The sequence below is a fragment of the Myodes glareolus genome, chromosome 2, assembly GCF_982192425.1.
Source record: "Myodes glareolus chromosome 2, mMyoGla1.1, whole genome shotgun sequence".
Classification (NCBI taxonomy): domain Eukaryota; kingdom Metazoa; phylum Chordata; class Mammalia; order Rodentia; family Cricetidae; genus Myodes; species Myodes glareolus.
This window is the reverse complement of record NC_142027.1, coordinates 84,386,338-84,530,516: the sequence shown is the minus strand read 5'-3', so window position 1 is coordinate 84,530,516 and position 144,179 is coordinate 84,386,338. Positions and strand designations below refer to the sequence as shown.

The 144,179-nt window shown below is 38.3% G+C and overlaps 2 protein-coding genes and 1 pseudogene across 2 annotated transcripts; 1 reads left to right on the top strand and 2 right to left on the bottom strand.

The window, feature by feature from the left end:
* Nucleotides 1-37,069: 37,069 nt before the first annotated feature.
* LOC125399866 (uncharacterized) lies at nt 37,070-117,385 on the bottom strand. Its single transcript, XM_087897894.1, has 7 exons — nt 117,284-117,385; nt 89,577-89,703; nt 89,324-89,384; nt 87,162-88,200; nt 42,248-42,374; nt 41,996-42,056; nt 37,070-40,865 (listed from the first exon to the last, which is right to left on the bottom strand). The coding sequence occupies exons 1-7, from the start codon at nt 117,383-117,385 to the stop codon at nt 39,842-39,844; spliced, it is 2,541 nt and encodes an 846-aa protein (XP_087754020.1). The 3' UTR covers nt 37,070-39,841.
* Nucleotides 117,386-118,040: 655 nt separating this feature from the next.
* Nucleotides 118,041-118,969, top strand: LOC125399868 (prothymosin alpha pseudogene; annotated as a pseudogene).
* A 3,642-nt stretch (nt 118,970-122,611) lies between these two features.
* LOC125399873 (uncharacterized) lies at nt 122,612-140,112 on the bottom strand. The gene is made up of 4 exons (XM_087897420.1): nt 139,997-140,112; nt 125,840-125,966; nt 125,589-125,649; nt 122,612-124,462 (listed from the first exon to the last, which is right to left on the bottom strand). Exons 1-4 carry the CDS (start codon nt 140,021-140,023, stop codon nt 123,229-123,231), a joined length of 1,449 nt encoding a protein of 482 aa, XP_087753546.1. The 5' UTR covers nt 140,024-140,112; the 3' UTR covers nt 122,612-123,228.
* Between the last annotated feature and the right edge of the window lie 4,067 nt (nt 140,113-144,179).

The window sequence follows — 144,179 nt, the reverse complement described above, 5'->3', positions numbered from 1 at the left end:
GAGTGTTTTTCTTGCAGGAGTTCCTCCCTGCTACCTAATCAAGATGATAAAATAGGTTTTTAAAACATTTACAGGACTTGACACAAGGACAAGCAGCTATGTCAAGTTCATTGGCAAAACAAAGGGATCAGAGAGGGAGGAAGAGAGGGAGTGGGGGGAGTGGGAGGGTGGTGGAAGGAGGGGCGGAAATGGAAACTTTTATAATTTAATAAAATTACAAAAAGAAAAAGAAAAGGCTTTATCACATTTTGTACATGCAAAGGGCTTCTCTCCACCATGTGTACTTTTATGTACTTGAAGATGATTGTCATATGCAAAAAATTCACCACATTTATTACATTCATAGGGTTTTTCTCCAGTATGTGTTCTTTGATGTACTCGGAGATGACTGTTCCGTGAAAAGGCTTTATCACATTGATTACATGTGTAGGGTTTCTCTCCAGTATGTGTTCTTTTATGTGCATGAAGATAAAATTGATATGCAAAGACTAAAACACATTGAGTACATTCATAGGGTTTCTTTCCAGTATGTGTTCTTTCATGTAGTTGGAGTATAGAGGGTCATGAAAAAGCTTTACCACACTGATTACATTCAAAGGGCTTTTCTCCAGTATGTGTTCTTTTATGTTTTTGGAGCTTACCGTGACAGGCAAGAACTTTACAGCATTGGTTACATTCATCATTTCTCTCTAGCATGTGTTATTTCCAGTATTTGGAGATAACTGGTACCTGCAAAGGCTTCATCATATTGAATGACATCATATGGCTTCTCTGCAGAATGAATTTTTTCATGCCTTTGAAGATGATTGTAACATGCAAAGGATTTAACACATTGAGTATAGTATGTTCAGAGGGTTTCTCTCCATTATGGCTCCTTTCATGCCTGCAAAGATAATTGGCACATGTAAAAGTTTTACCACATGCTTTACTCTGGTGAATCTTAATATCTGATAAATTAATTTTATAATTTCATCTAATTATAAAAAGGAAGCAGATTTTAAGTTTCACATTTATGGTGCTCTCCTTCATTATGGGGTGTTTTATGTCTTTGAAGAACCTGTGATGGTAAGAGTCTTTATTTCATGGTTGACATTTATAGCATCATTTTATAAGAGATTTTTTCCGTATTTGAAAGTAACTGGATGAACACAGTTTTAAATAAGCTTTACCATACTTATTACATTCTTAGGTTTTCCTATAGTATAATACATACTGAATGAGAAAATGTACTGAGGCAAACAAAAGTAAATACACAGTCCAACACTCATAGGGTTTTTCTTCAATTAGAATTTGTTGAATTTTTCCCAATAAAGTTGGAAAATCAATTAAATATAACCTTCGATCACACTCAACAAGAATACTCAATGTTGAAATACTAAATTTCTTTGCTACCTTCTCATTATTCTGAGAGAGTGCCAATCATTCTTTCCATATCCATATGCTCACTTGTTGTTGTTCAGAGTGACATATACTATACTTATTAAAGGAAGAACAAATAAATGTTTTTCCCATTGAATTCACACAGTTTGACTATCTGTTTCTCACATACATATGGTATAGGGATTAAGATTTCTTTACAAGATCTTGTTTTACTCTCAAATACTAACACTTTCAGTAAAATTAGCAATGTCACAAGTATATGAGTAACTCTTGTTTCAATAAAGACTGTTATTTCTTAGACAGTTCTGGACATATACTTATCATCTATTCCATGTGTATGCCTTGAGCAATGTCAGAGTGGTATGAAACTCAATGAATTGGCAATTCTATAGCATAATTCTCATGGGGCTATGATTTATGGGGTGCTATCAGTTAAGGCATTGTTTGCTTGTCTTCTTTTTTTAGAGAAATGCTTTAGAAACACAAAAGAACTGCCTGACATGGAGGCATATGATTTTGTGAGAAACTGATAATGATCAATATACCTCTAGCTGTTCTTATTTTCACTGTTGCTTTGCTTTAAATTTGACAGGACACATTACAATTTTTTCAAGAAAATTTGTATCAAGTTGCACATGAAAATTACCTTCTGTGTCTTCTAGCACTTTGACAATGTTCTGCAGAATTATCATCTTCCCAACTATAGCCTAAAATATTATAATAAGTAAATGTATCATATATTATTGGAAATTGTGCAAAATTCAATATCTTAAGGGAACCATGCCTTAGTTATTCAGCTTATTCTTATTCTTTCTGAAAAAAATCTACACAAGAAAATCAATAAACAAGACAGTTTTCCCTTTATTTTAAAAATGTGAAGGAAAAATTACAATCTTACCTATAGCTATGAGGTTTGTCTACATCTCCAGCATCACATCTTTGTGGAGACTCTTCTGAGAAGGACGAAGCAAAGCCCACTCATCCTGAGTGAAGTCAATGTGTACATCATCATAGGTCACTGCCTTCTAGAATAACCCAACCAACAGTAAAACAAAGTGTGATCCTGACAATATAAATGGATACTTCTTATACAGTAATATATTTATCTAATTCTGGGACTTCCTACACTTCTTTCATGAAAGAGGCATTATAGTGTAAGAAACTGATGTCGAGGTTCATGTGCCATTCCTTTGCCCATTACATAGCATACATCCTTGAGAAAAAAATGGCAATGAGCAGGAGTACAGACAGAGAAGCAGCAGACCAACACTAATGAGAGCACATCAGAGAAATAGTATGGACAATTATTAACTAGAAAAAAGATGGGAAATTTGGGTATATTGACTCCTGCCTTTAAAATCAGCTCTTGATGAAAAGCAGATGAATTAAATCGAGTGCCAGCCAAAGCCTATGCAGTGAGTTACACTTTAGTCAGAGTTACAAATTAATAGAACTTGGTCTCCTCCCCAAAAAATCATTTAAACAAAATATTTAAAAAGAAATCAGAGGATTTATTAAAGTTCCTACAAAATGTTTTGCTTTCACTCTAGATCTGCATTCAACTTCCAGAACCTGCTGTTGTCCAGTTTCAATTGTAACATAGTAAGATCTTACTAGAAGGAGAGCCTGTTTAAACAGTTACAAAGAAAATATCAGCATTGTAAATGTTGATCATGATAACATGGGGAAGGAGAGATGGCCCTGCACTTAAATGATCTTGCATATAGACTCAATTGCCAATACTTACATGGACGCTTACAATTATCCATTACTTCAACTTTGTGGGTTCTAAGGCCTCTTCTGACCACTATGTGGAACAGGCACACATGTGGTAAATACCCATGCATATAGAAAAAAATTCATATTCTATCAATAGAATTAAAAAAAAACCAGGCAGGTAGAATGTCACACACCTTCAATCCAATGATTCAGAGGACACAGGTATTAATGTCATGGATATTGCTACCCTCCACCACACTTCACATTTAATATGTAGTGAAGTTCAACATAGCAGCAAAAGCTTGGAATGTACAAAAATCTACATTCCACGCATATCTTTCAATAAAAAATACATAATGACAAACATGTTAGCCTATCATGTTTAGATGGCCTCTGTATAGAAGCCAGAATCATTTATATCTCTGAGTTGAGGTCAGCATAGTCTAGGGACAGCCAGAGATACACAGAAAAACATCGTCTTTCAAAAACAAAACAAAAACCAAAAACTTAAAATAAAAATCAGGATAGAAAAAAATGCTTTACAGCGAATAGCAATTGCTTTCAACTGCATGTTTTGCCATTTAGTAATACTATCTATAATGTTAGTAAAGTCATGGCAGCAGGACACAAATAACCAGAAATAGGTTGAGGATATAAACATGTAAATCCACTCCTCAATGTGAAATTTCATCCAAAAGGCTTCTCCTACTAAATATTCCACAAATACAACAAAGAAGGGTACCAAGAAAGAAGAAATGTTTAAATACTCCATCCTATCTGAGAGCTTTTTCTTCATTCAACTACATTATGAGTCAGATACCTAAATGTTCATAGTCATCTCGTGATGAAAATGTATTTAGTCTAACTTCAATGATTGTCATAAACTGGAACACTCCTTGACCTGTTTCAGTGTGAAGTCTCTCATAACACTCATGATAATAACATGACTTGGCCTTACCTAGTCCAAAAAAGTCAAACCTCCTACAACTGTCACTCCATAGGAAACTATGGGGGCCAACTACGTTTAAACTGCCACAGTGGTAAAGCTGTGTCTTGAAATAGACTCCCAATTATCTAAAGAGCTACCACATTGAGTTCCGTAGGTGCTATACAGATTTTCATTCCCAGCAGCAATGGTGAAGTATTCTCTTTGCTCCACAACCTTGCAACAATGCGTCATATTTGTGTTATTGAACCTATCCATTCTGTCAGGTATAGGATGAATTCTGAACCTATTTTGATCTACATTTTATTGATGGCTAAGGATGTTGAATATTTACTTAAGGGTTTCTAAGCCAGTTTAGAGTCATATATTTAGAATTCTTTGATTAAATCTGCACCACATTTTTATTTAATTAATTGATTTGCTGATGTGTAACTTCTTGAGTTTATTTTTCCTTCTGAGCAAGTAAACTCAAACTATGTAGATTAAGATGATATATACTTATTGTAATAGGATATTTCCTTTGAAGAAAGAATAATCAGAAAAATCCATAGACCAAGAGAGGGTAAGGAACAAGGATGGCTGTAGCAGGGGCTGCTTGGATACTCAATAGAAAGAAGAAATAGACTAGATTTGGGGGTGAACTCAGAGCAAAAAAAGAGGAAGGATCAGGGGCGATGTGGAATCAGTGCAGTAGCAACCTTCTGTAAGCTAACAGGTGACTCTAGTGAGGACTCCCAGTAACTCAGATATGAAGCCTGAACTGGCCATCTTCTGCAATCACATACAGCTCCCAGTGGTTGGACTGAGAAACCAAGACAACCATAAAATATATGACACACACTTGCTGTGCTTGGAAGATATAACAGGGAAACGGTGACTCCAATTTGGTGTGGTGGTGAACCAATGACTGGCCTAACTTGAAACCCAAGGTTGCCAGGGTTAATACCTAGATGAGCAGAAATCAGAAGATGGATGGCTTTGGGAACTAGGGTAGAATCAAGTATCAGTAACAAAAAAGAAAAAAGTCAATGTAGTGCTACCTAACTCTAGGTCCAATGGCTCTCTAGGTCTCCAATGCTGTTCAGCTTTGCTTGACCTGGTTCCATTCCCCATTAGCAGCTGACCTTAGCAAGGAACCTATGACCCTGGTATCTCCAACATCTTGCATAATTAAAAAAATTGCATCACTCATATATCTAAGATCCACTTACGATCTTCCAGGCTCCTCCACAGGTCTTGTGTCAGTACACTGACTCTGCCCTCTGCAGTACACACACCTGGTCTTCTAGACTCTGGCTGGCTCAATTCCACTGCCTCTGCTGTTTTTGCTCATCATTTCACAGTGCTGGCCTCTCCAAAACACTGGGGGTTTCTGTTGCAACTGGGCTGAACATTAAACAATCGTCTCTCATAGGGTCACCTCAGGGTGCCACGTCTAAAATTTTGGCATGACCCTTACAGTCCTGAACATTCAACTGCCAGTGAGACTACTCCTACAGTAATGTCCTTTCCTGGCCTCTCACAGCACCAAGCCTTACATCCATCCATACCCTCAAAACCAATACCACCTGGGTGACACATATTACCAAGTCCATCTACCAGCATAAGGTACAATCTTGGCTACAGCTGGAAGATCATTTCTCTATGCTCTTAGGAAATACTTCCCAGACATTTGCACATCAGTGATGCTGGTTCCTTAATTACCACTGATTTCTTAGCTCCAGCCAACCAGAATCAAGTACCCAGCAAAGCAAAATTTCGCTTAAATACTCAGATAAGTTGCTTATCACAGCTGATACTTCAGCCCCAGCTAATCAGAACCAGAGGATCTAAACATATTTCTCCAATCCTTAAATCTTAAGCCAGAACCATATGACCAAAGCTGTTAGGTTCTGCTGCTTACTGGGACTCAAACATAGCCCCTTATGTAACTATATCTTCACCAGCTTTCTTTCTTTCACAGTCTAAGTTTGGCTATCCAGAAAATTGACCTGTAGATTTGGCTGACCTTGATTCCACAGAGATAACTAGGATCGAAGGCAAGTAGGAACAACCCCTCAGGTCACCACACCTTTTATTTCATTTCTTAATCTGTTTATGTTCTTGAACAGGGAATTTAGCAACATTCCACTTTGCGTGGGGGGGGGGGTGGGGGGGGGGTGGGGGGGGGCTTTTCCCCGAGTATTTTTCCTTGTTTAGCTACTCCTTCTATTATATATCTTCATAGAGTTACCACTTATATCTACAGGACAAAGTCTATCTTAGGCTGTTCTGAGATTTCTTCTAATGCAATTAATCAAAAACTCTGCACTTTAGCCTCAGGGAGGTTCTTTAAAACAAGGCAAAATTCTGCCACTTCAGTTACCACAATATTAAAAGAATTATTTCTCAGCAATATACTAAAATCCTACTCTGAAACCTCTTGAGCTGGCTCCCAATATTTCACATCACTATTGAAGTCACTGTCACCCATGCTCCTCCTAGTATCACCCAGTTTGGAGTGCTTAATGAATTCTTTGTTATTGCTAAGCCAAAGCCCCAAAGTCCATTTTAATTCAAAACAAAAGTATGGTCAGGACTAGCACAGCAATACTCCCTAAAACAACTTCTGTTTAAATTAGGTTTTTATTTCCATACAGAGACACCCTGACCATTCAAACTCCTATAATGAAAACATTTCATTGAGGTGGATCATTGAAGATTTCAGGGGTTGAGTCAATTATCACCATGGCTGGGAGCATGTAAATAGGCACCCAGATGTGACACTGAAGCCTTGAGTACTTTGGTGTCAACTCTGAGGCAACAGGAAGTATCTGACATACTTCCTATTAACAAGGTCACTTCCACACCAAAACTGCCACACCTTCCACACCTGCCACTCACTACATGATTATGGGTGTTAACTATATTCAAACTACCACAGTGGTATAGCTGAATTTTGAGGTAGATAGACTCACAGTTATCTGAGGAACTGCCATATTGATTTCCATAGTTGCTATAGCGGTTTGCATTCCCAGCAGCAATGGAGCAGTGTTCCCTTTGCTCCACATCCTTGTCAGCATGAGTTTACATTTGTGTTTTTGGTCCAGCCATTCTGACAGGTATACGATGAATTTTTAAAGTAGTTTTGCTTTTCATTTCCTTGATGATTAAGAAGGACAAACCTTTATTTATGTGTTTCTAAACCATTTTAAATTCAGCTATTTAAAATTCTTTGTTTTGATCTATATCACATTATTATTGGATTATTTGAGTTACTGATGTCTACTTTCCTGTGTTTTTTATTATGAGAAAGTAAATCTGGTACCACATAGACAGACATAATATATACTCACAAGTAAGTTCATATTAGCAGTTGAATAAAGAATTGTCACAGTAAAATTCACAAACCCAGAGAGGGTAAGTAACAAGGATGACTGTAGCAGGGGATGCACTGATTTCCCATGGGAAAAGGAAATAGACTAGATTTTATTGGTGGACTGGGAGTACCAACAGGAAGCATTATGGCAGCAATGGAGAGACAGAGGCAAATAAAATACTGAGAAATGACTGGAATAGGAAAGCTCTTAGGGTTGATGTAGAAACAGAGTGCAGTAGAAACTTTCTGCAAAATATGATGGGGACCCTAGTGTGGACTCACAGTAACTAAGACTGTGGAGCCTGCACCAGTCATCTTCTGTAATGACATATAACTCTCAGTGGTGGGACTAGAACAGAAAGCTAGCTATAGTTTATTTGGCACACACTTGTGCTGTCTGGAAGATATACCAGGGAATTGGAGGCTTAACTTAGTGTGCTGGCAAACCAATGCCTGGACTAATTTGAGGCTCAAGCCAAAAGAGGCAACCCATGACCAAGACTGCCTGGATGGCAAGGAACAAGAAGTTGGATGGCTCAGAGATTTAGGTAGAACAAAATACAAGTAATAAAAAAAGAAAATAATGGCCAATATAATGATTCCTAGCCTAATTTTTATCAGAGGGATTTTCTCTGACAAATGATTGTGGCAGATACATAGAACTTCACTCAAACACTAGTTGAAGCTCTTGGAAGGATGCAGAAATTTGTATGGGGGTTTTATAGAAGCCAGAGGTGTAAAGGATACCAAAAAACACAACCCACAGGATCAACTAAGCAGGGATCATAAGGACTCACAGAGTCTGACAGAGCAGTTATGGATCTTGCAGGATCTGAGTCCTATCCCCCCTTGCACATTATGGTTCTATTGCTTAGTGTTTTTGTGGGACTCCTAACATTAAGAGTGTGATTGTTTCTGACTCTTTTGCCTGCTCTTGGGTCTCTCTTCCTCTTTCTGGGTTGCCTAATCATTCATGGATATGAAGGTTTGTGCCTAGTCTTATTGTATCTTGTCATGATGTTCAGTTGACATCCCTGGGAGAACTGCTCTTTCTGAAGGGGAAGAAAGGAACTGTGGATCCAGGGCAGTGGGAAGTTTGGGGACTAGGAAGAGTAGACAGAGTTGAGCCTGTGGTCAGGATGTACTGTATGAGAGAAGAATAAATACAGAGAATAAACAAAAAAAAGAAAATGTTTTCAGTTTAACTTCATGATCCTCACAATCTTTAACAGCCCCAATAATATTAAAATATCCATTAAAATATCCAGAGTCCCCACTGATACTCAAGACAAAATATTGTCTTGTGACATCTGTTAAAATCAATAAACAAAGTAAACTTTTCAAACATACAAGGACACAGGATTTATTTCCCTTTAGAAAGAGAGGAATGTGACTGGCTGTTTTCTAGCCTCCAACTTGACAGACATCCCATACTCACATACAGATCTCATTGGCCAGAAAAACAGGGCAGCAGTCCATGAAACTTCAGTTCCCACAGACACAATCCCACAATTCTCCAACCATCACCCATGTAGCCATATTTCCACACCCAAACTGAGTGTGAATTCCCTGCTTAGCAAAAGGCCAGACCAGACTGAAGAAGAGGTAGGTGAACTCAGACTAAGACTTCCTGATAAAACAGAGTCCACAAAAGCTATTGTAAACCCAGGCTGACTGCCCACTAATGGATCTCCCCCATTCTGTGGAGATCCTCTCCCAAAAACTAATCCAAATCCCACTTGCCTCCTTTTCACTGTGTTTTAGCCCCCAACATGCGTGCAGATGCTCTGTTTGAACAGAAGGAACACCAGCTGCCTGAAGTCCATCTAGGACACCTGCCCACAGATATCTCCTCTTTGGAAGTCCCCAGTACTACACTCTTCACATCCCCCATTCACATTTTCTCAGCCACCAACTTCCACAAAGATACTCCGAGAAAACAAAGGCCATGCCTGCCACCAGGTTTCTAGTAGCAAACATGGTTATGGGGGACCTCTGTTGATCCATTTACCGCACAGACCAGAAGAACAGAGAGGAGAGCAAATAGAAACCAAAGAACAAAACACCCATTCTAAAGAGACTATAGGAGAAATAGGAACTTATGTGGAGGGCCGGACCACATTCTCCATTGCTTCTAGGAACAAAGGTAGAGATTGACCTCTGTGACCCCAAGGTGTGGCGGTACACGCCTTTAGTCCTGATGCCTGGGCGGCAGAGGCAGATTGACCTCTGTGACCTCAAGGCGTGGTAGTATACGCCTTTGGTCCCAATGCCTGGGAAGCAGAGACAGGCAGATCTCTGTGAGTTCAAGGTGATGTAGCACACGCCTTTAATCCCAGCGCACGTGCTTGGTAACTCTCTACCACTGCTGCGTCCCTGCCTACTCCCGAGGCATCATCTGGGATAATGGGCAGCGGACCAATCCAAGAGTGACACGTCAGAAGCGAGGCCTGTTTCCTTTATAAGGGCTGGGTTCCCCTCATTCTGGGTCTCCGCCATGTAAGCTTATGCTCTCCCTCTCAAGATGCATAAAGCTTTACTGCAGAAGAATCCTAAGTGTCCCGCGTCGTTCTTGCGGGCGAGACGGTAGCACGGGACAAACTTAGACTCATAATCACCCCAAACTCAGATACAAAGATGTTAACTTAAGAAAACAAACAACAGCCAGGGCAATATGTTCCCACAGAGCCCAGCTATTCTACCACAACAAGTCATCAATACTCCAACCCAACAGAAACACAAGTAAAAGGTCTTAAAACAAATTTTATAAATATGACAGTGGTCCTGACACAGGATGTGAATAAATCCCTTAAGAAGGTGTAGTGAGGAACTGCGGGCAGGCCTGCTTTTCATCCCACCTGGCTCCCACCCAGCTCCCACCTGGCTAGCTTAGCCCCGGAAATAACACCACACAAATTGTATTCATTTAAACACTGCCTGGCCCATGATCTCTAGAGAGTTAGTACTGGCTAACTCTCACGTCTTGATTAACTCATTTCTAATAATCTATGTAGCACCACGAGGTGGTGGCTTACCGGAAAAGATTCAGCATGTCTGACCTGATGGCTGGCTCCATGGCGTCTGCCTCATTGCCCTCTTCCCAGCATTCTGTTCTGTTTACTCCGCCTACCTAATTTTCTGCCCTATCAGAGGGCCAGGGCAGTCTCTTTATTAACCAATGAAAATAACACATAGACAGAAGGCCCACCTACATCAAGAAGGCAATAAAAAGATAAATAAAATATTGGAGAAAATGAAAAAATTCCTTGAAGAATGCCAAGGAAAAATAAAACAGTCAAAGGAAATGAACAGAACTGTTCAATACCTGAAAGTGGACATAGAAGCAATGAAAAAGCATAAACTCAATGAATACTGAAAATGAGAAATCTTGGTAAGAAAACAGGGATTACAGAAAGAAACTTCACCAAAATTATAGAAGATATGGAAGAGAGAATCTCTGGTGTTTAGTATATGATAGAAGGAAATTTAAAATCTAAAACACTCCTTAAACACAACATCCAGGAAATCTGGAAAACTATAAATAGATCAAACCTAGCAATAACAGGAATTGAAAGAAAAGAATTCTAGCTTTTACACCCAGAAAATATTTCCAAAAAAAAATTACAGCCAAAAATCTTCTTACTAAAAAGAAGGACACCAGGGAACACAGACCACAGAATCAACTAAGCAGGTCTTATGGGTGTCTATAGCAACTAAGCAATAATTATGTAGCCTGCATGGGTGTAAGGCATGTGCTCTGCATATATGCAATGGTTGAGTAGCTCATTGTTTTTATAGGACTCCTAACACTGTATGTGCGAGGTACCTCTCTGACTTTTATCTGGCCTTGTGACCGTATTCCTCCTATTGGATTACTTCATCACTGGTTGATATGAGGATTTGTGCTTAGTCATATTCTAACTTGATAGGACATGCTTGGTTGATATCCCTGGGACATCTTCTCTTTTAGGAAGGGCAATGTAGAAGGAAGGGATCTGGAGGACAGGGGAGTAGGGGAGGAGCCTGAGAGGAACAAAAGGAGGGGACATTGTAGCTGAGATGTATTGTATGAGAGAACAATTTTAAAAAGAAAAGAAAGAAGAATGTGGACATGGTGGGGGGAAGACTGAAATAAAGTAAGTTTGAAACCCAGCAGGACATAAACCAGTTCTGTTCAGGCATATCTGGGCTTCAGTCTCAAAGAGTAAAGATTGTTTTATCCATAGAAGTTTTTGTTCATGTGTCTCATTTGCTATTATCACTCTTTGTATGCAGCTATCCAAGACAAATACCTCATAGTTTAGGTTTGTCACTACACTATTTTCTCAAAAGAACACAAGCTTCATCTTCAGAGCTTCATGCTACCAACCCTCAAAGGCTCCTCACTAGGTTTCTGTCCCTGCCAAACACAGATATGTTCAACAGTGCTGAACTGAACCCACAGAGGAAGAATCCAAGACCTTTACATTTGGCATCTTTATTGTTTCCAGAACCAGGATAACGTGGGAGATCATGCCAAGTTTGACTTCTATGCTGGGATGGACCCTACCAGAGTTGCATGGACAAGAGTTGCAGTAGGTTTAGTATGAAGTTGATTCCTGAAACTAGGAATCACTCTGCTTACTCCTTCCATCAATTAAATGTTTGGAACAATGGAATCTTATTCTTAGAGCACCTTGCTAGGCTTCCACTCTAGAGCAATGGGCTTTTCTTTAATGGTGACATTCTACTTGAAAGTTTCTGCCTGCTTCTCTACAGGACTGCCATCTGAAACTACTCAGTGCTCTTTTCTCTACAAAACAGACTTTTCATTTCTTTCTGTACCACTTGTTTCATTTTCAGTATAGGCTTGAATGAGTCATCACTAATAATCATCCAACAGAACAAATATTTTATCTAAGACGACAGCCATTTAGTTTTTAATTTTGGCTTACTCAATTTCTCAGGTAATGGAGAAAGTAAGAATTATTCAGGGCAAAAATATAATAAAAATAACCTCCAGCTTAATTTTTCATGGACTTTTTTCCCACTGAACTCCGATGAGTTCAACCTTCACAGTCTGCATTACTCCCAATCCTCCCATCTTCCCAGTTCCATAAGAATAACCACTGTTGCCTTGTGTACAATTTTCTAGGAATTTTGCCAGCTAAAGCCATAATATCTTCAACAATACTTCAAAAGTCATCAATCCCAGGTCATTTGCAATAATAACATCACTCTGGTCTACCATATGTAGTTATAACTTGCTAGTTACCTACTGTTATTAAATTCTTTTTTTATTTTTTTTCTTTTTCTTTTTTGTTTTTTATTTTTTTATATATTTTTAAAGATTTTAAAAATGTCAGAAGAGGGCATCAGATCTCATTTCATATGGTTGTGAGTCACCATGTGGTTGCTGGGAATTGAACTCAGGATCTTTGAAAGAGCAGGCAATGCTCTTAACCACTGAGCCATCTCTCCAGCCCCTGTTATTAAATTCTAACCAAAAACATTTCAGGGTTTATTAGACTGATACTGCCATCACAATCCATCATTGTGGAAGCTTAGGATAAAAACTAAAGTTAGCAGCTGAAGTAAAAATAACCATGGGGAAATGTATTTATTAGCTTTCTCTCTCACTTGGTCACTGTCTCATGCTCAGCTAGCTCTGCTATCCTGTCCAGCCCCAGTTGCTAATGAGTATTGCCACACTCAGTGGAGGAGCCTTCCTACATCAGTAATCAATCAACACAATTTCTCACGGGCATAGTAACTAGTGATTCTGAGTGGGCATGCCCTCAAATGATGTTCCCTCAGATGATTCTAGGCTACATCATGTTGACAGGTGATGCTAATTAAGAAAAAACTACAATAATATATGAAAAAGTTTGAAAAATCCAAAACTAATGTATTAACCCTATCAATCACTTACATAGCCGAAACACAAACATGAAGATAGCAACAACTGGAAAACACAAAATTGCATAGAAATAATGAAAAACAAGCCTCTAAAATGAAGAAAAGAAAACTAAAACTGTCTCTCTACAGAAAGCACTCAAACCATCAAAACCTCAAGGAAGTCATAAAAATATAGTAAATTTTCTGAATACAAAACTTGGTTTATGCTGGAGAGGATGAACAGTAAGGAGAACACTCCTCCATTGCCTCTGGGAGTGTCAGCTTTTACAGCCACTTTGCAAATCTGTATGTCAGTTTCTCAATAAAACTGGGAATCAACCTGCCTCAAGACCTATTGATACCACTCGAGTATATACCAAAGGATGCTCAATCATACCAAAAGGGAATTTGCTCTACTATGTTCATACCAGCATTATCTTTAGGGGCAGAAGGTGGAGTCAATGCTCTTAAACTGAAGAATGGACTAAAAAAAATGTGGTACATTTACACAATGGAGCACTAGTCAGTGGTTAAAAACAAAACAAAACAAAACACAATGTCATCTTGAAATTTGCATGCAAATGGATCGAAGTAGGAAAAAAAACATCCCGAGTAAGGTAACTCAGACCCAAAAAGTAGAACAGGACATGGAGGACACTCATTAATGGGTCTGTTTTCCTTCTCAATTACCAATCAAAGCCCAGGCAGGCAGGAGTTGCAGGAATGTTTACTCAGCACTGGGCAGCAGAGGCAGAGTTAGCTGTGTTTAAAGCAATTCTCAACTACATAGTGTGGGCAATCCTGAACTAGAAAATGCATTGCTCTAAAGAGAAATAAATAAATCAATAGCAATTGGAAGAAAAAGAAATGAAATCCTTGATAAACAGGTAACAGTGGGGAACAGAACCAAATAGAGATTAGAACAGTAATGTATTTAAAGAAATGAAATTTGAAAAAGGATACAAATAATTAACCTTTTAAAAAGATAAAAGTAATTTATTTTAATAACAATAAGATAGACCTCAGGGATATTGACTTAGAAAAATAGTAGGTCATTCCCTTTTAGCTGTAACGCCACTAAGAAGTGACAGATTGATATTGCTCACATGCAACCCTGTTGGCTGCTGAGATCTGTAACCTGACATACAGAGTTACAGTCAATGGCCTGCTTCTAATCCATAGAGCTGAATTAACTGGATCAAGCAGGATTGAACATATCTGCACAGGACAGTTACCTAATTGGAAATTCAATATGCACTGAGTCAAGCTAACCTTCCTAAACTCACTAATCAGGTTTGTCTTCATTCTAATGACATGAATTAATACATCCTGGGATTTAAAAATTAATAGTAAAACTGCCTTAGTTATGATTTTTATTGATGTGAAGAGACAACATGAGCATCATAATCTTTATAATAAAACATTTACTCGGTTCCAGAGGTTAAACCCATTATCATCATGGTTTGGAGCATGATGTGTTTGCAGGATGACGTATTACAACTTGATATGCAGGCCACAGGTATTCTACTGGCATGCTTGGCAGTATCCAGAACAGAGAAAAGCTCCAAGCCCATCACCTTCAATAGTGACACACTTCTTTCAAGATCATACCCATTCCCACAATGTCACACTTTGTACTGGTAGCACTTCCTATGAAATTATACAGGCCAATTACATTCAAACTACCACTCTCCCACAATCAGGTCCTTTTTCACACTAGTGACTCCAGCAGCTGATTTTCTACCATTTCCTCCTGCAATGTACTCAATAAACTATTTTTTTCTACTCTGTTCTGAAGGCACAAACCATGTTACACATGCAAATTCTTCTGCAAATGTTATGGATAATTGAGTATATGACTTAAGTGATAATTTAAAAAGTCTGAGATCACACAGTCATTTAATTTAAGAGTATTAGAAATGTAATTAAGAGGACCGCAAGGTCATTGACCTAGGAAGCCTGGGATTAAGGTCACCTATGTCAACTTTAGAGATCTTGTCTTAGACACATTTGTCTAAAAGGCTAGAAGTGCAGCTGTTCTAGATAAGTCTTTTCAGTGAGAATTCATTCCACACACTTATGAGATTAATAAAGAGAAATATCTGTAATGATAGAGAGAAACCAACTCTGGAAAATTCCCAAAGAGAATTTTGGGAATTCTAAAAGGGCCTAGAACAAATTTCACAATCCACATATGATGACATGTGGATTAGGTCTCTTTTAGGTACAGACTCTAGCTTACACTTTGAAAAATTTAAATAGTGACATGAAACTGTAAGTCTACCCAGTTAGGCAAATGCAAATCTTAGACAGTAAAGATATTACCATCATTATTTTGTAAGTACATCAGGGACATGAAACAGCAGGCCATACTTTACTGAGAGGTCCTGGGGTGGAGCTGCCAGAAGGTGAGAAAGTTAGGAAAAGTAGAAAAGGAAAGGTAAAAGCTGAGGCAGAGGAGTCTTGCATAAGCTATGTCTTCTTCCAAGGAAGCTTCCTAAGAGGAATAGCTTCTTGTGTACTATATCCAGGAGGATATCTAAGGAAATAGGAGGCTTCTATGAAATCAGCAGAAATTATCATACAATGAGAGAAACCCAGGAGAAGGCTAATCAAATAATGCAGTACAAGGGGCACACATCTCAAGAATATTATGGACTACACACACAGGGACCTTGGGAAAGATAACTGTAGTTCCAGGAGATGGGAAGATTTGGGTTCTCAGGATCTGAAGAACCTCTCCACAAATTGACTAGCTCCAGGTCATTACCATCTCTCCCAAGCTTAAACCTGGTTTCAATGAAGGAGCTCTATTCTATTCTCCATAACACTGGGTATTGGGAAAACTCCTAAGACCTAGACACTAGGCTGTTCCTAGCTTTGGCATGAATGTCCCTAGGTTTGAGAAGGACCTGTGTTCCTTCTCCATGAGTGAGGACCTAAATAAAAAGTCTTGCTTGATGATTCCCTTTTCACATAGTTGTCACCTAGTCTCATATTGTGCACCTGGAAGAACTATAATTTTCTATAGAGGAAAACTGGAACTTTATGTCACACCATGTCCTAATGTTCATTGTGACCCTATAGTGTTAGGGGCCTGTTCTTTGATATGGGGATTGGCCTAGTGGCTTTTTGTAAATCAGGGGTGTCTACTTTTTCATGATTTAGAGCCAAATGTTTGGAAGATTCTGATGAACAAATGTGTATCCTAGCATCTGAATCTCTAACAGGCCTAGTTAGCATACTACCTATTTTTGAGGTAGCCCTCCCTCAGTTAAATATCTTCTAAGCACTGGCGAAACTTTATATTAACAATTTTACTCTTCTACTTCACACCTTAGTTGTGAAGTAGGATCTAAGGCGAGAATGCCTTTTCAAACTCCAAAAAAAATAACTTCTAATGTATTTTACACCAAAATGTTAAATGCAAAGCACAGAAATTCAGAAAGATACTAGGGAAAATAGATCTCTCCAAGTTTAATATAATAAGATGAGTTTGTTTTATTCATTGTAGTTTCATGTTTTAGGGATTGACAATACTGTATTTGGACAAACAATTAGGAACTTCACCCCTATATCAGGCTAATTCTCTCATTTGGAGGAGATTTCAAGTCTTTTACATCAGCACCAGGAGGCTGACCATGATTAGGCTGCCTTGAACAGGAAACAATGGAGAACAGAAAACTTGGGTTGGAAAATACCTTAGCAGTTAATAATACTGAAGATTCTTCCAGAGTAGCCATGTTCCATTCCCAGTACATATAGAAGCCCAGTACTGTCTGTAACTCCAGTACTAGGTGTTTTAACACCATCTACTGACCTTCTTGGACAGCAGGCATAAATGGGATACAAAGATGTGCATAAGGAAAAAACACCCATACAAATATGAAAGAATGACTAAAATTAGAGTTGTAAAAATAAACACCATAATTAAATGAAATGAAATGGAATATACCATAAGAGTTATTTCCCCAGCTGTGCATAGTACTGTATTCCTTTAGTACCATCACTCCAGACAGAATGATAGCCAACATCAAACTAAATGGAGAGAAAATCCCACAGATCCCACTGAGATCAGGAACAAGACAAGGTTGTCCACTCTCTCCATATCTATTCAATATGGTACTTGAGGTTCTAGCTTGAGCAATAGCCAACAAAAGAAGATCAAAGGGATATAAATCAGAAATGAAGAAGCTGAATTCTCACTATTTCTTGGTGATATGATAGTTTACAAAAGCCACCCCAAAAATTCTACCAAAGAATTTCTACAACTCATAAACACCTTCAGTGATGGAACAAGATACAAGATTATCTTGAAAAACTCAGTAGCCCTTTTTTACACAATTGATAAATGGTCTGAGAAAGAAATCAGAGAAGCATCACCCTTTACAACAGCCACAAATAACAGAAAATGTCTTGGAAAAACTGTAACAAAACAAGTGGAAGTCATATATAACAAGAACTTTAAATTTTTGAAGAAAGAAATTGAAAAAGACACCAGAAAATGGAAAAAAAAACTCTCATGCACTTATGTAGGTAGAATTAACATAGTAAAAGTGGCAGTCTTACCAAGAGCAATCTACAGATTCAAGGCAATGCTAATCAAAATCCCAGCAATTTTTTTTTACAGACCTCAATAGAACAATTCTCAAATTCATATGGAAAAGCAAGCAAGCAAGCAAACAAGCAAACAAATAAAAAAAACAGTATAACCAAAACAATAAAAGAACAATAAAGGAACTTCTAGAGGCATCACAATCCCTGACTTCAAACTCTACTACAGAGTTACAGTACTGAAAAGAGCATAGCATTGTCATAAAAACACACAGGAGGCCCAATGGAAGCAAATAGAAGACCCATATATCAATCTACACACTGACAAACACCTGATTTTTGATTAAAAAAAACCAAAAATTATAAAATGGTAAAAAGAAAGCATATTCAACAAATGGTTCTGGCATAACTGGATATCAATATGTAGAAGAATAAAAATATATCCATAACTATCATCATGCACAAAACTCAAGTCCAAATGGATAAAAGACCTCAACTTAAAGCCAGTCACACTGAACCTCATAGAAGAGAAAGTACACTTGAACTCATTGGCGCAGGACACCACTTCCTAAATTTAATCCCTGTAGCACAGACACTGAGAGAATGAATTAATAAATGGAACCTCCTCTAACTGAGAAGTTTCTGTAAAGCAAAGAACATGGTCAACATGACAAAACAGCAGCCTACAGAATATTCACCAACCCCACAGAGAGCTGATCTCCAAAATATAAAAAGAACTCAAAAAATTGGTCATCAAAAGAACACATAATCCAATAAAAAAAAAATGAAGTGCAAATCTAAACAGAGAACTCTCAGTAGAATAATCTAAAATGGCTGAAAGACCCTTAAGGAAATGTTCAACATCTTTAGCTATCTTAGATATGTAAATCAAAATAACTCTGAGATACCATCTTACACCTTTAAGAATGGACAAGATCAAAAACACTGATGACAACTTATGCTGGAGAGGATGTGGGGTAAAAGGAACACTCCTCCATTGTTTGTACAAGTGCACACTGGTACAGTCACTTTGGATATCAGTATGGCAATTTCTCAGAAAATTAGAAAACAACCTACCTTAAGACCCAGCAATACCACTTTTTAATATATACCCAAAAGGTGTTCAATCATAACGCAAGAACATGTTCTCAATTGTGTTCATAGAAGCACTGTTTTTTCATAACCAGGACCTGGAAACAGCCTAAATGCCCCTTGAATGAGAAAAGGATAAGTAAAATGTGGTTCATATTCACAATGGAGTACTATACAGCAAAAAATAATAATGACATCTTGAAAGATACAGGCAAATAGATGGATCTAGAAAACATCATATTGTCTGAGGTAAACCAGACCCAAAAAGACAAATATCATATGTACTCTCTCATAAGTGGCTTTTAGACACATATTTTTTTTTTAAAAAAAAACTAGCCTATAATTCACAATCCCAGGGAACTTAAACACAAAGAGGACCCTGGCGAGTAATACATGGATCTAATCTATATAGGAAGTAGAAAAAGGCAAGAACTTTTGAGTAAATTTGTACCATGGGGACCATGTGAGTTGGTAGAAGGGAAGAACAGAGGATAGGAGAAGGGTGTAGGAAAATATATAGCTCAATAAAAGCAAGAAAAATTAATAAAAAAGAACCTTTCCTAAGTGCCAAAAAGTTAGACCTATCAGGTTATTATTATTTGCATTTTCTTTAAAATCCATGTTGTGGAGGAAGCAAAGAGACACATTTTTGAGTGATAATAAGAGTCTGGAATTCTAAAAATAATTTTGGTTAAAGGCAGAAATATCCCGATTCTTATTCAGAAGGTCATATGTGTGTAAATTAAAGAGATGTCTCTATCAGGATCAGGAGAATTATTTTAAGTTTTATATTTTAAAAAATTTTGAAATGGAATATAGAAAACTAAGTTTGGCTCTAAACAGTATACCTAGCTATAGCTTTATAAGGGGCAACAATTATAGATGTTAAATTCCTTGAAATTATTTTTAGAAATGGGGAACTTCAAAAATTTACCCTGTCTTTTTAACAGATAAAGTTGTTTTTTGACTTTCAAGTGAAAGACCCTAGAATTTCTAAGGCCATGAGGGAAGTCCCCAGACTCATTAATCCAGGCCAGCAGATGCAACAGCAAAAGGTTTATTTCGGTAGCGCTATCGGGTGACTCAGGACTCCAAGGGGAGACTGACCACCCCGAGCAAAATTTCAGCAAGCTTATATAGGCAAAATTAATTATGTAATTGGCAGTTTTCAGAGCATAAAGATCACTAGTTATTTTAAACAGATCAGACAGTGACAATGGACAATGCTGTTTGTTCATGCTATTTCCTAGATGTTTCATTTTGGCCCTGAAATTTTCCACTAACATTCTAAGTTTGGCACATGTGCCAACCATAGATATCCTGTTCTCCTAAGCAAACGGGATGTCCTCATGAGAACGGGCCAGCTTCAGGTCCTGGGGATCTCGAGGGTCTTCAAAACAGGATGTTCTCATGAGAGCGGCTGGCTGCAGGTCCTGATAGTCTTTCAAGCAACAGGATGTTCTCATGGGAGCAGGCCAGATGCAGGTTCTGGGGGGGGGGGGGGGGAGGGGTCCTGGAGGTCTTTCACAAGTATACATGATTAAAATAAATTCTATAACAGAAACTAGAAACAAGTCCCAGTGTCATAGTCAATGGCTTTTCAGAAAGACTTCGGGCCAGCCACATTCAGAGAATCCGGCCAAATTCTGAGAATCTGGTTAGATCACGTCCTCGTTCAGTCCCAGTCCAACTGGCCTTGGTAAACTCTCATTAGATCCGTCCCCTTGTATCAGTGGGTGATAGCATCCCTCGCAGTCCTTATTTCCTTTTTCATTTTCTTCGTCCTTCTGCTCCTCATTTGGACCTTGGGGGGCTCAGTCCGGTGCTCCAATGTGGGTCTCCGTCTGTATCGCCATCCTTCGCCAGATGAAGGATCTATGGTGATAAGCAAAATATTCATCAGTATGGTTATGGGCCAAGGCCGGTTCAGGCACCCTCTCCTCTGTCCAGAGAATAATCTGGGGATCTCTCCTTGGACCTGGGATCCCATATATAATCAAGTCTCCTGTAAACCCTAAAATGACTCCCTTAGTTGAAATATATTCTTCCCTGATCCCATATTCATCCTTCCTCCCTTCCCCCCATCCCGGTCCACCGAGTTTTCCCCATTCCTCCCCTACTCCCTTCTCTCTAACCCTCTTCCCTTCCAACAACCCTCCCATCGCCCCCCCCCATGTGGATTTTGGGGATCCAGTCTGTTTGGATACTCACCTTCCTGGACCTGGAGGGAGGGGGGAGGAACTTGAACTTCCCACAGGGCAGGAAACCCTGACTGCCCTAAGGGACGAAGAGGGAGGAGGAGAGGGAGGGGGGAGTGGGAGGGTGTTGGGAGGAGGGGCGTAAATGAAAACTTTTATAATTTAATAAAATTACTTTAAAAAAAAAAACAGAATTTCAGCAAATTGAATTGGTTTAATCGGGAGTTACACAAATGTGAAACACATGTTTTCAAGAAGTAGTTTTTTAAAATCAACCTATCAATATTATTTCTGATATTTACTTTTCTTTAGTTCTACAAAAATAAAATTAAAATCATAGTCTCTCATTTTGATGCCTTAACATTAAGATTATTACATCTTTTTTGAAAAAAAATTAAATTGTTCTTAATATAATACCACTGGGATCATGTGATCCTACCTTTGGAATGAGGAGGTATAAAGATAAACCAAACCTTATATAACTTCTTCCCAATAAATTATTTTAAAATTTAAAAAAAAAGAAACTAGAAAAATGCATAGTCTTGTTTATATGGAATTATTTATAACAATAATATATTTATAAATACAGTTTTCAATATATGAGATAATATTTTCAAAGATTATTTGAATATGTGGGAATAATTTAGATTGGCCAATAACTTGTATTTTTAATTAATAATATTTATAAATTATGTAAACAAATTTCACTTATAAGTTATGTAAAGATTTTTATTAATCAGTTGTAAATTTACAGTCAAATAAATTTATTTTTAAAAGTTTAAATAATAAATATTATGTGTAATGAGTATGGAAACAGATCCCTCTGAATGAGTAAAAAGGGGAATCTATAGTGTAGGTAAAGTAGGAAATCTATAGTATAAAGATGAGTATAATATAGAAAATAGAAAATTAAGTAAGAAAACTGTGTAAAGTAGAAAATTATTAAGAAGAAATATTAAGCGAACATTTTCCCCACTTGGAGGCCCTGCCAGTTGGGAAGCCTGCGTTGAGTAACCTTGCTAACAAAAGTAATATTGCCACACAAGAAGGACCCCACCCTTCTGTGTCCAGTCGATACCGATAGCCTAGGACACCTGGCTATCAGAAGGATCAAGCCTGAGACGGGTTCAAATGGGGAATAAAAGGAGAGGCAGAAGCAAGGCGGTCGTCTCACCAACACGATGGCCTCGCATGCCTGGTGGCGCCACCCGCTGTCAGTGCTGCTGCAGGTGCTCAGCTTGCTGCTAGTCCTGCTGCAGCTGCAGATCCTTGTAGGGAGATCCTCTGAATGCCCTGCCTCTGGAGAGCACAACACCGCCAGACCACACAGACTAAGCTTGCCATCAAGAGATAAGCTTTGTGGTCAAGCACCAGGTGCGGTCAGGCATCCAGCCTGAAGAAACCCAAAAGTCCTTTATAGGGCTGAAGAAACCCAACAGTCCTTTTTAGGACTGAAGAATCCTTACAGAGGATATCTGGTTGTATGATGCTATTTACACACAAGTATGGAACTTCATAAATCTGAGATTAATGCATTAATGATAAGAGAAGAGCGCAAATGTATTAATGCACATGTTTAGTGTGTGAAATGTTAAGAGATAATTTATGGATAATTGATGAGTTGAATGGAGGTTAGAAATTGGTTTAATGTATTAGGATTAGTAGGATTAATAATTGTGATATTCAATTGTTTGTGTATTGCCTATCACGGTCTTCCCATGCTTGTAGAATGTGAACCCTCTTAATGCATTGGATATAGAAGCTATTAATAAAGAATCATTATAAAGACAGTTTTCTTGCTTGGTCTGGTTACTCATCACTCTCTGGGAAGACTGGCACTGAGTCCTCATAGCACTACTTGCAAAAGAACCTTGAGATGAGAAAGGTCACAGTGATTGAAGTGGTTAAACAAAATAGCTCATGACATTGTGGTATTTATATTTTTATATACCATGTACATTTACATATCATATATTGTATATTATAAGACTACATTATATACTTATATCTATAATATAATGTTACAATAGCTAAATAAATTATCCAAACAATGTTTAGATAATTAATCTTTAGACTGTATCTTTTAATTTCTCTTACTTATGTTAATAGATAATGATTTAAGTAAAGTTTCTGTTTATAGTTTATAAGTTACTTGTCTCATGCAGATGGAACTTGTGCTTTACATATGTTAAATTGTGTCTAAAAATCGATAATGAATGTGAGGGCCAGTCATGATAATCTAAGTCTGGGCAGAAAGGAAATTCTTTACTTCCTCCAACCATTCTCACCTGAGATACTGACCATTTAAATTTAAATGGAGTCTATTGTCTCAATAGTTTACTTTGAGACGATGCCTGGCAGGCTGAGATTAGCAGACCCCCAACCAAGAGCAGACCATTCAATGGAAATTCCTGGCATTCCAAGCACTGTGAATAGAAACATTTGCCAGCACTTCAACAGGAAACCCCTATACAAATGTCAGCCAATCAGCGGTCCTGAACCTCAGAGACCCCTCATCCCCACCTTTCCTACTATAAAAACCAATTCTAATTGAGTCGGGCTCTCCGAATATTCTAATACATTGGATTTGTGGAGAGACTGAGTTTGCAAACCTGATTAAAGGCTCTTTGCTTTTGCATATGGGACTCAGTCTCTTTTGTTTGCTTTTGTAGGGACCCACAGATTTGGGCATAACAAAGAATTTATTTAATATAGAAATGAAAATTCTTAATCAGAAATATAATACATATACATATATATATATATGAGATGGTTAATTATGAATCCTTTACAATGTATTATGAGACTAAAATAGCTGCTTTATAGATGTAGAAAAAGGGGGAAAGTGCATTTTAAACTGTTACGGAGATAACAGGAAAAGGAGAGAACATATGAGTGCAGATAGTGTAAAAATCAGCTAAAAAGAGACACATATTTGACGGCTGTATTTGATCTATACCTGTAAGGTAGATGGTACTTAATAAGAAGACAATTACACAGTTGGAGAAATAGGTCGTTAGTGTCAGGATGAAAATTTTTTAGAGTTAAAGGAAGACTATAGAATTTAAATTTAAAGAGCAAGCAGCAGCATGTCTTTTTCTTGACTGGCTGGCTGGGAGGTCAGGGAAGTATAAGAGAGTGGCAGGTTGCTGACATCTGAACAAGTTGGGAAATCAGTGAAAGAGCAGGGGGAGGGGCAGACACACAACTGTGCAGGAGAGTGCAGACAATTAGACAGATGCAGAGAGTTAATAAGCAGTATAAAGGAAGATTTAGTGAGTTATCATGAATGTCTCCAACGGAACTAAAAAAAAAAAATCCTGTAGAGTTTTTACAAATCATCAGAGAGAGCATCCTCTCTTTAGAATTTGGTCTTGGATTGGCTAAAGGCAACATTCTGTGTGTGGCCACTTATATTTTGTAAACATAACTGGAGCAGGATATCCTCACCCAGAAAGAGAGGAAGACAAGTTTTACTGTAGCAACAGGAAGAAAAGTTGTGGGAATAGTTTCTGCAGTGTTGAGAAGACATCACATGGGTTTTTAAAGCAGAGGAAATGTCTCTCCACAGAGCCTAATGCTGTGGGCCCCTTAGTGAAACTTGCCTTGTCATTAAACCACCAGGAGTAGGCATCTGGGCTGCCTACAAGGCAGTTTTAAAGTTTAAAGCACAAGTTTGACCATTTAGATTTTAGTAGGTACAGTAAAGAAATATGTTCAGAGTGCACAGAAATCCAAACTGCTAGACCTTAATCCTAGGTGATAGCATGGCAAAATTTTTTTGACTGAATCATGATTAATAAAACCCAGAGAAAGAAATTGGGGCTTTCTGTTTATTTCAATACGATGGACATGCAGAGAGACTGAGTTTACAAACTTGCATAAAATAAAGGCTCTTTGCTTTTACATATGGGACTCAGTCTCCTTGTTGGTTTTTGGGGAACATTGCACACCTGGGCGTAACATATGTACAGTATGTTTTAACAAAATTAATCTCAAATTTCTATAAATATACAAAATTTGTATATAATATAGAAAAATTCAATCCAATGTAACACATTTAAAACTAATAGCTGATTTTTAAATGTAGGTTCAATAATCAACCTTTTAACTTATATCTATGTCCTCCCTTTCTCTTTTCAGAGGAGATTCAATAATCTACCCTTTTACACTATCATATCTATAATAGTCATAATCTGTTGATTTTGGATAACCAAAAATCAACAACCCCATCTTTTGGGAATGTGGGTGTAATATTCTTAAATTTATTTCCTGCCATCTGAGGGTGGTGGTATTTTTAGGGAATTCTGAAAGAAAAAAATTGGGTTTATTGTCAAGTCATGGGATAGGCAGCTATATCTTTTTTTTTTTTGCAGTCTATGTATAATGAATATGGCTTGTCTCAAGTCCAGGCTAGAGTAGTTTGTGAGGCTGGATCACCTCAGCTAGCCACCTCGAAATTGTTCTTAGCAGTTTTTAGTCCAAAGCCAATCAATCTTTAAGTGGTGCTATCAGCTGAATGACCAAGTGGAATCATTGTTCTAGAGCTCCATATTCTTCCTGGAGACTACAAAGATTACTGTAGGAAAAATTATTGTTCACTGTGGAAAACATAAACATTATTTATATCAAAATGGAAAATTTAAATTTCAATAAACATATATTCCAAGAAAAGTACCAGAAAGATGAAAATACGTATGGGGAGAAGTAAAATTTTTGAAAGCAGAGTTTTGATAACCTTAGTTCCTAGATTTTTCCTTCCTTCTTTCCCATACCAGGTATTTCCTGGTATGAAACACCTGGTATGGGAAAGAAGCAATATTTTTTTTATCAACATGTTTGGACTGAAAGGAGAGCCCCCATCCAACTTCAAAGCCAGCTTTTATTTTTAAGTGAGTTACGACTACCATTATACTGAGAAATAGAAACTATGTATGTTTAGAGGGTGATATTTTTATACTGCAGAGGATATTGATATCATAAGTCAGATTTCACATTGCTTGGTAATTTTTTCTCGATAGGTATCATTTCTCCTTTAGGCATATAAATGTACCAGGTCTTTTGACATTTTGAAGATAGATATTTGCATAGACAAGAACAGAACATTGTTCCAAATATGGTATTCCCCTCTGTATGCTATGAATGTGTTTTACTACCATTTGTTAATAAGGAAGCTTTTTTGATCCTATGGCAGAGCAGAATAGAGCAAGGTGTGAATTTCAAGCAGGCACAGAGAAGAAAAGATGGCAGAATCAGGAAGGCATCATGTAGCTGTTGAAGAAGACAGATGCTCCAGAACCTTACTAGTAAACCAAGAACCTTGGAGAAAAATACAAATAATAGACAAGGGATAAATTAAGATATAAGTGTTAGTTATTTTTTTATTTCCTACATTATTTATTAATAACTTTCCAACTCTTAGGAATGAATGACCATTATTTCTGGTTCTTTAGGAATTCTTTTTTTAAATTTTTTTATTACATTATAAATAATACCTATGAACACCTGATTTTCGACAAAGGAGCTAAAACTATATACAATGGAAGAAAGAAAGCATCTTTAACAAATGGTGCTGACATAACTGAATGTCAACCTGTAGAAGAATGAAAGTAGACCCATATCTATCACCATGCACAAAACTCAAGTCCACATGGATTAAAGACCTCAATATTAATCTGACCACATTGAACCTGATAGAAGAGAAAGTGGGAAGTAGTCTACAAGACAAGGACACAGGAGACCACTTCTTAGGTAGAACCCCAGTAGCACTGACAATAAGAGAATCAATGAATAAATGGGACCTCCTGAAACTGAGAAGCTTCTGTAAAGCAAAGGACACTGTCATTAAGACAAAAAGGCAACCTATTGATTGGGAGAAGATCTTCACCAATCCCTCATCAGACAAAGGTCTGATCTCCAAAATATACAAAGAACTCAAGAAACTAGACACTAAAACTCTAATTAACCCAATTAAAAAATGGGGTACTGAACTGAACAGAGAATACTCAACAGAAGAACTTCGAATGGCCAAAGACACTTAAGGTCATGCTCAACCTCCTTAGCGATCAGGGAAATGCAAATCAAAACAACTTTGAGGCCGGGCGGTGGTGGCGCACGCCTTTAATCCCAGCACTTGGGAGGTAGAGGCAGGTGGATCTCAGTGAGTTCGAGGCCAGCCTGGTCTACAGAAGTTAGTTTCAGGACAGGCTCCAAAGCTACAGAGAAACCCTGTCTCGAAAAACAAAACAAAACAAAAACAAAACAAACAAACAAACAAACAAAAACCCCCACAACTTTGAGATACTATCTTACACCTGTCAGAATAGCTAAAATCAAAAACACCCATGATAGCCTATGCTGGATAGGATATGGAGTAAGGGGAACACTCATCCATTGTCAGTGGAAATGCAAACTTGTGCAGCCACTATGGAAATCAGTGTGGCAGTTTCTCAGGAAACTGGGAGTCAACTTACCTCAGGACCCAGCAATTCTACTCTTGGGGAATATACCCAAGAGATGCCCAATCATACTACAAAAGCATTTGTTCAACTATGTTCATAGCAGCACTATTTGTAATAGCCAGAACATGGAAACAACCTAGGTGCCCCTCAATAGAAGAGATGCCATATCTTACTACAGTTCTTTTTTTTAAAAAGATTTTATTTATTCATTATGTATACAACATTCTGCCTCCATGTATGCCTATAGGCCAAAAGAGGGCATCAGATCTCATTATAGATGGTTTGTGAGCCACCATGTTGTTGCTGAGACTTGAACTCAGGTCCTCTGAAGAACAATCAATGCTCTTAACCACTGAGTGATCTCTCCAGTCCAAAGTTCAGTTCTTTATCATGATTCTGGATTTCCTGCTTGGTGTCCAGTCAAGACACTTATCTAATAAGGAACCTCCTTCAGTCAATGATCATTAAGCGGTTGGACAAGGTTGTGGCATGACTTTTTGGATACCCAGAGAAAGCTGCCTGCCCACATGCCCACCTCTCTCTCTCTCTCTCTCTCTCTCTCTCTCTCTCTCTCTCCAGTGCTGCACACCTTGAGGTTGGTCTTCCCACTCCTGTTCCACGACTTTCCCCCTTGCAATACAGAATAATATTAGCAACTTTTAGAGCTAGTTTTGGATCATTTGACTCTGTGTTTTCCCCTGTTTATACACTCAGTTACATCTGGTGCCCCATAATGGGTTGAAGGGACAGGTCAACTCTATTTTGAGAACCCTTGAGGCACTCCCGCTTTGTAAGCCACATAATGCATTGGGTACTGACTCTCCCTGCCCATGTTACCAGCTGATGGCTCATGCTTCACAACCACTGATGGACTCTGTGTGCCCTGGGAATGCAGTGTTGCTGTCCACTTGTCACTGCCTCTCCAGCCAATAATCCACAGAGTGCACACAGTTCATGATTCACACTGACAGAAGGTTTTGTGTTTTTCCTTTATCCTGGTCATCAAATCTGAATTGCCTTGTTCATTGTAAAAAGCTACCCTTAATTTGTAAAACAAATCATATTTTCCAGTATCTAATTGCATGAAAACCAATTCGGGATTTTCTGCTGCTTGCATCTCTCAGCCACATGGTTAAAATGGTGACACCTGCTGGCTAGTATTGGTTATTGCACATATTCCAACTGACTATAACTGGGTAAAATACAACAATGGGCCAATAATATAACAATCCAGAAATTCAATAAGTTTTTACTTATGCTATGGATAGTATTCAGCAATGCATATGTGATTTTCCTTCTACACCCCTTTATTTCATTATAGGTATTAGCTTTGCTTTCAATCATCTCATTAAAAATGGTTTGATAATAGAGCCAAAAAATGAGGTACTTTTAGAAATAATCAGTCTTTACAAACTACTAATGAACATCAAAAAGGGGAAATCAGCACTTTGGAGAAGAATATGAGCAATTTGATGGGCAAAATTCAGTCAATGGTGAAAGGTGCTGAGACATTGCCTGAGAGAATTCGTGTTGCTAAATTTAATAATTAGAATCTGTTGAACAGTTATGATAGGATCCAGATAGGGTGTCTCTAAAGAAAGGTATTATGCACGCCATCAATGTTATGTCCAAGGATGAGATGTTATCTTTACTGAAAAAATTATATATGTTGGAATTCTCAGTGAGCCATTAGAATAGAACACTGGCCAGGAGATCCAGAGTTTACAGAAGGCAATGGTTAAAAGATATGAAAAAAAATGAAGAATTTATTGAAACTGATGAGCAGGGAAAGAAGGTAAAAAGACAGGATTTATCCTCATCAGTACATGTCATACACTGGGATGACTTTTCCAGAGTTATAACTGCCTATACAGTGCTCTTCTTAGAAAGACCATCTGGAAACAAGTAACCTAAAGTAGTCAAAGAGTAAACATGAGAACCTATATGTTTGAGTGATCTAAAAGACATTACACAAGCAATACTGGCTTATGGACTGCATTCACCTTTTGTATGGAAAATTGTGAAAACATGGGCTTAAGGCAATAAGGCCATCCCACACAGGTGGCTTCAATTAATCTCAGTGGTCCTAGAAAATGGACCTCAGATGCTTCTAAAGGGTTAATAGAGAGAAGAGGTTAAAATCTTAGAACAGGGAAAAGCAAAATGATTTTAACTTTCCAAGATCAAATTCTTGGTGAGGGACATTATTTTGAATCTCAGGACCAGGCTCTCTACAACAAACACACCTTATCCCAATGTAGCACAGTAGCTTTAAATACTTGGGACACAATTCAGGAACTAGAAAAGAGATTTTAATTATATATTAGGGTTAACACTGCCAGAACTCTTTAGTGATTTTTTCTAAAGATCAACTAAAAAGACTCAGAAGCTAGATGTGTACCTATTAAATCTTTGGCTTTTAAAAATGCCAATTTAGATCTGGGCGGTGGTGGCACATGCTTTAAATATCAGCACTTGGGAGACAGAGGCAGGCAGATCTCTGTGAGTTTGAGGCCAGCCTGGTCTACAAGTGCTAGTTCCAGGATAGGCTCTAAAGCTACAGAGAAACCCTGTCTCGAAAAAACCCTAAAAAAGGAAAGAAAAATAAAAAAGAAAATGTAGACTTATAATGTAAAAGGATCCTTGGGCCTTTAAAGGTCAGATCAGCACCAATAGATAAATGGATATCACATACAATTAATGTTGAAACATGTGAATATAGTAATGAAATTCGAGTAGGAGAAGCAATTTCCAATGTTATAAGGTGACACCAAAATGTCAATTTTTAAAGATTGTGATAGAATGAGACATCTGAAACAGGATTGGAGTCAAGGAATTCCTAGGAACAATATCACATTTAGGAATAGCAAGAATAGGTGGACTCAGCCGTCTGGTATATGTAAGAGGTGTGGCAAAAACCAACATTGGACCAATGAATGTAGGTTAACAAAAGACAGACAAGGCGATCTAATAACATCAGAAAACTTAATGGGGGGCCTGTTACAGTCCCCTATAATCCACATAGTTCAACCATTTCAAGTCAGTGTGGAGAACATGTCTCACCAGGAAAATTAAAAAACCCAGTGCCTAAGGAAAAAAAAATATTGTTTTGAGTGATGGAATAGACATTGAGCATGAATCAAAAACTTCGGATTAGGAAATGTATATTCTGGCAGACTTCTATAAATTATCAGAGACCAAAGCTAAGAGTGTGTATAAATGAAGTTGTGATTGAGGGATTGATAGACATAGGTATGGACATGAGTATTAGTACTCCAGAATCTTGGCATCTGAATTGATCTCTTCAAGAGGCACATATTCGATTCCTAGGAATTAGACCCCTATTTCAAGTGAAACATATCATGAGATGTGTTGAATGCATTAGGCCAGAAGGACAGAAAGGAAGTCTGAGGCCATATATATTGTTCTTTTTAAAATATTATGATGATGAGATGCCCGGGGCGGCTCGTGGAGTCCGACAAGGATGGCCGTGAGTCCCTGCAGCGCCATGCGGCCGGGGGAGTCAGGCGGGTGGTTACGGTGAATAAAAGGCTCACAGGACATAGTATTATTTAAAAAAGAGGGAGACATTTATTGTTTAAAGAAGAGAAAAACAGAGAGAAAACAAAGACACACGTACACATAACACGAGACAAACACACACACACACACACAAGAGAGAGGATGGCGGGGGGGGGGGGGGGGGGCGTGGTTAGTTCTTAAAGTGACAGCAGAAGAATAACAATATGTCGCTAATATTACAGTGAATTTATGGAGTCATGACCCATTGCAGCAAAACTCATGTTTCTTGGGAGGATATTATAAGATATTATAAACAAAAGTCACCAGCCATTTGGACTGTACAAGAACACAAAGCATCTAGCAAACTTTCAGAGGTACTAACAGCCCTGCATTAAAAATGGTTAACTAAGAAACCAACATGAATTAAACCATGGCTTTGAACAGAAGACAAACTGCAGGTTTTTGAACAGCTGGTATAGGAGCAACTTATTGTTCACCATATTGAGGAATCTACTAGCTTTTGGAATTCTTCTGTATTTGTTGTGAAAAATAAATCTGGAAAATGGTGAATGGTGACAGATCTTAGAGCTGTCAACAAGGTAATTCAACCAGTGAGTCCTCTAAAGTCTGGAATTCCTCTGCCTTCTCTATTACCAAAGGGTGGCCTCTCATAGTAATTGATTTAAAGAATTACGTCTTCACTATAACTTTACAAGAAAATAGCAGAAAAAAATGCTTTCACAGTACCTACTTATAAAAATTTTCAGCCTACAAGGAGATACCAATGGACCATCCTACCACAGGGAATACTCAATAACCCTTCCCTGTGCCAATACCTTGTAAGTCAGCCATTGGATATAAATACAAGCAATTAAGTCTACAATTTACTATTACATTGATGACATTTTGTTATCTGATTCAAATGCAGATACTTTAAAAAGAATGTTTGAAGAAATAAAGAATGTTTTGCCTAAATGGGGATTACAAATTCCTCCTGAAAGTACAATAAGGAGATTCTGTTAATTACCTAGGTTACATAAAAGGTTTATAGAAAATTAGAACACAAAAGGCACAAATTAGGAGAGACCAATTGTTGACTTTTAATGACTTTCAAAGATTGCTAGAAGACATTTCCAGTCTAAGAGCAGATGTTGGGATAACACCTGATCTAATAATTTATTTAAACAAAACCTTAGATGGTGAAAAAGACTTAAATAGTCCCAGAGAATTAGTAGCTGAAGTGAAAAAAGAATACATGATCATTGAGAAGAAATTTTAGGAGGCACATATGGATAGGGTGAATACACATTTTAACTATATTCTAGTAATATTGCCTTCCAGAATTTCCCCTACAGAAATTTTAATGCAGAGGGAAGATATTATCTTAGAATGGATCTTTTTACCATGTAAACAAAGAAAAAAATTAAAAGATTTATAGAAAATGTTTCTGAATTAATTATAAAAGGAAATTTGAGATTTTGTCAATTGGCAGATATAGACCCAACAGAGATTATAGTGCCTTTTAATACCGATGGAATTAAAAATTTATGGGAATACAATGAATCATAGCAAAGAACTTTTGCTAAATTTTGGGGAGAATTTAATAGCAATTAACACAAAAGTGAAGAAGAAACTTTATCTCTTAGGTGCAAACTTGAAATGTTTAAGTGCGACGTTTTGGCAGATTAGAGAAAGGCAAACCAGACCAGGGAGACAAGGAAAATTAGTCTCCCCCTCAAAAAAATTAGGCAGGTGGAGAAACAGATTCTAAATAAAAATACTTAGCTGAGTGTATTTTTACTTTTGACAAAGTTCCTGGATATAAATTGAACTTTGAAGCTCATAAGGATTGTTTCTAAGCGGCAAAAATGTTAGACCTATCAAGTTATTACTATTTGTGGTCTGTATTAAAATCCATACTGTGGAAGAAGCAAAGAGACAGCTATTTTGCAGCTATATTTTATCTATACCTGTAAGGTAAATAGCACTTAATAAGAAGACAACTATTTGAAGAAATAGGTTTCTAGTGTTAGAATTTAAAAAATGTTTAGAGTTAAATGAAGAGTATGGGTTTTAAATTTAAGAGTGAGCAGCAGCATGTTTTTTTTTTTTTTTTTTTTTTTTTTTTTTTGTGATTGGCTGGGAGGGCCTGAGAGTGTAGGAGAGCAGCAGTTTGCTGATACGTGAGCAGCTGGGATAGACAGTGACAGAGTAGGGGGAGGGGCAGAGACAGCTGTGCAGGAGAATGCAGACAATTAGACAGATGCAGAGAGTTAATACGAAATATAAAGTAAGCTTTCTTTCATTATCTTGTATGTCTCCAATTGAAGTGGAAAAATCCTGTAGAGATTTTACAAGTCATCGGAGAGAGCATCCTCTCAGGAATAGGATCTGGGATGGGCTAGCAGGAACTCTCTATGCATGGCCACTTATTTTTTGTAAACATAACTGGAACAGGATAGCATCACCCAGAGAGAAAGACAGGTTTTAGTGTAGCAAGAGGAAGAAAAGCTGTAAGAATAGTTTATGCAATGTCAAGAAATCATCACATGGGTTTTTAAAGCAGCTTAAATAGTCTCTCCACTTAGTGAAACTTCCTTTGTCATTTAAATGAGAGGCACCAGGGATATGTACCCGGGCTGGCTACAAGACGGTTAGGGTTTAAAGTACAAGTTTGATAATTTAGCTTTTAGTAAGTTACAGTACAGAAATTTGTTCAGAGCAGGCAGGGATCTGAACTTGACTTAAAGTCTATTGACCTGGCAGCAGTACATTCATTCACTGTGCAGTGTTTGTGGCTTCAACATCCTCTCCTTGTTTCAACTGCTAAGAGCAAAAGGTGAAAACACCTGATCTAAACAACCGCTAGAGGTAGTTAATCTTTGGCAAAAGTGCTCTTGGACCAAGGGACAGATGTTTCCCCTGGTTGGTTACATAGTTTGCCTTGCTGTCCTATACCCTATGCCTACTGGGGAGAAAAACAGTCCAGTAAAAAGGCAGACTTGCCTTGCTCCAAATTTTTACTGATTATAAACCCATTAAATTCTCATGTAATTACTTAAGAATATAGTGTAGCACACAAGTCCCCCCTCCTAGATTTCACTGATGATTTAATCTCTCCCTTAATAAACCTCTCCACTCACTATCCACAGACACCTAGAGTCATAAAGTAAGCTGGCGGCTACTGGTTTGTGTGTAAAAATCCTTATCTGTCTTTTATGGCCATGAAAGAAGTCCAGTCCTGGACTCTATTAGGCCTGGAGAATTGTAAGTGTATAACAACTGAAAAGCTTTGTAGTATTAGAGAACAAGAAAGAGAACAATAAGGCACATACATGCTCAGGAAAAATCACCAGTTAGTGGGTGCATTTTTTTTTTTTTTACTTAAAGATTTCCTTCACCGAAGGTAGGATCAGAGGGAACCTTCATCCAACGATGGATGGAGATAGAGACAGAGACCCACATTTGAGCACTGGACTGAGCCCCCAAGATCCAAATGAGGAGCAGAATGAGGGAGAACATGAAAAAGGAAGTCAGGACCGCGAGGGGTGCGTTACCCACTGATAGAAGGGGACTGATCTAATGAGAGCTCACCAAGGCCAGATGGACTGGGACTGAACGAGCATGTGATCAAACCAGATTCTCTGAATGTGACTGACATGGAGGCTGACTGAGAAGCCATTGACAATGGCACTGGGTCTTGTTTCCTCTGTGTGTACTGGCTTTTTGGGATCCTACCTAGTCTGTTTGGATGCTCACCTTCCTAGACCTGGAGAGAGGGGGGAGGAACTTGAACTTCCCACAGGGCAGGAAACCCTGACTGCTCTTAGGACTGGAGAGGGAGGAGGAGAGGGAGTGAGGGGAATGGGAGGGTATTGGGAGGAGGGGAGGAAGTGGAAATTTTTATAAATAAATAAGTAAATTAAAAAAAAAAGATTTCCTTCACCAGTTGTAATGCCTTAGCTAGATCCTAAGGGAATCTGAGGGGTTGGTACCCCAAAGACCCTCTTTACTTACCTTACCAGAATCAGTAGTTTTTTTCATAAGGGTCACTCTGGAAACTGACTGCCTTCCCTGTGGCCCACCACCCCATGGTGTACTCATTAAACTCTTCCTCCTGTTCTGCTCTGAAGGAGAAACCAGGCTCTATATGCAAATCCTTTTCCTGTTACGTCAATGGACAGTTGACTACATGACTCAAATGGGGAATTTTAAATTCAGTGGTGTTGCAGTCATTTAATATAAGAATTGATTTGGATTACTGAAAAGGACAGGAAGGAAAGTCATTATCCAAAAACTAAAGAATTGGGATTAAGGCTACCTGAGTCAACATAAGAGAGCTTGTCTCAGAAATAATTTTCTAAAAGGATGCACATGCACCTGTTCTAAAATTATTATGCATTCCCAGGGATAAAGCATATTAAACACTTTGAAGACAAGCAAACAAAAATCTGGTTAATAGCAGCATGCATTCAGCTCTGGCTAATGCTTGAAGAGGAGGTAGCCTACAACAGACTTCGCATTCCACATATACCGTCATCCTTTGTCTTCTTTTAGCTCATGACCCAAGATATACATTGTACAATATAAATAGTGACAGGAGCCTGCAAGTCTAGCCATTTAGGAAGATGAAAATTTACAGAGCAGATCTATCTTTTAGATCATACATTATGAACTGCATTGAAGAGAAGCACTAAGACATATTAAAGATGTACTTCTGCCAGAATCCTCGCACATATGAAAGTGAAATAACACAAAAATGGGAAAAATCAAGGAAAAGTCACCAATCCCCACTGTGAATGCTGTTATTAAATCAACAGGCTTGCTGAGCTCTTCAAATGTTAGAATAAGGCTGCCTTCTCCTCTGAGAGGGCTAGCTAGATTTTAAAGTCACAGTTGCAGAACCTGTGTTCAGTTTAACAAGATCTGCCCTCTGCCTCAGGGCTTTATCATGTTTTTGGTATGTGGGTGTTTGCCTACCATTTTCTGTGCACAGTACCTAAGAGGCCAGAAGAGGGCATCAGATCCTTTGGGACTGGAGTTAGAGGAGATGGTTGCCTACCATGATTTCTTACAATGATCCTTTTCTTCTTTCACGACAGACAGTGCTCTTAGCTGATAAGCTGCCTCTACAACTGCTTTTATATTTAAAATTTATTTTCATCCATTTTACTTAAAATATATCATATCACTTTCACCCTTCTTTGTTCTCTTCACATGTTCATAAATTATTTCCTTTCAATTTTCTCCTTTTTATACATGTGTGACTAACGGTGTACAAATACATGTATAAAACCTGCTGAGGCTATTTCTGTTGGTTGTGCATATTTAGTTCCAGGATTGACCATGTTCCATTGGATAATCAATTAATTAGCTCATCCCTGCCTGAGTTAAATTCTCCCACTTGAAGAAAAACTCCGGTCGTTAAGGAACAAAATGATCTGACCCCAGAGTAAAAACCGTTGGTGCAAATACCTCATCAGACACTTGCAGGTATAATTAATGACTCTGAATTTCTGAACCTGCAGCAAACACTCTGAACACTCATCTGAGCCAATCACAGTCTTTCTTGAAACTCTGGCCCCCCTCGACAGCCTAATGACATGTTCACTAGGCTGAACAGATGGCTCAGCAGATGACATCACTGGCTGCTTATCCACACAGCTGACTTTGCTTCCTAGAACCCACAAAACAGCTCACAATTCTCTTTAACTCCAGTTAAAGGGGATCAGATACCCTCTTATGGCCTCCACTTTTGTACTTGGTATATACAATGACAAACTCAAGTCATCAGACAGCAGCAGCAAACTTTATGTACTGAGAAATATTATGGTATTCCTTGTGGTTCTGAGAAAATGTTACGAAAAATGTTTAGTCCTAAGGATAACACATTCTACAAAAAAGGGAAAAACAAGAGATAGCAGTTTATTATTTTCAATTGAAAATAGGTTTTATTATTTAAGCTGTTTTACATCTGTCCTTCAATAAAAACATGTTTACAACCTGAAAAAAGGCAACATATTACTGGTAGAATGTTTTAATTAATCAGGGTGCTGACTTAGTGGGAAATGTATGTGGTGTGCAAGTCTGGTAACTTAATTTTGATCACCATATGAAGAGAGCCAAAAGTCCACCCCGAAAAGTTGTCTTATGGTCTTTACATATCTGTCAGGCCTAAAATTCCATAATCATATCACACATACATATAACAGAAACTTTTTTTTCAAAAAAATCTTATTAATGTTACATTACCTGGCATCTCTGGATAATTTCCTTAGAAGGAAGCACTTCATGATGAAGTGACAAATGGATAACTAATGTGGACAAGAAGAGGCATGGAACTTCCAATAATGTATACATATCCAAAGGACATCAAGCTATACTGTGAAATATTCAGTTGATTACTGAATATCCCACATATTAGATCTCTACCAGTTTGATGAAAATGATGCTGTGGACACACATATAAGGTAATATTTCTAATACTTTAACCTATTATCCATTTTAACATTAATTTTAATAAAATATGTAGATAAAACAGCAAATGTTGGGGTCTAACATGTACCCTTGGACTTATATTCAAGAGACTGACCCATGATGATTATGAGTTCAGATGTATTCATAACTAATTAGTGACATACAAGCTAGTCTAGAAAGTAAAATACATCTCAAGGGAATTTGTGACTATAGGAAAAAAGAAATCCAGGAAAAAAATTCACCCCCCTTTCACAGACACCATTACTTAAAAAGTATGAATATACACTGCTTAATATTAAAATAATGTTTCACTTAGATGATAGAAATCTCACTTTATATATTCCAGCAGGAAAATATCTTTTTCTAAGTGATAGCACAGTAAGAGATGTACAAATGTCACAGAAAGAATACAAAGAGCACAAAATAAACTTCATTAAAAGGATTTTCTAAATGTATAGAACACTTTAATGTCTCTCTAATTAGAAACTGCAATGAATAAATGTTCACCATGACACTTGAGTGAAGATAGTGAATGATTAACTATTTTCATGAAGAAAAAGATATGAAACAAGAATTTCTTAACAATAAAGACCACTATGATGTCTAAAGTCTTTGCCATATCATTTACATGAAGAAGATTTTTCTCTTGCAGCAATTCTTCCGTATTATCTGATGTTAAGATGATTAAAAAAAAAAGTCTTCAAAATATTTACAGGGCTGTGGACGTGGATAAGCAGCTAGGACAAGTTCATTGTCAAGATGAAGGTCAGGTTTTTGAGAACTTCCCATAGTACTGCAACAGGGATACCCACGGGTCTAACCTTCCTGGGTACAAGCATGAATATCCATATACCCACACAAGGGCACACTAAAATAACATAATTAAAATTAAATAAAATCTTTGACTAAACAGTTTTTCACACATGAATGTTTTTCTCCTGTAAGCATTCATTCCCGTAACCCAGGTGTTGAGGCATTTAAAGGCTTGCTTCCAGAGTTTTTCTCGGTCGTGATTTTGATCATACAATATAAAGCAGGAATGTAGACTTGATACAGAAATTAATCATTCTCAATTAGAGGCATGATTTGGGAAAATTTAGAAAATATTGCCATCCTGAAAGAAATATGTCATAGGTTTGTTCCTGAGAGTATACATTCACACACCAGTTCAAGTTCCTGGTTCATGCTGCAGCCTGAGGATGTGAGTTCTTAGCTTCCCAAGGTAGGGGTCATGTCTGACACTTCTTGTGACAACACTGTCAAGGTGATCATGTAACCGTCTGGAACCCAGAGTCACCTTAAACTCTTTTCTTAATTGATGTAGACATTATGATTTACCACAGACACAGAAGAGGCACTCATCACATCTACACAATTTTACATCTGGATAAGTGAAGTGATAGGGGAAACTTTGTTAACCAATCATCTTTAAGAAGTGGAACCTAGTTAAGGCTTGGCTTCCTGGAGCCCAGGTAAAAACCTGAGATGAACCAGGTGCTTGCTCTCTGGGTGATTCCCGTGGCACACAGCAGAACTTAGACTTTCCATTCTTGTGGCATGAGTTTCCCCTTATAATAAGTAAAAATATAATTGTTTATCTTTAAGCTAGCCTGATTATGTTCTGAATCAAGCTAACTTCTACACATAAGTGTATTTATATAACTGAAGAAAAGTGAGAAATCAAAAAGGGTTACCTTATCATTGAATTCATGGGACTTCTGTCCAAATAATTTTGCAGGTGCAAATGAAATAGATTTCATAATGCTTGAACAGATTTGACACTTGTAGACTTGTTTTCTTTCCAATCTTATGGAAGTAAATGTGTGTTGGCTGAAGATATTTTCAAAACATTTATAGTCACATTCCCTTCAGCATGAATGATCTGAGGTCCTCAGAGTTCTGTAATATGCAAAGGCCTTGATAGACCTCACATTCACTAAAAGTTATTCTTGTATAAACACTACCAAGAATAATAAAACTTTACCACACTGATTAGAGGGTTGTCAGGCTGGACTGTGGTGGCATGTCCCTTTCATCCAGCACTTGGGAGACAGAGACAGACAAGTCTCTGTGAGTTAAAGGCCAGTCTCAACTATGAGTGAGTTCCAGAATAGTCTCCAATGTTACAGAGAAAACCCTACCTTGAAAAACCAAAAAAAAAAAAAAAAGTTTCTTTGCAGTATGATTTTTTTCTCAAGATGTTAAAGTATGATGACACATACAAAGGCTCTGCCACATTGGCTAAAATTGTAGGTTTCTATTCAGCATGTGTTCTTTGATGGATTTGGACACTTCTACGACATGCAAAGGTTTTACTACATTGATTACATTCATAGGGTTTCTCTCCAGTATGTGTTCCTTTATGTGTTTGGAGACTACAATGACGTGAAAAGGCTTTGCCACATTCATTACATTCATAGGGTTTCTCTCCAGTATGTGTTCTTTTATGTGTTTTTAGACTACTGATTTGTGAAAATGATTTACCACATTGATTACATTCATAGGGTTTCTCTCCAGTATGTGTTCTTTTGTGAAGTTGGAGACTACTGACATATGAAAAGGCTTTACCACATTGATTACATTCATAGGGTTTCTCTCCAGTATGTGTTCTTTTGTGTATTTGGAGTTTACAGTGTTGTGAAAAAGCTTTACCACATTGATCACATTCAAAGGGCTTCTCTCCAGTATGTGTTCTTTTATGTCTGTGAAGCTCACCAAGACTCACAAAAGCTTTATCACACTGATTACATTGATAAGGTTTCTCTCCAGTATGTATCCTTCGATGTACTCGAAGACTAGTGGTCAGTGAAAAAGCTTTACCACATTGATTACATGTGTAGGGTTTCTCTCCAGTATGTGTCCTTAGATGTACTCGAAGACTACTGTTCTGTGAAAAGGCTTTACCACATTGATTACATGTGTAGGGCTTCTCTCCAGTATGTGTTCTTTTATGTATTTGGAGACTACATTGACGTGCAAAGACTTTACCACATTCATTACATTCATAGGGTTTCTCTTTAGTATGTGTTCTTTCATGTATTTGGAGTTGAGCGCACTTTGAAAAAGCTTTATCACATTGAATACATGCATAGGGTTTCTCTCCAGTATGTGTTTCTTTAAGTATTTGTAGACAACTGGTACCTCCAAAGGCTTCAACATGTTGAACACCATCATATGGCTTCTCTGCAGTAGGATTTTTTTCATGCCTTTGGCAACATGCAAAGGCTTTAAGACATTGAGTATATTCTGAGGGTTTCCCTCCATTATGGTTATTTTCATACCTGCAAAAATAATTGGCACACGTAAAAATTTTACCATGTACAATACATTGATAAATCTTAATATCTGTATAAATTAATTTTATAATTTTGTTTAATTGTAAAGAGGAATCAGATTTTAAGTTTTACATTCATGGTATTCTCCTTCAGTACGGAATGTATTGTGTCTTTGAAGAACCTTTGATGGTAAGGGTCTTTTTTTTTAATGACCCACATTTATAGCATCATTTTATGAGTTTTTTTTTTACATATTTGAAAGGAACTAGACAAACTCAGTTTTAAATAACCTTACATTCTTTTTGCATTCATACATTTTCCTGTAGTACAATACACACCACAATAAATTGTACTAGGACAAAATAATTAAGGACATACTCCAACACTCATGTGGCTTATCTTCAGTGTGAGTTTGCTGATGTCTTCCCAAGGAAGCTTGAAAACCAATTAAATATAACCTTATATCACATTAAACAAATCTACTCAGTGCTAAAATACTAAATATCTTTCATATCTTCTCATTATTCTGAAAGAGATACAGTCCCTCTTTCCATTTTGGGAAGCTCACTTGTGACATATGACATTCTTATTAAAGGAAGCAGAATTGTCCATTGAAATCACACAGTTTGACTTTCTGTTCCTCACACACATGTGGTGTAGGAATTAATGTTTTTCCAAAAGAGCCTTTTTGACTCACATATACTAATTCTATCAATAAGTTTGGCAAAGTCACAAGTACATGAATAACACTGGCTTTACTACAGTCTATTGATTTTTGGGCAGCTTTAAACATATACTTATTATTTATTCAATGTTCATTTGTGTGTTTCTTGTGCAATATCTGAGTGGTATGAAACTAAACGGCTTGGTAGTTCTACAACATAGTTCTCATGGGGCAATAATTCAAATGGTGGTATCAGTTAAGGAATCCTTACTTTCTCTTCTGATTTTAGAAGAATACCTTGGAAACACAGACCAGTTACCTCATATTGAGGCATATGATTTTATGAGAAATTAATACTCTTCAATATACTTTAAGCTGTGTTTATTTATACTATTATTTTTCTTTAAATCATCCAGGACAAATTAAAATTTCTTCAAAGACAAATATATACCAAGTTGCAAATAAAAATTACCTTCCATGTTTTCTAGCATTTTGGTAATGCTCTTCAAAATTATGGTCTTCCCAACTGTAGCCTAAAATATCATAACAGAATATAGATAATATATTAATGAATATTGAACAAAATTGAATATCTTAAGTGAACTATGCCTTAGTTATTTGTCTCATTCTTACTCTTTCTTCAACAAAAATATAGAAAAATATTAATAAATAATACAGAGTTGTTCCCTTATTTTAAAATGTGAAGGAAAATTCACAGTCTTACCAATAGCAGTGAGGTTCCTATATGTCTCCAGCATCACATCTTTGTAGAGAATCTTTTGGGAAAGATTCAGCAAAATCCACTCATCCTGAGTGAAGCCAATGTGCACATCTTCATAGGTCACTGAATTCTAGAATAATCCAACCAACAGTAAAACAAAGTATGATCCTGACATTGGATTCTTCTTTTAAAATGATATATTTGTATAATGCTGCTGCTTCCCATACTTCTACCATGACATTACATTGCAATGTAATCACCAGTCACTTAAGAAGGAAACTAAAGAGGAGGTTCATATGTGCCATTCCTTGGCACTTTAAATAAAATACAGCCTTGAGAAAGAAATGCCAATAAACAGACGTACAGAGACAGACAATCAAGCAGAACAATACTACTGAGAAAACATTACAGAAATAGTAAGAACAATGATTATCTAGAAAAGTGATGAGCAAATTTGGATATATTGACTTTTTCCTTCAATCCCAGCAATCAATGAAAACGCAGAAAAATTAAATTGAGTTGGATGTCAGTCAAAGCCTATGAAATGAGCGACAGGTAAACCAGAGTTACAAATTAATAAAAGCCAGTATCCATCCAAAAATCATTCAAATAAAAAATGTAAAAAGAGTCTTAAGGTAGATATATTACCAATTATCTGAGGAACGGCCATATTATTTTCCACAGTGGCTCTACAGGTTTGCATTCCCAGGAGCATTGGAGGAATGTTCTCCTTATTTAACAAACTTGCCAGCATGATTTGTCCCTTGCGTTATTGAACTTAGTTATTCTGAGAGGTATAAGGTGAATTCTAAAAGTTCTTTTGATGCACATTTTAGTGATGGCTAAGTATAGTGAACATTGAGTTAAGTGTTTCTAAGACAGTGTAGATTCATCTATTTAAAACTCATTTAAATCTGTACCACATTTTTATTCAATTAATTTATTTCTTAATGTGTTGCTTCTTGAGTTCTTTGCTTCTGAGTAAATAAACCCCAACTACATAGACAAACCAGATGTGTACTCATTGTAAGTGGATATTAGCTGTTGAGTAAAGACTAATCACAGTACAATCCACAGACCCAGATAGGGCAAGTGACAAAAATGGCTGTAGCAGGGGGTGCATGGATCACAAACAAGAAAATTAAATAGACTAGATTTTGTGGGGTGTACTCAGAGCAAGAACAGGAAGGATCATGGGAGTAAATGGAGGGATGGAGGGAAAAACACAGCAATTACTAGAATAGAAAATCTTTCAATGGTTGATGGTCAAACAGTGCAGTAACAACTTTCTGTAATCTTTGAGGGTGATTATAGTGAGGATTCCCTATAACTCAGAATATGGAGGCTGTACTGGCCATCTTCTGTAATCACATATGTTTCCCAGTGGTGGGAATAGGAAACCAAGCCATCCACAAAATATTTGACACAGACTTGTTGTGTATGGAAGATATATCAGGAAAATGGTGGCTCAAAATTTGTGTAGTGGCTAACCAATGACTGGCCCAAATTGAGGCCCAAGGTGGCTAGGAAGAACACCTAGATGGGCAAGAATCAGAAGTCGGATGGCTCAGAGAACTAGGTTAGAACCTAATACAAGTAACAATAAAAAAATACAGCCAATGTAATGATACCTAATTCCATGACCAAAAGCTCTCCAGGTCTACAATCCTGTTCTGCTGTGTTGAGAGCAGCACACTTCTTTTTCTTGGACTGGTTTCATTCCCCATTAGTAACTCTCCTTGGCAGGTAACCTATGACCCTGGGATCTCTAACATCTTGTGTAATTAAAGAATTCTAACCTTCCAATATTAAAATCCACTCAAGATCTTCTGTATTCTTCCATAGGTTTTGGGTCAATACACTAACTCTGCCCTCTGCAGTGCACACACCTGGTCTTCTAGACTCTGGCTGGCTCAGTTCCACTGTCACTGCTGTTTTGGTGGTCATCTCACAGTGCTGGCCTCTCCAGACACTGGGATCTTCTGTTGCAACTGGGATTCACTTTCACCTGTTGTTTCTCATAGAACCTCCTCAAGGTGCTGCACCTCTTGGCATGACCCTTACAGTCCTGGGCATTCAACTGCCAATGACACTGCACCTTCAGTGAACTCTTTTGCTGGCCTCTCACTGGGCCAAATCTTACATTCATCAATACCTTGAAAATATTACCACCTAGGTGAAACACATTACAAACTCCATCTACCAGCATGAGGTACCATCTTGGCTACCTCTGGAAGACAGCTTCTCTGTGCTCTTAGAAAACACTTCCCAGAAATTTTCACATCAGTGATGCTGGTCTCTGAATCATCACTAAATTTTTAGCTCTAGCCGTCCAGCATTAAGTATCCAGCAGAGCAATATTTCACTTCAATATTTCTGATAATTTGCTCATCACAGATGTTTCTTCAGCTCCAAATAACCAGAAACAGATGATTTATTACTTTTCTTTTACCCTCATCTCAAGCCAGAACCACGAGGCCCAACCTGTCAGGTTCTGCTGTTTACTGGGGTTGGAACATGACACCTTGTTTAATTCAATCTTTACCAGCTTTCTGTCTTTTGCTCTATAAGCTTGGCTGTCCTGGAACTTGATCTGTAAACTAGGCTGAGCTTGAACTAACAGAGATGTGCAGGCCTCTGTGTTCTGAGTCCTAGGATTAAAGTCAATGTGCCACCACCCCCTCAGGCCACCAATCCCTTTATTCTATTTCTTAATCTGTTGATGTCTTTGAGCAGATGATTTAGATATATTCCACTTTTGGGGGCCCTTTTCTCCTCAAGTATGTACCTTTGCTCAGCTGCTCTTTTCCTTATGTATCTTCAGTAGGGTTACCACTAATATCCCTTCAGCAGATTCGATCTTAAGCTCTGTTGAGATTCCTTCTGCTAATGGAATTTATCAAAATCTCCTTATTTTAGCCTCAGGCAGATTCTTTGAACCAAGCACTTTCTTCACCAATATAAGCTCTTGAGCTGGCTCCTGATATTTTATATCATTATCAATGTCACTCTCTCCCATGCTCCTCCTAGTATGATCCTGTATGCAGTGCCAAATGCATTCTGTCATTTTCTTAACCAAAGAATCAAAGACCGTATTATTCTAAACAAAAGCATGGTTAGGATTAGCACAGCAATACCTAAGACTCTGGAACCAACTTCTGTGTTAGTTAGGTTTTTTTTTTTTTTGGTTTTTTGTTTCGTTTTATTTTTTAAGGAGACACCATGTCCAGAGAAACTCTTATAGCAAAAAATCTAAGTTGGCTCACGTACTATTTTATAGGTTGACTTAATTATCATGGCTGGAAACTTGAAAGCAGGCAACCAGATGTGATACTCGAGCTGAGAGTCCTTTGTTCTTGACTCAGAGGAAACAGGACATAGTTTGACACACTGGGAAGTATCCTGAGAATAAGACACCTCAAAAACCCACAGTGACATTCTTCCTCTTACAAGACCATGCCAACTCCAAATTGGCCACACATCCCACTACTTCCACTCCATAAGAGATTAAGGGGGACAAGTATATTCAAACTACCACAGTGGTATAGCTGAGTCTTGATGTAGATAGATTCCCAATTATCTGAGGAATTGCCATATTGACTTCCATACTGGCTATACAAGGTTGCATTCCCAGCAGCAATGGGGGAGTGTTCCCTTTTCTCCATATTTTTGACAGTATGAGATGTCACTTGTGTTATTGATACTAGCCAATCTGACAGGTGTAAGATGAATCATTCAAGTAGTTTTGATTTGTATTTCCTTGATAGCTAAGGCTGTTGAACATTTATTTATGTGTTTTTAAGCCTGTTAAGTTCATCTACGTAGAATTCTTTATTTTGATCTTTACCAGTTCTATTAAATTCTGAGCAAGTAATTGCAGAACCACATAGACAAACATGATATATGGATATTAGCATTTGAGTAAAGAATAATCACAGTATAATCCACAGACTCAGAGCGGGTAAGTTATAAGAATGGTTGTAGCAGGGGATGCACGGAGCCCACATGAAAAGAGGAAATAGACTAGATTTTATGGGTGAACAGGGAATAGAAACAGTAACAATCATGAGATAAACGGAGGTATGGAGGGAGACTATACAGGGAGAGATGACTGGAATAGGAAAACTTTTAAGGTTGATGTGGAAACCTAATATAGTAGAAACTTTTTGCTAGCTAAGAGGGCAACCCTAGTGAGGACTCCCAGTAACTAAGAATATGAAGCTCGAACCTGTCATCTCTCTAATGATATATACCTCCCTGTGATGGGAATAGAAAAGAAAGCCATCCACAAAATATTTGACATAGTTGTGTTGTCTGGAAGATATACCAGGAAATTGGTGGCTTAATTGGTGGAGTGGCAAACCAATGATGGGACTAACTTGAGGCCTAAGTGAAAAGAGGTAACCCCTGACCAACACTGCCTGGATGGCAATCAACGAGAAGCTCAAGGGTTCAGAACTTCGAGTAAAACAAAATACAAGTAACAAAAAATAAACTAATAATCAATATAATGATTCCTAGCTCTACTCTGATAAAAGTATTGATGGTTTCCTAGCCTAATTGTCAACAGAGGGCCTTCCTCTGAAAATTGATTATGGCAGATGCAAAGAACTTCACTCAAACACTAGCTGAAGCACACATTGAGAGAATAGAACTCAGACACTGCAAACTCCATAATTGCTCTGTCAGGCTCTCTAAGCCCTTATGATCCATGTTTAGTTGGTTCTGTAAATTGTGGTTTTTTTGGTGTCCTTGACACCTCTGGTTTCTAAAAAACCCTCACCCAAATTTCTGCTTGCTTCCAAGTGCTTCAGCTAGTGTTGTCTGGCTATGGAGCATTTAAACGGGGTTTTTACTTGTGAGCAACAGGCAATTTCCACTGGTATAGAATTTTGTCTATTGATACAAACTTAAATTAAATTTGAATATGTTCCTTTTTTCATCTACAATATTTATATGCCCAAGCAAAATTATTTTGTCATATTGTATGCACGCATGCTTCTACCTCTGCTTAAGACATTTTGTATATCAATACAATTTTAGGATGTATTTATCACATACATTTCTACCTCTGATTAAGGTACTTTCACATTGTTTACACTTTGAGGTCACTGTCCTCATTTGTTGGACAGTTGTTTAAAGATTGTTTAATATTCCAATATGAAGTCATATACAAGTATATGTCATATATAGGTCATATATGTTATATATAGGTATCATACACGAAGTTACATATGTTATATATGAAGTCACATATAAGTTAAATTATATATAGGTTATATATAAATTATATATAGGTATTAAGAATTAAAGGTCAGGATCTCTGTGAGTTCAAGGTAAGCCTGGTCTATAAGATCTAGTTGCAGGAAGGCTCCAAAGCCACATAGAAATCCTGTCTCGAAAAAAGAAACAAAAAACATAAAAAAGAACGAAAAATAAAACCAAAAAAGAATTAAAGGTCAATAGTCATCCATATTTGTCATACTTATTGTTAGAATAATCAAGTTGTTTACATACATAGAAATTGTATTCTGCATAGACAGGTAGTCTCCACCACTTCAACGAGCATTTAAATAACTTACAGTTTTGTTGACGTGAGACATGATTGCTCAAATCTATGCCTGAGAGAATGTTGAGCATGGAAGACACTCCATTTGCAGCTTCTTATCTTCTTGGCAAAAGTGACCTTTGGGCAAGAAACTACCCATGCATCGACTACTCACAAAATGAATGATGTCCAGACAGGACAAGCAGGATACAAGAAAAAAGACTGTCAAGTCTTGCCAAGACAGGGTAAGATGGTTTTGAAAAATTTTCTGCCTCTGAAAACAGTCTGCCAGATACTCTAGGCCTTAGCCAAAGTTGGTTGCTACAACATTGCAAATAAGACTTTTGGTGATTGCCCAGGTAGCCAGTTGTCTCTGTCATTTGTTGTACCCTTTGGAAGTTGCTTGATTGCACTTCCTGCTTATTCAAGAAATATTATTTCCCTTCTCAGGTCTTCAATGGGGTTGAAGACTAGAAAGGTATATTACTTTCTTCTTCAATTTATTTATAACACAAGATTTAAACTCCTTAGGATAGGATAATTATTGAAACATTTATCACATTTCTTGCTTGATATTGTTTATGCTTGGTGTAATTCTAATTTTTATATCTGATATTTGTTCTTCTTGTATATAATTTTGTATTAGGCTTAGAACTCACTTATTTAAATAAAAGGGGGAAAATACTGTAGGAAATCCTACAGCCAGTAGTCTTTAAGTTACCCACTCAATTGCGCGTGGCCTCTTATACTTTAAATGCTGATGTGAAGCATGCATTCCCTCTCACATCTGGCTGCGGGATTCAGTTGTTGTTCCCTGTTCAAGCTGAGGACTGTGATCTAAATAAATAACCCTTTATTATACTCAATTCTGAGCTAGTGTAGGATTTCATTTTTGCATCCAATTTCAAATTTCCAACTATATACTGTGGGGACAAACCTGATTGAAAAAAAATGCCTTGCTCTAAAGAGAAATAAATAAATCAACAATGCTTGGAAAAATAAAAAAATAAAATCTGTAATAACGAAGTAACAGTGAGGAACAGAACTAAACAGAAAATAGTGCAGGAATGCATTTAAAGAAATGAAATTTGAAAAAGTATACAAATAATGCGCTTTTTAAAAAACTATTTTAAAAACAATAAGATATACCTCAGGTATATTGACTTTGAAAAATATTAGGACATTTCATTGTAGACTAAATGTCACTAATAATAGACTGACTGGAATAACTCAAATGCACATACTGACTGCTGAGATCTGTAACTTGACATACAGAGTTACAGTCAATGGCTGTTTCTCAAACCTAAGAGCTGACTTTACTGAGTCAAGCAGAATTGAACACATCTGCACAGGACAGTTACCTAACTGGAAACTCAGTATTCACTGGATCAAGCTAACCTTCCCAAGTTATAAACTCACAAATCATGTTTGTCTTCATTCACATGACATAAATTAATATATCCTGGCATGTTAAAAAAATCACTAAAAATGTCTGTATTAGTTATGATTTTTATTGATGTGAAGAGACAACATGACCTGTATAAAGAAAATACTTAATGAAGTTTGCTCATTTCCAGTTCAGAGTTCAGTGAATTTTCATCATGGTGAGGGCATGATAATGTGCAGGATGATGTGGTTCTGGTTACAATTTGGTATGCAGGTCATGGGAAGTTTACTGACATGCTTGGCAGTATCCAAGCCCACCCACATTGACACACTGGTTTCAACAAGACCATACCCATTTCAAAAAACCCATAGTTTTTTTTCCTAATAGTACCACTCCCTATGAGAATATAGGGGCCAATTACATTCAAAGTACCACACTCCAGCAGCTGATTTCCTCCCATTTGCCCTGAAGTGCACTCAGTAAACTATTCTGTCTTCTCTGGTCTGAAGACGGAAACCATGTTCCACATGCAAATCCTTCTCCTGTGACTGTAATGGACCGTCAATTACATGACTGAAGTGGGTAATTTTAAAAGTCTGAGGTTGCACAGTCATTTAATTTAAGAATTTTGGAGGTGTAATCAAAAGGATAGCAAGGTCACTGACCAGAAAGCAAGAGACTGGGATAAAAGTCACCTATGACAATATAGGAGAGCTTGTCTGAGAAATATTTTTCTAAAAGGCTAGAAGCACAGCTGTTCTAGAGTCGTCTTTCCAATGAGAAATCATTCCATTTACTTGAGAGATTAATAAAGAAAAATCTTTGTAATGATAGCAGGCATCCATCTCTGGTAAATGCTCAAATAGGAGACAGAGTAGAACAAGTACTGCATTCCACATGTGCTGCCATTCTTAACTTTCTCTTAGGTTCAGACTCTTGCTCACACTCAGAAGAATTTAAAAAGTGAAAGGAAATTTAAGCCTAATCCTTTAGGCCAATGGGAGACTTACAAAGAAAAGACATTACCATAATTTTACATAACTATACCAGAGACCTGAAATAGCAGGTCATACTTTAGTGAAGGTCCTGAGGTGGAGCTGCCAGAAGGTGAGAAAGATTAAAAAAAAAAAAAAAAAAAAGTAAAGCAAAGAAAAGATAGAAGCTGAGGCAGAGGAGTATTGCATATGAAATACCTTATTCAAGCAAGCAAGAAGAATAGCATTTTGTATACTACTTCCAGAGGAAAATAAAAGTCAGCAGAAATTACCATACAATGAGACAAACTCAGGAGACAGTTATTCAAACACCACATCACAAGGGGAATCACAGGATATTTCAAGAATATTTTGGACGAAGCCCTCAGTGGCCTTGGGACTGGTAACTGTAGCTCCGTGTGGTGGAAAGAATAGTGTTCTCAGGATATGAGACCCTGTCCACCAAGACACTGACTCCAGGCCATTACCATCTCTTCCTAGCACATTCTTGCTTCCAATGTAGGAGCTCTATCTCATTCTGTATAGCTCAGGAACTTGGGAAAAACTACTAATGCCTAGTCACTAGGCTGTTCCTGGCTCTGCCAAAAAGTCACTGGGTTTGAGAAGGAGCTACGTTCCATCTCCATGAGTGAGAACTTAAATGAAAAGCGTTGCTTGATCAGCCCAGTCCTCTGCACAAGTGTTTTCCTTTTCAAACTGCTGAAACCTGCTCTCATCTTGTGCATCCGGCAGAACTTTTAAGTTTCCATAGAAGAAAACTGGGTATTTATGGCAGACCATGCCCTCAAGTTCCTTGTGACCCTGTAATGGCTCCTTGAGCTGCTTGTGAGAGGCCTGTTCTTTGATATGGGAATAGGCCAAGTGGCTGTTTGTAAATCAACACTGTCTACTGCATCATGGTTTAGAGCCAAATGTTTGGACAATCGTAGAGAACAAATATGTATCCTAGCATCTTAATCTCTAGCAGGCCTAGTTAGCATGCTACTTATCTTTGGGTAATTTAGAGGCAGCCTTCCCTCAGTTAAATAAGCAATGGTGAAGCCTTTATATCAACAATTCTATTTTTCTTCATAACAGGTTAGTAGAGGAGTGGGAACAAACGCAAGAATGCCATTTACAAACTCCACAAAATTAACTCCAAATGGCTCTTACTCCTAAGTGTTAAACGCAAAATGCCGAACTTCTGGAATAAGCTAGAAAAACTCTCCAAGCTTAGCTGCTTGGCTTCCATATGCATCAAATTCGCGTTGATATTGACTACAAATAAGTTTCTACACACAACTCCCTCCTTGAAATGCTATTCACAGACGCAGCCCACAGAGGAATTTTTCAGAGACCAGAAACTGTGGCTAGGGAGTTGCGAGTACCACATGGGGCCTAAGAGAACCCTGACTGTGGCCTTAAGCTCCCACCCAGGCTCAATGAGGATCTGCAACACAGTCCCACATAGCTCACCATCCTCTCAGCTCCATATTGGGACAGCAGCCCCTTGCTCACCATGTCGTGGCTTCCATGCTCACCCATGCTCTCCTCACAGTTCCCTGCAGTTGCACTCACAAAACAGCACGCAATTCACTGAGGCCTGCTCTGCTTTAAAATCAAGCCTGTAACTTGGCGCCAGGAAGTCCTACCTGACTTTTGACTGACAGGTCAGCTTGGAGGCTGTGATTGGCTAGTGAGACTTGAGTGACAAGAACAAATCTCCCAGAGTTACAGTGTTCTTAAAGGCACAGCACAGTAGTCCTTGGTTCTGGCTTCCATGCTAGAACCAGAATTTATGGATCTGCAGAGATATGAATTTCAATATCATTTACTCTGTGTCCAGTAGATGATCCAGCTATCTTCCTGCAGCCCGTAAGCACATGGCCTTCTTCCTCTTGGACACAATGTGCCTGGCTTGCACAGTCCATTACACAATATGGAGTGGAGTGATTCTCCTGTTCAACAGATGGAAGGGTGTCATGAATATTACAAAATTACACATTTAGAACATAAAAGTTGAAGCTTGTTCTGTGGCTTCAGGCTGCCATCAGAAGAACTAAGAATAATTTTTACCTGGTTGTCACAGATACTTCTGACAACCATGAGAGCAATTCAGGAACCATATCATCAACAACATAATATATTTTTCTCCTGAGAGAAAACTAGTTGATACATCTATTACATTAGGATTTTAATTCCTGAATTTGAGGTCCAAATCTTGAGAAAAAGAATAGTAATAATAATAAGTGTAGTCTTCATGGTAAATTGAATTCCTCAAGAGAATAGGGCTGGAAGAATGTCTTTATGGGCAGTATGGTGAGCCAGTACATCTTCCTCAGTGAGCAGGTGAAAAAAAAAATCCTTGCATTATTCAGGATTCTCTACTTGAACAGGACTGGTAGAATGAAATTCTTTATATATGTAGAAGGTGGATTAATTAGAATGTCTCATGGGTTGTGGTTCAACTATTCAAACAATGGCTGTCTACTAATAGAAAGCTGAATGAATCTCAGCAGATTTGCAGTATATATGAAAATTCAAAAAAAAGTAGGCTCTAAATCTGTTATAGGAATAAACTTCCTAGTCAAATATGGAACAAGCAGGCAAAGAGAGAGAGAGAGAGAGAGAGAGAGAGAGAGAGAGAGAGAGAGAGAGAGAGAGGGCAAGCAGACAAACAGAGACAGTACTTTTTTTCTTCAATATACCTATTTAGTAAACTGCTTCCAGAAAGGGGGGGGTTCAGATTATAAGTGGATATTTTTGTTTGATCAAGTTTCTTGATTTTTTTTTTTTGAGACATTGTTTATCTGTGTTGGCCTGGATCACATTCTCTGAACCAGGCTGTTCAAAAATTCAGAAAATCCAACTGCTTCAGTTTTCCAAGTGCTGGGATTAAAGATCATCACCACCACCAATTGGAAAAGGTGGATCTTTTCACCTCAAAAGATCCAAATTATAGGTGAGTCTTCCCATTTCGAAACCTTAAATAAGAAAAACCCCTAAAGGTATTCCTAAGTTTTGAGTTTTAATTAATTCCAGAGGTAGACAGATTGACTACCTAGAACACACTTCAGCCAAAACTGAATAAATGAGACAGTTTACTTACCTCAGGTGACAAGAAGTATTATTTCCAAAGCAATGCTGTTCCTAAAGAAGAAAAGCATGGAGATTTTGTTTATGGAATCTGGACATGTTCCTGTGGAATTCTGCATAATTCCTAAGCATAGTCGGTCAACAAACCCACTTCTAAACATGGTCAACATGATCGCAATGTAAAAGGAGAGATATTTAGGGGCATGCTTATCTAAAACTCATGTAGGAGTTATTAATCTGTTATCTAATCTGTTATTAGATGAATGGTTCTAGAGATCTACTTTAACCTGAGAACAAGGCTGCTTTAGTCTCTAAGCCTATTGGCTCAGAAGAAGGCCACAGCTGCTTCCATGGAAGACCAGAATTAGTTTATTTAACTAACCCTGCTTGCTTCTTGTCTCAGGGTTTTGGCATTACTCTACAGAATTTGATTCTTTACTTTTTCTAATCTGTAAATTATAGTTATATATGTATTGTATGCATGTGTATGTGCACAGTAATTACAGAGGTCAGAAGAAGGGACAACAATCCAGAGACTACAGTTATGCTAAGTCTTACCTACCATGTGGGGTATGAAATGGAGCTTCAGTCTTCTGTAACAGTACCCAGTACTCTTAACTGCTGAGCCATCTCTCAAGACCCACTTCCTTTATTTAAAATTTATCTTGTACATTATTCATTAAAAGATATAACATCACTTTCCTCTATTCTGTCTTCCCTCCATCTCTTACCAAATATTTCCCTTGTAGTGTCTTACCTGTTGAGTATGTGTGAACAAATATGCTGAAATATAAAATTACAATCTGATGAGTTGACTTTATTAGTTGTAGTTTTATGATTTAGGGGCTGACAATTCTGTATTGGATAAACAATTAGGAACTTCACCACTACTGGTGGCTGATTCACATGGAGGGGAGTTAAGCTGTTTTACATCAGTATCAGGAGTCTGACTGTGATTAGGCTGTCTTGGACAGAAAACCATGAAGAAGAGAAAACTTGAGGTGGAAAATACCTTAGTAGTTAACTGTACTGAAGATTCTTCCAGAGTAACCAGGTTCCATTTCCGGCACATATTGAAGCTCAGTACCATCTGTAACTCCAGTATTAGGTATTCTAACACCATCTGTTGACCTCTTAGACACCATACATGAATGGGACACAAAGACATGCAAACTAGAAAAACACCCATACATATGAAATAATGATTAAAAATAGTTTATAAAAGTAACCACAACAAAACCATAAGACAAATGATATACACCAAAGAAACTATTTTTCCAAAATTCTTTTAGTACCAGTACTCCAGACAGAGTGAAAAGAATATCATTGTGAGATTCAAAATATGTGCTACATAGTCTACGTAGGCACACACACACAGAAAAGGCACAAAACTGAAACATTCCAGAAAAGCAGAATTAGAAAATTGGGGCAATATAATACTTTTTAAAATAATTTCAGGTGTGAGATGGGAATAATTAATGTTAGGTTGAAGTAGGAGATTTGAGATATTAAAGGGTGGGCAGCATTGGAAGGTGTGTGTGGCATCTTCTACTAATGCCACCTGGAGGGAGAGAACTTGGGAAGGGTATAAAGTTTGTAAGCATTTGTAAATTAAGAGATGGGATGAATTGTTCTGGGAAAAGACAGTTTTGGGTGACCCAAAATTTAGTTTCTTTGACTCATAAATAAGAATCTCAGTGACCACTAAAGCAGGTATGCAGGGTGCCCAGCCCTGAGTAGTGAGGTCCAGCTTCTTTTACATGTACCCAACAGGTGAAAAAGAAGGTCCCAGCCGATGTCCTAAGACACCAAGGACATGTCCCTTCTTCTCTGTTACATAGAGGGAGAAAGAACAGGTTAAATCTGGCAGATGAAGAGCTGGGGCCTGGATATGGGCTTGCTGGAGTCTCTGAAAGGGATTAGTAATGGGATGGAGAAGGGGCTCATGCAGAGAGCCGAGAGCTGCCTTGTATAAGGGGCAGGAGAGGAGAGAAAAAGAGGGGATCCAGGAACGCAGGAAGCCAGCTATCCCTAGGAATGAAAAACCTCTTGTTTTGTGGAAGAAACTACAAGGGACTGCATAGTTTCTTTCTGTCTAGGGTAATAGCCTTTTGAGTTGGGGTTATAGTTAATTCCAAATAAATGACCTGAGGGGTAGACAGTTGGGCCTTAGAAGGTGAGACTCTGTAGCCCCTTTTGGTCAGGAAATTTAAAAGTGCAGAGGTATCAGTTTTGCTGATCTCCAAAGATGGACTGTAAAGTTATATATCACATACTGTTTGAGTATCTGTTTAGCACTCAGTCAGATATACCTTCACTCTATAATACTTGTGGCTCCAACATTTCCCCTGTTTTGTTTAATAAAAGCAGCATATGCATACCTCTCTAGACAACAAATAATAATTGTGAAATTAATAGTCAATAATTTATTGATAACAAGCTGAGAATTAGTTTGACCATCTTCAGATATATGATTTTAGAATATCTGTTATCTACAGTAAAGCATAAGGCAAACATAAAAATCTGTAGTTAGACAGAATCAACACAATGTCCAGCAAAATCCCAGGAAAACTCTTCAAAGACCTCAAAAGAACAGTATTCAACTTCAAATGGAAAAGCAAAAAACACAGGATAGCCAAAACAATCCTGTACAATAACAGAACTTCTGGAGGCATCACAATTCATGACTTCAAACTCTACTATGGAGATACAGTACTGAAAACAGCCTGATTTGACATAAGAACAGATAGGAGGACCAATGGAACCAAATAGAAGACCCGAATATCTATATACACATCTTTGAACACCTGATACTTGATAAAGAAGCAAAAAAAAATCAAATGGAAAAAAGAAGTATATTCAACAAGTGGTGCTGGCATAACTGGATATCAACATGTAGAAAAATGAAAATAGAGACATATCTATCACCATGCACAAAACTCAAGTCCAACTGAATCAAAGACTTCAACATAAAGCCAGTCCCACTGAATCTTATAGAAGAGAAAGTAGGAAGTATACTCGAATGCATTGGCACAGGGAACCACTTCCTAAATATAACCCCAGAGCATAACAGACCCTAGTAGAAACAATCAATAAATGGGACCTCCTGAAACTGAAAACCTTCTGTGAAGCAAAAGACACAGTCAACAAGACAAAACAGCCTACAGAATGGGAAAAAATCTTCACTAACCCCATATCAGACAGAGGTCTGATATCCAAAATATGCAAAGAACTCAAGAAATTGGATACCAAAAGATCACATAATCCAATAAAAAAATGAAGTACAGACCTGAACAGAGAACTCCCAACAGAGCAATCTCAAATGGCTGAAAGACACTTAAGAAAATGTTCAACATCCTTAGTCATCAGAAAAATGCAAATCAAAACAATTCTGAGATTCCATCTTACACCTATAAGAATGGCTGAGATCAAAAATAAGATGACAACTTATGCTGGAGAGGTTGTGGGGAAAAGGGAACATTTCTGCATTACTGGTGGGAATGCAAGCTGGTACAAGCCCTTTGGATGTCAGTGTGGTGATTTATCAGAAAATTAGGAAACAACCTTTCTCAAGACCCAGTAGTACCACTTTGGGTATATATTCAAAGGATGCTCAATTGTGCCACAAGAACATGTGCTCAACTATGATCATAGCAGCTTTGTTTGTCATAGCCAGAACCTGGAAACAAGCTAAATACCCCTTGATCAAAGAATGGATAAGAAAAATGTGATGCATTTACACAATGGAGTACTACACAGCAGAAAAAAATAACCACAGCTTGAATTTTGCAGGAAAATGGATGTAGCTACAAAACATTATTTTGAGTGAGGTAACCCAGACACAGAAATGCAATTATCACATGTACTCACTCATAGGTGGTTTTTAAACATAAAGCAAAGAAAGTCAGTTTATAAACCACAATCCCAGAAACTTAGACAACAATGTGGACACTAAGAGAGACTTACATAGATATAATCTACATGGAAAGTAGAAAGTAGGAAAAGACAAGATCTCCTGAGTAAATTGGAAGCATGGGGACCCATTGGGGAGAGATGAAAGGGGAGAAGAGAGGCAGGGAGGGGAGCAGAGAAAAATGTAGAGCTCAATAAGTATCTTGGGACAAAATGATAAGGCTGAGCATTATAACTGGAAAAAGAAGAAAATAAGGTGAAAAATATTATGTCACTTGATTTAAGAGAAGAAACAGAGCAAGTGGGTGCCCAGGACTCTTGTTGCAGAACATGGCTTCTTGTTTAATTTCAACTTCACTAGTTTTCTATCTTTCACTGCCTAAGCTTGGCTATCGGGGAAACTTTCTCAGTAAACCAGGCTGGCCTTGAACTCACAGAGATAGGGATGTGAGTGCCTGTGAGTCCTAGGACTAAAGGTGTATGTCCTCAGCTCCTCAGATATCCTTTCCCTTTATTCCTTTTCTTAATCTGCTTGTCTCCTTGAACAGAGGATTAGCTACATTCCACTTTCGCATGCCCCCTTTCTTCTCAAATATTCTTTTGTTCTCTTGCTCCTTTCATAATATATCTCCATTAGAGTTACCACTAATATCCACATGACAGAACCTAGACTAAGCTCTTTGGAGATTTCTTCTGTCAATGAAATTAATCAAAACTCTTCATTTTGGCCTTAGGGAGATTCATTTGCAAAATGCAGACTCTTCCCTCACCAAACTATCACAGCAATGATTTTTAGGAATCGTATGAAAATTCTCCTCTGAAACCCCATAAGCTATCTCCTACTATTTCATACCATTTCAAAGCCATGTCTCTTAGACTCTTACTAGTATGCCTACTACACTTTTCCTAACCCAAGTTCTCAAAGTCCATATTATTTCAAACAAAAGTATGGCCAGGCCTATCAGAGAAATACTCTAGTCCCTGGGACCAACTGTTGTTTTATTTAGGCCTTTATTGCAATGAAGTAACACCAGGACCATGGAAACATTTAATAGAGGTGGTTCACTTATAATTTCAGACATAGAGTGTGGAGGACCAAGGGACCTTACACGGGGAGAGATCAGCAATTAGACTTTGATATGACAGCATATGTCCATGTTAATGCAGCTGCCAAGAAGGCCTGGAATGGACTTCCATCTTCCAAAGAGAGTTGTCTAGTATAAGACAGGGACCAAATAAATTATCTCAAGACTTTGTCTCCAGACTGACACAGACATCTAACAGGTTGATTGGAGACGCAGAGGCAAAGCAATTAATAGTAAAATAGCTAGCATTTGAGAATGACAATGCTGGACATGAAGCAGCTGTAAAACATTTTAGAAAGCAAGGTAACTTTGCCAACAAATGGCAGCCCAACATGGTGCAGTCAGCAAACAAGTGACACCTAAATGTGGGGCTGATCAGTGAACCCCTAAACACACAGAAGTGTGGTCAGGTGTACAAGGAAGCATGTGAGGGATCCCACAAGAAAATTGCACCACAGGTAGAGAGGTAAATAATGAGTGCTCAGAAATTAGTAGTAGATATAAAAAAAGAAAGAAAAGCTGGACATAAAATTGGAAGTAAAAATGCAAATATTTGTAAACATGACACAAGGAAATAGTACTCAAATATCTGTACAGTTGCTTAGATGTATTTTGATAGCAAGAGGAGCTGAAAAGAAGCAGAAACAAAGGCAGAGCTTTTTAGAGATTTTAAATATTATAGTCCTACCCCAGCACTGGCAGTGTATCCGCTGCCATCTTGGAGAGACCAAAATAAGGTTTGCCTTCACTCTTGCAACCAGCAGTGCTGTGGTCACCAAGCCACAGCCTCTCCCACTTCTGACTGGGTGAAAAGAATGAAGGGGGTAAGGTGTTTGCCTTACAATTGGCATAGGTTACTGCAAACATGCATACATGCTATGGCCAGCTGAGTCTGATCCATGCTGTGCCTTGGAGCCAGGAAAGTTTAAAGGGCTATACCTCCCACAGTCAGCATCCAGAGTCAGCCAATGGAAATACCTACAGGCTAATTGACCCGTGAGCCAAGGAGCCTATAATGCATAAATCTATGGCTATTAACAGAGGAGACCATTCAGATTCTCACCTTTATAGGAGTGTATGGAGGGGGGAGGACCTTGGACTTCCCATGGGGCAGGGAACCCTGACTGCTCCTAGGACTAGAAAGGGAAGGAGAGGTGGGGAGGGGAAGGGAAAGAAGGACGGGGAGGAGGTGGAAATTTTTAATAAAAAAATAAAAAAGTAAAAAAAAAGAAACATAGTGCAGTAGAAATTTTCTGCAAAATATGATGGTGACCCTAGTGTGGACTCCCAGTAAATAAGGCTATGGAGCCTGCACCAGTCATCTTCTGTAATGATATCTAACTCTCAGTAGTGGGACTGAAATAGAAAGTCAGCCATAATTTATATGACACACTGTCTGGAACATATAGCAGGGAATTGGTGGTTTAAGTTAGTGTGCAGGCAAACCAATGCCTGGACTAATTTGAGGCCTAAGGGAAAAGTGGCAACCCATGATCAAGACTGCCTGGATGGCAAGAAACAAGAATTTTGATGGCTCAGAGATTTAGATAGAACAAAATACAAGTAACAAAAAAGAAAATAAGGGCCAATATAATAATTCCTAGCTCTACTCTGATATAAACATAGATTGTTTCAGGGAAAAAGTGTCATCAGAGGGGTTTCCTCTGACAAATGATTGTGTCAGATGCAGAGAAATTCACCCAAACATTAGCTGAAGCACTTTAAAAAATGAAGAAATTTCTATGGGGATTTATAAAAGACAGAGGTGTCAAGGACACTAGAAGAACACAACCCACAGGATCAACTAAGCAGGGATCATAAGGACTCAGAGTCTGACAGAGCAATTATGCATCTTGAAGGATCTCAGTCCTATCCTCCCCTTTCACAGTATGGTTCTATAGCCTAGTGTTTTTGTGGGAATCCAAACAGTAAGAGTGTGATTGTTTCTGACTCTTTTGCTTGCTCTTGGGACCCTCTTCCTCCTTTGGGTTGCCTAATCCTGAATGAATATGAAAGTTTGTGCCTAGTCTTATGGTATCTTGTCATGATGTTCAGTTGACATCATCTGAAGTGAAAGAAAGGAACTGTGGATCCGGGACAGGGGTAAGGTTGGGGACTGGGTAGAGGATGCAGGATTGAGGCTGTGTTCAGGATGTACCATATGAGAGAAGAATAAAGGGAATAAACAAAAAGAAATGAAAATGCTTTTAGTTCAACTTCATGATCCTCACAATCTTTAACATTCTCAACACCGGTAAAATATCCAAAGTCCCCTCTGATACTCAAGACAAAATATTGTCTTGTAACATCTGTTAAAAAAATAAGATAGATGACACAGCTGTTTTCCTGCAATCCACAACCACATTGCCTTCATTCTCCTGGACATGATATGGCTAGCTAGCACAGCCCATTACACAACATGGAGTAGACTGATTCTCCTGTTCAAAAGATGGAAGGGTACCCAGAATACTAATAAGTACAGATTTTAGGAAACCAAAGATGATGTTTGTTCTGTGACTTCAGGCTGATATCAGCAGTCACAAGCACTTCTGACAGCCATGAGAGCAACTCAAGAACCAAATGACAACTAAATTGACATATTTTTCTCATGCCAGAAGATTGCATGATAGCTACAGACTATGTCCCTTAACAGACTATGACCAGCTGGCAAATTTAGCTCAGGTTCTCAGGTGTCCACCATTGCAGAGGCTTCGAGACTATCACATTTATAAGCTTAACTGGATACAGTAATACTGATTTTTACTATACTTGCTTTATTATTTTAACTCTTGTAATCACACAATTAAAAGAATTCTGAATGGTCTCCTCTGTTAAAAGCCATAGATTTATGCATTATAGGCTCCTTGGCTCACGGGTCAATTAGCCTGTAGGTATTTCCATTGGCTGACTCTGGATGCTGACTGTGGGAGGTATAGCCCTTTAAACTTTCCTGTTTACCATTCTCAGGTAATGGAGAAAGTCAGAATTATCCAGGGCAAAATTATAATACAATGGCCTCTAGCTTAATTTTTCATGAACTCTTTTTCCACTGAACTCCAATGAGTTCAACCTTCGCAGTCTGCATTACTTCCAACCCTCCCATCTTCCCAGTTCCATAAGAATAACTGGTGTTGCCCTCTGTATAATTTTCTATGAATTTTGCCAGCTAAAGTCCTAATATCTCCAACAGTCCTTCAAAAGTCATCAATCCCAGGTCCTTTGCAGTAATAACATCAGTCTGATCTACCAGATTTTGTTATAACTTGCTAGTTACGGAGAGTTATTGAATTCTAACCAAAAGCATATCGGGGTTTATTTGACTGATACTGTCATCACAATCCATCATTGTGGAAGCTTAGGATAGAAACTAAAATTAGTAGCTGAAGTAAAAATAACCGTGGGGAAATGTTTTTATTAGCTTTCTCTCTCACTTGGTCACTGCCTCAGGCTCAGCTATATCTCTTATCCAGTCCAGCCCAACTTGCTTATGAGTATTGGCACTCAGTGGAGGAGCCTTCCTACATCAGTAATCAATCAACACAATTTCTCACAGGCATAGTAATTAGTGATTTTGAGTGGGAATGCCCTCAAATGATGTTCCCTCAGATGATTCTAGGCTACATCATATTGACAGGTGATGCTAATTAAGACAAATATTCAATAATATATGAGAAAGTTTGAAAAACCCAAAACCAGTGTACTGACCCTATCAATCACTTACATAGCCGAAACACAAGCATGAAGATAGCAACAACTGGAAAATACAAAAAAATGCATAGAAACAATGGAAAACAAGCCTCTAAAATCAAGAAGAGAAAACTAAAACTGTCTCTCCACAGACAGAACCCATACCAACAAAACTTCAAGGAAGTCATAATAATATAGTAAATTTTCTGAATACTGGAGAGGATGTATAGTAGGGAGAACACTCCTCCATTGCCTGTGGGAGTATCAACTTTTACAGTCACTTTGTAAATCTGTATGTCAGTTTCTCAATAAAACTGGGAATCAATCAACCTCAAGATCCATTAATACCACTCTTGCGCATATACCAAAGGATGCTCAATCATACCAAAAGGGAATTTGCTCAACTATGTTCATACCAGCATTATCTTTAGAGACAGAAGGTGGAAACAGCTTCAATGCCCCTAAACTGAAGAATGGATAAAGAAAATGAGGTCCATTGACACAATGGAACACTAATCAGTGGATAAAAAGAAAACAACAATGTCATCTTGAAATTTGCATGCAAATGGATGGAACTAGAAAAAAACATCTGAGTGAGGTAACCCAGATCCACCAAGTAGAACATGGAAGACACTCATGAATTGGTCTGTTTTCCTTCTTAATTACCAATCAAAGCCCAGCCAGGAAGGAGTTGCAGGAGTGTTTACCCAGCACTGGGCAGGAGAGGCAGAGTTAGCTCTATTTAAAGAAATTCTCAACTAATTTATAGTTAGTGTGACACAATGTGGGTCTAAAAGTTGTACGTTTGAGTTATTAAAATAAGGGACTGTTAGTTGAGAATATTAGTCTCATCTATTAGTCTTTGATTAAAAAACTGTATTTTGATGGAAAATGTTAGGTAGAGGTTACCTGGTTAGTAGTGTGCATCTAGAGGACCAAAGCTGCAGTTGAAATAGACCAATAAAGGCAACAATAAACCATTTTATCTATGAGAAGGCAGTACCCACTGTCTTCAAACATACATAACAAGATTTTTGTAGCAGAACAACTGTCAGAGATACATAATGAGATTCTCTGATATCATATACATTACAGGCTTAAGGGGACAGTCTGTACAATTAGTGACAGAATATTTTTTAAAGCAGTCCAGTCTCTGGGCTACAGAGTTCAACATAGTAAAAGGTGGCATAGGATGTGAAGTTCTCGCGTGGTTGCTGCCTGATGATAAGGAGCAAAGTTGTAGTTCTTGTCTTGAAGGCTGGAACATAGTGAAAACCCATGAAGACCAGGAAAAAACAGGCTGTCTCAGACTCTGTGAAACCTGCAGGCTGCTATGGGGCAGTCTGTGTCAGGACAATGCAAAAGGGCCTCCTGCAGGGAGTGTTGGAGGGCAAGGTGCACAACTGTGGCAAGGAAACTGCCTGGGCAGAGCAAGAGCAAATACTAACACCACAAATGATTATAAAATTGGTGGAATAAATATATGTTAATGGAAAAATATGAAGTTAAGGAATCTTAGATAAGAAACTTTATTTCTTAGGTGCATACTTGAAATTTTGGGAGAGGAGAGAAAGACAATTCAGGCCAGGGAGACAGGGAAAGTTCCTTTCCCCTGTAAAAAATAAATTACACAGGTGGGAAAAGAAACTGTAGATAAATAATTCATATCTAAGTTTACTTTACCTGTGATGATGTTGGAGGATCTAAACTGACCACTTGAAGCTCATAAGAACCTTTCTTAAATTTGGGGATGTTGCAGAGTCATTTTCATTGAATTTTGAAAAATCTTTAATTTATTAATTTATATTTTCCCTGACCCATTGATGATTCAGTTGACCACTGTTTAATTTCCATATGTTTATGGACTTTGTTTAATTAGTGTTGCCGTTGAATTCTAATACAAACCATGGTGATCTGATAAGATACCTAGGGTTATTCCAATTTCTTTCATCTGTTGAGGTTGGTTTGTCAATTTTTGAGAGGGATCCACGAGGTGCTGAGAAGAAGGTATATTCTTTATGTTTCGATAGAAGGTTCTATAGATGTTTGTTAAGTTCATTTAAGTCATAACATCTCTTGGTTCCCTTATTTTTCTGGTAATTTTCTGTCTGAGAGACCTGTCCAGTGTGTGCGATTGGCGTTAAAGTATCTCATTATTAGTGTGTGGGATTTATTTGTGATTTAAGCTTTAGCAATGTTTCTTTTATATACGAGGGTGCCCTTGTATTTGGGGCATAGATGTTCTGTATTGAGATTTCCTTTTGATATATGTTTCCTCTGAGTAGTATAAAGTGTACTTTTTTTGTCCCTTTAGATTGATTTTAGTTTGAAGTCTATTTCATTACATATTAAGATTGCTACACCAGCTTGTTTCTTAGGTCCAATTATTTGAAAAAATTTTCACAACCATTTTCTCTGAGGCAATACCAGTCTTTGAGGTTGAGGTATGCTTCTAATATGCAGCAGAAAGATGGATTCTATTTTCATGTCCAATCTGTAAGCCTGTGTCTTTTTATAGATGAGTTGTGTCCATTTATAGTAAGGAATTTCAATGATGAGTGATTGATTATGAGACATAATGAAAGCACTATTAAGAAAAAAATTCATAGCTGTAAAGGCCTATATAAAGAAGCCAGGAAAATCCCAGACTAGTGAGTTACAGAACAGCTGAAAATTAACCAAAAAAAAAAAAAAAGAGAGAGAGAGAGAGAATATTCAAATTAACAAATCAGAAATTTAAAAGGGGGCAAAACAGCAGACATGGAAGAAATTCAGAGAATTATTAGGTTATATTTCAAAATCTTGTACTCCACAACATTGGAAAGCTTAAAGGAAATGAACAATTTTCTGGATAAATATAACTTACCAAAATTAAATCATGACCAGGTAAGCAAATTAGATAGATTATAACTGCTAAAGAAATAGAAATAGTCATCAAAAGTCTCCCAATCAAAAAAAGCCCAGGGCCAGATGCTTTTAGTGCAGAATTCTACAAGATATTCAAAGTAAAACTAATACCAAGCCCCTAAAACTGTTCCACACAATAGAAACAGAAGGAACATCACCAAACACCTTTTATGAGACTACAATTACCCTAATTCCCAATAACACAAAAATATTACTAAGAAAGAGAATTACATACTAAATTCACTCATGAATGTTGATGCAAAAATACTCAACAAAATACTGGCAAACTGAATCCAAGAACACATGAGAAAGACCATCAACCATGATCAGGGATGGTTCAACATATGAAAATCTGTCAATGTAATCCATCTTCAAAGTTATGTTCAAGGATGAGATGTTATCTTTCCTGGAAAAATTATGTATGTTGGAATTCTCAGTGAGCCATTAGAACAGAACACTGAGCAGGAGATCCAGACTTTACAAAAGGCAGTGGTTAAAAGATTTGAAAAAAATGAGGTATTTATTGAAACTGATGAGCAGGGACAGGAAGTACAAAGACAGGAATCAGTACATGTCAGACTCTGGGACGACTTTTCCAGAATTATAACTTCCTTTACAGTGATCTTATCAGAAAGACCATCTGGCAACAATTACGCTAAAGTAGTCAAAGAATAAACATGAGAACCTATATGTATGAGTGATCTAAACGACATTACACAAGAAATGCTGGTTCATGGACTGAATTAATCTTTTGTAAGGAAAATTATGAAAACATGGGCTTAAGGCAATAAAGCCATCTCACACAGGTGGCTTCAATTAATCTCAGTGGTCCTAGAAAATGGACCTGAGCTGCTTCTGAAGTGTTAATAGAGAGAAGAGGTTAAAATTTTAGAACAACAGGGAAGAGAAGAAGGATTTGTAACTTCACAACATCAAATTCTTGGTGAGGGACATTATTCTGAATCTTAGGACCAGGCTGTCTAAAACACACCGAATTTGTCCCAGTGTAGCACAGCAGCTTTAAATACTTGGTACACAACTCAGGAATGAGAAAAGAGAATTGAATTATATATTAGGGTTAAACACTGCCAGAACCCTTTAGTGACGTTTTACAAAGATTTACTAAGGAGTACAGACCCAGAAGCTACATGTATACTTATTAAATCTTTGACTTTTGAAAATGAAAATTTAGATCTGGGTGGTGGTGGCACACACTATAAATCTCAGCACTTGGGAGGCAGAGGCAGGCGGATCTTTTTGAGTTTGAAGACAGCCTGATCTACAAGAACTAGTTCCAGGACAGGCTTCAAAGCTACAGAGAAACCCTGTCTAGATGAAACAAAACAAAAAGAAAGAAAGAATTAGCAGCTGAAGTGGAAAAAGAATTCATGATCATTGAGAAGAAATTTTAGGAGGCACATATGGATAGGGTGAATCCACATTTTAATTATATTCTAGTAATATTGCCTTTCAGAATTTCTCCTATAAAAATTTTAATGCAGAGGGAAGATATTGTCATAGAATGGATCTTTTTACCATGAAAACAAAGGAAAAAATTAAAAACTTTTGTAGAAAAGATTTCTGAATTATAAAAGGAAAATTGAGACTTCATCAATTAGCAGGTATAGACACAACAATGATTATAGTGCCTTTTACCACTGATGCAGTTGAAAAATTATGGGAAGGCAATGAACCATAGCAAAGGACTTTTGTTAAATTTTGGGGAGAATTGAACAACAATTATTCCAAAGATGATATAATTAACCTTATAAAGAGAGCTACTTAGATTTTTCTTTAAATTGTACATGATGCACCAATAACTTTAGCCTGTACCTTTTATACTAATGCAAATGAATCAGAAAAAGTAGGTTATAAATCAGAAGAATTAAATAAAGTGCAACAAAGCCCTTATAATTCTTTCTGAAAGGCTGAGTTATATGTTATTCTTATGGTACTAAGGGATTTTAAAAAAATCTCTGAATATAGCTACTGATTCACAATATGTAGAAAGAGATTTCTTGCATTTTAAAACCACTGAATTTATACCATCTAATACAGAACTGACTCCATTATTCATTCATTTATAAGACATAATCAGGAATAGGCTTTGTCCAAATACATAACACACGTCTGCTCCCATATGGGTCTACCAGTGGTGTGGGAGGTCTGTGTGTTGCTTTTATTGGTTAATGAATAAAGAACTGATGCCTATGGCAGGGAAAAACAGAACTAAGTGGGGAAAGCTAGAGTATAAAAAGTCATTTAAAAAGTTAGTGACTTTAAAAATGTAAAGCCTTTAAAGAGACAGGGTACAGATAGTCATAAATTAAAAGGAGTAAAAAATAGACAACAGAAAACTGAACTATACACAAAGTCTGAACTTTGTATATTTTTGAGTTTTCTTTAAATTTTTTGACTATAAAGGAGCTAAGTACAGGGAGTCACTTCATTGTACAGGCAGCTAAGATAAACCAACATAAAGTTTTCTTGACTTTAAAATTTGAGTCTATGAATATGTTGCTTTAAAAAAGACATTCTTCTTTTGTTTTCACAGAGGATGAGAACCTGTGGATTACTTTCAGATTATCATGGTTTAATAGACCCCATCTCCCTAAAAGGTTGCTGTAAACATCCCCCCAAAATCACTTCCTCCAACTACTGACTGAGATAAACCTAGCACACAGTATACACCACAAAAGACCTGGTGAACAGTTCCCTGAATTAACAAAAAACAGAATAGAAAAAACTATGCCCAGATTCACAGATATTGTTTATAAATGTTTGTTTACATTTAAAGGGGAACATGATACAGATATAAATAATTTGCATTTATATGGATCTTGGTTTATTGATAAAAATTTAAGGTCAATATTGTTATATATATATATGTATATATATATATTTCTGATCTTGATTATGGTATCATATTTGTGTAGCTAATTTAAAAATGTAATGTATTGGACTTCTAGTAGAGGGCCATCGGAGGGGTGAGTTTCCTTCGGGCCGGGACAGGGTCCCGGTGAGGAGGAGCTTGGGCGTTCCCCGACCCCATAGACGTCCAGGTCGCCCTGCAGTGCTGGCTACCCCCTCCCACCTGCCATCCCAGCTCCCATCCAGGTACGAATTCCTATATTTCTCCCTTCCCCCTGGGGCCATAAAATTTCCCCAGCTCAGCTGTCTTGCGAGCTGGGCCTGGGCAGTAGGCGCATCCCGGCTGGAGGCAGTTCCTGGGTCTTAAAGGCCTCCCTGAGGACAGGTGGACCAGGTGCCAGCTCAGCCACATTCCTGACCAGCAGGGGCCCTGACTTCTAGCAGATGGCCATCAGAGGGGTGAGTTTCCTTCAGGCTGGGGCAGGGTCCCGGTGAGGAGGAGCTTTGGCGTTCCCCGACCCCATAGACACCCAGGTCGCCCTGCAGTGCTGGCTACCCCCTCCCGCCTGCCATCCCAGCTCCCATCCAGGTACGAATTCCTATATTTCTCCCTTCCCCCTCGGGCCATAAAATTTCCCCAGCTCAGCTGCCTTGCGAGCTGGGCCTGCATTGTAAGCACATCCCGGAAAGAGGGAGTGCCTGTGCTTCAATAGCCTGCCTGAGGAAAGGTGGGCATTCTGTCAGTGAAGTCCCTGCCCAAGAAGGGAACCTGACCCGGTAACAGAAGTTCCAATAGAGAACATTTGAAGTAAGAGATGGGCAGACGCCAAGGCAAGACCTCATCCAACAATCTGAAAAACAACATGAAAACACCAGATCCCAAGGACCCTACAATAGAAGGACTTGAACACCTTAACCCAGAAGAAGTGGAAAAAAGTGCCATTATGAAAGCAATAGAGTCCCTTAAACAGGATATGAATAACTCCCTTAAAGAATTGGATGAGAAATATAACAAAAAGTTTGAAGAAATGAGTATAGAAATAGATGAGAAATATAACAAAAAGTTTGAAGAAATAAGTAAATCCGTGAATGAGACCCTGAGAAACCAAGAAAAAACAATCAAACAAGTAAAGGAAACAGTCCAAGAATTGAAAACTGAAATGGAGGCAATGAAGAAAACACAAAACGAGAACCGGCTGGATATGGAAAACCTAGGTAAATGAACGGAGAGTACAGAATCAAGTATAACCAATAGAATACAAGAGATAGAACAAAGAATCTCAGATTCTGAAAATACCATAGAGAAAATAAATGCTCTGGTCAAAGAAAATGGCAAATCCAACAAATTCTCTTCACAAAACATTCAGGAAATCTGGGACACAATAAAAAAACCAAATCTAAGAATAATAGGGATTGAAGAAGGAGAAGAACTGCAGATCAAAGGCCTAGAAAATATATTCAACAAAATTATAGAAGAAAACTTTCCCAACCTAAAGAACGATATTCCTATGAAGGTTCAAGAAGCATACAGAACACCGAATAGACTGGATCAAAAAAAAAAATCCCCTCGTCATATAATAATCAAAACACAAAACATACAGATTAAAGAAAAAATTTTAAGAGCTGCAAAGGAAAAAGGTCAAGTAACTTATAAATGTAAACCTATCAGGCTTATACCAGACTTCTCTACGGAAACCATGAAAGCCAGAAGATCCCGGATAGAGGTACTGCAGAAACTAAGAGACCATGGATGCAAACCCAGACTACTATACCCAGCCAAGCGATCGTTCACTATCAACTGAAAAAACAAAATATTCCAGGATAAAAACAAATTTAAACAATACGTAGCTACTAATCCAGCCTTACAGAGAATATTAGAAGGAAAATCACTACTGAAGGAATCCAACATTCCCAACACGGCCTACAATAACTCGAACATCTAGCGACCATTCACAAGCACAAATCAAAGAAGGAAAACACATACACTCTACTACCTAAAAAAAAAAAATGACCGGAGTCAACAACCACTGGTCATTAATATCACTTAATATCAATGGACTCAATTCACCTATAAAGAGGCACAGACTTAGAGATTGGATACGAAAACAGGATCCAACATTCTGCTGTTTACAAGAAACACACCTCAACCACAAAGACAGACACCTACTCAGAGTAAAGGGTTGGGAAAAGGTTTTCCAAGCAAATGGACCTAAGAAACAAGCGGGTGTGGCCATTCTAATATCTAACAAAATCGACTTCAAACTAAAATCAATCAGAAGAAATGGAGATGGACATTTCATACTCATAACTGGAACAATTCATCAGGAGGAAGTCTCAATCCTGAATATCTATGCTCCTAATATAAAGGCACCCACATATGTAAAAGAAACTCTTCTAGAACTCAAGGCAGTCATCAAACCACACACACTAATAGTAGGAGACTTCAACACTCCTCTCTCACCAATGGACAGGTCAATCACACAGAAACCAAACAGAGAATTAAGAGATTTATTGGAGGTATTGAATCAAATGGACTTAACAGACATCTATAGAACACTCCACCCAAATAGGAAAGAATATACCTTTTTCTCTGCAGCTCATGGAACCTTCTCGAAAATTGACCACATACTCGGTAACAAAGCAAACTTCCACAGATACAAAAAATATTATTAACCACCTGTGTCTTGTCAGATCACCATGGACTAAAATTAGAATTCAACAACAATGCTTCCCCCATGAAGCCAACAAACTCATGGAAGTTGAACAGTCAACTACTAAATCACCCCTGGGTCAAGGAAGAAATAAAGAAAGAAATTAAAGTCTTCCTTGAATTTAATGAAAACAAAGACACAACATACTCAAACCTATTGGACACTATAAAAGCAGTGCTAAGAGGAAAGTTCACAGCACTAAGTGCCCAATTAAGGAAAACGGAGAAAGCACACATTGGAGACTTAACAGCACACTTGAAAGATCTAGAAAAAAAAGAAGCTGATTCACCCAGGAGGTCTAGAAGACTGGAAATAATCAAACTGAGGGCTGAAATCAACAAAATAGAAACACAGAAAACAATCCAAAGAATCAATGAAGCAAAAAGCTGGTTCTTGGAGAAAATCAACAAGATTGACAACCCCTATCCAAATTAATCAAACGGCAGAGAGAGAACATGCAAATTAATAAGATCAGAAATGAGAAGGGGGACATAACCACAGACACAGAGGAAATTCAGAGAATCATTAGATCTTACTATGAAAGTTTATATGCCACAAAGTTGGAAAATGTAAAAGAAATGGACATTTTTTTAGATAAGTACCATATACCAAAGTTTAACCAAGAACAGGTGAACAATCTAAATAGACCTGTTAGTCGCGAAGAATTAGAAGTTGTTATCAAAAATCTCCCTACCAAAAAAAAGCCCAGGACCAGATGGTTTCAATGCAGAATTCTACCAGAACTTCCAGGAAGAGCTAATACCTATACTCCTAAATGTATTTCACAATAGAAACAGAAGAGTCATTGCCTAACTCCTTTTATGAAGCTACAGTTACCATAATACCAAAACCACACAAAGACACAACCAGGAAAGAGAATTACAGGCCAATCTCACTCATTAACATCGACGCGAAAATTCTCAATAAAATACTGGCAAACCGAATCCAAGAACACATTAGAAAAATTATCCATTATGATCAAGTCGGCTTCATCCCAGAGATGCAGGGCTGGTTCAACATACACAAATCTATCAATGTAATCCATCATATAAATAAACTGAAAGAAAAAAACCATATGATCATCTCACTAGATGCTGAAAAAGCATTTGACAAAATTCAACACCCATTTATGATAAAGGTGTTGGAGAGACTGGGGATACAAGGATCATACCTAAATATAATAAAAGCAATATACAGCAAGCCGACAGCTAACATCAAACTGAATGGAGAGAAACTCAAAGCCTTTAAACTAAAATCAGGAATGCGACAAGGCTGTCCACTCTCTCCATACCTCTTCAATATAGTGCTTGAAGTTCTAGCAATAGCAATAAGACAACATAAGGAGATCAAGGGGATTCGTATTGGAAAGGATGAAGCTAAACTTTCGTTATTTGCGACGATATGATAGTATACATAAGTGACCCCAAAAACTCTACCAAAGAACTCCTACAGCTGATAAACACCTTTAGGAACGTGGCAGGATACAAGATCAACTCCAAAAAATCAGTGGCCCTCCTATACACAAAGGATAAAGAAGCAGAGAGGGAAATCAGAGAAACACCACCTTTCATGATAGCCACAAATAGCATAAAATATCTTGGGGTTACTCTAACCAAGGAAGTGAAAGACCTATTTGACAAGAACTTTAAGTCTTTGAAGAAAGAAATTGAGGAGAATACCAGAAAATGGAAAGACCTCCCCTGCTCTTGGATTGGGAGAATCAACATAGTAAAAATGGCAATTCTACCAAAAGCAATCTATAGATTCAATGCAATCCCCATCAAAATCCCATCAAACTTCTTCACAGACCTTGAGAGAACAATAATCAAGTTTATATGGCAAAACAATAAACCTAGGATAGCCAAAACAATCTTATACAATAAAAGAACTTCTGGAGGCATTACCATCCCTGACTTCAAACTCTATTACAGAGCTACAGTATTGAAAACAGCTTGGTATTGGCATAAGAACAGAGAAGTCGACCTATGGAATCAAATAGAAGACCCAGATATTAACCCACAAACTTATGAACACCTAATTTTCGACAAGGGAGCTAAAGGTATACAATGGAAGAAGGAAAGCATCTTTAACAAATGGTGCTGGCATAACTGGATGTCAACCTGTAGAAGGATGAAAGTAGATTCATATCTATCACCATGCACAAAAATCAAGTCCAAATGGGTTAAAGACATCAACATTAATCAATCCACTTTGAACCTGATAGAAGAGAAAGTGGGAAGTAGTCTACAAGATATAGGCACAGGAGGCCTCTTCCTAAGTAGGACCCCAGTAGCACAGACAATAAGAGAAACAATGAAAAAATGGGATCTACTGAAACTGAGAAGCTTCTGTAAAGCAAAGGACACTGTCAGTAAGACAAAAAGGCTGCCTTCTGACTGGGAGAAGATCTTCACCAACCCCTCATCAGACAAAGGTCTGATCTCCAAAATATACAAAGAACTCAAGAAACTAGACACTAAAACTCTAATTAACCCAATTAAAAAATGGGGTACTGAACTGAACAGAGAATTCACAACAGATGAACTTCGAATGGCCAGAAGACACTTAAGGTCATGCTCAACCTCCTTAGCGATCAGGGAAATGCAAATCAAAACCACTTTGAGATACCATCTTACACCTGTCAGAATAGCTAAAGTCAAAAACACCAAAGATAGCCTATGCTGGAGAGGATGTGGGGAGAGGGGAACACTCATCCATTGTTGGTGGGAATGCAAACTTGTGCAGCCACTGTGGAAATCAGTGTGGCGGATTCTCAGGAAACTGGGAGTCAACCTCCCTTAGGACCCAGCAATTCCACTCTTGGGAATATACCCTAGAGATTCCCTAACATACTACAAAAGCATTTGTTCTACTATGTTCATAGCAGCACTATTTGTAATAGCCAGAACCTGGAAACAGCCTAGGTGTCCCTCAATAGAAGAATGGTTAAAAAAGGTGTGGAACATATACACATTAGAGTTTTACTCCGTGGTAAAAAACAATGACATCTTGAATTTTGCAAGCAAATGGATGGAAATAGAAAACGCTTTACTGAGTGAGGTAAACCAGACCCAAAAAGAGGAACACGGTATGTATTCACTCATAAGAGGATTCTAACCATAATTAAAGGTCTTTGAGCCTATTATTCGTGATCCTAGAGAAGCTAAATAAGAAGATGAACCTGATGAAGATTATTTAGCTATCCGCCAGGAGGTAGGAAATAGACAAGAGTCCCAGGTAACCTCGGGTGCATGGGGGGGTTGGGAGGGTTGTTGGAAGGGGAGAGGGTTAGAGAGAAGGGAGTAGGGGAGGAATGGGGAAAGCTTGGTGGCCTGGGATGGGGGGGAGGGAGGAAGGATGAATATGGGAAGAATATATTTCAAATAAGGGAGTCATTTTAGGGTTTACAGGAGACTTGATTATATATGGGATCCCAGGTCCAAGGTGAGATCCTCCAGATTGTTCTCTGGACAGAGGAGAGGGTGCCTGAACTGGCCTTGGCCCATAACCATACTGATGAATATTTTGCTTATCACCATAGATCCTTCATCTGGCGAAGGACAGCGATACAGATGGAGACCCACATTGGAGCACTGGACTGAGCCCCCCAAGGTCCAAATGAGGAGCAGAAGGAGGAAGAACATGAAAAAGGAAATCAGGACTGCGAGGGATGCTATCACCCACTGATACAAGGGGACGGATCTAATGAGAGTTTACCAAGGCCAGTTGGACTGGGACTGAACGAGGACGTGATCTAACCAGATTCTCGGAATTTGGCTGGATTCTCTGAATGTGGCTGGCCCGAAGTCTTTCTGAAAAGCCATTGACTATGATACTGGGACTTGTTTCCTCTGCATATACTGGATTTTGGGGATCCAGTCTGTTTGGATACTCACCTTCCTGGACCTGGAGGGAGGGGGGAGGAACTTGAACTTCCCACAGGGCAGGAAACCCTGACTGCCCTAAGGGACGAAGAGGGAGGAGGAGAGGGAGTGGGGGAAGTGGGAGGGTGTTGGGAAGAGGGGCGGAAATGGAAACTTTTATAATTTAATAAAATTTACTTTAAAAAAATGTAATGTATTATTAAAATATAGAGTAATAGATAATCACCTATAATAGTCAAGCTTGTAGTCATGTTAGATTTTCTGGATGTTTAGAGATATAATTCAGTTAGATAAATATTCTTCAAATCTTTCAGAAATATTCAGAATATGACACTTGAAATGTTTAAGAACTTAAGACTTTTCATAACAGTAAAACATTTCTGTTCCTAGCAATACCAAGGTACTTCAAGAGGATGATGGGCATTAAAGAGTCTCCATATGGGATTAGTTGACCATTTGGCAAGAAACTGCTCTTGCCTGAACTGCTTGATAAGCTGGACATGTAGGACCCACAGACAAATGACTGCTAAACTTGCCAAAGGGTGAGACGATCCTTCAGGGTTTCTGCTTTATAAAAGAGTCTGCCAGACATTCCGCAGAATACACACATGCACACACACACACACACAAATGTGACGGACAAGCTGCCAGTATAAGTGGAAATGTCTTTGAAATTTCCCACTTTGTAAAAAGGTCTGCTGGATATTGCGGGCCTGTAGGGTGAAGATGGATGGCCCCCATGGTACAAAAAAACTTTGGGTGACTGTACAGGCAGTGAGATGTCTCTGTAAATTCTAGAATTTTGGAAGTTGCTTACAATGCGCTTCCTGTTTACTTAGGTAATATTATATCCTTCTGGAGTCTTTGATAGAATTAAAAAATTTATAGTTATAATTTTCCTTACTTATGACAAAAAATAAAGTAGATATAAATATTGTAACTGTAGTTATTGCTTGATAACGGTTTTGTTATATACAATTTTACAATGTTAAAGCCTTCCTTTTTGATTAAACAGAAAAGCAAAAATGGTGTACTAGGTCCTTCTGTCTGTGTGTTGCTTTTATTGGGTAATGAATGAAGAACTTCTTTGAACCTATGGCAGGGAAGAACAGAACTAGGTGGGGAAAGCTGGGCTGTATGCTGGGAGAAAGAAGGACAGAATTAAAGAGAAGCAATGGAGCTGCCATACACAAATGCTGGGAACTTTAGCTGGTAAGCCACTTTCAAGTGGCAATACACAAATTCATAAAAATGGGTTAAATTAATATGTAAGAGTTAGACAATAAGCTAGAGATAATGGGCCAAGCACTGATTTAATAAAAATACTTTCTGTGTGATTATTTCAGGGCAAAGTGGCTAAAATCCAACAAGGAGCCCCCTCCTTAGTACATGTCAGGTCCTCCAGCATGAGGTAATACAGAAATTGATTAGTTATTGATTGGAAGTCATCTGCAGGCTTCAGAATTTTACAAAAAACATCATGTCAATAGCAAAGGTTTAAGGAAAATGTTTCCTATTACAAGTGAACAAGCTTGGCAGATTATAAAGAGATGCCCTACTTGTTCTTTCTATAAACAAACACCACTACATTCATCTCCTGATATATCTGCAATTGATTTGTGACTTTTCTGACTCTGCCTGTGATCTTTCCAAACTCTTCAGGTTGCTTTTCTTTTTTATACCTTTTTGCTAACAATGACAGCAAGACATTGTCATAGTGTATAGGAGTATTCCACAGTACCTATTTGCAAAGAAAAAGAAGTAACCTTTCTTAAATATTCATTTGCTCAAGAAAAAACCCCGAATTGTATACTCAGTAATCTGGTATGTCTTCATTCACATGACATGAATTAATACATGCTGGGAAATTACAGAATCATTCCCCTACTATGAGCCACAGAATTATGCAATAATTATACAGTCATCATTTCATGAGACTGACCCACAAGAATCCATAATTCCTTTGTGAAGGATTAAATCAAGACATAAGGCATATTGGCATAATTGCCTTTCAAATGAACTGGATGTGTCCTGGTTACAGAATTCTCCCATAGCTTACTCACATCTGTTACCTATTTGGAATATATCTCCCACAGTTTAGCACTATTTGATCACTTTTGGGACACAATTTCCCCTAATTACGTGCAAAAACAGTAAAAAAAAAACCCTACCAAATCTCCATTCTTTTTTTCAATGTAAAGATAGAACTCTGACTTCCTGTGATTATCTTTATTGGCAGTCATTTGGCCAGCATTAAGTGTCCAGGCAAAAGTACTTCATGAAAGCCATTCATAGATATTCAAGGGCATAGAAATACTACAAAACTACATTCATAAGACTGTTGATTGATAGTCACTCAAATAGATAGAAAATAAGTATACTCTGGTTTTACCTCATTTACAGATAAGAGAATAGATTGGCCTAAAGTAACCTTGCAATGAAAGATCCCTAAATCTTCATACTCAACTTTACCTCAATTTATAGATGTCTTTAGTTCATGATATTTACTACTTATGTTTTATCCTCCTAGATAGCAGGAAAAATCATTAAATATCTGCCCACAGCCCAGCAAAAACAATCCATCTTTTTCTAGGGCCTCCAGACTTACACTACCAATGACCAGAGTGGCAGAGAGGCATCAAGAACCAGATATGATCACTTAGAGCTTAGGTACCTCCAATCAAGGTTTATTTGGGGGATAAACCCCACTAAATCATTCAGCATTCAGAAAGATTTGATATAGCAGTGGGAAATCTGACTAATAGTATCGGAGCACAAAAAATAAATAAATTAACTCACAGACATCCTTTACCATGTCCTGTTTATTCTTTCTATGCCTCTCTACTACCCATGCTGTTCATAGTTCTTTGCTTGCTGTTTCCACCTCCCATAAGGTTTCCAGCCTATATAACCCACACAGACATTAACAGTCATCTCTACATGCACTATTGAATCATAAAAATACAGATTGGAAGGACCTGACAAAGCAGCAGAAAGTGACACCACACAAGACGGGCCACTAACCAAGGGAAAACACCTGATATTTCAAAGCATAAGATAGGACCAGTAGACATCCATAAGCCCTTGATTCATCCACTCGCTTCACCCCAATCTCTATTGTGATCATCAGCTTTGATGACACCCAGACCTGTTTGCCAGCAAAGGTGGACATGCAAATTTACTATCTTTTTGGAATCTCTACATGGTCTATTAGCAAAGGAAATTTTGGGATAATAATTTAATGTAGACTTGACTACTAAACACAGAGTGAATGTTATTGCTCAAAGGACCCGTGACGTGTGAATGAGAGAAGGTAATTTGGTACCCATATACTGCTTGGGTACTTTGGTGTGAATAACCTTTTGAAGGGGAGGAATGCCATGATTTCACAAGATTTCTACAGAGGTGACAGTGACTATCCAAAACACAAGTGTTCCCAAAGCTTTGCAATCAGGTTCTCCATATGGACAGTATATTCCCGTGAAACAGTCTTTAGGTCTGTCACGTGTGCATTCCTTGTATAATACTTGTGGCTCCAACATCTCCCCTTCTTTTGTTTAATAAAAACAGCATGTGCATATTTCTCTGGGCAATGAATAATAATTTTAAAATTAATACCAAATAGTCTATTGATGGCAACCTGAGAACAAGTTTGGCCATCTTGCAGATGAGTTTTATAGGATTTTAGAATATCTCTCATCTATGGTAAAATACAGCACTAAAATAAAAACTTATAGTTATTATGACAAGATGTAGTTAAAAGTTGTAGAATTGAGTTATTTAAGAAAGGATTGTTAGTATAGAACATTAGTTTTTTTTTTCTATTAGTCATTGATTATTAGACTGTACTCTGGTGTAGAATTGTTAGGTAGAGTTTACCTGGTATGCATCTGTGGGACCATGGTTGAAGTAGAAATATTCCTGAGAAGTAAAAGTTTTGATTAACGCAATAATAATGTATTTTATCAATGACAGGGCATTACCAACTCTCTCAAAACATATGTAGCAAGATTTTCATAGTGTAACAGTTGTCAGAAATACATAAGGAAAGTGTCTGGTAACATATACATTACAGGCTCATGGGCAGAATATAGACAATTAGTTATAGAATATTTTTAAAGGCAGTCTAGTCTCTGGGGTATAGGGTTTAACCCAGTAAAAAGGTGACACAGGATATGAAGTTCCCTCATGGATGCTTACTGCTGATAAGGGGAGAAGTTGTAGGTCTTGTCTTGAAGGCTGGAACATAGTGGAAACCCATGGAGACCAGGGAAGAGCAGGCTGCCTCAGACTCTGTGAGTCCTGCAGGCAGCCTTGGAGCAGTCTCTGTCAGGAGAACGCAATAGGGATTTCTTGGGTGAGAGCTGCAGAGCAAGCTGGAGGGCAAAGTGCACAGCTGTGAGAAGGAAGCTGCCAACCAATCTCTAACTCCTTAAATAATTATAAATCTGGTGCAATAAATACATCTTAATGGAAGAATATGAAGTTAAGGAATCTTAAAGAAGAAACTTTATCTCTTAGGTGCACAGTTGAAATTTTAAGTGCACAGCTTTGGCAGATTAGTAATAGGTAAATCAGGCCAGGGAGAAAGGGAAAGTTTCTCTCCCCCACAAAAGAATTAGGCAGGTGGAAAAACCAATTATAAACAAGTAATATTTAGCTGAGTTTATTTTTACTTATGACAATGTTGCTGGAGCTAAATCGAACTCTCGAAGCTCATAAAAATCATTTTTAAGAGGGAAAAATGTTAGATCTATCAGGTTATTATTATTTGTGGTCTGTACTGAAATCCATATTGTGGAAGAAGCAAAGAGACGGCTATTTTGCAGCTATATTTTATCTATACCTGTAAGGTAAATAGCACTTAATAAGAAGACAACTATACAGTTGAAGAAATAGGTCCCTAGTGTTAGAATGAAAAAAATGTTTAAAGACTGTAGATTTTAAATTTAAAGAGCGAACAGCAGCATGTTTTATTTTTTTCTTGGATGGCTAGGATGGCCTGAGAGTGTAGGAGAGTGGCAGCTTGCTGATACCTGGGCAGCTGGGATAGACAGTGAAAGAGCAGGGGGGAGGGGCAGAAACAGCTATGCAGGAGAGAGCAGACAATTAGACTGATGCAGAGAGTTAATATGCAATATAAAGTAAGACTTATTTCATTATCTTGAATGTCTCCAATTGAAGTAAAAAAATTCTGTAGAGTTTTTACAAGTCGTCGGAGAGAGCATTTTCTCGGGGACTTGGTCTTGGATGGGCTAGCAGGAACTCTTCTGTGCCTGGCCATTTTTTTTTTTTTTTTGTAAACATAACTGGAGAAGGATAGCCTCACCCAGAAAGAAGGAGAAGTTTTAGACAAGTGACAGAAAGAAAAGCTGTAGGAATCATTTATGCAATGTTGAGAAATCATCATTTGGGTTTTTAAAGCAGCTAAAATGGTCTCTCTACAGAGCCTAATGCTTGGGCCTGTTAGTGAAACTTGCTTTGTTGCTTAAATGAGGAGCACCAGGGGAAGGTACCTGGGCTGCCTACAAGGCAGTTTTAGGGTTTAAAGTACAAGTTTGATCATTTAGCTTTTAGCAAGTTACAGTACAGAAATCTGTTCAGAGCAGGCAGGGGTCTGAACTCTACTTAAGATCTATTGACCTGGCAGCAGTACATTCATTCACTGTGCAGTGTTTGTGGTTCCAACACCCTCTCCTTGTTTCAACTGCTTAGAGCAAAACATGTAAACAACCCCTAGAAGCTGGACCAAGGGACAGATGTTTCCCCTGGTTGTTTACATAGTTTTCCTTGTTACCCAATACCCTATCCCTACTGGGGGTGGGGTGGGGGAGAGGGGAGAGGAAGCCAGCTCAGTAAAAAGGCAGACTTGCCTTACTCCTAATTTTTACTGATTATAAACCCATTAACTTCTTATCTAATCACTTAAGAATATAGTGTAGCACAAAGCTCCCCCCACCCAGATTTCACTGATGGTTTAATCTGGTTTAACCTCTCCTTTAATTAAAGTAAGCTAGGAGTTACTGCTTTGTGAGTAAAAAATCTTTATCTGTGTTTTATGGCCCTGAACAAATTCCAGTCCTGGACTCTGCTAGGGCTGCGATTGAAAATACTTGCAGCATGAGAGAACAATAAGGAGACATACACGCTCAGGAAAAATTGCGAGTTAGTGGATCCATTTTTTACCCTTCAAGATTTCCTTCACCAGTTGTAATCCTAAACAACTTTAGCTGAATCCTAAAACGGGATCTGAGGGACTAGTGCCCCCAAAGACACTGTTTACTGCCATTCCCATAATCAGTAATTTTTTTTTCATAATGGTGACTCCAGAAACTGACTGCCTCCCCCCCACCCCCCGCCCCAGTGAACTCAATAAACTGTTCCTCCTATTCTGCTCTGAAAGAGAAAAAAGACTCCATATGCCATTCCTTTTCCTGTTACTTCAATGGACAGTTGACTATACGACTCAAATGGGGAATTTTAAATTCAGTGGTGGTACAGTCAATTGATGAAGGAATTTATTTGGATTATTGAAAAGAACAGGAAGGTCATTGTCCAGAAGACCAAAAGTTTGGGACTAAGGCTACCTGAGTCATCTTAAGAGAGCATGTCTCAGAAATACTTTTCTAAAAGGCTGCACAGACACCTGTTCTAAAATTATTATGCATCCCCATGGATAAAGCATATTAAACACTTCAAAGACAGACAAACAAAAATCTGGTAAATAGCAGCATGCATTCAGCTTTGGCTAATGCTAGAAGATAAGCCAGCCTGGAAGAGACTTCACATTCCACATATGCCGTCATCCTTTTTCTCCTTTTAGTTCATGTCCCAAGTTATGCATTGAACAATATAAATAGTGACAGGAGCCTGCAAGTCTAGCCATTTAGGAAGATGAAAATTTACAGAGCAAATCTTTTAGATCATACATTATGATATTCACTGAAGAGAAGCACTAAGACATTACCATTTGGTAAGACATTACCAAAAATGTACCATTCCCAGAATTCTCACACATATGAAAAGAAAATAACACAAAAACAGGGGAAACAAAAAGTCTCCAACCCCCATTGTGAATGCTGTTATTAAATCAACAGGCTTGTTGAGCTCTTCAAATGTTAGAATAAACCTGCCTTTTCCTCTGAGTTGCTAGCTAGATTTTAAAGTCACAATTGCTTCCTTGCAGAACCAGAAGGAGTTCAGTTTAACCAGACCTGCCCTCTGTCTGTCTCAGGCTTTATCATGTTTTTGGTATGTGGGTGTTTGCCTGCCATTTTCTGTGCACAGTACCTAAGAGGCCAGAAGAGGGCATCAGATCCCTTGGGACTGGAGTTACAGGAGATGGTTAGCTACCATGATTTCTTGCAATGGATCCTTTTCCTTTTTCACAACAGACAGTGCTCTTAGCTGATAAGCTGTCTCTACAGCTGTTTTTTATTTAAAATTTATTTTCATTCATTTTACTTAAAATATATTATATCATTTTCATTCTTCTTTGTTTTCTCTTCATCTGTTCATAAATTATTTCCTTCCAATTTCCTCCTTGCTAAGCATGTGTGACTAAGTGTGTACAAATACATGTATAAAACCTGCTGAGGCTATTTCTGTTGGTTGTGTATATTTAGTTCCAGAGCTGAACATGTGCCATTGGATACTCAATTAGCTAGTTCATCCCTGCCTGAGTCAAATTCTCCCACTTAAATGAAAACTCCAGTTGTTAAAGAACAAAATGATCTGACCCCACAGTGTCCTAGGTTTCCTTGGGTAGGAAACATCAAAATTAGAAAACCCTTAATGCAAATACCTCATCAGACACTTGCAGGTGTAATTAATGGCTCTGAATTTCTGGCCCTGCAGCTAACAGTCTAAACACTGATCTGAGCCAATCACAGTCTTTCTTGGAACTCTGGGCCTCCCTCCACATTCTATTCACTATTCTAGTCTCAGATAACTTAAAAATCCTGAAGTTCCTGCCTCCACTTTCTTAGTACCATGATTACATGCCGGTGCCACCATGGTTGACTTGGGTTGCTCCAGCTTCATTTAATTAGGCATAAGAAAGTTGGGATGAGTAAAAAGAGCATTACAGTTATCTACATTATAAAAGCACTTATTTTTGTGAGCCTGGGTTTAACTATCTTTAGAAGAAATTCAGAACTATGCCCTAGTCACTTGATGAGTTATAAGAGACTCAATAATAAAGAATCACTGTTTTTAATAGTTGGAAGACAGTAGACTTTAAGGAAGGATTGTATTTGATGGGAGTCATCCTGTGACTAGGAATAGGACCAGAGTCTGTGTCCTGGCTCCCTTAACTAACCAGGCTCAGTCACTCATCTTTATTAAGCCAATGAAAAGAACATATTATTCAGTTGTGCTGTGCACATGTATTATGCATCCACTCTGGAGACAGTGTGCGAAGACCTCTCTTATGTCCTTGGACAGTCTAGTCTACCAAGTGAGGTTTGGGGCAAGCAGAGATTCATACACACTTAAAATTAAATATATATATTTGATTATAAAAATTAAACTTATAAAAATTTAAATACTAAAAGTTAAATATATAACTCAAAAATCTAGCCATAAAATACCTAATAATCTAATTATAAGTAGGAAAAGATCTGAATGAAGAATTCCCAATTCTAAGTGAAGAATCTCAATTGACAAAAAGACTTTGAGAAATTGCTCAACATCCTTAGTCATTAGGGAATGCAAATCAAATAAGTCTAAGATACAATCTTTATATCTGTCATAATAAATAAGAACAAAAACACTGAGGACAGCTTTTGTTAGAGAAGATGTGGAGTAAGTGGTACACTCCTCCATTGCTGGTGGAAGTGCAAACTTGTGCAGTCATTTTGAAATCAATATGGTCCTTTATCAGAATTGGGAATCAATTTACTCTCAAGATCCAGCATATCCAATGTATTCTCAATCATACCACAAGAGTAAATGCTCAACTATGTTCAAAGCAGCACTATTCATAATATCCAGAACCTTTATATAACCTAAATGCCTCTCACCACAGTTGACTGGATACAGAGAGCACAGTAGGAGTGAGCCTGTCCTCAGGTACACCCCAAACATTGCCTCTGCCTATTCGATTGGGTTTCAATGGGCAAAGATTCCTCCCTAACAATTCAATACTCCACAGCCCTGTCTCCATAAATGCCCGATTGCCCAAGCCTTACAGTGACTTCTTTTTAAGTATCAGATTTTTTTTTTTGAAAAACTGCATGTCATTTTAAGCCACCAACATTCAAGTCTCCTAATTGAAAGTTTTACAGTCACTAGGGAAGCAGACTATGATTACATTCAGAAAAGTCATCCTTCATGCCTGCCAAGTTCCCTTTCTCTCCTTATAAGAGGCATAAACTCCAGCAGGGTTCCACCTGCCCTTTGTCTTTGCTGACTATTTACCAAGTTTGGACTAAACTCAGTTTTGTGATTTCATCAAGGGTCTGTCGCATTTTAAACACTTGTATTTTTAGTTTTTTTTTCCTGAAGAATTTTTTGTACTCTTCCATTGTTTTATAAAGATTTGGGCTCAAAGACATCTTTGTGCATATTTCTAAGTTAGTTTCTGGGCTGTCCATCTTGTGTTTCTTTTGGGTCATTTGAAGTGAGGCAAAGATGGACTCAGGTTCCCACATTCACACCTTACTACTAGGCTGAATAGATGGCTCAGCAGTTGACATCATTGGTTGCTTATCCACAGGGTCTTACAAAACTCCAAGAACTTAAAAAGCAGCTCACAATTCTCTTTAACTCCAGTTAAAGGGGATCAGATACCCTCTTATGGCCTCCACTTTTACCTTCATTTCTGCACTCAGTATATACAATGACAACCTCAGGTCATCAGACAGCAGCAACAAGCTTTATGTACTGGGAAATATTATGGTATTCATTGGGTTCTGAGAAAATGTTATGAACAAGTGTTTAGTCCTAAGGATAACACATTCTACAAAAAAGGGGAAAAAGAAAGGAGATATCAGTGTATCATTTTCAATTGAAAATAGGTTTTATGATTTAAGTTGTTGTTTTTCCTCTATCCATCAATAAAAACATGTTTACAATCTGAAAAAGGCAACATTTTTCCTGGTAGAATGTTTCAATTAATCAGGGTGCTGACTTAGTGGGAAATGTGTGTGGTGTGCAAGTCTGTTAACCTAATCTTGATGAAGAGAGCCAAGAGTCTACCCCAAAAAGTTGTCTTATGGTCTTCACATATTTGTGAAATTCCATAATCTTATCACACATACATATAACAGAAACTTTTTTCAAATAAATCTCATTGATGCTACATTATCTGGCATCTCTGGATAATTCCCTTAGAAGAAAGCACTTCATGATGAAGTGACAAATGGATAACTAATCAATATAGAAAGATTCATAGAACTTCAAATAATGATATCCACAGGACATCAAGCTATACTGTGAAATATTCAGTTCATTACTTTTTAACTCACCTTTTACATCTCTACCAGTTTGATGAAAATGATGCTGTGGGTACACATATATGGTAATGTTTATCCTATTTTATCTTATTATGCATTTTAACATTAATTTTGATAAAATATGTAGACAAAACAGCAAATGTTGGGGTCTAACATCTACCCTTGTACTTATATTCAAGAGAATGACCCATGATGATTATGAGTTCAGGTGTATTCATAACTAATTAGTGACATACAAGCTAGACTGGATAGCAAATGACATCTCAAAAGAATTTGTGAAAATAGAAGAAAGAAATCCAGGAAAAAAATTTCACCACTCTTTCAAAGACACCATTACTTAAAAAGTATGAATATACACTGCCTAATATTAACATAAATGTTTCACTCAGATAATGGACATCTCATTTTCTATATTTCAGCAAAAAATACCTATCACTGAATGAAATCACACAGAAGATTTACAAATGTCACAGAAAAAATACGAGCACAAAATAAACTTCATTGAAAGGATTTGCTAAATGTGTAGAACACTCTAATGTCTCTAACTAACCAGAAACCGCAATGGACAAATGTCCACCATGATACTTGAGTGAAGATAGTGAATGATTAACCTTGTTCACGATGAAAAAGATATGAAACAAGAATTTCTAGTCAATAAAGACCACTGTGATTTCTAAAGTCTTTACCATATTATTTACATGAAGAAGGTTTTTCTCTTTCTTGATTTCTTCCCTATTATCTGATGTTAAGATGATAAAAATAATGTCTTTAACATATATGCAGAGCTAAGGACATTGACAAGCAGTTAGGACAAGTTCATTATCAGGATGAAGGTCAGATTTTTGAGAACTTCTTGTAGTCCTATAACACAAACACCCAAGCGTCTAACCTTCCTGGGAGAAAGCATGAATAATCATATACCTACACAAATACACACTAAAATAACATAATTAAAATTAAATATAATCTTTGGCTAAACAAATTTTCACTCATGAATTATTTTCTCCTGTAAGCATTCATTCCTGTAACCCAGATGTTGAGGCAGTTAAAGGCTTATGTCCAGAGTTTTTCTCAATCATGGTTTGGATCATGCAATGGAAAGCAAGAATGTAGATTTGAAGTTACAGAAATTAATCATTCTCAATTAATGGCATCATTTGGGAAAGTTTAGAAAATATTGTGATCCTGGAAGAAGTATGTCTTGGCTTTATTCCTGAGAGTTCACACACTATTTCAAGTTCCTACACCTGGCAGTGCCGCAGGCTGAGGATGTGAGTTCTTAGTTTCCCTATGTAGCTGCCATGTCTGACACTTCTTGTGACAGCTTTCAAGGTAATCATGTAACGATCTGGAACCCAGAGTCACATTGAATTATTATATTAATTGACTTAGACATTATGTTTTATCACAAACACAGAGGAGGCACTCATATACATCTATAAAATTTTACAACTGGGTAAGGGATAGGGGAAGCTTTGTTAATAAATCATCTTTAAGAAGTGGAATGTAGTTGAGGTGTGGCTTCCTGAAACCCAGGAGAAAAACTGGGATTGACCAGGTGCTTGCTCTCTGGGTGATTCCCGTGGGACATGGAAGAACTTGGACTTTTCATTCTTGTGGCATGAGGTTCCCTTATAATATGTAAAAATATAATGGTTTATCTTTAAGCTAGCCTGGTTATTTCCTGAATCAAGCTAACTTCTTCAGATAAGTGTATTTATATAATTGAAGAAAGGTGTGAAATCAAAAAGGGTTACATTTTCATTGAATTCACAGTACTTCTGTCCATATAATTTTGCAGGTGCAAACAAAAAAGAGACTTCATAAAGCTTGAACAGATTTGACACTTGTAGACTTGTTTTCTTCCCAGTCTTATGTAAGTAAATGTGTGATGGCTGAAGATATTTTCAAAACATTTATAGTCACATTCCCTTTAGTATGAATCTTCTGAGGTCCCCAGAGTACTGTGATATGCAAAGGCCTTAATAGATCCCTTATCCACTAAAAGTGTATTCTCATATAAAGACCACCAAAAAGAGGAAAATTTTACCACACTGATTGCACTTACAGGGTTTGACAGACTGGACTGTAGTGTCACACCCCTATAATCCAGCACTTGGGAGGCAGAAAAATCTCTGTGAGTTAAAGGCCAGCCTTGTCTATGAGTTAGTTCCAGAACAGACTCCAATGCTACAGAGAAACCCTGTCTCAATAAACCAAAAAAGAAAAAAAAGAATTTCTTTGCAGTATGTTTTTTTTTTCTCCAAGATTTTAAAGCCTGATGACACATACAAAGGCTCTGCCACATTGGCTAAAATTGTATAGTTTCTATTCAGCATGTGTTCTTTGATGGATGTGTTCACTTCTATGACATGCAAAGTCTTTCCTACATTGATTAAGGTTTCTCTCCAGTATGTGTTCTTTTATGTGTTTTTAGACTACGGAGTTGTGAAAAGGCTTTATCACATTGATTACATTCATATGGCTTCTCTCCAGTATGTGACCTTTTATGTATTTGGAGAGTATATTGATGTGCAAAGGCTTTACCACATTGATTACATTCATAGGGTTTCTCTCCAGTATGTGTTCTTTTGTGTATTTGGAGTTTAGAGTGCTCTGAAAAAGCTTTTTCACATTGCTTACATTCAAAGGGTTTCTCTCCAGTATGTGTTCTTTTATGTATTTGGAGACTAGATTGATGTGAAAAGGCTTTACCACATTGATTACACTGATAAGGTCTCTTTCCAGTGTGTGTCCTTTGATGTACTTGAAGACTAAAGTTCTGTGAAAAGGCTTTACCACATTGATTACACTGATAAGGTTTCTCTCCAGTATGTGTCCTTTGATGTACTTGAAGACTACTGTTCTGTGAAAAGGCTTTACCACATTGATTACACTGATAAGGTTTCTCTCCAGTATGTGTCCTTTGATGTACTCGAATTTTACTCTTCTGTGAAAAGGCTTTACCACATTGATTACATGTGTAGGGTTTCTCTCCAGTATGTGTTCTTTTATGTATTTGGAAATTATATTGACGTGCAAATACTTTGCCACATTCATTACATTCATAGAGTTTCTCTTTAGTATGTGTTCTTTCATGTATTTGGAGTTTGGAGCTTTTTGAAAAAGCTTTATCACATTGACTACATTCATCAGTTTTCTCTTCAGTATGTGTTCTTCTGTGAACTTGAAGACTTCCGACATATGAAAAGTCTTTATCGCATTGATTACATTCATAGAGATTCTCATCAGCATGTGTACTTTTAAGTAATTGGAGAGAACTGGTACCTCCAATGGTTTCATCATATTGAATACCATCATATGGCTTCTCTGCAGAATAAAATTTTTCAAGCCTTTGAAGATGACTGTAACATGCAAAGTCTTTAGCACATTGAGTATATTCAGATGGTTTTTCTCCATTATGGTTTCTTTCATACCTGTGAAGATAATTGGCACATGTAAAAGTTTTACCATGCTTATTACATTGATGAATCTTAATATCTATATGAATTAATTTTAATAATTTTATTTAGTGTAAAGAGGAATCAGATTTTAAGTTTTACATTCAAGGTGCTGTCTTTCAGTACGGGATATTTTGTGTCTTTGAAGAACCTTTAATAGTAAGGGTCTATTTTTAAATGAACCACATTTATAGCATCCTTTTATATGAGGGTTTTTTTTACATATTTGAAAGGAACTAGACTAACTCAGTTTTAAATAACCTTACATTTCTTTTGGATTCTTAGGTTTTCCTGCAGTGTAATACCTACCACAGGAAAGTCTACTAGGACAAACAAAAGTAAGTACACAGTCCAACACTCATAGGGCTTAACTTCAGTGTGAGTTTGCTGATATCTTCCCAAGGAAATTTGAAAACCAATTAAATATAATCTTACAGCACATTCAACAAATCTACCCAGTGTTGAAATACTAAATATTTTTCATATCTTCTCATTATTCTGAAAGAGATACAGTCCCTCTTTCCATTTTGGAAAGCTCACTTGTGACATATGACTTCCTTATTAAAGGAAGAAGAATTCTCCATTGAATTCACACAGTTTGACTTTTTGTAACTCACAGACATGTGGTGTAGGAATTAATGTTTCTCCACAAAAACTCTCATAAACTATCACTTTCAATAAATTTGGCAAAGTCACAAGTATATGAGTAACATGGGCTTTACTATAGAGTATATTTTTTGGACACTTTTAGACATATACTTATTATCTATTCAATGTGTCTATGTGTGTTCCTTGTGCAATATCTGAGTGGTTTGAAACTAAATGGATTGGCAGCTCTACAGCATAGTTGTCATGGGGCTATGATTGAAATAAATGATGGTATTAGTTAAGACATTGTTTCCTTCTCTTCTGTTTAGAGGAATGCCTTGGAAACACACACCAGTTACCTCATATTGAGCCACATGATTTTATGAGAAATTAATAATCATCAATATACTTTATGCTGTGCTTATTTATACTACTGTTTTCTTTAAATCTTCCAGGACAAATTCAAATTTCTTCAGAGACAAATATACACCAAGTTGCAAATAAAAATTACCTTCCATCTTTTCTAGCATTTTGAGAATGCTCTTCAAAATTATGATCTTCCCAACTGTAGCCTAAAATATAGGAACAGAAAGTAGATAATATATTAATGGATATTGTACAAAATTTGAATATCTTAAGTGAACTATGCCTTAGTTATTTGGCTCATTCTTATTCTTTCTCAAACACAAATAGACAAAAGTATCGATAACTAATACACAGTTGTCCCCTTATTTTAAAATGTGAAGGGAAGTTCACAATCTTACCAATAGCAGTGAGGTTCCTGTATGTCTCCAGCATCACATCTTTGTAGAGACTCTTCTGGGAAGGATTCAGCAAAGCCCACTCATCCTGAGTGAAGCTAATGTACACATCCTCATAGGTCACTGAATTCTAGAAGAATCCAATCAACAATATAACAAAGTGTGATCCTGACATTGGATACTTCTTTTACAATGATATATGTGTATAATGCTGCTGCTTCACATACTTCTTCCATGCCATTACAGTATAATATTAACACCAATAACTGTAGAAGAAAACTGAAGAGGAGGTTCACATGTGTCATTCCTTGGCCCTTTAAATAGGATACAGCCTTGAGAAAGAAATGCCAATGAACAGACATACAGAGACAGACAAGCAACCAGATCAACACTACTGAGAAAACATTACACAAATAATAAGACCAATCATTATCTAAAAGAAGGATGGCAAAATTGGGTATATTCATTTGTGACTTTAATCCCAGTGATCAATGTAAAAGCAGATGAAATAAACTGAGTTGGATATTAGTGAAAGCCTATGCAATGAGTTACAGGTAAGCCAGAGTTACAAATTAATAAAACCTAGTATCCAAACAAAAAAATCATTCAAATAAAAAAAACATAAAAAGAAATCAAAGGTTTTACTGAAGTTCATACAAAAAGTTTTGTATTCACTTTAGTTCTACATTCATCTTCCAGAACCTCCAGTGGCCCAGTTTAAACTGTTTCATAATAAGATCTCAATAAAAGGGAGTGCATGTTTAACAGTTACAAATGGACCAAAGAAAACATCAGCCCTGTAAATGATGATCATAAATGACATAGAGTAATGGAGCTGGGTCAGCAATTAAGCAGTCTTGCTGTCCTCGCAGATAAGTGGGCACAATTGCCAGTACTAAAAGGGGGCTTGTAAGTATCCATTACTTCAACTTCATAGGTTCTGAGGCTTCTTGTGACGACCATGAGGAACAGGCACGCATGTGGTACATACCCTTGTTTATAGATACAACCTCATATTCATTGAAAGCATTCAAAACAAAAAAATTAGAGGCAGTAAGAAAGTCAAACACCTGCAGTGCATTGATTCGGAAGGCAGAGGTATTAATGTCATGGATACTACTCTTCTGGGAAAGAGAATGAGACCCTCCACCAAGCTTCAAATTTCAAGAAGTTCAGCATCTGAACTTATCCTTGAAATGTACAAAAACCTATATTGCAGACTCATCAGATAACAAAACAACACACAAAAATAACAAGTATGTTGCTTGCCCATTAATCTCTCTGTGCAGAAGTCAGGATCATTTGTATTTCTGAGTTGAGGATAGCAGGGTCTAAGGAGCTACACTGAGGACCAAGAGCTACACAGAAAAACATTGTCTTTCAAAAACAAAAGTTAAAAAAAATTAGAATAGAAATAAGGATAGCAAAGGCTTAAGAGTAAATAGTAATTGTTTCAAATGCATGTTTTGTCTTTTAGTGATACCATATATAATAGCAGTGAAGTCATAACAGCTGGACACACATAACCACAAATGGGTTGTGGCTATAAACATGTAAATCCAATCGCCAATATAGAAATTTCATCCAAAAGATTTCACCTACTAAATGTTCCACAAATACAACAAATAAGAGGACCCTGGAGAGACAAGTGTTCAACCACTTCTTCTAATCTGGGACCTTTTCCTTCAATTAACTACATTCTGACCCTGATCCATAAATATTCATAGTCATCCCATGATAAAAAAGTATTTAGTCTAACTTCAATGACTGTCATAGGCTGGAATAGTTCCTGAAGTGTTTCAATGTGAAGCCTGTAATAACAATCGTGATATTGACTTGACTTGGCCATAACCCAGTCCAATAAAGCCACACCTAATAGTGCCACTCCCTAGGAGATTATTGGGTCTAACCACATTCAAAGTACTAAAGTGGTTTATCTGAGTCTTAAGGTACATAGATTACCAATTATTTAAGGTACTGCCATATTGGCTACCATAGTGGCTATACACGTTTGCATCCCCAGCAGCAATGGAGGAATGTTCTACTTACTCAACATCCTTGCCAGCGTGATTTGTCCCTTGTGTTATTGAATCTAGCTATTCTGACAGGTATAAGGTGAATTCTCAAAGCTCTTTTGATGTACATTTTATTGATGGCTAAATATATTGAAAATTTAGATAAGTGTTTCTAAGACAATTTCAATTAATCTACCGTAGAACTCCTTGTTTAAATCTGCATCACATTTTTATTCAATTAAGTTATTTCTTGATGTGTTGCTTGAGGTCTTTTGCTTCTGAACAAGTAAACCCAAACTACATGGACAAACATGATGTGTATTCATTGTAAGTGGATATTAGCTGTTGAGTAAAGACTAATTACAATACAATCCACAGAACCAGATAAGGTAAATGACAAAGATGGCTGTAGCAGGGGAGTGCATGGATCCCAAAGGGGAACATTAAATAGACTAGATTTTGTGGGAGTACTTAGAGCAAGAACAGGAAGGATCATGGGAGTAAATGGAGGTATGGCGGGGAAAAACACAACAAGAAATTACTAGAATAGGAAATCTTTAATGGTTGATGGTCAAACAGTGCAGTAACAACTTTTTGCAATCTTTGAGGGTGATTATAGTGAGGACTCCCTATAACTCAGAAATATGGAGCCTGTATTGTCTATCTTCTGTAATCACATATGGTTCCCAGTGGTGGGACCAGGAAACCAAGTCATCCACAAAATATTTGACACACACTTTTGGTGTATGAAAGATATATCAGGAAAATGATGGCTCAAGATTTGTGTAGTGGCTAACCAATGACTGGCCCAACTTGAAGCCCAATGTGGCTAGGAAGAGCACCTAGATGGGCAGAATCCAGAAGATGGATGGCTCAGAGAACTAGGGTAGAAACAAATACAAATAACAATAAAGAAAAAAGTCAATGTAATTGATACCTAATTCCATGACCATCAGCTTTCCAGGTCTCCAATCCTGTTCATCTCTGTTGAGAGCAGCACACTTCTTTTTCTTGGGCTGGTTCTATTCCACATTAGTAACTCTCCTTGGTAGGTAACCTATGACCCTGGAATCTCTAACATCTTAATTAAAGAATTCCTACTTTCCAGTATTAAAGTCCACTCAAGATCTTCTGTACCCTTCCATAGGCTTTGGGTCAATACACTGACTCTGCAGTGCACACATCTGGTCTTCTAGATTCTGGCTGGCTCAGTTCCACTGTCACTGCTGTTTTGGTGGTCATCTCACAGTGCTGGCCTCTCCAGACACTGGGGTCTTTGGTTGCAACTGGGTTTCACTTTGAACAGTGTTTCTCATAAAATCTCCTCAAGGAGCTGCACCTCTTGGCATGACCCTTACAGTCCTGGAAAGTCAACTGCCAATGAGACCAAACATTCAGTGATGTCCTTTCCTGGCCTCTCACAGTGCTGAGCCTTATATCCATCAATACCTTCAAAATATTACCACCTGGGTGAAGCACATTATAAACTCCATCTACCTGTTGAGGTACAACTGTGGCTACCTCTGGAAGACAGTTGCTCTGTGCTTCTAGAAAGCACTTCCCAGACATTTTCACATCAGTGATGCTGATCTCTTAATCGTCACTAAATTTTTAGCTCTAGTCATTCAGCATTAAGTACCCAACAGAGCAATATTTTGATTAAATACTTCTGCTAACTTGCTCATCACAGCTGATTCTTCAGCCCCAGATAACAAGAAACAGAGAATTTAATGTGTTTCTTTTATCCTTAATTCTTAAGCCAGAACCATGTGGTCCAAGCTGTCAGGTTCTGCTGCTTACTGGCATTGGAACATGGCACCTTGTTTAATTCTATTTTTACTAGCTTTCTGTCTTCTGCTGGATAAGCTTGGCTGTCCTGAAACTTAATCTGTAAACTAAACTGTCCTTGAACTAACAGAGGTGTGCAGGCCTCAGTGTTCTGAGTGCTAGGATTAAAGTCAATGTGCCACCACCCCCTCAGGCCACCAATCCCTTTATTCCATTTCTTAATCTGTTGATGTCCTTGAGCAGAGGATTTAGATACATTCCACTTTTGGGGGCCCTTATCCTCTCAAGTAAGTTTCCTTGCTCAGCTGCTCTTTTTATTATGTATCTTCAGTAGAGTTACCACTAATATCCACTTGGCTTAGTCTATCTTACGCTGTGTTGAGGATTCTTCTTCCCAGGAAATTAATCAAAATCCCCTTACTTTAGCCTCAGGCAGATTCTTTGAACCAAGGCACTTTCTTCACCAAAATATCACAAGAATTATTTCTAAAGAACATATTAAAATTCTTCTCTGAAATCTTTTGAGCTAGCTCCTGATATTTCATATTATGAAGGTCACTCTCTCCCATGCTACTCCTAGTATGACCCTGTATGCAGTGCCAAATGCATGCTTACCTTTTTTAAAGCCCAATAATCAAAGATAGACCTTATGATTCTAAACAAAAGCATGGTGAGAACTAGAACAGCAATACTCAAGTCCCTGGGACCAACTTCTGTTTTAGACTTTTTTTTTTTTTTGTAAAGAGACACCATGACCAGAAAAACTCTTATAATAAAAACATTTAATTGAGGAGACTCACATACAATTTCAGAGGTTGAGTTAATTGTCATCATGGCTGGAAGCTTGGAAGTTGTCAGGCAGATGTGACACTGTTGCTGAGAGTCCTTTGTTCTTGACTCAGAGGAAACAGGACACACTGGAAAGCATCCTGAGAATAAGAGACCTCAAAAACTCACAGTGACATTCTTCCTCTAATAAGACCATGTCAACTCCAGAATGGCCACACCTACCACTACTTCCACTCCCTAAGAGATTATAGGGGCCAATTATATTCAAACTACCACAGTGGTATAGCTGAGTCTTGAGGAAGATAGATTCCCAATTATCTCAGAAATTGCCATATTGATTTCTATACTGGCTATACAGGTTTACATTCCCAGCTACAATAGGGGAGTGTTCCTTTTTCTCCATATTTTTGCCAGTATGAGATGTCACTTGTGTTATTAATCCTAGCCAATCTAACAGGTATAAGATGAATCATTAAAGTACTTTTGATTTATATTTCCTTGAAAGCTAAGGATTTTGGACATTTATTTATCTGTTTTCAGCCAGTTTTAAATTAATCTATTTAGAATTCTTTATTTTGATCTGTACCATATTTATATTTGATTATTTGATTTGTTGACATCTAGTTTCCTCAGTTCTATTTTATTCTGAACAAATAAAACCAGAACCACATAGACAAAAAATGATATGTACTCGTATATATGTGCGTACTAGCAGTTGAGTAACAATAATCTCAGTACAATCCACAGACACAGAAAGGGTAAATTACAAGAATGGCTGTTGCAGGGGATGCATGGAGCCACATGAAAGATGGAAATGGACTAGATTTTATGTGTGAACAGGGAATAGCAAGAGTAATAATCATGGGATAAATGGAGGGATGGAGGGGGACTATACAGGGAGAGATGACTGGAATAGGAAAAATTTTAAAGTTGATGTGGAAAACTAATACTTTAAAAACCTTTTGCTAGCTAAGAGGGCAACTGTAGTGAGGACTCCTAGTAACTAAGAATATGGAGCCTGAACCTGTCATCTTTTCTAAAGACAAATAGCTCCCTGTGGTAAGAATAGAAAATAAAGCCAGCCACAAAATATCTGACACAGAGTTGTGTTGTCTGGAAGATACACCAGGAAACTGGTGGCTTAAATTGGTGGAGTGGCAAACCAATGACTGGACTAACTTGAGGCCTAAGTGAAAAGAGGAAACCCATGACCAACACTGCCTGGTTCCGAATTTAGAGTAGAACAAAATAAAAGTAATAAAAAAGAAAATAATAATCAATATAATGATTCCTAGCTCTACTCTGATAAAATCATAGATTGTTTTCTAGCCTAATTTTCAACAGATGGCCTTCCTCTGGAAATTGTTTATGGCAGATGCAAAGAACTTTACTAAAATACTAGCTGAAGCACGTGGAAGCAAGCAGAAATTTGGGTGAGGAATATTTTAGAAGCCAGACATGTCAAAGACATGAGAAAGACCACAATTAACAAAATCAAGTAAGCAGAGATCATAAGGGCTTAGAGAGACTGACAGAGCAATTATGGAGCTTGCAGTGTCTGAATTCTATCCTCTCAATGTGTACTGCGGTTGCTTTGCTTGGTGTTTTTGAGGGACTGCTAACCGTAAGAGTGTTTCTGACTCTTTTGCTTGCTCTTGGGAATATTTTCCTTCTCCTGGGTTGTGTAATCATTCATGAATATGAAGTTTTGTATCTAGCCTTATTGTATCTTGTCATGAAGTTTGTTGACATTCCTAGGAGGTCTGATCTTTCTGAAGGGAAACAGAGGAACAGTGGATCTGGGCCAGAGGGAGTGTTGGGGACTAAGGAGTTTAGACAGGGATGAGGCTGTGATCAGGATGTACTGTATGAGAGAAGAATAAATAAAGAGAATAAACAAAAAGAAATGAAAATGCTTTGAATCTAACTTCAAAATCTTCACAATCTTTAACAGCCAAGATGTTGTTTAAATATCCCAAGGCTCTTCTGATACTCAAGACAAAATATTGTCTTCTGCATCCTTTAGAATCAATAAACAAAGTAAACTTTTCAGATATAAAATGACACAGGATATAGTCTATTTATAAAGAGAGGAATATATCTGTCTGTGTTCCAGTCCCGAATTCAGGCAGATATCCCATATTCACATACAGACCACACCAGGCAAAGAACAGGTAGGCCACCAGTTCATAAAACTTCTTCATTCCTTTAGTTTCCACAGTCACATTCCCCAAACAACTCTCCAGCCTTCATCACTGAGACATATCCCCATCCCCCAAGAGCTGGCCAGGCCAGCAAGAAGAACAGGTAGTTGAACTCAGGCAAAGACTCCCTGATAAAGCAGAGTCAACACCAAACATTTGAAATCCAGGCAGCCTGTCCACCCATGGAACTCCACTCTTGGAGTACAACCCCCAAACATTATCCCCTTCCCATGTGCCTTCTTGTCATTGTGTCCTAGTCCCCAAAATAGGTGGAGATGTTCTGTTTGAACAAGACACAGCAGCTGTGAGAAGTCCATGTAGGCCAGTTGCACACTGACATGTCCACTCCCAAATTTCCTAGCTAGGTGGAATCTTCTCCTTAAAGCATCTTGCTAGGCTTCCTCTTTAGAGCAAGGGATTTTCTTTAATGGTGACAATCTACTTGAAAGTTTCTGCTTCCTAATAGTACCCAGAGGTTTTTTTTTTTTTTAACCAAAAAGACTTTTTCATTTCTTTCTCTCCCACTTGTTTAATTTTATATTGTTGACCTGAATCAGTCATCTGTAAAAACTATCCAACAGAATCAATAGTTTTAAGAAATCAACCTCTACTTTTTAATTTTGGCTTACTCAATTTTCAGGTAATGGAGAAAGTAAGAATTATTTGGGACAAAATATAATCCAATGACCTCTAGCTTAATTTTTCATTGAGTCTATTTCTGACTGAACTCCTATGAAGTCCACCTTCACTGTCTGCATTACTCTCAACACTCCATCTTTTCAGTCCCATAAGAATGACTGGTAAAGCTCTTTGTATTCGTTTCTAGGGATTTAGCCATCTCAATCTTAACATTTTCAACAATCCTCCAAAAGCCATCAATTCCACGTCCTTTGCAGTAATAACATCACTCTGTTGTACCACATTTTATTATAACTTCCTTGTTATTTGCTGCGACTTAATTCTAATCAAAGCATCTCCATGTTTACTTGACTGATACTGCCAGATCACAAACCCATCATCATGGGAGCTTAGGATAGAAATTCAAGATAGCAACTGAAGTAAAAAAAAAAATATATATGGGTAAAGCTTTTTCTCTCACTTGGTCATCGTCTCAAGCTCAGCTAGCCCTCTCATCCAGTCAAGCTCCATTTGCCTATGAGTATTGCTGGACTCAGGGGAGAGTCTTCCTACATCAATCATCAAACAACACAATTTCTCACAGACATAGTAACTAGTAATTCTGAGTGGGCATGCCCTCAACTGATGTTTCCTCAGAAGACTCTAGGCTATATCATGTTGAATCTAATTCAAAGAGACCAAAATATATGAGAACATTGTAAAAATCAAAACCAGTGCATTCACCATATCATTTACTTAAGGAGCAGAAAATCATTATAAAGATAGCCAAAATTAGAAAAAAAAGAAATATGGCAAGCCTCTAAATTCAGGAAAAGGAAACTAAGACTGTCTCTCAACAGATAGCACTCAAACCAACAAAACCTCAAGGAAGTCATAATAATATACCAAATTTTTGTATATAAAAATTGATTTATGCTGGAGGGGATGTGGAGTATGGGGAACACTCCTCTACTGCCTGTGGCTGTGCAAACTTGTGGAACTATGTTGGAAATCAGTATTTCAGTTTCTCAGAAAACTGTGAATCATCCTACCTCAAGAACCAGCAATATCACACTTTGTCATGTACCAAAGGATGTCAAGGACATTTGCTCAACTATGTTCATACCAGCATTATTTGTAATAGCTAGAACCTGGAAACATAGATGCCCTTCAACCGAAGAATGAATGGATAAAGAAAATGTGGTACATTTACACAGTGGAGTACTACTCAGTGGTAAAAATATTATGGCATCCTGCAATGGAAATGGATGGAACTAGAAATTCTATCCTGTTTGAGGGAATCCAGACTCAAAATCAAGAAAACAGTACTATTCACTCAAACGTAGATACCACCTATAAAGCAAAGGATAACCAGTCTGTAGTTCACAACCACAAAGAAGCTAGGTAACAAGGAGAATGTAACAGAAACATATATGAATTCACCTGGAAAGGGAAAATAGACAGGATCTCCTGAGTAAATAGGGACAATGATCCTGTTAGGCAAGGTTATTACAGCTTGCAGAGATCTTGTGTTTTGGTTAAAGTCGTAAAACTACAGCAATTGGGCTTCTTGAAAAAGTCAGTTCTTTATTTAGATTTTAAATTGCCTTTGTCTGTGGACCCCAAGAAATGGTCACTCATGCCATTTATCAATCATCGAAAACTGATTACAAAACTCCCTATTACTAATTTTTTGGCTGCGTTGAGTACCAGACCACATACCCCTCAGGATTCAGAACTGGCAAGCAAGGTTCTATGGCAAGCAAGGTTCTCAGGGTAAAACATTTAACTCAAGAATAGTACCTCTGCATCTTCTTTATTTCTCATGCTAGAGGAAAAATGAAGTGAACGTGACATGGAAGAGAGAAAGAATAAAGAAAAGAAAGGAGAGTAAGGACAAGTAGTAGAAGTAGTGGAGGTGAAAAAGAAGAGTAAGAGTAAGGGCAGATCTCCATGAGAATTCTAGTTTCTACAGACATGGTTGGAAAAATCCATAGGCAAGAAAAATAATAATTTGCATATTAAAATCACAAAAAGTGGCAGGTAGAACCTGACAAAGCAGTACTCCAGACAGGTGACCTGACCTAGGAAAGAGCCAGCATTCAAAGGGAAGTATCTGACATTCCAAGCCCTTGGATAAAGTTAGTAAATATCCCTGAATCCTTGATTCAACCAAATTCCTCATCTAATCTCTGCTGTAGTACACACCTCTGGGAACACCCAGATTTGTTAGCAAAGGTGGGGCATGCTGGTTTCCGGATCAGTGCCTGTCTTCTATAGAAATTTCCATGTGGTCTGTTAGCAGGTAATTTTGTGGGATTGACTCTAAGTAAATTTGAGTATTAAAACAAAGAGTGAATGCCATTGCACTAAGACCTCATTGTGTAGGGAAATGGAGCAAGGTCAGTCCACTGATTAAGAAGAAGTTACACTGCCACGGTGTTCTAGGAATGCGGCCCATTTCAAAGGAAAGAATCTCGACTTAACAAGGATTTTACAGATATGATGGTGACTTTTCCAAAAGACAACTGTTCCCATAGCTTTGCAAAATAGGTTGTTCCATGTGGATGAGTACATATACACTTCCCATGGATCTGCCTATTGGTCTGTGCATTGACTGTATACTCTTGTGGGCTCCAATAAATTTTAACAGCTACAAAAACAGTAAACCTCTCATGTTGCTTCCTTCCCTCCCGTTTCTACACTCTGCCTTCAACAGCTTCAGAGTAGGTAAATGGACTCAATTCGTTCACACGTCTCTCTTCAATTATAAGTCCCCAGGAAAAGTCAGATGGATTAAAGAACTCTCACTAACTGAACTATATTTCCTTCTAAATGACCAGTCCAAGCCCATTCTGGAATGAGTTGCAAGGGTGTTTTCCCAGTACAGGGCAGCAAAAGCAGAATTAGCTGTGTTCAAAGTAATTCTCGGGTACCTAATGTGGGGGCAAGCCTGAGCTAGAAAACACACTGATACAAAGAGAAATCAGTAAATCAATAACACTTGGAAAAAAACAGGAATATAATCTTCAATTACACTAGGCTGTGTCTGGCTTTGCCGAGAGTGTCGCTGGGTTTGAGAAGGAGCTATGTTCCTTCTCCATGAGTTGGGCCCTAAATGAAAAGACATAATTGATCATGCCAGCTCTCAATGCAACAGTTTTATTTTTCTTTTCAAATAGTTGTCATGTTGTCTCATCGTGTGCATTTGGCAGAACTTTAATTTTCTCAAAAAAAAAAACCCAAAAAACAACTGGAAGTTTAAGTCACACCATGCCCTAATGTTCATTATGATTCTATAATGCCCCCTTTAGTATCATGTTAGAGGTTTGTTATTGATATGGGAATGGGTGTGGTGGCTGTTTACAAATCATTGGTGTCTTTTTCAAAGTTTAGAGACAAATGTTTGAACAATCTTTGTAAACAACTTTGTATTCTAGCATCCTAATCTCTAGGAGGCCTAGTTAATATACTATTTATCTTTGGGTAATTTAGAGGCAACTCTAACTCAGGTAAATATTTCCTATGCATTGGTGAAGCCTTTATATCAACAATTCTTGCTCTTCTGCACCACAGGTTAGTAGTGGAGTGGGAACGAACACAAGGATGCCATTTATAAACTCTACAAAATTAACTCCAAATGGATCTTACTCCTAAATGTTAAATGCAATGCGCAGAGCTTCTAAAAGATATTTGAAAAACTAGTCTCCAATTTTGAGACTTTGCTTTCCATACGTGTCATAATACGGACCACAAAAATGTTTCTAACACACAGTTCCCTGCTGGAAATGCTTTTCGCAGATGCAGCCCACAGAGGGAAGTTATTTAGAGGCCAAGACTTGTTTCTGGGGAGTTACAAGGACCACATGAGACCTCAGAGAACACTGATGGTAGCAGCAGATTCCTTTCATGACTCAGCAAGTGCCTGCCACACTGTCTCCCATGGCTCACCATTCTCTTCTCCCACATCAGACCAGTAACCCCCTACTCACCATGCCGTGGATTCCATGCTCACCCATGCTCTCCTCACAGCACCCTGCCGTAGCACTCACAGCACAGAAAGCAATCCACTGGCGCCTGCTCTGCTGTAAAATCAAGCCGGAAACATGGCGCCAGGAAGTGTCCTGCATGATTTCTGACTGACAGGTCTGCCTGGAGGCCCTGATTGGCTAGTGAGCCTTGAGTAACAAGAGTACCTCCCTGAGCTTTACAATGTGCTTAAAGACACAGCACATTGTTCATTGGCTGTGGCTTCCACCCCAGATCCAGACTTTTACAGATATGCAGACATATGAATTTCAATATCACTATGCCTCTCTCAAGTAGATGACAAAGCTCTCTTCTTGCAATCCACGACCAGATTGCCTTCATCCTCCTGGACACGATGGGGCTAGCTAGCACATCCCATTACACATTGTAGAGTATACTGATTCTCCTGTTCAAAGATGGAAGGGTGCACAGAATACTAATAAGTACAGATTTTAGGAAACCAAAGATGATGTTTGTTCTGTGGCTTCAGGCTGACATCAGGAGACACAGCACTTCTGACAGCCATGAGAGCAAACCAAGCACCAAATTACAACCAAGATGATATATTTTTACTTGCCAGAAGACTGGGTGAAAACTCCATTCCATTGCATTATTTATTTCTGAATTTCTGGTCAAACTCTTCACTAAATATTAATTATAAAATGTGTAGTCTTTATGGTAAGTTGAATACTTAAAGAATATGGGGTTAGGAAGAACGATTTTATCCATACTATGGTGAGCCAGCACATTTTCCTGAGTGGGCAAGTGAAAAATTACTTGCATTATTCCAAGTTTTCTACCTGAACAGGACTTGTAGATGAAACTTTCCATGAATGTAGAAAGTAGAATTATTAGAATGTCTCAGAGGCTGTGGTCCAGTTATTCCAACAATGGCTGCCTACCAATGGAAAGCTGAAGAATTCAGCAGTTTTTTGGTCCATGAATCAGGTGTGTCAGCAGGTTTTCAGTATCCATGAGGATTCTGAAGAAGTAGGCTCTAATGCTATGAAAGGAATGAACTTGGTGGCCAGAGTTATGTCACACAGGCAAATAAAGAGAGAGCTTTCTTCATTTATATCCCTTTACAAATAGACTGCCACCAAAAGGTATGATCCAGATTATAGGTGAATTTTTTTTGATTGATTGTTTTCTTGATTTTTGTTTTCTAAAGATGTTGTTTATCTGTGTATGCCTACATTGCATAATCTAGACCAGGCTGGTCACAAACTCAGAAAATCCAAGTGCTTCTGTTTCAAGAGTGCTTGTATTAAAGATGTGCATTACCATTAAGCTAGTAAAGGTGGTTTTTATCACCTTAGTAGATTATGACTAATGATGGGCCTTCCCACTTCAAAATGTTAAACAAGAAAGCCCCTTATTGATATACCCTGTTGTTTGGTTTTAGTTCCAGAGGTAGTCAGCTTAATTATATAGAATATCCAGCACAGCAGCTAAGACAGAAGAAACGAGAAAGATTTCTCACCTCACCTGACAAGTAGACCATGGATACTATTCCCCAAGCAATGCTTTTCCTTAACAAGGAAAGCATAGTTATCTTACTTAGGAAGTCTGGGCATGTTCCTGTGGAGTTTTCCCTAACTCCTAAACATAGCTGGTCAAAAAATCCACTTCAACAAATCCATGACAAACATGATGACTATGTAATAGCAGTGACATTTAGGGGCATTATTATCTCAATGTCATGTAGAAATATGTAAATTAAAAATAATGAAAAGAAATGCCTCTGGCAAGTTTATCTTGTACTACAAGTTCTTAGTTGAAAATCAAGTAAAAGTCACTGTGAAAGCAGAATGCTTTGGAACATATCTTTGTTAATCAGGATGTAAGTTCTAACAATTAAGTGTACCAATGTCACAATTCCACAAGAATAAATTCCAAAGGACACAAACACAGCATCAAGAAAGAGTCACTTATCAGTAATCAGTTATTAGATGGATGTCTCTAGTGATCAATTTTAACCTGAGAACAAGGGATTTTTAGTCTGAGAACATGTTGGCTCAGAAAAGGCCACAACTGCTTCCATTCAAGACCAGAAGGAGTTCATTTAACTAACTCTGGAAGCTTTTTGTCTCAGGACTGTGACGTCACAATAAAGAATTCCATGCTTTCCCTTTTCTAACCTTTGCATGAAATTTTAGTTATATGTGTGTGTGCTTTGTCTGCATGTATAAGTGCACAGTGCTTTCAGAGGACAGAAGATACAATCTGTCTGAAGCTAGAGTTGTAGCAAATGGTTAGCTATCGTGTGGGGTCTGGGAATTGAACCTGAGTCTTCTGTAACAACACACGCTGCTCTTAATTGCTGAGCCATCTCTCTAGCGGGGCACTTAGGATTCTTCTGCAGTAAAGCTTTAATGCGTCTTGAGAGGGAGAGCATCAGCTTCCAAAGGGGAGACCCAGAATGAGGGGAACCCAGCCCTTATAAAGGAAACAGTCCTCGCTTCTGACGTGTCACTCTTGGATTGGTCCGCTGCCCATTATCCCAGGTGATGCCTCGGACGTAGGCAGGGACGCAGCAGTAGAGAGTTACCAAGCACGTGCGCTGGGATTAAAGGCGTGCACTACAACACCTTGAACTCACAGAGATCTGCCTGTCTCTGCCTCACAGGCATTGGGACCGAAGGCGTGTACTACCACACCTTGAGGTCACAGAGGTCAATCTGCCTCTGCCTCCCAGGCATCAGGACTAAAGGCGTGTACCACCACACCTTGAGGTCACAGAGGTCAATCTCTACCTTTGTCCCTAGAAGTGATGGAGAATGTGGTTGCAGCCCTCCACACATTTACTCCTGAGTCTTTGGACCATTGTTCTTAGCATGGCATTCTGCTGAAGAACAGACATTTTCCAAATAATTTCATTTTGCTTGTGTAGAAATGAATTAGAATGTTCTTAACAGTATGGTTTCTTCATAGAAGTCGTGTAATTCTTGGGATCACTTCTATCTTCAAAGGCATGTGATTTACTCTAGAACTAAAGTTATAAAAAGGCTCCTCCCTGGTTTCTAGAGTTGGAATGTGAGATTTTTTTGTATTCTGATCTTCCACAGAACACTTCTGTATAAAATACACCATGTTCAAGATACTGTATAAAATAAAGCATTAAATTAGGTTTACATTTCTAGACAGCTAGAGCTAATGATGGCCTAGAAATCAAAGGAAAAAAAGCCGATAGCCCACATATGGAAGCTCAAGACAGTCATAAGGAGTACACTGTGCATGACTCTAGGCTTTTGAAGTCTGAAAGTGCACCCACCTGAGCACATCCTTTCAAAATGTCACAGCACTACTCATTCCTAAAAATGTCTATCAACTTGGGAAACACGTATATGAAATATCTGGATATGGTTGCCACATCTTCTAACCAACACATTTATCCAAATCTTTGACAGTGACAACTACTTTTTATCTGACTGCACTCTACCTTATATAAGTGAGACTACAGTTTCCAACATGCAATGACACAGGATGAACATTCCTAGTTCACAAAGAATGAATCTGAGCATGAAAAGAATTGATCACATCAGAGCTAGACCAAAATTGGGAACGCAAATTATAAAATCTTGTAGCACCTTATCAAGGGGGACCCACCTGAGTTCCCAGGATAGATGTGAAGTAATCAGCTTACATTAGACAAAATGTAGGAATAATGGCAAGGTGGCTCCCTGTCTTCCAAATGGACAGGGAGCCAAATGAGACATTACGTTACTGCCAATTATCATTTATTTTGTGGAGCTTTTTAAACTTTGTTTTGTTTTTCAAGACGGGTTTTCACAATTTAACAATCCTGACTGTCCTGAAACTCACTATGTAGATTAGGATGGCCTCAAACTCACAGAGATCCTCTTGCCTCTGCCTCCCAAGTATTGGGAACAAAGATGTGTGCAACCACATCCCAGTCCAGTTATCTTTTTTTTGAGATGCCTGTTTTAATAATTGCCTGTGATCATGTTAGAGGAGCAGCAGGTGGCAATTGAAATTCAAGGCATTAGCACACCAGAAGGAGAATTTCTGATGGGTGAATCTTCTATAAGCAAAGCCCCTACACCAAGTATTCCAGAATGTGTTTCTCTTCTGTGTCTTTACATGTTTGCTGCTGCTATCATTCTGTGGGATCTGGCATGGTGAGAATGTGTGTGGGGAGATCATCATTGCTTATAATGTAGTTTGTTTGGCTCATGGAAGCATCCCATTCTATTGGAATTTCTACCTGTAAATTACAATGAAGATGATTTCTTCTTATGCTATACTGTCTATTTGATAATTATGCTAATTTAAACAGAATTTTGATGATAAAAATATGAACAAGTTTCACACAGTTAGAACATATGAGTTTCTTTGAGGACCTGTATAGACTGTGACATAGGGTAATAATTAAGAAAACAGTCGAGTCCCAGTAGCACATCTAGTCTAAATTCTTTCAATCTTAAAACTGGGAGATGTTGTTTGGGGTGCGACACAGCTGAAACAAAGCTTCAAAAACAACTGAATGTTACAGTAAGATATTTTCTCAAATAGCTTTGAGATAAAGTACTGAAGAAGACAATCTAAACATTTAAAAGGGAACAGAGTTGGGAGAGGAGATGTTTAAGGTCAGAGAGCAAGAACAAAGCAGTCCAATTACTATTAGCTAGCATGCCTCTCGTTAGGATTGGTTGATTATCAAAGGCAATGATTAATTCCTTACACCTATTTTACCCAGTTCTCCTGATATAAAAATCTATGAATAAGTTGATATGCACATCAAGGTTTTAAAGTAGAGCTGACTGGTTTTATTTTCATATATAAAAGTTTAGATTAGTGATTCCTTTAAGTTTTCTTATGAGAGTATCTTTCAAAAAATAATAAAGTAATTTGCTGTTTCTTTGCAACTACAAAATGCAGCCTGTCACTAAAACACCTGACTGAGAAGAATTTCTTTCCTGAGTACAAGGTTAAACTGTAACAAGTTGCTTTGGTGTGAATGTTTGAGAGTTCTTGGGATAATTTGTCTTTTACCTGCTTTATGTACAATGTTTAATCATGTAAGGGATATGGAAAATATGTTTTTACTTGTACTCATTATAATCATTCACTTGAAGAATACAGTGTAAATTCATTGGAATTTCAAAATTGCTTGAAAAATTTGTTGGGTTAAATAAGCTGTAGAAAAAATGTATACTGGAGGAAGAATGCAGAAGGAAACAGAGAATAGAGAATAAAGAAATGAACCATCAAGACAAAGGGTGTATTTTTTCCAAACATCCATCAGATAGAAAAGTCTAGTACTCTTTGGATTTTCTTTGAGTCCGCTGCTGGAGGCTGGCCCACAAGGTACCAATAAATCACTTTATATCCAATAACCTGGTCTCGGAAAACTTTTATTTTTCCAATTTTTTTCAGTTGCCCAGTGAAAAGTCAAATCATTATTATACCAAGGCATTCTGGTTTATTATTTGGTGCTCATGGCCAAGCATATATGAGATTCAGAATCCTTACAGCAATGAACAAAGTAAAAATGCCATTTTAGACATGTGAAAATACCTTATTCTGGAAACAAACTACAGCCAAGCCTTTGCCGAATAATAAGAAGTCAGCAACATGACTCACTCAAAATAACCAGAAGCAGTAATAAATCAAACTGCAGGATGCTCACTGGACAGTCTATAACCAGAGACCAAGAGCAGGGCTCTGCCCTGCAAACCTGGAAAGACCCCATCTCCATCTGTCCTGGCACTAAAACATCTCCCCTAGGCTCCTGGTTTTCAAATCAGGGACTTCTATTAGAGACTGACCCGACCTTCACATAAGCCATGTTGCACAAGTGAGCAATCTTGGGGTGATAGGCTTAGAAACATGGTTAGGAATTTAGAGTGTGAACCTTGTGTAATGACCATAAGAATGATAAAATATAACTTTTCTATACTGACTAAGGATGTCTACTTTCATGCTAACTACATAGACTGCTGATGTCTTCTAACAGCTTGTGTGAGAAGGCTCCTCCCACAAGCATCCTACAAGGTTCCTCTGTCTGTAGGCTTCTCTTCTCTTTGAAGCGCACTTATCTGGGCAAGTTTCTGTACTGGACCACTACCTCTATGGCAAGGGTGACACTTTCACCCCTAGCTAAATGTGGGCATGACCTATAGCTGAAATTTAATTCATAACTATGCCTCTGTCCTCAGGTTCTCTGGGGATAATGACATACCACACAAACCTTGATCTCACTATTCTATTTGCCACTGCTGCTGGGACCTGAAGAGATCATCATGTCTGTTTACAAGTTGGAGATCAGAGGATACCTTGGAAGAATGTGGGTTATCCCCTTTTCTAAGTTCTTAACCATTTCTTAGTTGGAAGCAACAGGTTGCAAACAGCAAGAAGGAACTTAGGCTAGGGACAGAAAGTCAAGTTTGGTCTCTCCCCCAATGTTTTAGGATCATTAGTGACTTTTCACTTAGTGGCTGCCTCCTGCTCACTGCCTGGAATCAGTGGCTCAAATGAGCTGTGAATTATGTTCAATGTCTTCCCCATTTTCCTTAGAGAACAAATGGCCCAGGGAAGTTAAGGAGGTTGCCTTGAACCAGGAGGAAATCCTAGTAGTGATTGGTGAGGCTCAGTTTCTTTCCTAAGAGCTGATTTCTTTCTAGAGTGGAGATTTGGTAACTGAATACTCTAAGTGCTGTCCTTTGCTACACTCAACTAAAGGGAAAAATGGAGAGTGGGTGAATAAAGAAGCTTCTGTAAAATCTCCTGCTTTGTTGTACACTACTCCAAAGGATGTAACAGGGTTAATTTTAAATCCTTTTTCATTCTGAAATACTTGAATTGAGTCTAGGACATTACAAGTATTAGGAAAGTAATCTGTTTTCTGAGTTACATTTGAAGCTCATAGATTCATTCATCCATTTCAGCTATTAAGGGAAATATGTCATCAAGAGAGTGGTTTATCAATTTGGTCAACGTAAGTTACATATTCCTGAAAACAAAACTGTCCTGGTCTATGACAATACCCTGATACTAACTTCTGTCTTAGTTAGGGTTTCTGTTGCTGTGAAGAGACATATGAACATGACCAAACTTTTAAGGAAAAACATTTAAGTGGGCCTGTTTTACAATTCAGAGTTCTAGTCTATCATCATGATGACTAGTTACATGGCCATATGAAGGCACACATGGTGCTGGAGAAGGAGCTGAGAGTTCTATATTTTGATAAGCAGGGGGCATAAGCAACTGTGTGCCACACTGAAGACAGATTTAGCAAAGGAGTCTTCAAAGCCCATCTCCACAGTGACACATCTTTCAACAAGGCCACACCTATTCCAACAATACCACACCTCCTAAAATGCCACACTGTAGGTGTGCCATTTCCTATCAAAGTACCATAATGACCAATCAATATGTGTAAAAAATTTTGAGGAATTTACAAATCATTACCAGAACTAGCAGACAAATACTACAAAGTCATAATGGAAAAGCCAACACACATCATAAGAAAGAAATTAGTCACCAATTGCATAGTAGTCATGCACAGGGAGAACTTCAGGTAAGAGCATCAACTTGAAACCACATCAGCAGGAAAATAAGCAGCCATGGATTCTATTACTGTTTCATCCCCTGTTCTCAACACTCTACCTAATGTTCCCTGCAGAAATACTGAAGGAAATGTAAACAATGGGTTAGACATATATCAGAAAATATAACATGCAGCTAAAAAGACAAAAATCAATTAGATGTAGAAGTGGTAGATACACGAACTAAATAAGCTTCCCTTTAAATTGTTGACATAAGACTCGATCTGCACATTCCATTCGATTACCATCAACAGCAGTGGGAATACTTATGTCAATGTCCCTGTGCAGTTTTGATACACCCTGAAAACAATACAGATTGGTGATAGGGAGATGGCTGTCAATATGCTGCCAGCTAAGGAAGTACATACAATCTACTGAGGCCATTTCTTTTGGTTGTGTGTCTATAGTTTCATGGCTGAACATGTTCTTTTGGATATGCAATTAGTTATCACCTTCCTACCTGAGTCAAATTCTCCCATGTAAATTAAAACTTCACTCCTTAATGAACAATATCTGACCTCAGAGTTACCTAGGCATCTTTGGACAGGACACATTTTCCAAATCCAAATTAGAAAAACCTTTGTGTAGAAACTCAGCTGACACTTGCTGGTGTAATGGCCCTGAAGTTCTGGAGCTGCAGGGAGTACTCTGGACACTGACCTGAACCAATCACAGTCATCCTTGGAACTCTGGGTCTGATGCCATACCCAATTCACCATTCTCACCTCAGATATCTTGAAAATCCTGAAATTCCTGCCTCTACTTTATAAGTCTCATGGCTCCAAATCTGTGTCACAATGCCTGACTTATAACAGAACTTGGAGGGAAAAGGAATGAAATTCTTGTTAAACAGTTAACAGTGGGGAACAGAAGCAAATAGAAATTAGAGCAGTAATGCATTTAAAGTAATGAAATTTGAAAAAGATTACGAGATGGGAAGAGTTGGGTTCTCAGGATCTGAAGAACCTCTGCACAGATTCACTGGCTTCAGATCATTACCATCTCACCCAAGCATAAACCTGGTTTCAATGAAGGAGCTCTCTTCTATTCCCCATAACCCTGGGCTTTGGGAAAACTCCTAAGGCCTAAACATGAGGCTGTTACTGGCTCTGGCAAGAATGCCCCTAGGTTTGAGAAGGAGCTATGTTCTTTCTCCATGAGTGAGGATCTAAACGAAAAGTCTTGCTTGATAATTTCCTTTTCAAATAGCTATCACCTGGTCTCATATTGTGCACCTGGCAGGACTATAATTTTCTATAGAAGAAAACTTGAACTTTATGTCACACCATGCCCTAATGTGCATTGTGACCCTATAGTGCCTCCTTGAGCAGCTTTTTAGAAAGCTTTCTTTGATATGGGAATCAGCCTAGTGGCTGTTTGTAAATGAGGGGTATCTAGTTTTTCATGGTTTAGAGCCAAATATTTGGGCGCTTCTGGTGAACAAATGTGTATCCCAGCATCCTAATCTCTAACAGGCCTAGTTATCATACTACTTATCTTTTGGTTATTTCAGAGGCAGGCCTCCCTCAGCTAAATATTGTCTAAGCAATGGTGAATCCTTTCTATCAATAATTTTAGTCTTCTATTTCACACCTTAGTGGTAGAGCTGGATCAAAGGCTAGAATGCCATTTACAAGTGCCACAAAAAAATAAAAAATAAAAAAAAATAAAAAAATAAAAAAACAACTCCAAATGGATTTTACACCATGTTATATGCAAAGCATAGAAATTTACAATCATCCTAGAAAAACTAGGCCTCTCAAGTTTGGCAACTTTTCTTCCATATGCATCAAAATCACACACACTGATGTTGACTACAAAGATATTTCTACTCGCAGCTCTGTGCTCGAAATGCTTTTCTCAGATGCAACCCACAGAGGAAGTTATTCAGCGGCCAGCTCCCAGGTTTGAAAATTTGGAAGAACCACAAGGGATCCCAGGGAACACTGACTGTGGCCTCAGGTTCCTACCCAGCCACAGAGAGTGACTGCCCCACCATCTCCCGTGGTTCGCCATCCTCTCCTCTCCATTTTGGGACAGCAGCCCCTTGCTCACCATGTCGTGGCTTCCATGCTCTCCTCACATGCTGTTGCACTCACAGCACAGCATACAATCCTCTGGGGCCTGTAACATGGCACCAGGAAGTGTCCTGCCTGATTTTGACTGAAAGATCAGCTTGGAGGCCTTGATTGGCTAGTGAGACTTGAGTGACAAGAACACCTCCCTTAAGAATACAACGTGCTTAAAGCTACAGCACAATTTTTTTCAGACGTGGCTTCCATTTCAGAGCTTTCACAGATTTGCCAAAGATGATGTTTGTAGTGTTGCTTCAAGCTGACGTCAGGAGAACTAAGAGTATTTTTTACCTGGTTGTTGCAGGCTCTTCAGGTATCCATGAGAGAAACTAAGGAACCAGATAACAAACAAGATGATATATTTTTCTGCAGCCAGAAGACTGGGATGATAGCTTCCATTGCATTAGGATTTCATTACTGAATTTAAGGTCAAGCACTTGAAAACGAATAATAATAAAAAGTGTAGTCTGCTTGGTCAGTTGAATATTTAGAAAGAATGGGACTAGGAAGGATGCTTTTATGAGCACTATGGTGAGCCAGGACAACTTCAGTCAGAAAGTGAAAAAAAAATTCTTGCATTATTGCAGATTCTCTTTCTGAACAGGATAATTAAAATAAATCTTTCCAGTTTTGGAGAAAGTGGATTTATGAGAATGCCTCAGAGGCTGTGGTCCAGTTATTCCAAAAATGGCTGTCTATCAATGGAAACTCATGAGTCTGGATGTCTCAACTGGTTTCCAGTATATGTAAAAGTTCTGAAGAAGTAGGCAGTAAATCTGTTAAAGAAATGAACTTGGAAGCCAGCGTTATGGCAAGCAGACTAATAGAGAGAGGGTTTTCTTCTTCAATATTCCTCTATAAATAGACTGCCTCCAGAAACTGTAATCCAGACTAGAGATGGATCTTTTTGTTTGATTGATTGTTTTCTTAAATTTTTTGAGGCACTATTTATCTATGTATGCCAGAATCACATTGTTGGACCAGGCTGGTCACAAACTCAGAAAATAAATTTGCTTCTGTTTCCTGAGTGCTCAGATTAAAGATGTGCACTGGCACCAAGCTGGTAAAGGTGGATCTATCACATCAAATAATCATGATTATAGATGGGTCTTCCCATTACAAAAAATAAAAAAAAAATTAAAAAAAATAAGAAAAACCTCTTCTAGTTGTACCCAGCTCTTCAGGTTTTAGTTAATTCCAGAAGTAGTAAGTTTGACTTCCTAGAATAGCCAACAGAGCAGTCAATACAAAAGAAATGAGAAAGATTTCTTAGATCAGGTGACAAGGAGACCATGGGTATTATTTCCAAAGTAATGCTTTTCCTAAACAAGGAAAGCATGGGGATTTGACTTAGGGAATCTGGACATGTTCCTGTGGAATTCTCCCAAATTCCAAAGCATAGTCGGTCAACAAATCCACTACTGAACATTATCAACATGATCACAATGCAAAAGCAGAAATATTTAGGGACATTCTTCTCTCAAAGTCATGCAGTAACATATGTAAATTTTTAAAATAATGGAAAGAATGCCTCTGGAAAGTTTATCTTACACTACTTCTTAGTCGAAAGTCAAGTAAAAGACACTGTGAAAGCAGATTGCTTTGGGGCCTGTTTTTCATATCAATTATAATGTTAGATCAAAAAGTTAAATGTACCAATGCCTCAATTCCCCAAATACAAAGAACAGAGAGCACAAACACAGAAAACATCAAGGAAGAGTCACCTATCAGTTATCTGTTATTAGATGACTGGTTCTAGTGATCTATTTTAACCTGAGAACAGGTTAGCTACCACATGGGATCTGGGAATGGAACGTGAGTCTTCTGTAACAACACCCAGGTCACTTGATTGCTGAGCCATTCTCTCTCTCAATCCACTTCTTTTATTAAAATTTTTTCTTTGTACATTTTCATTAAAAGACATTAAATCACTTTCCGTTATTTTGTCTTCACTTCAGCCCTTCCCAAATATTTCCCTTCCAGTGTCTTTCCTGTTAAGTATGTTAACAAATATGTTGAAATAGATGAATACAATCAGATGAGATTGTTTTATTAGGTGTAGTTTTATAGTTCATGCTCTGACAATACTGTATTAGGTAACCAACTAGAAACTTAACCCCTTCCTGAGGCTAATTCTCTCACCTGGAAGAAAATTCAAGGCTTTTAAATTAGCACCAGGAGGCTGTCCATGATTCGGCTGCCTTGGACAGAAAACTTGGGTGGAAAAATACCTTAGCAGATAAAAGTAGTGGAGATTCTTCCAGAGTAGCAAGGTTCCATTCCCAGTAGATATAGAAGTACAGGTGTTCTAAAACGATCTACTGGCCTCCTTGGACTCCAGGCATGAGGGGACACAAAGACGTGCATATGGGAAAAACACCCATACGCATAAAATAATGATTCAAATTAGATTTGTAAATATAACCGCAACCAAACCATAAAAAGAAGTGAATTACACAGAAAAGTTATTTCTCCAGTTGTGCATAGTATTGTGTTCTTTTAGTACATTCTAATGGGGAAGCATTGTTAACCAATTATCTTTAAGAGGTGGGACCAAGTTAGGGTGTGTCTTTCTGGGACCAGGAGAAAAACAGGCACAAGGCCCAGCTGAGCTTGGACTTCTCATTTCTGTTGCATGGGGTTTTTTTCTTATAAGAAATAAACATATAATTGTTTTATCTTTTAGCTAGCCTGGTTATTTCCCAAATTGAGTTAACTTCTACAACCATCAGTCCAGATAGAGTGACAGGAAGATCACTGTTAATTTCCAAGCATGTGCTACAAAGTCTATAAGACTGTGTGCAAACAAAGACACCACACACACACACACACACACACACACACACACACACACACACTCACACACTAAAAAAGAACAAAGCTGAATATCATACCAGAAGAGGAGAACTAAAAAATTGGGGCAACTTCTGTCTCCTGTGTTCTTGGAATACCAAATGTCCCTATTTCAGTGTTGAGGAGTTCCATCCAGAGAGGAAGAGATGGGCAGGCGCCAATGCAAGAATTCCTCCAACAACCCAAAAGGCAACATGACATCACCAGAAACCAGGGATCACGAAACAAGAAGAATTGAACACCCTACACCAGAAGAAATAGAAGAAATCAACTTTAAACGGAACATTATGAAAGTATTAGAGGACCTTAAACAGGAGGTGGAAAACTGCCATAAAGAAATAGAGATGACAAACAAAAAGGTAAAGGAAATGAATAAATCTCTCAAAGATACCCAAGAAAAACAAGAAAAACAAGAAAAAGTAATCAAACAGGTAAGGGAAACAGTTAAAGACTTGAAAAATGAAATGGAGGTTGATAGGGGAGTTTAGCCAATCACATTTTAAATGGTATGTCAGTTACATCAGGCCTGAGCCAAAGTTGGTTGACTCAACATTGCAAACGAGACTTTGGGTAGTCAGTTGTCTCTTCCATTTGGGTCAGTCAGTTGGGTAGCCCAGGTAGTCAGTTGTCTCTTCCATTTGTTGCACATTTCAGAAGTTTCCCGCTTGTACTTCTGGGCTGTTTAAGTAAAATTATTTCCCTTTTCAGATCGTTGATAGGGTTAAACATTAAATAGTTGTAGTTACCATCTACATTATTTAGACTCCTTAAAATAGAATGTTTAGTAAAACTTTTGTTATATGTTTCTTGCTTAATATTGTTTGTTGTTTGTAACTTTATATTTATTATTTGCTTCTTTGTATATAGTTGTTTTTAGTTTTGTTCTGTCTTATTTTAGAAAAAAGGGGGAGATGATAGGGGAGTTCAGCCAGTCACATTCTGTTCATGGGGCATGTTGCCCTAAGGCAAAAGTTTACCTATAATCTTGGCGGATGAAAGCCCCCGCCCTCTCTTTCCCTCTCGACCTGGCCTGGATCCAGCGTTCCAGACGGGTGGGATTCTGTGCAAGTTTTTCCTTCTGTTTTTATTAAAGCTGTATCTTTTGTAAGATAGTCTGGGGACTTTTCATTACCGATCGCACTGCGTCATCAGGAGGTAATGAAAAAAACACAAACCAAGGGAAGGCTGGATATGGAAAATCTGGGTAAACAAACAGGAACTAAAGAAAAAAGTATTATCAACAGAATACAAGAGATAGAAGAAAGAATCTCAGACACTGAAGATACAGAGGAAATAAACTCACTGATTAAAGAACAAAACAAATACAACAAATTCTTAACCCAAAACATTCAGGAAATCTGGGACACTGTGAAAAGACCAAACATAAGAAAAATAGGGGTAGAAGAAGGAGAAGAGTTACAACTCAAAAGTCCCAGAAAATATATTCAACAAAATTATTGAAGAAAACCTTCCCAACCTAAAGAAGTATATTCCTATGAAGGTATAAGAAGCATACAGAACACCAAGTAGACTGGGTCAAAAAAAAAAGCATCCCCTCACCATACAATAATCAAAACACAAAACATAGAGAATAAAGAACAAATATTAAGAGCTGCAAAAGAAAAAGGTCAAGTAACATATAAAGGGAAACCTATCAGAATTACACCTGACTTCTCAATGGAAACCATGAATGCCATAAAGTCTTGGATAGATGTACTGCAGACACTAAGAAACCATGGATGCAAGCCCAGATTACTATATCCAGCAAAGCTTGCATTCACCATCGATGGAGAAAACAAGATATTCAAGGACAAAAACAGATTTAAACAATACATAGCCACAAATCCAGCCTTACAGAAAATACTAGAAGGAAAATCACAAACCAAGGAAACCAACAACACCCATAATAACAAAAGCATCTGACAACCCTCCACCAGCACACAAACTCTACCACCAGAAAAAAATAACCAGAGTTAACAACCATTGGTCATTAATATCACTTAATATCAATGGACTCAATTCACCTATAAAGAGGCACAGGTTAAGAGAATGGATACAAAATCATGATCCAACAACATTCTGCTGTTTACAAGAATCACACCTCAAACTTAAAGACAGACACTACCTCAGAGTAAAGGGTTAGGAAAAGGTTTTCCAATCAAATGGACCAAAGAAACAAGCAGGTGTGGCTATACTAATATCTAACAAAAAAGATTTCAAACTAAAATCAATTGGAAGAGATGGAGATGAACACTTTAAACACATAACAGGAACAATTCATCAGGAGGAAGTCTCTATCCTGAATATCTATGCCTATATGCCTATGAGTAATATAAAAGAACCCACTTATGTAAAAAAAAATTACTAGAAGTCAAAGCATACATCAAACCACACACTCTAATATTAGGAGATCTCAACATTCCACTCTCACCAATGTATAGGTCAACCAGACAGAAACTTAACAGAGAAATAATAGAACTATCAGAAGTAATGAACCAAATGGACCTAACAGACATATATAGAACATTCTACCCAAACAGAAAAGTATATGCCTTCTACTCAGCATCACATGGAACCGTCCCAAAAATTGAACACAAAATTGGTAACCAAGCAAACATCCATAGATACAAAGAAATTGTAGTAATCACCTGTGTACTATCAGATCACCATGGAATAAAGTTAGAATTCAACAACAATTCTAACCCCAGAAAGTCTACAAACTCATGGAAACTGAACAGTCAGTTACTGAACCACCCCTGGGTCAAGGAAGAAAAAAAGAAAGAAATTTAAGTCTTCCTTGAATTCAATGAAAACAAAGACATATCATACCCAAACCTATGGGACACTATAAAAGCAGTGCTAAGAGGAAAGCTCATAGCACTAAGTGCCCACATAAAGAAAATAGAGAAAGCTCACATTAGAGACTTAAGAGCACACCTGAACGCTCAAGAAAAGCAAGAAGCAGTTTCACCCAGGAGGAATAGATGACTGGAAATAATCAAACTGAGAGCTGAAATCAACAAAATAGAAACACAGAAAACAATCCAAAGAATCAATGAAACAAAAAGCTGGTTCCTGGAGAAAATCAACAAGATTGACAAACCCATAGTCAAACTAATCAAATGCCAGAGAGAAAACATGCAAATTAACAAGATCAGAAATGAAAAGGGGGGCATAACCATAGACACAGAGGAAATTCAGAGAATCATTAGATCTTACTACAAAAGCCTGTATACCACAAAATTGGAAAATGTGAAAGAAATGGACACTTTTTTTAGATAAGAACCATATACCAAAATTAAATCAAGACCAGGTGAACACGTTAAATAGACCTGTAAGTCCCAAGGAATTAGAAGCTGTCATCGGAAACCTCCTTACCAAAAAAAGTCCTGGACCAGATGGTTTCAATGCAGAATTCTACCAGAACTTCTAAGAGGAGCTAATACCTATACTCCTTAATGTGTTTCACAAAATAGAAACAGAAGAGTCATTGCCAAACTTCTTTAATGAAGCTACAGTCACCCTGATACAAAAACCACACAAAGACTTAACCAAGAAAGAGAATTACAGACCAATCTCACTCACGAACATCGATGCAAAAATTCTCAATAAAATACTGACAAACCAAAACCAAGAACACATCCAGAAAATTATACATTGTGATCAAGTAGGCTTCATCCCAGAGAGGCAGGGCTGGTTCAACATACGAAAATCTATTAATGTAATACATCATATAAATAAACTGAAGGAGGGGCGAGGCCCGCGTACCAGCCGGCCCTGGATGGCGTCAAGCGAGTTCCCTGCGTCCTCCGCAGCATCCACGCCCACTCGCACGGAAACAACTCTTAGTCGAAGGTGCGAGCCATTCATGGGCGCGGGAACCACGCGGGGCACCGCCCAGGGCAAGCGCCGCCCAGCACTCGCCTTCCCCTCCCCCTCACGGGCCCGCCTGTCCGCCCCCCCCTTCCCTCCCCCTCCTTCCGAGCAGTCGCGAGGGAGGGGAAGGCGGGGGCTGGGCGGACGGCTTTGCCGCACCTTGGTTGCCTGCCTCAGAAGCCTTAGCAAAACAGCCGCGGGAGCGCGCGGCCGGGAGCGCGCGCGCACTATCCCCCCGCCCCCCCTCCGCAGCCTCGCTGAGACCTAACAAATTCTAGACTCTGAATGACGGTGCAGCGGGGGACTGCGCAGCGCGCCGCGCTGAGGCACTGCCGCTTTAAGCTCACTTGCCCATTGTTCGGAATCGGGCCAATGAGAAAACGCCCGCTCCCTTTCGGCAGCCAATGGCGTGGGGCCTAGGGTGGTGGAGCACCGCCCACTAATCTCTATTAAAGCTCCTGGCACCAAGTGAGTTCCCCACTGGCTGCTCTGAAAAGCCATATTTCCATTGTTCCTGGTGATGCTTGGCGCTCGCTGCAGCCGTCTTCGCCGCCCGCCCTCCTCCTCCTCCTCCTCCATGGCGGATTCCGGCAGCTCTCTCGCCAGAGTCCTCGAACTCGATTCTTCTCGCCCTCGCTGCAGCGGATCACCGGTGTGCCCCACCATGTCAGAAGCGGCCGTGGACACCAGTTCCAAGATCACCACCAAGGACTTGAAGGAGAAGAAGGAAGTTGTGGAGGAGGCAGAGAATGGAAGAGACGCACCCGCCAATGGCAATGCTAATGAGGAAAATGGGGAGCAGGAGGCCGACAATGAGGTAGATGAAGAAGAGCAAGAAGGTGGGGAGGAAGAGGAGGAGGAGGAGGAAGAAGGTGACGGTGAGGAAGAGGATGGAGATGAAGATGAGGAGGCTGAGGCTCCTACGGGCAAGCAGGTAGCTGAAGACGATGAGGATGATGATGTTGACACCAAGAAGCAGAAGACTGACGAGGATGACTAGACAGCAAAGGACAAGCTAAACTAAGGCCGCCGTGACCTATTCACCCTCCACTTCCCGTCTCAGAATATAAACTTGGTCACCTTCGAGTAGAGGAGCAGGCCCTGCCCACCAACAGCGGGCAGTGCCACCCACAGATGACATGCGCTCTTCATCAACCCACCAAAACCACAACATGAATTTGCAACAGGGGAGGAAAAAACCAAAACTTCCAAGGCCCTGATTTTTTTCTTAAAAATACTTTAAAAGGAAAATTTGTGTGTATTTTTTATTTACATTTTATATTTTTGTACATATTGTTAGGGGTCAGCCATTTTTGATGATAACGGGTGACCAGACCAGTCTTCAGAGCGTTCTCTGTCCTACTTCTGACCTTACTTGTGGTGTGACCATGTTCATTATAATCTCAAAGGAGAAAAAAACCTTGTAAAAAAAAAAAACAAAAATGACAACAAAAAAACAATCTTATTCCGAGCATTCCAGTAACTTTTTTTGTGTATGTACCTAGCTGTACTATAAGTAGTTGGTTTGTATGAGATGGTTAAAAAGGCCAGAGATTAAAGGTTTCTTTTTTTTTCTTCCTTTTTTTTTTGTCTATGAAGTTGCTGTTTATTTATTTATTTATTTTTGGCCTGTTTGATGTATGTGTGAAACAATGTCCAACAATAAACCGGAATTTTATTTTGCTGAGTTGTTCTAAAAAAAAAAATAAACTGAAGGAAAAAAAAAACCCACATGATCATTTCATTAGATGCTGAAAAAGCATTTGATAAAATTCAATACCCCCCCTTATGATAAAGGTCTTGGAGAGATTAGGGATACAATGTTCATACTAAATATAACAAAATCAATATACAGCAAGCTGATAGCTATAGTTAAATTAAATGGAGAGAAACTCAAAGCCATCCCACTAAAACCAGGAACAAGACAAGGCTGAACACTCTCTCCATACCTCTTCAATATAGTGCTTGAAGTTCTAGCAATAGCAATAAGACAGCATAAAGAGATCAAGGGGATTCGAGTTGGAAAGGAAGAAGTTAAACTTTCGTTATTTGCAGATGACATGATAGTGTACTTAAAGGATCCCAAAAACTCTACCAAAGAAGTCCTACAGCTGATAAACACCTTTAGAAATGTGGCAGGATACAAGATCAACTCCAAAAAATCAGTTTTTCACACATACACAAAGGATAAAGAAGCAGAGAGGGAAATCAGAGAAACATCACCTTTCACAATAGCCACCAATAGTATGAAGTATCATGGGGTAACTCTAACCAAGGAAGTGAAAGATCTATTTGACAAGAACTTTAAGTCTTTGAAGAAAGCAATTGAAGAGGATACCAGAAAATGGAAGGATCTCCCTTGCTCTTGGATTGTGAGGATCGTTTTAGTAAAAAATGGCAATTCTACCAAAAGCATCCTATAGATTCAATGCAATCCCCATCAAAATCCCAACAAAATTCTTCACAGATCTTGAGAGAACAATAATCAACTTTATATGGAAAAACAAAAAACCCAGGATAGGCAAATCCTATACAATAAAAGTACTTCCGGAGGCATTACCATCCCTGACTTCAAACTCTATTACAGAGGTACAGTAATGAAAACTGCTTGGTATTGGCACAAAAACAGGGATGTTGACCAAAGGAATCAAATCGAAGACACAGATATTAATCCTCAAACCTATGAACACCCGATTTTCGACAAAGGAGCTAAAATTTTACAATGGAAGAAAGAAAGCATCTTTAACAAATGGTGCTGACATAACTGGATGTCAACCTGTAGAAGAATGAAAGTGGAATCATTTCTATCACCATGCACAAAATTCAAGTCCAAATGGAATAAAGACTTCAATTTTAATCTGACCACACTGAATCTGATAGAAGAGAAAGTGGGAAGTAGTCTACAAGACATAGGCACAGGAGACCTCTTCCTTCGTAGAACCCCAGTAGCACAAACAATAAGAGCAACAATTAATATCTGGGACCTCCTGAAACTGAGAAGCTTCTGTAAAGCAAAGGACACTGTCATTAGGACAAAAAGGCAACCTATTGACTGGGAGGAGTTCTTCACTAATCCCAAATCAGACAAAGGTCTGATCTCCAAAACATACAAAGAACTCAAGAATCTAGACTTTAAAATGCTAATTAACACAATTTAAAAATGTGGCACTGAACTGAACAGAGAATTCTCAACAGAAGTTCGAATGGCCAAAAGACACTTAAGGTCATGCTCAATCTCCTTAGCGATCAGGGAAATGCAAATCAAAACAACTTTAAGATACCATCTTACACCTGTCAGAACGGCTAAAATCAAAAACACCAATGATAGTCTATGCTGGAGAGGATGTGGAGTAAGGGGAACACTCATTCACTGTTGGTCGGAATGCAAACTTGTGCAACCACTTTGGAAATCAGTGTGGCGGTTTCTCAGGAAACTAGGCGTCAACCTCCCTCAGGACCCAGCAATTCCACTCTTGGGAATATACCCAAGAGATGCCCTATCATACGACAAAAGTATTTATTCAACTATGTTCATAGCTGCACTATTTGTAATAGCCAGAACATGGAAACAACCTAGGTGCCCCTCAATAGAAGAATGGTTAAAAAAGGTGTGGAACATATGCACATTAGAGTTTTACTCAGCGGTAAAAAAACAATGACATCTTGAATTTTGCATGGAAATGGATGGAAATAGAAAACGCTTTACTGAGTGAGGTAACCCAGAACCAAAGAGAGGAATATGGTATGCACTCACTCATAAGTGGATTCTAGCCATAAATAAAGGACATTGGGCCTATAATTGATGATCATAGAAAAGCTAAATAAGAAGGTGAACTCAAAGAAAATCATATAGTTATTCTCCTGGATATTGGAAGTTGACAAAATTGCCAGGACGGGTTTGGGAGCACGGGGGTGGGGGTGAGGTGGGGATAAGGAGAGATGGGGGAAGAGAAGGGAGATGGGGATGATGGGGAGAGCTTGAGAGAATGGGATAGTTGGGATGGAGGAGGGGTGGATGTCGGAGCAGGGAAGTATATATCTTAATTAAGGAAGCCATTTTAGGGTTGGCAAGAGACTTGACTCTAGAGGGTTCCCAGGTGTCCAAGGAGATGTCCCCAGCGTGTTCCTTGAGCAGCAGAGGAAAGGGTGCCTGAACTGGCCTTGTCCTATAGTCACACTGATGACTATCTTGCATATTACCATAGAACCTTCATCTGGCGATGGATGTATGGAGATAGAGACAAAGACCCACATTGGAACACTTTACTGAGCTCTCAAGGTCCTAATGAGGTGCAGAAGGAGAGAGAACATGAGCAAGGAAGTCAGGACTGTGAGGGGTGCATTAACCTACTGAGACGGTGGGACAGATCTAATGGGAGATTACCAAGGCCAGTTGGAATGGGACTGATGGAGCATGTGATCAAACCGGACTGAATGTGGCTGATGGTAGAAGCTGACTGAGAAGCCAAGGACAATGACGCGGGGCTTTGATTCTACTGCATGGACAGGCTTTGTGGGAGTCTTGTCTGTTTGGATGCTTACCTTCCTGGACATGGGGGGAACAGGGAGGACCTTGAACTTCCCATAGGGTAGGGAACCCTGACTGTTCTTTGGCCTGGAGAAGGATGGGGAGGGAGAGTGGGGAGAGTGGAGGGGAGGGAAGTGGGAAAAGAAAACGAGGTGGAAATTTTTAATAAAAGAAATAAAAATTAAAAAAGAAAATGTGTGTTGGCTGAAGATATTTCCAAAACATTGATAGTCACATTCCCTTTAGAATAAATCTTCTGAGGTCCTCAGAGTACTGTGATATGCAAAGACCTAAATAGACCTCTTATCCACTAAAAGTTTACTCTTGTACAAAGACTACCAAGAAGAGGAAAACTTTACCACACTGATTGCACCTAAAGGGTTTGACAGACTGGACTGTGGTGGCACACCCCTCTAATCCAGCCCATGGGAGACAGACAAATCTCTGTGAGTTAAAAGCCAGCCAAATTTATGAGTGAGTTCCAGAACAGACTCCAATGCTACAGAGAAACCTTGTCTCAAAAAACCAAAAAGAAGAGTTTCTTTGCAGTATGATTCTTCCTCAAGATTTTATTTATTTGTTTACTTATTAAAAATTTCCACCTCCTCCCTGCCTCCCTTTTCCTCCCCCCTCCCTACCTCCCCCTCCCTCTCTAGTCCCAGAGCAGTCAGGGTTCCTTGACCCGTGGGAAATCCAAGGTCCTCCCTCCTCCATCCAGGTCTATAAAGGTGAGCATTCAAACAAGCCAGGCTTTTGTGAAGTTAGAGTTTAGAGTGCTGTGAAAAAGCTTTATCACATCAATTACAAAGGGCTTCTTTCCAGTATGTGTACCTTTATTTCTGTGAAGCTCACCATGACTCACAAAAGCTTTATAACATTGATAACATTGATAAAGTTTCTCTCCAGTATGTGTCCTTTGATGTTCTCAAAGACTACTGTTTTGTGAAAAGGCTTTACCACATTGATTACATGTGTTGGGTTTCTCTCCACTATGTGTTCTTTTTTGTATTCGGAGACTACATTGACATGCAAAGACTTTATGCCACATTCACTACATTCATAGGGTTTCTTTGTAGTATGTGTTCTTTTGTGTATTTTGAGTTTAGAGCATTTTGAAAAAGCTTTATCACATTGATTACATTCATAGGTTTTCTCTCCAGTATGTGGTCTTTTCAGAACTTAGAGACTTCTGACTTACAGAAATTCTTTACCACAATGATTACATTCATAGGGTTTCTCTCCAGTTTGTGTTCTTTAAAGTATTTGGAGTCAACTGGTACCTGGAAAGGCTTCATCATAATGAATATCATCATATATCTTCTCTGCAGAATGGCTTTTTCCATGCCTTTGAAGATGTATGGGTTCCTTTATGTGTTTGGAGATTACTGACATGTGAAAAGGCTTTACCACATTGATTACATTCATAGGGTTTCTCTCCAGTATGTATTCTTTTATGTGTTTTTAGATTACCCAGTTGTGAAAAGGCTTTATCACATTGATCACATGTGTAGGGTTTCTCTCCCGTATGTGTTCTTTTGTGAAGTTGGAGACTATTGATATATGAAAAGGCTTTACTACACTGATCACATTCATAGGGTTTCTCTCCAGTATGTGTTCTTTTATGTCTGTGAAGCTCACTATGACTTGCAAAAGCTTTATCACATTGATTACATTGATAAGGTTTCTCTCCAGTATGTGTCCTTTGATGTACTTGAAGATTACTCTTCAGTGAAAAGGCTTTACCACATTGATTACATTCATAGGGTTTCTCTCCAGTATGTGTTCTTTTATGTGTTTTTAGATTACTGAGTTGGGAAAAAGCTTTATCACATTGATTACATTCATAGGTTTTCTCTCCAGTATGTGCTCTTTTGTGAACTTTGAGACTTTTGACATATGAAAAGTCTTTACCACATTGATTACATTCATAGGGTTTGTCTCCAGTATGTATTTTTTTATGTGCATTTAGGTTACTGACACATGAAAAGGCTTTATCACATTGATCACATTCATAGGGTTTCTCTCCTGTATGAATTTTTTTATGTGTTTTTAGACTACCAAGCTGTGAAAAGGCTTTACCACATTGATTACATGTATAGGGTTTCTCTCCAGTATGTGTTCTTTTATGTATTTGGAGATTATATTTATGTGCAAAGGTTTTACCACATTCAGTACAAATATAGGGTTTCTCTTTAGTATGTGTTCTCTGATGTATTTGGAGTTGAGAGCATTTTGAAAAAGTTTTATCACATTGATTACATTCATGGGTTTTCTTTCCAGTAGCTCCTCTTTTGTGAACTTGGAGACTTCTGACATATGAAAGGTCTTTACCACATTGATTACATTCATGGGGTTTCTCTCCAGCTTGTGTTCTTATTTGGAGACAACTGGTACCTGCAAAGGCTTCATCATATTGAATAGCATCATGAGGCTTCTCAGCAGAATGAATTTTTTTATGCCTTTGAAGATGACTATAACATGCAAAGGCTTTAACACATTGAGTATATTCAGAGGGTTTCTCTCCATTATGGTTTCTTTCATACCTGAAAAAATAATTGGCACATGTAAAAGTTTTACCATGTATATTACACTGATGAATCTTAATATCTGTATGAATTAATTTTATAATTTTGTTTAATTGTAAAGAGGAATCAGATTTTACGTTTTACATTCATGGTGCTATCTTTCAGTATGGGATGTTTTGTGTCTTTGAAGTACCTTTGATGGTAAAAGTCTTTTAATATATGGCCCACATTTAAAGCATCATTTTTCATGAGTTTTTTTTACATATTTGAAAGCAACTAGACTAACTCAGTTTTAAATAATCTTATATTCTTTTTGCATTCTTATGTTTTCCTGTAGTGCAATACCTACCACAAGACAGTGTACTAAGACAAACAAAAGTAAGTATATAGTCCAACACTCATAGGGTTTATCTTTAGTGTGAATTTGCTGATGTCTTCCTAAGGAAGTTTGAAAATCCATTAAATATAATCTTATAGCATATTCAACAAATCTACATAGTGTTGAAATACTAATTATCTTTCATATCTTCTCATTATTCTGAAGGAAATACAGTCCCTCTTTCCATTTTGGTAAGCTCAATTGTGACATATGACATTCTTATTGAAGGAACAAGAATTGTCCATTGAATTCACACAGTTTGGCTTTCTGTTCCTCATAGACATGTGGTATAGAAATTAAGGTTTCTCCACAAGAGCTTTTTTGACTCTCATGAACTAACTTTTTCAGCAAGTTTGGCAAAGTCACAAGTACATGAATAACACAGGCTTTACTACAGAGTATTCTTTTTGGAAAGTTTTAAACATATACTTATTATCTATTCAATGTGTATACTACAATGTGTTCCTTGTGCAATATCTGAATGGTATGAAACTAAATGGATTGGCAGCTCTACAGAATGGTTGCCATGGGTCTATGATTCAAATGGTGGTATCAGTTAAGGAATCCTTTCCTTCTCTTCTGTTTCTATAGAAATGCCTTGAATACATCGACCTCATACGGAGGCATATGATTTTATGAGAAATTAATAATCATTAATATACTTTAAGCTGTGCTTATTTATAGTATTGTTTTACTTTGAATCTTCCGGGACAAAATAAAATTTCTTAAGAGATAAATATATACCAAGTTGCAAATAAAAATTACCTTCCATGTTTTCTAGCATTTTGAGAATGCTCTTTAAAATTATGATCTTCCCAACTGTAGCCTAAAATATAAGAACAGAAAGTAGACAATATATTAATGGATATTGTACAAAATTGAATCTCTTAAGTGAACTATGTCTTAGCTATTTGGCTCATTCTTACTCTTTCTCAAACACAAATATGCAAAAGTATCAATAATAATACATACTTGTCCCCTTACTTTAAGATGAGAAGGAAAGTTCACAATCTTACCAATAGCAGTGAGGTTCCTGTATGTCTCCAGCATCACATCTTTGTAGAGACTCTTCTGGGAAGGATTCAGCAAAGCCCACTCATCCTGAGTGAAGTCAATGTGCACATCCTCATAGGTCACTGAATTCTAGAAGAATCCAATCAACAATAAAACAAAGTGTGGTCCTGACATTGAATACTTCTTTTAAAATGATATATTTGTATAATGCTGATGCTTTCCACATTTATTCCATGACAGTATATTATAATGTGATCCCCAGTCACTTTAGAAGGAAACTAAAGAGGAGGTTCATATGTGCCATTCACTGACACTTTAAATAGGATACATCCTTGAGAAAGAAATGCCAATGAACAGACATACAGAGACAGACAAGTAAGCAGATCAACACTAATGAGAAAACATTACAGAAAAAGTAAGAACAATGATTATCTAGAAAAGGGATGGGAAAATTTGGTATAGTGACTCTTGCCTTTAATTCCAGCAATCAACATAAAAGAAGATGAATTAAATTGAGTTGGATGTCAGCCAAAGCCTATGCAATGAGTTACAAGCCAGAGTTACAAATTAATAAAACCCAGTATCCATCTAAAAATCATGCAAATAAAAATGTAAAAAGAAATCAGAAGTTCTACTGAAGTTCTTACTGGTGTAGGATGTCCTTCTGTATTTGTGTTGCTTTCATTGGTTATTAAAGAAAACTGCCTTGGCCTTTTGATAGGGCAGCCCTTAGGTTGGCAGAGCATACAGAACAGAATTCTGGGAAAAAGGGCTGAGTGGCAGATGCCATGAATCTCCGGCCTGAGACAGACATAGGTTAGAATCTTGCTGGTAAGCTACAGTCATGTGGTGATAAACAGATTTAATAGAAATGGGTTAATCAAGATGTGAGAGTTAGTCAAAAAGAGGCTACAGCTAATGGGCCAGGCAGTAATTTAATTAATATAATTTCTGTGTCATTATTTTGGGGGTAAAACTAGCCAGGTAGCTGGGAGGCTGATGGCTGGGATGAAAAGTAGACCTATGTCCTACTACATCCTACAAAAAGTTTTGTATTCACTTTAGTTCTACATTCATCTTCCAGAACCCCCAGTGGCCCAGTTTAAACTCTTTAATAATAAGATCTTAATAAAAAGGGAGTGCATGTTTAACAGTTACAAATGGACCAAAGAAAACATCAGCCCTGAAAATGATGATCATAAATAACATAGAGTAAGGGAGATGGGTCAGCAATTAAGCAGTCTTGTTGTCTTTGTAGAAAAGTGAGCAAAATTTCCAGTACTAAAAGGGGCCTTGTAATTATTCATTATTCAACTTCATAGGTTCTGAGGCCTCTTGTGACTATCACGAGAAACAGGCACACATGTGGTACACACCTTTGTATACAGATACAACCTCATATTCATTGAAAGCATTCTAAACAAAAAAATATTAGAAGCAGGTCGAAAGTCAGCCACCAGCAGTGCAATGATTCAGAAGGCAGAGGTATTAATGTCATGGATACTACTCTCCTGGGAAAGAAAATGAGACCCTCTACCAAGCTTCAAATTTCAAGATGTAGTTGAAGTTCAGCATAGAAACTTATCCTTGAAATGTACAAAAAAACCTACATTCCAGGCTTATCAGACAATAAAAGAATGCATAAACACACACATACACACACAAAACCAAGTATGTTGCTTTGCAATTAATCCCTCTGTGCAGAAGCCAGGATTATTTGTATTTCTCAGTGGAAGACAGCATGGTCTAAGGAGCTACGTTCAGGACCCAGAGCTACATAGAAAAATTTTGTCTTTCAAGAACAAAAGTAAAAACAAAAAAATTAAAATAGAAATCAGGATAGCAAAAGGCTGAAGAGTGAATAGCAATTGCTTCAACAGAATGTTATGTAATTTAGTGATACCATCTATAATGGTGGTGAAGACACGAGAGCAGGACACACATAACCAGAAATGGGTTGAGGCTATAAATATGTAAATCCAATCCTCAATAGGAGTTTTATCCAAAACCTTCCTCCTACTAAATGTTCCACAAATACAACAAAGAAGAGCACCCCAGTGAGACAAGTGTTCAACCACTTCTAATCTGGCACCTTTTCCTTTGATCAACTACATTCTGACCCTGATCCATACATATTCATAGTCATCCCATGTATTTAGTCTAACTTCCATGAGGATCATAGGCTGGAACATTTCCTGAAATGTTTCAATGTGACGTCTCTTATAACAATCATGATATTGACCTGATTGGCCATAACCCAGCCCAATAAAGCCACACCTAATAGTGCCAGTCCCTAGGAGATTATTGGGTCTAACTACATTCAAACTATCAGAGTGGTTTATCTGAGTCTTAAGGTAGATAAATTCCCAATTATTCATTACAGAAACACAGCCACCAGCAGTGCTATGATTCAGAAGGCAGAGGTATATGAAGGGGGAAACACAGCAAAAAATTACTAGAATAGGAAAGCATTCAAGGGTTGATGTTGAAACAGAGCAGTAACAACTTTCTGCAATCTTTGAGGGTTATTATAGTGAGGACTCCCTTTAACTGAGAAATATGGAGCCTGTACTGGCCAGCCCTTATCACCTCAAGTATGTTTCCTTGTTCAGCCGCTCTTTTTATTATGCATCTTCAGTAGAGTTACCACTAATATCCACTTGGCTTAGTCTATCTTAAGCTGTGTTGAGATTTCTTCTGCCAATGAAATTAATCAAAATCTCCTTACTTTAGCCTCAGGCAGATTTTTTGAACCAAGGCACTTTCTTCACCAAAATATCACAAGAATAATTTTGAAAGAACATAGTAAAATTCTTCTCTGAAACCTCTTGAGCTGGCTCCTGATATTTCATATTATCAAGGTCACTCTCTCCCATGCTCCTCCTAGTATGATTCTGCCTGTAGGCCATGTGAATTGCATTCTGTCCTTTTCTTAAGCCAAAGAATCAAAGACCTTATTATTCTAAACAAAAGCATGGTTAGGACTAGAACAGCAAAATTCAAGTCCCTGGGATCAATTCCTCTTTTAGAATTTTTTTTTTATAAGGAGACACCATGACAGAGAAACTCTTATAACAAAAACATTTAATTGAGGTGGCTCACGTACAATTTCAGAGGCTGAGTTAATTATCATCATGGCTGGGAGCATGTAAGCTGTCAGGCAGATGTGATACTGGAGCTGAGAGTCCTTTTTTCTTGACTCACAGGAAACAGGACATAGTCTGACACAGTGGGAAGTATCCTGAGAATAAGAGACCTCGAAAACCCACAGTGACATACTTCCTCCAACAAGACCATGCCAACTCCAGAACTGTCACAACTCCTACTACTTCCACTCCCTAGGAGATTACTGGGGCAAACTATATTCAAACTACCACAGTGGTATAGCTGAGTCTTGAGGTAGACAGATTCCCAATTATCTGAGGAATTGCCATATTGATTTCCATACTGGCTATACAGGTTTGCATTTCTAGTAACAATGGGGGGGGGGCGTGTTCCCTTTTCTCCATATTGTTGTCAGCATGAGATGTCACTTGTGTTATTGATCCTAGTTAATCTGACAGGTATAAGATGAATCATTAAAGTACTTTTGACTTGTATTTCCTTGATGGCTAAGGATGTTGAACACTTATTTATGTGTTTTTAAGCCAGTTAAATTAATCTATTTAGAATTCTTTATTTTGGTGTGTAACACATTTTTATTTGATTATTTGATTTGTTGATGTTCAATTTCCTCAGTTCTATTTTAGTCTGAGAGAGTAAATCTGGAACCACACAGACAAACATGATATGCACGCATATATATGTGGATATTTGCAGTTGAGTAAAGAATAATCACATTACAATCCAGACTCAGAGAGGGTAAGTAACAAGAATGGCTGTAGCAGGGGATGCTTGGAGTCCACATGAAAAGAGGAAATAGACTAGATTTTATGGATGAACAAAGAATAGTAACAGTAACAATCATGGGATAAATGGAGGGATGGAGGGAGAATATACAGGGCTAGATAACTGGAATAGGAATACTATTAAGGTTGATGTGGAAACCTAATACAGTAAAAACTTTTTGCAGGCTAAGATGGCAGCCCTAATAAGGACTTCCAGTAACTAAGAATTTGAAGCCTGAACCTGTCATCTCCTCTAATGACTTATAGTCCTCTGTGGTGGGAAAATAAAGCCAGCCACAAAATATTTGACCCAGAGTTGTGTTGTCTGTAAGATATACCAGGAAATTGGTGGTTTAAATTGGTGTAGTGGCAAACCAATGACTGAACTAACTTGAGGCCTAAGTGAAAAGAGGCAACCCATGTCCAGCACTGCCTGGATGGCAAGGAACGAGAAGTTCAATGGTTCAGAATTTAGAGGAGAACAAAATACAAGTAACAAAAGAGAAAATAAGAGTCAATATAAGGATTCCTAACTCTAATCTGATAAAATCATAGATTGTTTCCTAGCCCAACTTTAAACAAAGGTCCTTTCTTTGAAAATTGATTATGGCAGATGCAATGAACTTCACTCAAACACTAGCTGAAACACTTGGAAACAAGCAGAAATTTGGATGAAGGTTTTTTTTTTAGAAGCCAGAGGTGTGAAAGATAGCAAAATCCCACAATTTACAGAGTCAACTTAGCAGGATCATAAGGACTTAGAGAGCCTGACAGAGCAATTATGGAGCTTGCAGTGTTTGAGTTCTATTCTCTCAATGTGTACTGTGGTTGCTTTGCTTGGTGTTTTTGAGAGATTGCTAACTGTAAGAGTGTTTCTGACTTGTTTGCTTGCTCTTGGTACTATTTTCCTTCTCCTGGGTTGTGTAAACATTCATGGATATGAAGGTTTGTGTCTAGTCTTATTGTATCTTGTCATGATGTTTGTTGCCATTTCTAGGAGGCCTGCTCTTTCTGAAGGGAAAAAGAGGAACAGTGGATCTGGGAAAGAGGGAATGTTGGGGACTAAGGAGTTTAGACAGGGATGAGGCTGTGATCAGGATGTACTCTATGAGAGAAGAATAAATAAAGAGAATAAACAAAAAGAAATGAAAATGCTTTAAATCTAACTTCATAATTTTCACAATCTTTAACAGCCAAAATGTTCAAATATCCAGTCTTTTCTGATACTCAAGACATAACATTGTCTTATTAAAATAAATAAGCAAAGTAAACATTTCAGATATAAAATGACACAGGATATATTCCATTTATAAAGAGAGGAATATGTCTGTCTGTGTTCCAGTTTCAAATTTGTGCAGACATCCCATAATCATATACAAACCACACCAGGCAAAGAATAGGTAGGTCACCAGTTCATAAAACTTCTTCATTCTTTTAGTTTCCACAGTTACATTCCCCAAACAACTCTCCAGCCATCACTACTGAGATATATCCCCACCCCTCAAGAGCAGGCCAGGCCAGCAAGAAGAACCTGTAGTTGAACTCAGGCAAAGACTCCCTGATAAAGCAGAGTCCACACTAAACATTAGAAATCCAGGCAGCCTGTCCACCCATGGATCACCTTCACTCTTTGAGTACCTCCCCCAAACATTATCCCCATCCTACCTGACTTCTTGTCACTGTGTCCTAGCCCCCAAAAGAGGTGGAGATGTTCTGTCTGAACAAGACACAGCAGCTGTGTTAAGTCCATATAGGCCACTTGCACACTGACAAAGTCCCTCACACCACACAGTCCCTAATCCACCTCCCCTCTTTATGTTTTCTCAGCCACCAACTTACACAAAGACTTCCTGAAAGAACAGTGACCAAATCTGTCAACTGATTTCTAGCACCGCACATGGTTATGAAGGACCTCTGTTGAACCATAGGCTACACAGACCAGAAGGACAGACAGTAAATGGGAACCACTGAACAAAACACACTTTCAAAAGAGACAAAATGAGAAATGGGAACCTAGACTCATAATTACCACAAACAGAGATACATATACAGTTTAAGAACACAAAGAACAGCCACCTGATCCCAGCTATTCTACTACAATGAGCCCTCAATATTCTAATATAACTGAAACACAAGTAATACTGTCTGAGGTGTCTCTTACTTTTTTGCTTGGTCTTGAGACCCTATTCCTCCTATTGGGTTATCTCTTCAAGCCTTGATATGAGAGCTTATGCCGAGTCTTATTTAACTTCATATGTTGTAATGTAATGCCTGCACTATGAGAAGGTTCGTGAGTCAGAAAAGGGACTGGAGATGGAAAAACACACAGAGACATGGGTCACTCTTAAAACAAGAAGGGTGATTTTAGTGTGTTCCAGGGCAGCTTATATAGGGTTCTTCTTAACTAATGGCCACGCCCAAGCTCCAGGGATTTTTAGCTGCAAACCCACAAGAAACCACTCCCTTGACATCAGGAACTCATGGAGGTCTCGTGCTCAGAGCAACTGCAAGCACAGGAAAACAAGCTGTTCACGCAGGCAGGCAAAGGGTCATAGAAAATTCAAGGTCTGAGAGTCTGCAGTCCAAAACAATATGTCACATTTGGTTGATACCCGTGGGAGATCTTCTCTTTTAAGAAGAAAAATGGAGGAGAAGGTATGGAGGAGAGGTGGTTGGGGGGATGAAAGAAGCGAAAGTAGGGGAAATTGTAGTTGAAATATATTGCATGAGAGAAAAATTTCAAAAAGAAAAGAAAGAGGAATGTGAATGTTGTGTGTGTGTGTGTGTGTGTGTGTGTGTGTGTGTGTGTGTAAGATTGGACCAAAGCAAGATTAAAACTCAGCAGAATGAAAACAAAATCCTTTAATTCCATCTGAGACTCAGGGGGCTTCATTCTAAAACAACTTAGATAGCTCCATCACTGTAACTGTTCATTCTCATCACTCATTTGCTATTCCCACTCTCTGTATGCAGCTGTCTATGGCAAATGCCTCCTAGCTTGGGTATGTCACTATCCTGTGTTCTCAAAAGAACACAAACTTCTTCAGAGCTTTAATGAAATAAACTCTCAAATGCTCCTCACAAGGTTTCTGACCCTGCCAAATGCAGGTAGATACAGCAGTGCTGAGCTTAACCCACAAAGGGAGAATCAATGACCTTTACATTTGACATCATCTTTATTGTTCCTAGAATCAGTACATGGGGAATCATGACAAGTTTGGCTTCTAAGTTGGGATGGAACCCACCAGAGTTGCATGGACCAGAGTCACAGTAGGTTTTGTATGAAGTTGATTCCTGGACCTAGGAAACACTCTGCTTACTCCTTCCATCAATAGAAGGTTTAGCTAGATGAAATCTTACCCTTAGAGCACCTTGCTAGGCTTCCTCTCTAGACCATGGGATTTTCTTTAATGGTGACAATCTACTTGAAAGTTTCTGCCACCTGAAACTACCCAGAGCTTTTTCATTAACAAAAAGAATTTTTCATTTCTCCCTGAACCACTTGTTTAGTTTCTTTAGAGTAGAACTGAGTCAGTCATTTGTAAAAACTATCCAACAGAATCAATACTTTAAGAAATCAGCCTCGGGCTGGAGAGATGGCTCAGAGGTTAAGAGCACTGACTGCTCTTCCAGAGGTCCTGGAGTTCAATTCCCAGCAACCACATGGTGGCTCACAACCATCTGTAATGAGATCTGGTGCTCTCTTCTGGACTGCAGGCATATATGGAGGCTGAATACTGTAGACATAATAAATACATCTTTAAAAAAAAGAAATCAGCCTCTATGTTTTAATTTTGGCTTACTCAATTTTCAGGTAATGGAGAAAGTAAGAATTGTTTGGGACAAAAATATAATCCAATGACCTCTAGCTTAATTTTTCATGAAGTCTATTTCCAACTGAACTCCTATGACGTCCACCTTCACTGCCTGCATTACTCTCAACACTCCCATCTTTTCAATCCATCCCATAAGAAGCACTGTGTATTTGTTTCTAGGAATTTTGCCATCTCAATCTTAATATCTTCAACAATCCTCCAAAAGTCATCAATTCCAAGTTCTTCTCAGTAACCATATTACTCTGTTGTACCACATTTTATTATAACTTTTTTGTTATTTTCTGTGACTTAATCCTAATCAAAAGCATCTCCATGTTTACTTGACTGATACTGCCAGATCATAAACTCATCATCATGGGAGCTTAGGATAGAAATTCAAGATAGCAACTGAAGTAAAAAAAAATATATGGGGAAAGTTTTATTAGCTTTTTCTCTCACTTGGTCACTGTCTCAAGCTCAGCTAGCCCTCTCATCCAATCTAGCTCCATTTGCTTATGAGTATTGCTGGACTCAGGGGACATTCTTCCTACATCAATCATCAATCAACACAATTTCTCACAGACATAGTAACTAGTGATTCTGAGTGGGCACGGCCTCAACTGAGGTTTCCTCAGAAGACTCTAGGCTACATCATATAGACAGGTGAATCTGATTAAAGAGACCATAATAGATGAGAAAGTTGTAAAAATCAAATCCAGTGCATTAACAACAATCACTTAAAGAGCAGAAAAACATCATAAAGATATAAACAATTGGAAAACAGATATCCATAGAAATAAGGCAAGCTGCTAAATTCAGGAAAGGAAACTAAAACTGTCTCTCCACAGACAAGACCCAAACCAACAAAACCTCAAGGAAGTCAGAATAATATACTAAATTTTCTGAATACAAAAACTGATTTATGTTGGAAGGGATTTCGAGTATGGGGAACACTCCTCCACAGACCGTTGGGGTGCAAAATTGTGCATCCATGTTGGAAATCACAGTTTTTCAGAAAACTGTGAATCATCCTACCTCAAGAACCAGCAACATCACATTTTGACATATACCAAAGGATGTTAATGATACCCCAAGGGCCTTTGCCCAACTATGTTCATACTGGCATTATTTGTAATAACCAGAACCTGGAAAGAACCTAGATGCCCCTCAACCAATGAATGGATAAAGAAAATGTGGTACATTTACACAATGGAGTTCTACTCAGTGGTAAAAAAAAAAAAAAAACAACCAATGACATCTTGCAATGGAAATGGATGGAACTAGAAAATCCCATCCTGTTTGTGGGACCCCAGACTCAAAATCAAGAAAACAGTATTACTCACCCAAAAATAGATACTACTTAGAAAGTAAAGGATAAACCGTCTCTGGTCCACAACCACAGAGAAGCTAGGTAACAAGGAGAACCTAACAGAAACATATTTGGATCCACCTGGAAAGGGGAAATAGATAGGATCTCCTGAGTAAATAGGGACAATGGTACTGTTAGGCAAAGTCATTACAGTTTACAGAGATCCTGTATTTTGGTTGAAGTAGTAAAACTACAGCAATTGGGCTTCATGATAAAGTCAGTTCTTTATTCAGATTTTTCATTGTCTTTGTCTTGTGGATCACAAGAAATGGTCACTCATGCCATTTATCAATCATTGAAAACTGATTACAAAACTCCATATTACTAATTTTTATTGGACACCTTGAGTACCAGCCCAAGTACCCATCAGATTTCAGAACTGGGTATCTATGGCAAGCAAGGATATCAGGGTAAAACATTTAACTCAAGTATATTAACTCTGCATCTTCTTTATTTTTCATGCTAGAGGAAAAATGAAGTAAAGGGTGCATGGAGGAGAGGAAGAATAAGGAGAAGAAAGAAGGAGAGTAAGGGCAAGTAGTAGAAGTAGTGAAGGTGAAGAAGAAGAGTAAGAGTAAGGGCAGATCTCCATGAGAATTCTAGTTTTTACAGACATGGTTGGAAAAATCCATAGGCAAGGACAATAATAATATGCATATCAAAAGCACAAAAATTGGCAGGTTGAACCTGACAAAGCAGCACTCCAGAGCAGGAGACCTGACCTAGGAAAGAGCCAGCATTCAAAGGGATGTATCTGGCATTCCAAGCCCTTTAATAAAGTTATTAAACATCCCTGAATCCTTGATTCACCCATATTCCTAATCTCTGCTGTAGTACACACCTCTGGGAACACACAGAGTTGTTTGTTAGCAAAGGTGGGGCATGCTGGCTTCCTGCTCAGTGCCTGTCTTCTATAGAAATTTCTATGTAGTCTGTTAGCAGGTAATTATGTGGGATTGACTCTAAGTAAATTTGAGTATTAAAACATAGAGTGAATGCCATTGCTCCAAGGCCTCATTGTGTGGGGGAAATGGAGCAAGGTCAGTCCACTGCCCCGAAGAGGTTTCACTGCTGAGGTGGTCTGGGAATGAAGCCCATTTCAAAGGGAAGATGTATGGCTTAACAATGTCTTTACAGATATGAGGGTGACATTTCCAAAAGGCAAGTGTTCCCACAGCTCTGCAAAATAGGTTGTTCCATTTGATGAGTACATAGACACTTCCCGTGGATCTGCCTATTGGTCTGTGCATTGACTGTACTCTCTTGTGGACTCCAATAATTTTCACAGCTATGAAAGCAGATAATCTCTTGTGTTTTATTTTCCTTCCGTCCCCTTTCTGCACTCCGCCTTCAACAACTTCAGAGTAGGTAAATGGACTCTTTCACATATCTCTCTTCAATTATGAGTTCCCAGAAAAAGCCAGATGGATTAGAGGACTCTCATTAACTGATCTATTTTTCCTTCTCAATGACCAGTCAAAGCCCATCCTGGAAGGAACTGTAAGAGTGTTTTCCCAGCACTGGGCAACAGAGGCAGAATCAGCTGTGTTCAAAGCAACTCTCAGGTACATAATATGGGGGCAAGCCTGGGCTAGAAAACACACTGATATAAAGAGAAATCGGTAAATCAATAACACTCAGGAAAAACTGGAATGTAATGTTTAAAAAAAGTGGGGAAGAGAACAAAATAGACATTAGAACAGTAATGCATTTAAAGAAACGAAAATTGAAAGAGAATACAAATAATGGGCTTTTTAGGAAGATGAAAATAATATATTTTAAAATCAATAAGATAAACCTCAGGCATTTTGACTTTGAAAAGGAGTAGGCCATTCCCTTTTAGATGGCATGCCTCTGATAAAAGACAGAATGATATTGCTCACATGCTCATGTTTGCTGCTGAGATTTGGAACCTGACATACAGAGTTACAGACAATGGTCTGTTTCTCAATCCTTGGAGCTGTATTAACTATGTCAAGCAGGATTGAACATATCTGCACAGGACAGTTACCTGTTTTGAAATTCAATATTCACTGGCTCAAGCTAACCTTCCAATGATAAACTCACAAATCAGGACTGTCTTCATTCACATGACATGAATTAGTACATCCCGGAATATTAAAAAAAATTACTGAGCTGGGCGGTGATGGCACATGCTTTTATTCTAGCACTCAGGAGACAGAGGCAGGTGGATGTTTGTGAGTTCAAGGCCAATCTGGTCAACAAGAGCTAGTTCCAGGAGGGGCTCCAAGCTACAGAGAAACCCTGTCTCAAAAAACCAAAAAAAAAAAAAAAATTACTGGGCCACCTGTGTTAGTTATGAATTTTATGGATGTAAAGAGATACAATGAGCATCTTAACCTTATAAAAACACTTAATCAGGGTGGCTCATTTAGACTTCCATAAGTTCAGTTCATTGTCATTATGGTGGAGAGAATTATGTTGTGCAGGACAATTTTGGTGCTGGTTATATCTTGATATGCAGGCTGTAGGAAGTAGACTGAAATGCTTGGCAGTATCCAGCACATAGGAATTCTCAAAGCCCATCCCCAGTGCCACACTTCTTTCAACAAGACCATTCAGATTCCAACAAAGCCACACTTTGTAATAGCACCAATCCCTATGACATTATAGAAGCCAATAACATTGAAACTACCACACTGCCACAATTTGGTCCTTTCTCAGACTGGTGGCTCCAGCAGCTGATTTCCTCCTATTTCCCCTGTGGCGCACTCAGTAAACTTTGATCTGAAGGCAGAAACCATGTTCCACATGCAGATCCTTCTGTGAGTGTAATGAATAGTTGACCTCATGACTCAAGTGGGTAATTTTAAAAGTCTGAGGCCACACAGTCATTTAAGAATTTTGAATCAATGCCAGGTGGTAGTGGCACACGCCTTTAATCCCAAGAGTCGGGAAGCAGAGGAAGGCAGATCTCTGGGAGTTCGAGGCCATCCTAATCTACAAAAGCTAGTTCTGAAACAGGCACCAAAGTTACAGAGAAATCTTGTTAAAAAAAGACTTTTAAATCAAGACAGCAAGGTCATTGACCTGGAATGCCACAGAATGAAATCAAGGTCTCATATACCAACATAAGAGACCTTATCTCAGAAATATTTTTCTACAATGCTGGAAGTGCAGCTATTCTAGAATATGCCTTTCTAGTGAGAAAACACTGTACACATTTAAGAGATTAATAAAGAAAAATCTGCACAATGATAGCATGCATCCATCTCTGGTAAATGCTCAAAGAGGAGAAAATCTATAATAAACACTGCATTCCACATAGAGTACCATCCTTAAGTTTCTTTTAGGTTCCGACTCTAGTCTACACTTTATTGAAATTAAATAGAGATGGGAAACTGCATGTCTTGCCAGTTAGGGAATTGGGAAACTTACACAGCAAAGATATTGCCACAATTATGTCAAAAGTATGTAAGTGACCTGAAGCAGCAGGTCATACTTTACTGACAGGGCCTTATGTGCAGTGCCAGAAGGTGAGAAAGACAGGAAAAATGGAACAAAGATATGATAAAAGCTGGGACAGAGAAGTCTTGCATAAACGATGTCTTATTCCAAGTAAGCTTCTTAAGATGAATAGCTTCTTGTATACCATTTGTAAGGGGAAATTGGAGGAAATAGGAGACTTCTAGGAACTCAGCAGAAATTACCATAAAATGGGACAAACTCAGAATAAGCTTAATCAAGCAATGCAACACAAAACCAGGCAGGTGGTGGCACATGCCTTTAATCCCAGCACTTGGGAGGCAGAGGCAGGATCTGTGGGAGTTCCAGGCCAGCCTGGTCTCCAAGAGTTAGTTCCAGGACAGGCTCCAAAGCCACAGAGAAACCCTGTCTCAAAAAAAATGCAACACAAGTGGAAAAGCTATCTCAAGACTATTATGGACTATGCCCAAAGTGGCCTTGGAACTGTAGCTCGCTGTGGTGGGAAGGGGTGGGTTCTCAGGACCTGAAGAACCTCTCCAGATAGGCACTGGTTCCAGATTCTTACCATCTCTCCCAAACATATTCCTGGTTTCAATGAAGGAGTTCTATTTTATTCTCCATCACTCAGGACCTTAGGCAAAACTCCCAAGTTCTAGAAACTCACTATGTTGTTCCTGGTGCTGCCAAGAGTATCCCTGGTTTTGAGAAGGAGCTATGTTCCTTCTCCATGAGTTGGACTCTAAAAGGAAAGATATCATTGATATGGCCAGATCTCAACAAAACAGCATTTTCCTTTTCAAATAACTGTCACTTTTCTCAGCATATACATCTGGCAGAACTAAAATTTTCTCTAAAAAGAACTGAACTTTTAAGTCACACCACACCCTAATATTCATTATGATCCTATAATGGCCTTGAACAGGACATTAGAGGTCTGCTCATTGATATGGGGACAGGAGTAGTGGCTGTTTATAAATCAATGGTGTCTTTGTCATAGTCTAGAGCGAAATGTTTAAGCTATCTATGTAAACAATGTTGTATCCTAGCATCTTAATCTCTAACAGGCCTAGTTAGCATACTACTTTGCTATCTTTGGGTAATTTAGAGACAGGCTTCCTCAGCTAAGTATCTCCTAAGCATTGGTGATGCCTTTATATCAACAAGTCTACCTTGTGCACCACCGGTTAGTAATTGAGTGGAAACTAATGCAAGAATGCAATTTACAAACTCCACAAAATTAACTCCAAAGGTATCTTACTTGCAAATATTAAATGCAAAGGGATCTTACTAGTAAATACTAAATGCAAAGGGCAACGTTTCTGAAAGGAAATAGAAAAACTAGGCATCTCCAAGTTTGGGATCCTGCCTTCCATTAGTATCAAAATCACGTTGATGTAGACCACAAAGATGTTTCTACACACAATTCCCTGCTGGAAATCCTTTTCACAGATCCAGCCCACAGAGGGAAGTTATTCAGAGGCCAAGACCTGGTTCTGGGGAGTTGCAAGGACCACATGGGACTTCAGAGAACACTGATGGTAGCGGGAGGTTCCTACCCTCGCTCAGGGAGGGCCTGCCACACTGCCTCCCATGGCTCACCATCCTCTCCTCCTCATTTTGGATGAGCAATCCTGTACTCACCATGTCGTGGCTTCCAGGCTCACCCATGATCTCCTCAGAGCTCCCTGCAGTAGCACTCCCAGAATGCAATCCACTGGCGCCTTCTCAGCTTTAAAATCAATCCCGCAGTATGGTGCCAGGAAGTGCCCTGACTGACTTCTGACTGACAGGTTGACCTAGAGGTCTTGATTGGCTAGCGCGGCTTGAGTAACAAGAGAACTTCCTCTGAGCCTTACAGTGTGCTTAAAGACACAGCACAGGGTTCCTTGGTCCTGACTTCTACTCCAGACCCAGACTTTTACAGATCTGCAGATGTATGAATTTCAATATCACTTATGCCTCTCTCAGATAGATAACACAGCGTCTTCCTGTAATCCACAACCACATTGCCTTCATCCTCCTTGACATGATGTGGCTAGCTAGCATAGCCCATTACACAATGTGGAGTAGACTGATTCTCCTGTTCAAAAGATCGAATGGTGCACAGAATATTAAGTACAGATTGTAGAAAATCAAAGATGATGTTTGTTCTGTAGCTGCAGGCTGACATCAGCAGTCACAGGTACTTCTGACAACCATGAGAGCAACCCAAGCACCAAATGATAACTAAGTTGACATATTTTTCTCCTGCCAGAAGATTGCATGATAGCTACAGACTATGTCCCGTCACAGACTATGACCAGCTGGCCAATTTAGCTCAGGTTCTCAGATGTCCACCATTGCAGAGGCTTCGAGACTGCAACATTCATAAGCTTAAGTGGGTACAGTTATACCGATTTTTACTATAGTTGCTTTATTATTTTATCTCTTGTAACCACACAATTAAAAGAATTCTGAATTCTCTCCTCAGTTAAAAGCCATAGATTTATCCATTATAAGCGCCTTGGCTCACGGGTCAGTTAGCCTGTAGGCATTTCCTTTGGCTGACTCTGGATGCTGACTGTGGGAGGTATAGCCCTTTAAACTTTCCTGTCTGCCTTTCCTGGCTCCACAGCACAGTGTGGGTCAGACTCACCTGGCCACAGCACGTATGCTTGGACTACCACAATCTCAGCAGTAACCGATGCCAATTCTTGGGCAAACACCATACCCCCTTCATTCTTTTCAACCAGTCAGAAGTGGGAGAGGTTGTGGCTTGGTGACCACAGCACTGCTGGCTGCAAGAGTGAGATAAAACTTATTTTGGTCTCTCTAAGTCTTGGAGCTGCCTGAGGATGGCAGTGGATACACTGCCAGTGCTGAGGTAGGACTATAATGTAGAAAAACTCTAAAAATCTCTTCCTTTGTTTCTGCTCCACTTCAGCTCCTCTGGCTATCAAAATCCATCTAAGCAACTGTACAGATACTTGAGTACTATTTCCTTGTGTCATATTTACAAATACTTGCATTTTTACTCCCAATTTTATGCCCAGCTTTTTTCTTTCCTTTTTATATCTACTACTTATTTCTGAGCACTCATTACTTTCCTCTCCACCTGTGGTGCAATTTTTTGTGGGATCCCTCAGTGCTCCCTTTTATACCTGACCACACTTCTGTGTGTTTTGGGGTTCACTGGTCAGACCCACATTTATGTGCCATTTGTTGGCTGAGTGCACCGTATTGGGTTGCCATTTGTAGACAATGACATCTTGCTTTTTAAAAGGGTTTAGAGCCACTTTACGCATGGCATTAGGATTCTCAAATGCTAGCTCTTTAACTATTGATTGCCCTGCTTCTGTTTCTCCAATCAACCTATTAGATGTCTGTGTTAGTCTGGAGACACAGTTTTGAAATAATTTATCTGTTCCCTGTCTTATACTAGACAACTCCTCAGCCTGTTTTTTAGAAGATGGAAGTCTGTGCCAGGTCTTCTTGGAAGCTGCACTAACTTGGACATATGCTGTCATATCAAAGTCTAATTGCTGATCTCTCCCTGCATAAGGTCCCTTGGTCCTCCACACTCTACGTCTGAATTTTTTTTTGGGGGGGAGGGGCAGGGTTTAGGACAAGGTTTCTCTGTGGCTTTGACGCCAGTCCTGGCACTAGCTTTTGTAAACCAGGCTGGCCTCAAACTCACAAAGATTCACCTGCCTCTGCTTCCTGAGTGCTGGGATTAAAGGTGTGCAAAACTACCACACAGTTTATGTCTGAAATCATAAGTGAACCAACTTAATGAAATGTTTCCATGGGCATGATGTCACTTCCCAGCAATAAAGGCCTAACTAAAACAGAAGTTGGTCACAGGTACTGGGGTATTGCTGTGATAGGCCTGACCAAACTTTTGTCAGAAATAATATGGACTTTGAGAACTTGGGTTAGGAAAAGTGCATGGGGCATACTAGTAAGAGCCTAAGAGACATGGCTTTGAAAATGGTATGAAATAGTAGGCGATAGCTTATGAGGTTTCAGGGGAGAATTCTTATGTGATTCCTAAAAATTATTATTGTGATAATTTGGTGAAGGAAGAGTGTGCATTTTGCAAATGAATCTCCCTAAGGCCAAAATGAAGAGTTTTTGATTAATTTCATTGACAGAAGAAATCTCAAAAGAGCTTAGAATAGATTCTGTCATGTGGATATCAGTGGTAACTCTAATGGAGATATAGAATGAAAGAAGCAAGTTGAACAAGAGAATATTTGGGAAGAAAGGGGGCATGCAAGAGTGGAATGTAGCTAAATCCTCTGTTCAAGGAGATAAACAGATTAAAAAAAAGAATAAAGTGAGAAAAGATCTGAGAGGATGGTGGCACACACCTTTAATCCTAGGACTCAGAATACAGAGGCACTCATATCCTCACCTCTGTGAGTTCAAGGCCAGCCTGATTTACTGAGGAAATTCCAGAATAGTCAAGCTCAGGTAGTGAAAGATAGAAAACTGATGAAGATGTAATTAAACAAGGAGCCATGTTCCAGCCCCAGTAAGCAGCAGATCCTGACATCTGTGGCCATGTGGTTCTGGAGTTAGAGCAAAGGATAGAAGAAAGGAGTTTTGGTCCTCTAGGTCTGTTTAGCTGTGGCTGAAGAATCAGCTGTGATATCAGAAGTACTGAAGCGAATTGTAACATGAAGGCTGGCTTGTGGTTTCTGTCCCGCCAGGCTCCCCACAGCCGGCAATTCCCAAAGAAAATCACACACAAGACTCCATAAGATTATAAACTGATTGACCCTTAGCTCAGGTTTCTTGTTAACTCTTATAGCTTATATTAACCCATTATTCTGATCTATGTTAGCCACATGGCTCAGTACCTTTCTCAGCTGGGCAAGTTACATGCTGCCGCTTCGGTGGTCTGCGCAGGAATGTCAGAGGGAGCTTCCTGCTTCCCAAAATATTCCTGTTCTCATTGCCCCGCCTCTACTTCCTGTCTGGTTGACCCACCTATACTTCCTGCCTGGCCAATCAGCGTTTTATTAAAATACATGATTGGCAGAATACAGACAATTCTTCTGCACCAGCAAATTCTGCATTGCTGGGTATGTGAAACGCAGTGGCTATAGCTAAGAAATTAGAAATGGTTAATCAGCAGAAATTAATTAATTAATTAGTGCATATGCAACCAGCATCATTAATATGAAAATGTCTGGGAAGTGCTAAAAAAAGAGCACAGAGAAGTTGTCTTCTGGAGGTAACCAAGGTAGTAAATCATGATGCCAGGTGGACTTAGTAATGTGTGTCAGCCAGGCGGTACTGGTTTTGAAGGCATGGAGGGGTTTGAGGTTTGTCACTGTGAGAGGCCAGGACAGGACATCACTGAAGGTGCAGACTTATTGGCAGTTGAATGCCGAGGCCTTTAAGGGTCATGACAAAAAATTGAGGCTTGGCTCCCTGAGGTGAGCCTATAAGAGACTATTGGTGAAAGTGCTGCCCTGTTGCAACAGAAGCTCCCAGTTTCTGTCCAGTCACGGGAGATAACAGACCCGTGAGATGACCCCCGAGAACAGAGGTGGCAGTAGAATTGAGCCAGTCAGTCTAGAAGACCAGCTGTGAGTACTGTGGAGGGAAGAGTCAGAGGATTGAAGCAAGGCTTGTGGAGGAGTTCAGAAGATTCTGAGTAGATCTTAGATATTGGACAGTGGAATTTTGTAATTACCCAAGATATTAGAGATGCCAGGGTTGTAGGGAACCTGCCAAGGAGAGCTGCTAATGGTGAATTGAACCAGACAAAGAGAAAGAAGTATGGTTCACACATCAAAGCTGAATGAAATTGGAGACCTGGAGAGCCATTTGA

Coding starts and splice junctions, on each gene's coding strand:
- LOC125399866 (XM_087897894.1), bottom strand. CDS start 117,385: ATGAATGGCTCGCACCTTCGACTAAGAGTTGTTTCCGTGCGAGTGGGC. Junction 89,385..89,576: donor CAGGAACCTCACTGCTATTG/GTAAGATTGTGA, acceptor CCTATATTTTAG/GCTACAGTTGGGAAGATCAT. Junction 40,866..41,995: donor AATGCTAGAAAACATGGAAG/GTAATTTTTATT, acceptor TTATTTTTGCAG/GTATGAAAATAACCATAATG.
- LOC125399873 (XM_087897420.1), bottom strand. CDS start 140,023: ATGGGTGAGCCTGGAAGCCACGACATG. Junction 125,650..125,839: donor CAGGAACCTCACTGCTATTG/GTAAGATTGTGA, acceptor CTTATATTTTAG/GCTACAGTTGGGAAGATCAT. Junction 124,463..125,588: donor AATGCTAGAAAACATGGAAG/GTAATTTTTATT, acceptor TTATTTTTTCAG/GTATGAAAGAAACCATAATG.